At 42.3% G+C, this 112,493-nt stretch overlaps 2 protein-coding genes across 5 annotated transcripts; one reads left to right on the top strand and one right to left on the bottom strand.

Moving 5' to 3' along the window:
* Positions 1-8,913: 8,913 nt before the first annotated feature.
* MLC1 (modulator of VRAC current 1) lies at positions 8,914-44,002 on the bottom strand. Of its 3 annotated transcripts, XM_061640228.1 has the most exons (14): positions 43,458-43,997; positions 42,791-42,917; positions 33,851-33,985; positions 32,778-32,961; positions 30,350-30,439; positions 26,252-26,305; positions 26,045-26,146; positions 24,010-24,111; positions 21,930-22,001; positions 21,726-21,842; positions 20,967-21,023; positions 18,107-18,229; positions 13,305-13,472; positions 8,914-9,561 (listed from the first exon to the last, which is right to left on the bottom strand). In XM_061640228.1, exons 4-14 carry the CDS (start codon positions 32,955-32,957, stop codon positions 9,487-9,489), a joined length of 1,140 nt encoding a protein of 379 aa, XP_061496212.1. In that variant the 5' UTR covers positions 32,958-32,961; positions 33,851-33,985; positions 42,791-42,917; positions 43,458-43,997; the 3' UTR covers positions 8,914-9,486. The 3 variants fall into 3 exon arrangements, with proteins under 3 accessions (XP_061496212.1, XP_061496211.1, XP_061496214.1); XM_061640227.1 differs by lacking the exon at positions 42,791-42,917; XM_061640230.1 differs by lacking the exons at positions 21,930-22,001; positions 42,791-42,917 and having other exon boundaries at positions 43,458-44,002.
* Positions 43,872-109,824, top strand: MOV10L1 (Mov10 like RNA helicase 1). Of its 2 annotated transcripts, XM_061640225.1 has the most exons (27): positions 43,873-44,133; positions 49,426-49,610; positions 54,474-54,630; positions 55,282-55,394; positions 56,474-56,664; positions 57,391-57,531; positions 57,624-57,769; positions 57,893-58,073; positions 59,497-59,691; positions 62,663-62,777; positions 69,193-69,370; positions 69,930-70,000; positions 75,115-75,206; positions 75,925-75,983; positions 85,528-85,637; positions 87,034-87,124; positions 87,348-87,526; positions 88,117-88,263; positions 90,144-90,265; positions 91,469-91,568; positions 93,495-93,659; positions 102,704-102,877; positions 104,668-104,817; positions 106,314-106,421; positions 107,776-107,913; positions 108,800-108,891; positions 109,585-109,824. In XM_061640225.1, the coding sequence occupies exons 1-27, from the start codon at positions 44,046-44,048 to the stop codon at positions 109,592-109,594; spliced, it is 3,498 nt and encodes a 1,165-aa protein (XP_061496209.1). In that variant the 5' UTR covers positions 43,873-44,045; the 3' UTR covers positions 109,595-109,824. The 2 variants fall into 2 exon arrangements, with proteins under 2 accessions (XP_061496210.1, XP_061496209.1); XM_061640226.1 differs by lacking the exon at positions 59,497-59,691 and having other exon boundaries at positions 43,872-44,133.
* Positions 109,825-112,493: the final 2,669 nt, after the last annotated feature.

Genomic DNA, 112,493 nt, shown 5'->3' with positions numbered 1-112,493 from the left:
TTTTCTTACTTAGCAGTCTTGCAAACAAATACCTAACAATCCCAAAACCATCACCATAGTGAGTCTAATGAAAATGAGTAGCACTGATACAAAACACAAGGTTTCCTAGCCTAGACAAACAGCAAAACACACTTGAGCAACCCAATGCAATGCATCTTTACTTTAAATAACTCTTACTGTGTTTTACAGAGCAGCTTGCCAAGTAAAGGGGTATAGGACTGTAAAGGGGCATAGGCATAACTCCTGCTGAAATCAGGGGGATATTTCTGAATAGCCATTGATAGAATGGGACTCCACAAACAACAGTGCCACAACCAGTTTTGCCATGAATTCAAGATCCTGTGGTTTTGACCATGAAATTTCAGTGTGCTTATTGCCGCCACTGGAAATAGCAAATGTGGCAAAGTGCATAGTTTTCTTTTCAGTGAAAACTGCACAATAAAACTGTGTTCCATTCATTACTTAATTCTTGCAAGAAGAGGTATCAGAGCCAGGGTCGTCCTATGACATTTTGTTGCCTGAAGGACAAGATGGTACTTCACCCTCTCCCGCCATTTCACGTTCAGCATTCTATTTCTATGCTGGAGACAGGACAGCATTCTCCATCATACTCGACGGCAGTAGGAACGTTTATAGGGCACAGGCAGGACCATCTAATGCACATGGTTCTGTACTCCAATTTCCTACTACCAATCCCCACCCCCAGCACTTTTCCTAATGGTAGGGATGGCCCTGTCCACTGTTCACAATTGTTCCCTCAACCTGAAAATCCTTCCCTTTAATCACAGATGTGGTTACTTAATGCTGCAGTCCAGAATCCATATAATTAAACAAAACCAATGAAAGCCAAGGATATCCCAACAATGTTTTACTGAGAGACACTACTGTTTCTCAAACTCTTTCAGCTCATCCTTGGTTGTGTTATTCTTCAGAGAAAAACAGGGTTTTTTCTACCTTCTATTTACTCTGTACCACTACCATTCTGTTGTGGTGCAGGATAAGCACTCTACACATGTACAGAAGTATGCTTTAATTTTTTCATATGTGCTACTACAGCTGAGTGTAGGAATGGAAAACAGGTTCCAGGGCTAAGTACAAGAAAGTCACTCTTGTCTTAGCTCAAATTAAGTTCGACTCATGCTTGATTAACTTGTAACATATCAGATTCTTACAATCCACTGAAACTTGGCTGAAGCAGAACGGTAGCAATATCCCTGATAGACAGTCTTCACTAACCAAATGCTAAGCTATTATGTGCCAGTTACAGCTATGTGAGAAACATATGATATAAATCCATCTCTAGTTTTACATGTATCTTTTTTCCTCTTCTCAGACAGACTAGGATAGTCTCTCTAGACTAAGGGACTATCTCAAATAGTAAATACGAGTGTGGCTCATGGCCCTAAATGGGAACCTGTCACCACAATTCTCAACAAATGAAACAGACTTCTTTAAGGAAGGATGGAAACACATGTTGCCCCTATTCAGACACTCCCAATCTAACATTTGCTTGTGGAATCAACTGCCACCAAATGGACAGCCAATAACAACACTTTCTGCTGTAACTTAAGGGGAAAGAACAGCTGTGTTTATGCTCCAACAAACCACTCCAGAGGGTTGACATGAGCAGCCAACTTTGCAATCCATGTTTTTATCAACATCTGACCTCCCAAATAATTTCAGAAAGGATCTTGAAAGATATCATAGGTCTATATAGTCCATCTTTCTCCTTTTGCTTTGATCCTCATTATCAGTGTCAAATATCTGTATTATACTTGGGCGTCTCAAAAATGAATGTATTGACATTAAAAGGCTCACTAGGACAATGATGGCATCTTTGGTTTTTGATTTTTTTACTTCCAAATTATCATCTTACCCTCCAGGGAACAGCAGAGCTCTTGATCTACTTGATGACACTTGAGGCTTCTTCCTTAGTCCCTTTCCCTCACTAATAGTTACCCATCCTCCCTCCTTAACTACCATTGTGACCTTTGTGGGTGGACAACCCTGTGCATTCTGGGTAGGGGAGCTGCAGCTAAAGCAAGCTAATCTATGGCAGGGCCACCATCCAATCAGTTTTAAAACAGAATGACTTTTTTCTTTCACTTGCTAAGATTAGTCTCAATGAAAATCTTTAGTTGCATATTTTGAAAATAATTATTCTTGGCAAATGAGGAATGGGATGATGGCACCAGGGTTCACAGAGGAGCTTACAGCTCCTACTTCAAACACATGTTGCTCCTTTCAAGGCTTAAGCTATCGACTACTCTTGTAAGCATGTCCCACCCTTCGCATATTTCCCAGGTACTTCCTCCCTCTTTGGTTGAGTCCTCGGACTTATGGTAAGGTACTAGAACTGGCTTGGAATTTTGTAGACAGGGGTGTCACTACCGGGGTGCAGAGGGTACAGCCCGCACCCGGGTGTCACCATGAGGGGGGTGACACCCAGGGCCGCCCGGCCCCGTGCTGTTGCCCAGCAAGGCTGCTCCAACTCCTCGGAGGTGGGCGGGCGGGCGAGACCGGGACCAGCGTCGGCAGGGTGAGGGAGGCGCACCGGCGTTCCCAGGCCTTCTCTGGCTGGGTGCCCCTCTGGCGCGTGCCCTCCCAAGGGCATGGATGGGGTGGCTGGCCTTGAGTGTGTGCGTGTGCGCACACGCAAGCCCAGCCACTTCGTCCATGCCCCTGGGAGGGCACGCACCGGAGGTCCGCACCCCCCCGCACTCCCGCTAGTGACGCCGCTGTTTGTAGATGTGGGTAATAAGTCTGACTTCTGCCTTGAACACTGACTACTGTTTTGACCAGTGATCTGTTGAAGCGTTCATATTCTCATTTTGTTGTTATCACTATAATTGGAAATGCATGTTCCTTGTGAGAAGTCTTAATCTTAATCTTTTGAGCCAGGATTTGAATGTGTAAGAAGCCTTCATTTTGCTTTTTGAAAGTGCTAATTCAGCATTCAGAACATGTTCAATAGAACCTGTAGGAACATCACTTTTGGGCTGTTTGACTACAAACTATTTTGGACTATTTAAATACACATTCACTGTTACATTTATGTATTATTTTCTGTAGGGGATTTGTGGTTGCTAATACGTTATGTTAATAGATAAACTCAGGAGAGTGATGAGTATACTCAACAACAGGCAAAAAACCTTGTGGTTTAAGAATGTACCTATAGCCAACAGATATTTCTATCAAACTTTAAAAAGCAGGGAAATTGGGCAGCTATAGTGAATGCACCAGGGGAGCAGGAGACCTGACCTTCTCTCTCAGATATTGGACTGCCCTACACATTTGTCAAAATGCAAACACAATTTGGGCTGGTCTTTCACAGTCCAATCCACTTCCCATGTAGCTTGGAAGAATTTGGTAACATGTGCCTCTGAGCATATGCTGAGTGGTGGCAACACCTGCCATCTCCAAAGATGAATTACATTTTTGTATGTTTGTTGGTGCTCTTCTTACTTTGTTTCTTTTCTGTGTTACTCCTGTTTCTACAGAGAATCTAACCTAGAAAATTATCTTTCTCTCATTATTCATCCTAGAAATCTGTGTCAAATTTATTTTTATTAATTTCAAAGCCTTTTTATTGGTCAATGTCATATGATGGTGAAGACAGCCTTTTGTGTTTCAAATTGGAGGTTATGTTCTATTTCTATTTTGGGTGCATCAACAGTTGAATCTGAAACTGCAGTTTGATGTAAAATCAGCCTGATTACAATATGTTGCTACTTAAGCAATGAATCTAGCTGTTGGGAAAAACAAACTTGGCCTCCCCAAGATGCATGTTTTCAGCCTGCTATGCTTAAACTACTCCACTGAAGGAAAGGTGGGCATGGTCAATTAAAAACATAGAGCACACCTAGAATTTTGCTAGAATATATTTCACCTCCCACTGTTTATTTGGGCAGACTGAGACACTCCTCATGTCCATTGGAAACTATTCTGCAGAACATTCAGTGCCATTATTCCACAATAGTTTTGGGAGCTTTTTTTTCATGTTGCGGAGTGTTGCTGTACTTCACATATTCACAGAAACAGAAGGAAAAGATGTTTTACTATAGGAAACTTCTCTAAAATTGCAAAGTAAATCAAACATATTTAAAGTGACTATCTGAATGATATCAACTGTTTTAATATAGTTGCTTCCTCCCTGCTAAAACAAGATCAGCACAGCACATGTATTGTTTATGTTATTTGGGCAGATTGCAGGTGTTGCCACCACTCACCATATGCTCAGAAGCACATGTTACTAAATTATTTCAAGCTACACTGTGAAAGACCAATCCAAATTATGTTTGCATTTTGACCAATTTGTAGGGCAGCACAATATCTCAGAGAGGAGGCCAGGTGTCCTGCTCCCCTGAGGCCTTCACTATAGCTGCCCAATCTCCCTGCTTTTTAAAGTTTATTAGAAATATCTGTTGGCTATAGGTACATTCTTAAACTTCAAGGTTTTTTTTGCCTATTATTGAATTTCCCTGCTTTTTAATCCTGGAGGCAAGAAATGGAGTCCTGTGCAAGTTTGCTGAGAATGGATTGATCATTTGCATGCTTATTGAGTTCAGTGGGATTTACTCCCCTGCAATCATGCTTAGGATAGGTGAAACTGACCACAAGGGATGGGGAGGGGAGCAGGCGGGATGGGGAGGGGAGCAGGCGGGATGGGGAGGGGAGCAGGCAGGAGGGGGAGGGGGAGGACAAGTTTGATCATTTGCATATTTATTGAGTTCAGTGGGATTTACTCCCGTGCAATCATGTAAAACTGACCATGGGGAGGGAAGCCTGGAGTGGGCAGGGGAGCAGGAAGAATGAAGAGGGGAAGAGAGGAAGGGAGGAGGAAGGAAGAGGAGAGGGGAAGGAGGGGAAAGGCAGGTCTGATCATTTGCATGCTTATTGAGTTCAATGGGATTTACTCCTGTGCAATCTTGGCTCGGATAGGTAAAACTGACCATGGGGGAGAGGGAGGGGGGAAGGAAGGGGGAGGGAAAAGGCAAAAGGGAGGTGGTGGGAGGGAGGAGGAGGAGAGGGCAGGTTTGATCATTTGCATACTTGAGTTCAATGAGATTTACTCCTGTGCAATCATGCTTGAAAATGAAATTGATTGCCTTCAAGTTGATTGACTTATGACGACGCTATGAATAGGGTTTTCATGGTAAGCGGTATTCAGAGGTGGTTTTCCATTGCCTTCCTCTGAGGCTGAGAGGCAGTGACTAGCCCAAGGTCACCCAGTGAGCATCATGGTTGTGTGCGGATTTGAACCCTAGCCTCCCAGATTGTATCCCTAGGATAGGTAAAACTGACCATGGGGAGGGCGAGGGAGAGGGCGAAGGGGAGGAGGACAAGGGGGAAGGAGGGGATTGGAAAGGGATGGGGAGGAGTGAAGTAAGGGAGAGGGAAGGGGCAAGGGATAGGAGGGAGGAGTTACGGCAGGTCAGGTTTGATCATTTGCATGCTTTTTGAGTTCAGTGGGATTTATTCCTGTGCAATCATGCTTAGGATAGGTGAAACTGACCTAGGGGGGGAGGAAGAGGAGGGCAGGAAGGGGAGGGGATTGAGTGGGTGGGCACTGGGCAGAGGGGAAGCCCCTTTCCTTTCCAAAAGGAAAACATTGTGAACAGTATCATTCTTTTTCAGGGTTTCCCCCATCTTTTTATTCTACAGCGGACACATGTAGCCTCCCATCCAAATTTAAACCAAAGTTGTTCCTCGCCACATCCACACCAGATCTTTATTTCACTTTATACAGTCATGGTTTCTCCCAAAGAATCCTGGGAAGTGTAGTTAGTGAAGGGTTCTGAGACTTGCTAGGGGACACCCTGTTCCCCTCACAAAGCTTAAATCGGAGCAGCTGACTGTTAAACCAGTCTGGCCGCTGGAGCTCTGTCAGGGGAATAGGAGTCTCCTCTCAGCACCCTTCACAAACTACACTTCCCAGGATTCTTTGGGGGAAGCCATGACTATCTCAAGTGAAATCAAAGTCTGGTGTGGGTGTGGCCCCAATTAGGTAAGGCAAACAACTGTGAGTCTGACTTTTCAAACACTGACAGTGGGTTCTTACTGAGCACACCTGACATTGTCATTGAGTTCAAGCCAAATTTTCTTAATTAAAACTCAGCCAGGCAGTTTTTTAACCTTTAAACTGCAGAAGATGAAAGGCAGAGTATGGGGCAAGGTCAGTAATAGGATTCCAGGTACTCTGTGAACATGGCTGATTTTTAATTAATTTAACAGATTATGAGAACTCTGACAGAAACAAGTTCAAAAGGGATCTGGTTGGGGTTTTTTACTCTTTTTTTGAACTCTTGATTCTCTCTGACTGTTTTGTGTATCGCCATGAAAATTTAGAGGGTTGTTAAGCAAGTGTTTCTGAGTTCGGGAGTTTTGTAAGTTTTGGTTTGTAAGTAAGGTTGGGAGATATAGACTTGGTACTTAATGGGGTAAGATTACCCCTGAAGGACCAGGTCCGCAACCTAGGGGTCATTCTTGACTCCCAGCTGTCCATGGAGGCTCAGGTTTCGGCAGTGAGCCGGGCAGCTTGGTATCAATTACATCTGATACAGAGGCTGCGACCCTATCTTCCTATGCATCTGCTTCCATGAGTTATACATGCCCTGGTTTCCTCTCGCTTAGACTACTGTAATGCGCTCTAAGCTTGGAAAAGTTACTTTTTTGAACTACAACTCCCATCAGCCCCAGCCAGTGCCGAAAACGGTCCGGAAATGGTACAGAATGCGGCGGCACGCTTGATTAAGCATAGTCGTCGCCGGGATCATATTACCCCAGTATTAGTAGACCTACACTGGCTACCAGTTGCTTACCGGGCCCAACTCAAGGTGTTGGTGTTGACCTTTAAAACCCTATACGGTTTCGGCCCAGTCTATCTGAAGGAATGCCTCCAGCATCACCAATTATCCCGCCTGACAAGATCAGCCACACAGGACCTCCTCTTGGTCCCACCAGCCAAAACAGCTAGGCTGGTGCGGACCAGAGAGAGGGCATTCTCGGTTGCGGCCCCCACCCTCTGGAACTCTCTCCTTTTTGATCTTCGACATGCCTCCTCCCTGATGGATTTTCGCCGAGCCTTAAAGACCTGGCTATTCAGGCAGGCCTACGGGATCCTTGGGATGGAGTAGTTTATGATGTATTAACTGATGTTTTAGATTGATGGTTGTGTTTTGTTTGTAGTGTATTTTAATCTGTTGTTGTAAGTCGCCTAGAGTGTCCGTTAATTCGGACAGATAGGCAACTAACAAATAAAATTTTATTATTATTATTGTAAGGTTTTGTTTTGAAATGAGCTTATGGGAAGCATCAGAATGGAATGGGGTATTTTAAATTTAACATTGCGGAATGCAAAAAAATTATGACTATAGTAATACAGCCACTTTTGTGGCTGTATAATTCTATTCAGGCTCTTCTTAGCACTACTCTTTGATTGCTCACATTAGGAACAGATCTCCTGTAACTCTTTTGCTGTTTCACTACTGTGCATATAGACCATCTCAGTGTTCAATGTTCATGCAAGATTTCTGGGGAGTGTTGCTCCTGATTTTCAATTCATAGAGGCCATAGTAAAGTCTGAGGACACAGCTTATCTTCTTCTTTAAGTGTTGTTTATTACATAATAGCCTTACATTTGCTCTATATAAGCAGTACACTGTTAAAAATTTTCCATTTTGATGTTATATTTTTAAAATAGATAGGCCAGATTTTGCATGATCTGCTACGAATATATTTTTTCCTTAATCAACATGAAGTTGTTTCATTTCTAGGAATCCACTCAAAGTACTGGTTATTACCTGTGAGGACCTAACTAGTGGGACACAGATATTTGAAGGACCACCTCTGCCTCCCCATTGTGCTCATCATTTGAGGCTTTGTTCCACATCCTCCTACCTTTGGAAGTACAGCAGTCTGGAATGCAGGAGTCCAAACACAGCCTTATTGATTATGGCACCCAGGCTGTTGAACATCCTTCCTAGAGAGGTTTGGTTGGACCCCGCTCTTATTATTTTGGCATGGTGTAAACTTTTTTTTTATCCTGCAAGGTGTTTGATCTGTCTTGAATAGTGTTGCTAGGTCCATGGCCTGAGACTGATCCTGTATCTTTAGGAGAAGAGGTCAGCCAAGTGCAGGTGTTCATGCAACTCTGTAATGGGAAAAACCACAAGGTGGAATTCTCCCTCCCCCCCCCACAACTTTTAAAAATACAGAAGACCTCTTGGAGGCCAGGCCTGACAACCAAGAGGTCTTCTGTATCTTTAAAAGTTGTGCAGGGAGAAGGGAGAACTCCACCTTGTGGTTTTTCTCATTACAGGGTTGCCAGAACACCTGCACTTGCATGACTTTCTCTTCTCCTAAAGATACAGGATCAGTCTCAGGCCATGGACCTGGCAACCCTAGTCTTGAACTCCCTTTTACTATTTTACTGCTGTTCAATTATATCTAAATGGCTCTCTTTTAATGACCTCTTTGAATGTATTTTGTGTGTGTGTGTGCGTGCATGCACGTGCTCTCTGTTACTGGGGAGTTCAGAGAACTATTTGCCAGGTCCCAGCATGCTCTTTCTTTTCCATATACTTAGCCCAAATATCCGAATCTGTGTATCATTTCTAAAACTCTGTAATACTCTGGCAACACACCAAGAAATAGTACTCAGTGCAGAAATATGCAGTTAAAGGGAAGGGGCTATGTAAACGCTAGCAGTTCACACAGGCTGCCATTCACTTTTACAGGGGCAATGACAGGGAAGCAAAACTGTCCTTCTCCCAGGTGGCCCAGCTGCCATGGGCTGGATTCCCATTGCTGATAACGTGCCTCTATGTGCAGATGCTTGGCAACCCACCACACCCTTTATAACTGGTATTTTTCCTCATTTTGTGTAAATCAACATCAATCCACACCTAGACCTGTGTTGTGATAAAGGCTTTTATCTTATACAAAAGTAACACGAGATACTTAGCAACTTATTTCACTTCAAGTGAAGTTTACAGACAAAAGCATCAATGATCTGTAGTCATAACTTTACAAATGTGCCTGTTTAGCATCAACTGAATACCATCGTTTATATTAGTCACTTGCAATAAAGACCTACCACATAGGAATTTATATATAACTGTTCAGATGGACTTAATTTATAATTAGCAGTATCTTGTTGGGAAGTCTGTTTGCAAATAAATCATTGCAATTGCAATGTTAGTAAACTAAAATCAAAAGCATGCTCTACTGAAACTAATTATATTACAAACTTGAAGCTATACTAATTTCTAAGTTATTAGAAAGAAAGAGATGTTGTAAAGGAAGATACAATTGTTTGTTGCTAATATTCTGACCAGATACTCCCATTCTGAAGCCACTATGAAGTGGTCAGTGGGGCTGCTATCAAGTAAGTGGTTTTGTGACTGTGACCATAACATTTTCAAATGGAAAGGTTAGCATGCCCTAACTCCAACAATTTTCTTGGTTCAGTTTCCTAAATCCAGATTACTGGGCCATTTGCACGACAACAGCTTTCCAAGCCTTCTCTTTGTCAAAATCCTTCATGCTGTTATTGGAAACCTACAAAGAAAAATTCAAACACTGTTATTGACAAATTAGAATGGAAGAATCCAAACTAAGGATTTGAGGAGCACATTACTAAGAACATAAAAACCAACAACAAAAAATTCTATAAATACATTCAAAGCAGGAGACCATCTAGGGAGGCGATTGGACCCTTGGATGATAAGGGAGTCAAAGGTGTACTAAAGAACGATAAGGAGATTGCAGAGAAGCTAAATGAATTCTTTGCATCTGTCTTCACAGTGGAAGATATAGGGCAGATCCCTGAACCTGAACTAACATTAGCAGGAAGGGATTCTGAGGAACTGAGACAAATAGTGGTAACGAGAGAGGAAGTTCTAGGCTTAATGGACAATATAAAAACTGACAAATCACCAGGCCCGGATGGCATCCACCCGAGAGTTCTCAAAGAACTCAAATGTGAAATTGCTGATCTGCTAACTAAAATATGTAACTTGTCCCTCGGGTCCTCCTCCGTGCTTGAGGACTGGAAAGTGGCAAATGTAACGCCAATCTTCAAAAAGGGATCCAGAGGGGATCCCGGAAATTACAGGCCAGTTAGCTTAACTTCTGTCCCTGGAAAACTGGTAGAAAGTATTATTAAAGCTAGATTAACTAAGCACATAGAAGAACAAGCCTTGCTGAAGCAGAGCCAGCATGGCTTCTGCAAGGGAAAGTCCTGTCTCAGTAACCTATTAGAATTCTTTGAGAGTGTCAACAAGCATATAGATAGAGGTGATCCAGTGGACATAGTGTACTTAGACTTTCAAAAAGCGTTTGACAAGGTACCTCACCAAAGACTTCTGAGGAAGCTTAGCAGTCATGGAATAAGAGGAGAGGTCCTCTTGTGGATAAGGAATTGGTTAAGAAGCAGAAAGCAGAGAGTAGGAATAAACGGACAGTTCTCCCAATGGAGGGCTGTAGAAAGTGGAGTCCCTCAAGGATCGGTATTGGGACCTGTACTTTTCAACTTGTTCATTTGACCTAGAATTAGGAGTGAGGAGTGAAGTGGCCAAGTTTGCTGACGACACTAAATTGTTCAGGGTTGTTAAAACAAAAAGGGATTGTGAAGAGCTCCAAAAAGATCTCTCCAAACTGAGTGAATGGGCGGAAAAATGGCAAATGCAATTCAATATAAACAAGTGTAAAATTATGCATATTGGAGCAAAAAATCTGAATTTCACATATACGCTCATGGGGTCTGAACTGGCGGTGACCGACCAGGAGAGAGACCTCGGAGTTGTAGTGGACAGCACGATGAAAATGTCGACCCAGTGTGCGGCAGCTGTGAAAAAGGCAAATTCCATGCTAGCGATAATTAGGAAAGGTATTGAAAATAAAACAGCCAATATCATAATGCCGTTGTATAAATCTATGGTGCAGCCGCATTTGGAATACTGTGTACAGTTCTGGTCGCCTCATCTCAAAAAGGATATTATAGAGTTGGAAAAGGTTCAGAAGAGGGCAACCAGAATGATCAAGGGGATGGAGCGACTCCCTTATGAGGAAAGGTTGCAGAATTTGGGGCTTTTTAGTTTAGAGAAAAGGCGGGTCAGAGGAGACATGATAGAAGTGAATAAAATTATGCATGGCATTGAGAAAGTGGATAGAGAAAAGTTCTTCTCCCTCTCTCATAATACTAGAACTCGTGGACATTCAAAGAAGCTGAATGTTGGAAGATTCAGGACAGACAAAAGGAAGTACTTCTTTACTCAGCGCATAGTTAAACTATGGAATTTGCTCCCACAAGATGCAGTAATGGCCACCAGCTTGGATGGCTTGAAAAGAAGATTAGACAAATTCATGGAGGACAGGGCTATCAATGGCTACTAGCCGTGATGGCTGTGCTGTGCCACCCTAGTCAGAGGCAGTATGCTTCTGAAAACCAGTTGCCGGAAGCCTCAGGAGGGGAGAGTGTTCTTGCACTCGGGTCCTGCTTGCGGGCTTCCCCCAGGCACCTGGTTGGCCACTGTGAGAACAGGATGCTGGACTAGATGGGCCACTGGCCTGATCCAGCAGGCTCTTCTTATGTTCTTATGTTCTTAAGGGTAAATCACTAGATGACTTATTAGAGATATGGTGATATTTCCACATCTTTCATTTTTATAACAAAATAGCAGCCAGTAGATATGTCTAATCCATATGAAGACTACAATGCAGGATGTGAGGGATCTAATCTCATCCTTCATGCCATTTTCCTGACCAAACATGGCCCAAACTGCTGTTTGCCCAGGACAGAAGCGGCTTTAGGTACACATATCAGCTTCTCCTGTGGGACACATAACAGCTTCAGGAGGGGCAATTTTCATTGATAAAATGGCCTGTGAGGAGAGATTTAAAACAATCCCCCACATACAGCAATCCCAATCTGGATCAGGTCCTCTCCCCCAGACAAACTACAATTAGTAAATCAAGAACAAACCTTATTACAGCTTTTGGTTTGTCTGGTAAAAGACAAATCATGAGCCTGGGTTTAGAAGAAACACTCAAACCATGGCTTAGCCCTAGGTAGGGTGATGGTAGCAGGACCAGGGAAGGAGTGCTGCAGCCACAATATTTTCTCTGGGAATCCACGTTTGTTTGTTCATGCTAAGCCATTGTTTGGCTTAGTTTTATGTACAAACCAGGCAAATATGCCTTTTGCAACTGGCTCTGGCTGGTACCTTGTTACAGTTTGTGGTTTGTCTGGGAAAAGACAATGAGACGGTGTTTGGAAGTAAAGCTAAGCCAAACTTAGCTTTATTAAGGGGAGGGGAGATATGATAGCACTCTTCAAGTACATGAAAGATTGTCACACAGAGGAGGGCTGGGATCTCTTCTCGATTGTCCCAGAGTGCAGGACACAGAATAATGGGCTCAAGTTGCAGGAAGCCAAATTTTGACTGGACATCAGGAAAAACTTCCTAAGTGTTAGAGCCATACGACAATGGAACCAATTACCTAGGGAGGTGGTGGGCTCTCCGACACTGGAGGCATTCAAGAGGCAGCTGGACAGCCATCTGTCAGGAATGCTTTGATTTGGATTCCTGCATGGAGCTGGGGTTTGGACTTGATGGCCTTATAGGACCCTTCCAACTCTACTATTCTATGATTCAAACCATGCTTTAGTTCCAGATAGTGCAGCAGAAGCAGGTCTGAGGGAGGAGCACTGCAGCCATAATCTGCACTCCACAAATCCACATATTTGCTCATTTATGCTAAGCCATGATTTGACTTAGTGTTACATGCTACGAGGATCATAGTTACAATTTAAGAACAGTTTGCCTCTGAGCACATTCTGAGCTTAGGAATTTGTCTGCAGTACCTAATTTAGGTAGAAAAAGTAATCTTGCTGTTGCTGACCTATTGCAAATCACCCAGAGATTTGCCAGTTGATTCTGATCTATTGTCTCCCCACCCCTGTGCTAGGAATAGGCTCACCCATATCAGGAAAGGTATTGGGTATTTTGATGCCTTTCAGCTACATTTTGAAGTATGCAACCTTCACAGAGATTCCAAATTAAAGTTAAAAAAAGGTCTCCCCCCTCCCCCCCAATCAGGCAGGTAGATGTGTGGATCAGTTTGGATTCACCTTATCTCTAAATTTAAGACACAATGATGAATCTCTCAGTATAGCGTTCACTTGTAATACATATAAATATGTCACCCACATTTTAAAGAATAATTGTGATGACAATGTGACCTAAATGATCAGAAACATTTCATAATCAGACCAATTTTAAAGTGAAATTATTACTCACCTCTGTTGTTTTGTACTCTTGTTTGTTTATTTGTGGCACAGCCCATACCGAGTCACGCATTTTCATTTTTGCCTTGAAACTTACACACAATATGACAGTGCCAGTGGTCAGGAAAGCTTGAATTAACAGCATCATCATTAGAAGCAGAAGGAGCACATCATAAGACTGCTAAAAAGATCAACACATACACAGAACAGGTTTTAGGTATGTTAACCGTTATGCACTTTTCTGCTTCATAAGATCAGATTTGCTGAAGGCACTTATAATACTCTGGTTTCCCCATATTTGCAATATCAAATTTCTATATTCTTGAAGGCCATTCTATACTCCAGTTACTGGTTTGGGAGCAAGTGGTATATTTTGCCACCGTTTATTAGCACAAGTTTTCCAATACAAGGTACAAGTTCAGGCATAGTGTTACATACAAATATTACATTTGCTCATTATATACATGTAAAATTAAACAGATTTACAAAGTTTGACCATAGTTTGACTTGTAAAGAAAAGAATGCGACTTTTGCATAACCCTCCTTCCTTCAGCAGCCCCCCCATGCCACTTCCCATGAAGTTCTGGAGTGCCTCCAAGGCAAATTTTTGGGGAGGGGTGCAGGAGACTGCAAGAGGAAGGGAGAGCTCCCCCTCCAATTCCATGATATGGAACTCTGCTCACAGAACCCATCAAGCACTTCGCTGTTACAGTATATTTATTTATTACAGTTTGGCAACTTTTATTTTCCTGAAAAGTCAAGCTGTGGGCAAACTTTATACCCTACCTTGATTAAGATTTGGATCATCAGATAATGAATGCCAGATAAGCATTTATTTGGAGTGGATATGATCTACAGGCCACCAGTGAACCATTTCTATGTCTCGTCAGCAAATCATTATTTTGCTTTGAAAAAGGGAACTTTATGCAAGTGTTCAATGGCACGCTACATTGGGGATTTTACCAGTATTGTCACTCCTTGCCTCCTCATGATGCACATGACGCTCACGCCCTTGTGTTGTTACCATTACATTTGAATTTTTATTCCAGGATTTCTCCGAGTAATTTTAAGCCAAATTTTCTGAGTTGTTGCATTTTGCTACCACTCTTAATCTCATGTGTGTCAGGTGTGCAATATTCCTACTTAGTGGCTTTGTTTCTGCAGAACTTGTTTAGCACCATTTCCCCTGCTTTCCTTCCCACTCTATCTTTGACCTAACAGTGGGCCTGTGGGAAGTTTTACCTTCGACCAGTCACACAATTTTAAAAAATGGGCCCTATTTCTCATTGCACACCCATGTACCTGCACAGCTCCAAATACAGGTTTTCAATAATACTGCTATATGTGCTGCTTCCTTGAATGCATGCAGGGTGCAGGGTACAGGCTGAACTGCGCAACCTGTGGGGCATGGCATGTGAAAGAGGGAACTGGGCATAAATATGCAGAGAGAAAAGCATAGGTGGAAGGTGGAAACTGGCAGGGTAACCCACAGCAGGAGGTGGGCAATCAGTAATGCTAAGTAATCTGCTGAACAGTGCATGAGAAAAAAGCACCAAAAGCCTCTGATAGCTGGCTGCTTCTACCTTTGCCATTGTCTCTCTGTCTCCTGTCTGTCTAACTCTCTCTCTCTCTCTCTGTCTCTCTCTCTCTCACACACACACACCTATCCCTGTAATTCTTTCATGAACATTATAGTTCCTTTATGGAAACTGTGATCTGTAAATAGTTCACATAGTACACATGGGCTGGCGTTGAGGTATCACTGGGGCTGGAGCCAAATGCAGACAGGAGCTGTTCATAGGTTAAGGACAAACACACATAAAGGCAGCCACACTGGCCATTTTTATAGAGCTGACATGCAAGCCCAGATTCAACGAAAGGGACACAAATGGATTTTTGAAACTTGGCAAGTAAGAGAAAAAGATGCGTGTGTGTGTGTGTAGGGGGGGAGACACCTACTGTCTGCACATAGCTGTTTGCACAAGTGCACATATGCACATGCACAGACCTGTGTAAAAAAAAGACTTTTCAAGATGTCACATAGAATCTACCACTTTTTATTGGCTTTCCAGTGGCATGCAGCACAGACGCATGTTATAAACAAGAGACCTAAAGTGTGACATTCCATACAATGTGTCCCATGAGCAGCAATTGCATCTGTGAAAAATTCCAGTACACGGCTGCCTCGCATATGCAAACAGCTGCAGTGTGGATCCAGCATTACTGTAGCTATTGACAATATGAATCAGGTGCTCCTGACAATGTACTCATACAGCGCTGACCTCCCTGCTGTCTTGCCCCTCTCCCTCCCAGCAAATGGCAGATTCCAGTGCCGGGAGGCCAGGTGTACAGTGACACCTCTCCACACTGATCACTCCTGCTCCCACTGCCCCTATTTATTATGATGTTTGCCCTTCCCACAAGTTGTCTCTCCCTCCTGCCTATGCATAAGAAACTGTGGGACTATGGAGCCTGAGCAAGATACCATCATGTGTCCAACTTTTACAGAGGACCAACCTCTATTTGAAGTGCTATCCAGTCCAACTCTTGTTTAAAGATAAAGAACCCATAAAAGAGGAGATCAGAGGACTTGAAGTTGCCCGTCTATGATTAGCACCTGAACAGCAGACTAAGTAGGCACCCAGGTCACTTCATAACAGGCTTCCCACTATGGTGAGATGCACTGTATATCTATTTAAATTATGGGCTTCTCCAGATGATCTATTTATTGAGCATTGTCCTGATTTGCTTGCACAAAGCTTACATAGAGCTTACAATGCCTGCTCTTTATTAAGCATTCATTCTGACCTGTTTGTTGGGAGGTCATATGACAGTGAGGATTCATCATGATTTGTCAGCATGGTGGTTATATGTTTTCCTGTCAATTAATTGTTATTACAATCTTTTTAATGCATTTCCCAGTCACTTTCCTAACCACAAAAAAACTGGTTTTTTGAAATGGATTTGTGCCAGCATTGCCAGAGTACTTTAATCCACTTTAATTATGCAAATCCAAATGTTTGGTATGTGACTGAATCCTTCCTGCAAAATAGTGACAGTCTGGAGGTGATCACAGTAATGATTTCTAAATTCATATCTATACAGGCAAATCTGTATCATCTGTCTCCTTTTTTTTTTGGTGATGCATTTTCTCTTTTTTCATGATGCCAAAGTGTCTGCCATATTTTTAAGAGAGTATGTCACATAAGAAACCACAAACCACTTTGGGTGGTATTCAATGCTAGTCCTACTCAGCACAGACCTCTTTGAGTTAACATACATGTCTAACATTCTAATTAATTTCAGTGGGTCTACTCTGAGTAAGACTCAGTTGAATATAACTTTCTGTCTCTCAAACCACAGGTTCTAATTTAATTGCACAAGCACATCTCTCAGTTCTAGAGAAGAGCTTGGGCCAGTACTTGTTGTTCTGAATGTTGCTTATTCTGCTCTAACATTGTTTCTGATAGCCTCCAACAAATCTCACAAGATCTGGACGATAGGTACACAGACACAGGAAAATAAATTTCAATAAATAACCTGAAGTATGATCAACAATTTAGCCTCATTTTCCCCCTCATAGTAATAGGGCTGTAGTCTGGACTTGGCCCCCCAAGTTGTACCTTCCCCGCCCACCCCCATGCTTCAGTCCTGATTGTGAGCATACTGGAGATCAGCTCTGGACTCTATATTGGTTTCGTGCAGGACTGTGTCATTGTCAAGAACTTCCATGGTTCAGCTCCATGCGGTCAAGATTTGTGATGTGACAGAAAACCAATTTCACTTTTTAAACAAATAGACAAATATATACGATCAACATATATCTATGGGCCACATTTTGTTTAAATCTTATGGTTTCATTAAAACGGTTATGGAAAAACTATAAAAACATCCTTATATACTACATATGCTTACAATAAATAATTGCCAACACTGGATATGAATTGGCACACCATTTCCTAATATGACAATGACTAAAGCTGAAGTTTATATTTCTCCATCTCTTACAATGACCAAAATAATTTATTGCATTACACTTTGTACAAGAGCAAGGACAGTGTACAAATCCAAACAGTAGCAGCAGCATAATATCTTGAAAAAAATGCCAAATACACTGTGCTTCCACATCCCATATTTTACAGTGGCTGAGACATTCATTTTGGACACGAGGGGTGGGAAGTACTAGCACATTCAGTTACCACAACATGTTTAGTAATCATAGCTGGCAAGAAGAAACTTGTCATGCTTTATAGTATGACTGAAATTATTTCCTGAAACTGCCATCTTTGACAGTATGCAAATTTGCAAGCAAATATTTTCACTGTTGGAACGTAGATTTCAATCAACTGATAAACATCTCTAAAACATCTCAAGAATTAGAAATTGCACAAGTAACATCACAGAAAAAATGGTACATACATTCACTAGCCTTTACTTAGTTTGCATCATGTTCTTACAAATTCCATGCTAACCTGCAAATGTGCAGCCAAATACTGTACTGGTGATTTAAATATATAGCATTCAGCCTCCCCGATGCCTCTTGCTGCCCCATTGATCTTGCTGCCCCTTATGGCTCCTGGCTCATAATTTCTCATCCTGAGCCTCCAAAGCTCTTGCCTGTACACAGCACAATGCTCCTAATTCTGTCCCTCAGTACTCCAAAGTCAAATGTTAGAAAAATTGAATCACAGCATTTATAAAAGAGAGGATGACTTAGAATGGAAATCAGTAGCTTGCACTGAACATTGTGTCTCTGTCACAATACACTGACAAAATACATTTATTGTTTGCTCAGTAATTCAAAGCAATACATACTTTAACTGTTGGTGGATAGTTTTTAAAGATGTCAACAATCCGCATGATACTGAAGGACAAGTATCCTGAAGCTGTGAATAACAATGGAGATGTAACACTGCTTATGGCAATCAGGACTTCTACCTAAAATTAAAAATAGCATTAAATGAGATAGATAGATAGATAGATAGATAGATAGATAGATAGATAGATAGATAGATAAGAAGATGATAGATAGATAGATAGATAGATAGATAGATAGATAAGAAGATGATAGATAGATAGATAGATAGATAGATAGATAGATAGATAGATAGATAGATAGATAGATAGATAGATAGATAGATAGATAGATAGATAGATAGATAGATAGATAGATAGATAGATAGATAGATAGATAGATAGATAGATAGATAGATAGATAGATAAGAAGATGATAGATAGATAAGAAGATGATAGATAGATAGATAGATAGATAAGAAGATGATAGATAGATAGATAGATAGATAGATAGATAGATAGATAGATAGATAGATAGATAGATAGATAGATAGATAGATAGATAGATAGATAGATAGATAAGAAGATGATAGATAGATAGATAAGAAGATGATAGATAGATAGATAGATAGATAGATAGATAGATAGATAGATAGATAGATAGATAGATAGATAGATAGATAGATAGATAGATAGATAGATAGATAGATAGATAGATAGATAGATAGATAGATAGATAGATAGATAGATAGATAGATAGATAGATAGATAGATAGATAGATAGATAGATAAGAAGATGATAGATAGATAGATAGATAGATAGATAGATAGATAGATAGATAGATAGATAGATAGATAGATAGATAAGAAGATGATGATAGATAGATAGATAGATAAGAAGATGATGATAGATAGATAGATAGATAAGAAGATGATGATAGATAGATAGATAGATAGATAAGAAGATGATGATAGATAGATAGATAGATAGATAAGATGATAGATAGATAGATAGATAAGATGATAGATAGATAGATAGATAGATAGATAGATAGATAGATAGATAGATAGATAGATAGATAAGATGATAGATAGATAGATAGATAAGATGATAGATAGATAGATAGATAGATAGATAGATAAGATGATAGATAGATAGATAGATAGATAAGATGATAGATAGATAGATAGATAAGATGATAGATAGATAAGATGATAGATAGAGAGATAGATAAGATGATAGATAGAGAGATAGATAAGATGATAGATAGAGAGATAGATAAGATGATAGATAGAGAGATAGATAAGATGATAGATAGAGAGATAGATAGATAGATAGATAGATAAGATGATAGATAGATAGATAGATAAGATGATAGATAGATAGATAGATAAGATGATAGATAGATAGATAGATAGATAGATAGATAGATAGATAAGATGATAGATAGATAGATAGATAGATAAGATGATAGATAGATAGATAGATAGATAGATAAGATGATAGATAGATAGATAGATAGATAAGATGATAGATAGATAGATAGATAGATAAGATGATAGATAGATAGATAGATAGATAAGATGATAGATAGATAGATAGATAGATAAGATGATAGATAGATAGATAGATAGATAAGATGATAGATAGATAGATAGATAGATAAGATGATAGATAGATAGATAGATAGATAGATAGATAGATAGATAGATAGATAGATAGATAGATAGATAGATAGATAGATAGATAGATAGATAGATAGATAGATAGATAGATAGATAGATAGATAGATACTTGCTGTTAAATTTATTAAAAGTCCATGGGTTGTATATATGTTTGTGTATCTGAGTAAGCTTGTGTAGATGAAGTTTGCTATTATTTATTTACAGAAAAGTTTAAAATTCAAGCTTAGTCCATAGGAATGCAAATACTGAATATGAAATATTCACATAGAAGAATTTTCAGAACTGATATTGGTAAGTGTATATTCAGAGCACCCAAGAAATTTTTAACATCCATACAAAAGCCCAGTCCCCAGTCCAAAGAATGTACCATATGCACAGTAGAGTTTTTGATAGTGGCCAGTAAGGAGAAAATACAACGGAGATGAAAAAAGAGAAAGTAAAGCATTACTTACCATGTTATGCCTCCTTCACAAATGTGACTACAGATACATTTAGGCTGCAATCCTAAACACACATACTTAATGGGAAGTACCATTGAACTCAATGTGATTTACTTTTGAGTAGGCGTGCATAGGATTGCACTGTTAAATGCTTTTAGATTTCCCTGCTTTGAAGTGCATCACAGCAGTTCAAGGCAGATACAATAAAAGCAGTTCAAGACATAGCAGGGAGACATAATTAAACAGCCATAAAACAGAGCAGGTGAAAAGTCAGATCGTAAAGTTTGGTACTGTATGCAAATGGAAGGCAATAGAAAATTATCTTTATGCTTTGTTTAGCCAGTGCAGCGGGGCAGTAACACTTCTCATGGAAGGAAGGGGATCAAGTGCAATAAATGAGGACTGGGTTGTTTTTGGAAGTAGAAATACAGATCCTTTTGTGCCACTATTCATCTCTGATCAAACTGATTTTTAAAGAAACATAAACGCCTGCAAAGCCAATTGGGTGAAGATCACTGTGGCATAACTGGGCACACAGAAGGCAGTGATGCTCTATTATACTTCCTTCATAAACTGTGAAAAATATCATCATTCTCTGTCCCAAAGGAAGAAGATTTGAAGTGATAGAAATATTAGAGTTGTCTAGTTGCTGTTCAGTTTTCAGAAAGATCTACTGGACCTATTTCACTATAGCATTTAGGATTACATCAGCCCACTGACGCACTTCCACCAGACTATTTTAATAATACACTTACCAAGCATTTACTTGGATATTCAGCAGCAACATGACTTGCAATGGCACTGGGAAAACACTAAAAAAAATGAGAAGATATTCAGATCCAGAGTCTCCGTGAGGGTATGTTTTGGTAGAGCAGTGGCTATCAGCAAATATGCTGATTACACCAATAGTACTTTCAAGGGTTTTTCCCCCCTTAGAAAGGAAATAATAGAATATACAATATCTACTTAGCTGATTTAAAGTGCAACTCCAACCATAATTATTCAGTAGTAAGTCCCACTATACTGAATGAGGCTTATTCTCAGAAAACTGTGTACTGGATTACAGCCCTATTGGGGAGACACAGTCTCAATCTCTAATTTGCACTAATAAATTTCATGTACGATCTTGATATATATTTAATAAGCCACTTGCTCTTTTATCTGATTCACATTTATTTGTTGCTACTAGATCACACAGCTTTCTGAATCCAGAGTTTTGGAAAATGTACCTGGCTTCAAAGAACCCAGGTCCCTTTCCACAATAGTTCTGGAAAGTGGGATACAGTGTCTCCAGCCTTTCTTATTTGTAGAGAGCGCTGTTATTGGAAGGAATATAAATGCTGTAAATATTAATTTAAAAATAGTATGGCAGTTTTACATAAGTATCTAAAATGTCTGATTCTTATTCCCTAATATATAGGCAAAAGACAGCAATTTTAAGTTTAAAAAAATCCATTACAAATCAAAATGAGCACAGTTTTATAAAATGCTACATTTAATGATGTAATACTTACAGCCACTAAGATCCAAAAGAAAGTTACTGAAAGATATGGGCCTGAGACTAGCACATCCATATTCAAAGCAATTATTCCACCAAACACAGCAGAAATTCCAATAATCACTTCAATTACCTAAAAAACAGGAATGTGATTGGGATTTGGATATAATAAAAGATTCATAGCAGATTCATAGAGATTAAGAATTCAAAGATTTCTTACTGAGTAGGATTTTAGAATCCGTGATGGAAAACTGACATTATTCAGTGTGCTGGCACTATCATGCATTGTTGTCTAAAGGGGGAAAAAAGATGATCAAAGTAAACAAACCATTCTCTCTCTCCCTTCCTCCCTCTCTCTCTCAGTCTCTCTCTACATACGCATATGTATATACAGGTACCTGTATATATACACATCTGCCTATTCTACATCATGATCCACTTTTGCTGAAGCACTGCAGCTGAAATATCATTAATAAAAGCATTGGCTCAGAGAGAGCATTACATAGATAGGGAACTGGATCCAAAGAGCAGTGAAAGAAATTCTGGCAGTGGCATTGTTCTGCAAACTGTTAAGCAAGAGCTAGCAAAAGGCTAGGCACAATATGGGAGTGCAAGCACACATCTTGAGATGTTGTGAAAGATGTCGTGCAAGAGATTGTGCAACACCTTGTGCTAAAAGCAGCATACCACTGCATTTTCGTTTTCTTTTCTCATGCAAGTAACTTGTGCTAAGCCATTCTATTCATGAAAGATCCAATTTAAGGTTAGTTTGGTAGAACAAACTGAGATTTGCAGCTTTTCTGTTCTACAACACTGCAAGCAAGTATTATTTGTTAGTCCTTATGGTGCTATAAGACACTTTGTTGATTTTGTAGATCCCAGTTTCCCTGCAGTTCTTTCAGCACAAAAACAAGATAGAAGTGATACTATTTTATCAGTTTCATATATATATGAGGTTATCATACTTTGGACACATCATGAGAAGACATGATTCACTAGAAAAGACAATAATGCTGAGAAAAACAGAAGGGAGTAAAAAAAGAGGAAGACCAAACAAGAGATGGATTGATTCCATAAAGAAAGCCACAGACCTGAACTTACAAGATCTGAACAGGGTGGTTCATGACAGATGCTCTTGGAGGTCACTGATTCATAGGGTCGCCATAAGTCGTAATCAACTTGAAGGTGCATAACAACAACAACAATGTATCTATGTGGGTAAATATTGTAGCATAGCTACTGGCAATACACCACATGAAGATGCTGGATTGTCTGGGCTATAGTTATAAATGCCCAATGCATTCATAAGAAAATTATGACAGCAAAGACACATTTTCTGTACTTGTAGGTATTAAAATTTGGATATTGATATAGGTTGCAATTGTAATATTGGCCGCTGCCTGGCAGGGATTAAATGGAGCGCGGAGCCACTAATGCATCCACATCCCTACTGCTCATGCCAGCCTGGGCAGAAGAGTGGGGGAAAAGTAGATCACTGTATCAGCCTGGAACTGATGAAGCAATCAGGCCCAATGTTGTCACGTGACACCATTGAAGCAGGCTCAGGATCCAATAGCTCCAAAGACAGCTCATCCCCCTCCTTGCCCCCAGACCATCCCATTTGGTAGGCAGAACAGGGAGCTCAGTACTAGCAGAGTGACTCTGGAATCACTCCATAGGTGAAGGCTGGCAAGGCTAGATGAAGGGATACCGCCACCAAATCCACCATCACCCAGCTTGGTGCATAGGGTATGGCACTGTTAATCTTTGGAAGAAGCATGTGCTATCTGAAAAGGAAGAAGGAAGCTCCGGATCTTACTGCCACACGGATGTCTGTATGGAAACCTGTAATGCCCATACAAAACACAAAATAAAAAGGGAATAGACTGATGTACCTAGAAGTTACTCACCAGCTGAAAAGTACTCCAAAGGAACAAACTAGGACCTGGGATCCCCACTCAGCTGTGAAGCTCACTGGTGACCTTGGGCCAGTCACTGCCTCTCATTCTAACCTATCTCACAGGGTTGGAACGGGGATTAAATGAGGAGGGGGAGAACCATGTATCCCACCTTGAGCTCCTTGGAGAAAAATGTGAGATATAAATGCTATAAATAAATAAATAAATATCCAGTTCTACACTGGCAACTGATACCATAAATGGGGTGCTGTCATTCTGATTACACTATATAGTCAAATTACAGTGTGTATGTTTTGTTTGAGACACCATGCAAACATGAAGGAAAGTAGAGATTGTAGAGAAGAATGAGACTATTTTTAAAATATTAAAGGAAAAGCTTACTTTCTTCCTCTTGCAGCACTCCTCATTAGACCTTGCTGAAATTATTACTGTGGTTGCCATAAAAATTTCCAACAGAATGAGGAGAATCAAGTTGAAATTTATCTGTGCATAAATGTATTTAATAATTTTTAGATTAGCCTACATTTATTTACAGAATAACAGACAGTTTAGTGTCACCCTGTTCTTTAAATCAGGCCCGTTCTAAACATTACATCTGAAGTGGAACCACTGCAATGAACCACATGAACATAATTCCACATGGGAAGCTGGTAATATGAAGTAGCTTCTCAAGCAGTTTGACCAATAATTCCAAAACAACTTTTCAAAATAGGTGGTTTGCATACTTAAAACTGGCTGAACCACATAGGGAGCCATTTCATACAACTTCTCATGTACAACAGAATCAACACTGTTCTGGTTTTTCAATGGCTATCATAATGCAAATATAACTTTTGAATCAGGACTATAATAGCTCAGATTTTTATACCTAGAGTTTTTGGAAGGAAATTCCTGGCAATCTATCTGACCGATCATTTGTAGCTTGGACTCTAAGAACCAAGAATAATATTGCAAGGAAACATGCAAAAATGAAATGCCCAAACACATACCAACCTTGAAAACATTAGAAATATTTTCCTAGAAAGTCTCTTCAAATTCAAAAGAGAGATGGCCAAAAAAAATTTCATTCTACTGTTCTATAGAGTGAAATAATGTTAAAATATTTTTGGGTTCCAAGCAGTATCTCTGAAAAGAATCAAGAAGCTGGTTCATGTACGATGGCTGAAGTATCAAGTAGTGATTTGCATGTGAATGAGCAAAGCGTCACAGGATAACTGTGGGACCTGCAACAAAATGTTGCAGTGTAGAGGGCTCCCTGCTCAGGATTCCAGTCATTCCACTCAGTTTCCCCTCCCACCCAGTATACCTTCCCCCCACCAAAAAAAATCATAAAAATAAAATTATCAGTTTTCCATGACCACTTAGCATGTTTATATCTTATTGGGCTTTTGGGGGGGTGTTTCCTCCCCACTCTCTTTTAGTTGTTTCCTCAAACATTTTCTGTAGTTCTATAAACCTTGTGGTTCCCATATGCCTGCTATTACTGCCCAGTTAGGCATGACTGGTGCCATTTGGTCAACTTGAGCAACACAAATCTCTCCTTCAAGACTGGAAATATATATATTAGGACACAAGCTAACACACCATAAAATATGAATTAGAATACCCAGTATCACATATCCCAAGCACCACAGAACTTTCCCCTTCAAGATGAATCATCACTCCCTGGGGCAAAAGGTGATGTTTCTAATCAAAGGACATCAAAGTGCAATGACCACAGTCCGCAGTTATGAATAAGGGAACTGCAGCTGTGCACCCAAAATTAAGCATTGGGCCACCCCAAATTACACTTCCACACCATCAGGGGAACATCCCCTACAGCATATCATAGAGCTGAGTCCAGCCCACTGCTTTCTTTATGCAAGGCGCTGTCAACTATAGCAGCTTCACAAAAAACTGCAGTTTTACATATCTGAATTACTACAGACAGAACCTTTGTATCAACCAAAGACTCCTGAAACAGTTGGTTCATAACATTAAGCTACAAATGATCAATTACTGAGAAAGTAAGTGATGTATACATGAATTCATGAAGTAGCCCAAAGTACAACAAAACATTCTATTTTGCTACTATACACTGCTAGGCAGAAATTCTGGGTTCAGTACAGAATAAGTTCGTTGCATTCAGGTACCATTTAAATCAGCATGAAACATTAGTTATGACTAATGTAATCCCTGTTGAGTTCAATGAGATCTGTGCAGCTAACTTGCTCTGGACCCAATCAACTGAATATATCCAGAAGACAAGACTATTTATTTATTCATATTAAAACCAAAAAACGTTTATTATGAAACAGTGCTCAAGCATCGTCTAATTAACTTTTTAAAAGGTTCTGTGCACAGTGAACTAAATAAGTGAACTCAATATCAAATAACAAACTAAATATAGAATTTATCTTTGTTATTTACAACTCACATTTACTGCTGTAGGATTCAGGACAAGTTTGCATCCAAACCAAACTAAACATGTCGTTGTAATAGCAAATGTAGAAACAAACAGAATCTGAAAGTTGGGTATCTGTAAAAAAAAAAAAATACACACACACACACTAGGAATATTTTGTTTTTTACTTTAATTAAAGAAATGAAGTGTTAGTAGACATTCCAAGTTTAAAGTGCTTACCACATTAACTTTGTTTCTGGCTATGGCAAAACTAACAGCTGCTGAGGGAATACACTGGGGGAAAATAAATGAAAATTAAGAGTCAATTTACAAACTAAACCAGAATTTCATGAATAATAAACATTCCTCATGGGTGTAGAATATACATGTTTTGTCTATGCGAACATAGTAAGCCACTGCTAAAGTCACATCTCACCCAAAAAGCTGGCTGAGTAGTTTAGGCAAAGTCCTTTATCTTTCAGCCTAAAGTTTAGGCCCTAAACCAGTAGTGAACTATTTTATTTCTGTCTAGTGCCACATTTTGGTGGCAGTAATCTATCAGGGCTGCATACTAGCCGTGGGTAAAGCCAAAACCAATCATGGGTCATTATTCTCTCTCTCTCTCTCCCCTCTCTCTCTGACACCTCCTTTTCTGACTCTTTCTCCTTCTTCCTCTCTGCCCTGTGAGCTGTGGGGTGAGGACAGGTTCCTCTTGCTAGAGGTCTGAACTTACAGACTGCTTTTGAAATTAGGCGGCAGGTTACCTACCTCTGCACTAAACAATTGCATAGGGTTACAGTGACAAAAAATAAGAGTCATGATCCAAATATCTATTTAAGATGTTCTCAAGCACTTTAGCACATTGAAGGGACTTAAAAAAACAGCAGACTCCAAATAACGCAGACACAAACCTCCACCCTCAGTTTCAAAAGTGATTTGCCACAGAGTGGAGGGAGGGTGTAGTGGCACAAAGGATTAGATGCATGGTTCTTTAATCCTGGCTCATCAGAACACATTTTCTCCTGAAAAGTGTTACGGATACCAAAAATAATCATAACGCAAAATAGCAGTGTAAAAAAGAATCCCACAAGAGCCACAGTCCAATACAGGGACACATTTGAAATCCAGTTCACTTAAACAGATGGGCTTCAGAGTGGCTAATTCTATTAAATTGTACAATACGAAAAGGTTTAATGTGGCATGGAGATATATGAGGTGAGGAACAAAGGAAGGAAATCTTCATGATTCTAAGGGGATATGAGGAACGGATGGCTCTGGATGTTGTTGGACTCCAACTCCCATCAGCCCCAACCAACACAGCCAATTGTTTTCTATAAACAGCAGAGAGATAACATGAAGGAATAAAACTTGACAGTTTGAGGTAGCTGGATCATGACCCCTTGGTTGGTATACTGTTGGCACCCTATTTTCCATGAAGCTACAGATATACAGGCAGATAAGTATCAGGTAAATATGGTTTTATTGTTTAGTGATACAGCAGCAGGCTTTTTTCCTCCTCAGAGTTTCCTCTAGACCTGCAGTTACTCCACTGGACTCACTGAAGCAGGATCTCTTGAACAAATGTGACTGGGGAAGGCTTTCCTGCCCTAGGATTGGTTCATACAGTTCAGGATAAGCCAATGTCCTTGCCCTTCCTCAAATGGTGACAGCTATTGTTCCCTGATTCCCTGCCCATACCTGCTAAAACCAGCAGCGAAGGCCCATGGTGCATGACACCTCTCTACTTCCATTTCTAGATCAATTGGATGAGCCCTTTGTAGCCACTTCAGAATCTTTAAATTTGTTCCAATCACTATTGTTGCTTGACCTGGCCAGGAATGGTAGATAGCCATCTTCATTTATGCACAATCACTTCAGTTTAGAGCCCATCCTTGGGGATATGTCTTGGATGGTTCCAGTACTGCAGCTGAGCCCCATCTTCTCATCACTAAAATGGTGCAAAGTAGGCTGAGTCCCATTCACACTGAACTGTCACAGAATTTGACTGCAATCCATGACCAAGGCAACAATCCTATGTATTTATTAGTATGCCATGAGATTTATGTCCAAGAAGAGAGCCAGTGTGGTGTAGTGGTTAAGGTGTTGGACTTCGACCTGGGAGACCAGGGTTCAAATCCCCACATAGCCATGAAGCTCACTGGGTGACCTTGGGCCAGTCACTGCCTCTCAGCCTCATGAAAACCCTATTCAAGGGGTCACCATAAGTCAGAATCGACTTGAAGGCAGTACATTTACATTTAGAAATGCATAGGATTGTGTTGCAAGTTCCATTTTAACTAATAGAATGAGTTGGTGATAACTCACTCAAGTCCCATTATAAGTAATTTTAACTGAAATAGAGCCTTTTTGTGCATGCGCACAAATGTACACAAAAAGAAAAATCAAATGACATCATCCAGAGATACAAGATACTTAATCATCCCCATCTTCACCCTTACAAATGTCTTAGGAGAAAGGAAAGTTTACAGAATTCCCCCTTCCCCCCAAATTTGTTCATGTAGCATTTCATAACATTATTTGAATATAAATAACATACAAAAACTTAATATGTAAACCTTATATCTGCTGTCATAAAGCAGAAGGAAAAAACCCCAAGTGTTCACTTGGCAAAATGCTGCAAATTATTTACAGAAAATAATTTATCTGAAACCAATAATAATAATAATAATAATAATAATAATAATAATAATAATAATAATAATAATAATAATAATAATAATAATAATAAATTTAATTTCTTCGTCACCTATCTGGCCAATGGCCACTCTAAGCGACTTACAAAATTGTTAAAATACAATTGATAAAATACAGTAATACAATATAAAAACAACACATCTGCAGCAACAATATTAAAACTGGGCAGGAGGCATTTCAGTTATAACAATTAACCCTCCCCAGATACCCCGAAGGCCTGCTGAAAGAGCCAGGTCTTTAAGGCTTTCCGAAACACATTTAAAGAAGAGGCGTGCCAGAGATCTTGTGGGAGGGAGTTCCAAAGAGTGGGGGCCGCCACTGAGAATGCCCTCTCTCTTGTACCCGCCAATCTGGCTGTTTTTGTTGGCGGGATTGAGAGAAGGCCCTGTGTGGCTGATCTTGTCGGGCGGCATAATTGGTGGCGTTGAAGGCGCTCCGTGAGATAAACTGGGCCGGAACCGTGTAGGGATTTAAAGGTCAATACCAACACCTTGAATTGGGCTCGGAAAACAACTGGTAGCCAGTGTAGGTCGAACAACACTGGTGTGATGTGATCTCGGCGGCGACTATTCGTAAGTAGTCGAGCCGCCGCATTTTGTATCAGTTGTAATTTCCGGACAGTTTTCAAGGGTATCCCCACGTAGAGCGCATTACAGTAGTCCAAACGAGAGGTGACCAGGGCGTGTACCACTAGTGGGAGCTGGTGAACAGGAAGGTAGGGTTGCAGCCTTCGTATGAGGTGTAGTTGGTACCAGGCTGCCCGGCTCACTGCCGAAATCTGAGCCTCCATGGACAGCCTGGAATCAAGCACAACCCCAAGGCTGCGGACCTGGTCCTTTAGGGGTAGACTCACCCCGTTGAACTTCAGGTCAATGTCGCCCAACCTTCTCTTGTCCCCCACAAGTAGTACCTCGGTCTTATCAGGGTTCAACTTCAGCTTGTTCCTTCCCATCCATCCACTCACGGATTCCAGGCACTTGGACAAGGTCTCCACAGCCAACTCTGGTGAAGATTTAAACGAGAGATAGAGCTGAGTGTCATCCGCATATTGATGACACTGCAGCCCAAATCTCCTGATGATTGCCCCCAGCGGCTTCATATAGATGTTAAATAGCATGGGAGAGAGGATAGAGCCCTGTGGCACACCACAATTGAGAGGCCAAGGGTCTGATACCTCCTCCCCCAACGCTACCTGTTGGTACCTATCGGAGAGAAAGGAATGGAACCACTGTAATACAGTGCCTCCAATTCCCAATCCCTCCAGGCGAAGCAGAAGGATACTGTGGTCGACAGTATCAAAAGCCGCTGAGAGATCGAGGAGGACAAGAAAGGTGGATTCTCCCCTATCTAATGCCCTCCTCAAATCATCTACCAGAGCGACCAAGGCTGTTTCAGTTCCGTGACCAGTCCTGAAACCTGATTGGTATGGATCCAAATAATCCGTTTCATCCAAGTGTGCTGACAACTGGTTGAGGAATCATCTAAACAGAACATTTTCATGTTAGCAGTTCTGGCTACAGTGACGTATCTGAGATAAGACCTTTGAAGCATAATAAAAATAAGATAAATTATGTTTCTAATTTATATTTATAGACAGCCACAGCAATTAAAAAGAATGCTTACTGAACCTGCTGCACAGCGCAAGTAATCCATTTCAGATGGAAAAATATTCCCCAAATAAAGTGAAAATCCAGAGGTAACAAGCATGCACGTCTGAAATGCAGAAATTTGACATAAAACAATGTATTGGTAAAAATTATACAACTAAGCAACTTTGTGAGAATTGGCAGTTCTTTTTAAAAAAGAAAACACTGGAACCATTAATAATGGTGCCTCTGTAGCATCAACACTGAAATCAAACATCAAAAGATTTGCATAGGTCAAAAGAACATGTTCTGTTGCTTCTAAGTCCTAGAACTGTTATGCAATGACTTGGCAACAGTATAAAACAACAAACACTTAAGGAAGTATTCATATTTAACTGAGGAAAAGTAGATATCAATAAATACACTAAATTTGTGGGAAGAGTCACGCAACCACATAAAAATCTCATTGAGAAATGTCATTTTTTTCTTCATCACAACTGTACAGAGAATATACAGAGAATATACAGAGAATATATTTATAAAAGTTTTTTGTAGAACTAACTTCTGCACAGATACATGTAACAAACTGAAGAAAAGCAACTTCGGGAATGGATTTGGAGAGACATGATAGGGAGGGGGTGTTTCAACCTTGTCCAGCCTCCAGTTCTCTCCAAATTTACCAGCTACACCCCCACTGTTTTACATGCCACATCAGGGGATTAAATAGGGTGTCAATACATATGTTCAGACCCTACATGAAGCAGAGGTATGAGACACTTAGTGTAGAGAAACAGAGACCAAAATAAAAGTTAAGACCCCCTCCTTCCTCCGGCTGCTTCTCTGCTCCAAATTCACAACCCAAAGCTACTTTACTCTGCATGTAGCGCTGCTCTATCGCAAAGGAAGGAATCCCTGGATGGAATTGTTCCTGTCACACACAGGGCTGGTGCCAGACATGACTGGGCCCTTGGGCACCAGCCTGCCCCAGCCCATGGCACCGCAGCCCAACCCCCACATCCAGGCAGTGTGGGGCTAATAAGCCCGCCCACGCATCCCATCTACCTTGCCCATCCCTGTGAATGACATGTGTGCTGCACATGCATGCCTGCCATCAACCAAGATGGCAGCAGGGGCATCAGCAGAAGCATGCACGTTATTCACAGGGACTGGAGAGGTAGGTGGGCTGTACATGCAGGCTTACTGAAGCCTGCACTTACTGTTTTGGGGGGTGCCTGGGAGCTCCCCATCCATGATCTGCAGCAGGGTCAGGAGCTGATGCTGCCGCAGATTGTAGAACGGGAGCACTACCCTCCCACCCTACGTAGGGGCCCTCAGCCATGGCCCAACACGGCCACCCTCTAGCACCGGCCCTGGTTACAAGTCACTTTACACAGTAGTTGGAGGGAGTTTCAGAGGAAATATCACTTCTCAATGTGTTCTCTTCCCACTGGCCTCCCTTTTGCTCCTTTGGGCCTCTTTTTACAATACCTTCTTCTCTTTACCTCTATGTATGGTAAATCCCACCTTTTACAAAGCAATTCTATGCACATGTATCTATGATTAAGCCCCACTTGATACAGTAAGACTCAGATCCAGTACCACTCTTCCTCTTCCCCTCTGCCACCCCACCCTTTCTCCTTCTCCTCCTGCCCACCTCATTTACATTTGTTTTCTTTATTTTTCTTTGCTACCACATTAGAGGCAGCCATGCTGGCAATTTCTCTGCCACTCCTTTCACCTTGTCCCTGCCTTACCTCGCTCTGAGAAAGGGTTAAACAAGTCCTTCTTAAGAGTGAGGCCTTATTTATTTTGACAAAATTTCTATACCACTCACTCCTACCAATAACTTGTCCAATAACAAGGCAGAATGAGACTACTAGTAGTGGGGACAGGGGGGCAGCAAATTGGTGCCCCCGAATCCCCCCACTCTCCTCATTTAGCTTTTCAAGTTAAAACATTTCTAAGTCTAAATCAACCTTCTTAGCTACTGTAGTGACTCATGGATTCTCCTGGCCCCCTGGCCAAAAAGGTCTCACTCTGAAGGACCCTTTCGGCCTTTTCTCAGAGTGAGGAAAGGCAAGGCAGGATGGAGAAGGAGGAGAGGGCAGCAAAGAAGCTGCCCTTGCCAGGTGGCTTAATAGGCAGGTGGCTAGTCAAACTAATAATGCGATGAGTGTGTGGCCTAAGACACACCAATTTGCTGTCCCTTCACCCTCTCCCTGAGATCATTGTCTTGTTCCTCCTCTTTGTTGGATCGGCCCTTGTAGGACTTACTTCCAGGTAAACATACATAGCATTGCACTGCTAATACTTCAAACGCTACTTCTAGAAAATCTCAACTTTACAAGAACAAACATGTTTAATGACATTGATAATAATGTAATTAAAGTTTATCTGCGATTATATGTTCAGTACGGCCTTGACTATTCAGTCCTAACTGGGCCAGAAGAACATGTCATACTTACCCCCATCAGCAAAGAATAGATCCATGTTTTATAACTAAAACACGGATGAAACCTCTTTGACAGCTGAAGGTCACTAGATTTAACATCTGGAACATAATTTCCATTCTCTTGTTTTCCACGTTCTAAAGTTGGCATCCTGTCATAACTAAATTCTTCCCTGTAAGATTCCTCCTTGGTCATAATGCTTTAAAGAGAACAAATATTCCTTTTATTTCTGAATTTGGAGTTTCCAGTAAATGTTACATGTTTCTATATTTTCTTAGGTATTTTAAGCTAGGAACTTTCCATTTTTCTACTTCAATTTATACTCTGAGGTATATATTGTCCTACACATTGGTAGAACTTTCATATAATGCGGTTAGGATCAAGCTGTGGTCCTAAAAATATACTTACAAGAAGAAACATTCCGATACAGTCAAGTGGACTAAGGTATGACTTATTTAATAAATAGTGAAGATCATTTTAATTACAACACAATCCTATGCATGTCTATTCACAAGTACCTCCCACTGAGTTTAATAGGATTTACAGTTGCATAGTGCAGAACCATTTTCAATTTCACGTTTGCATTCCAAGCAGAGTTACCAACCCCAATGTGCAACCAAATGAATAATTATATTTAATATTTCATATAGACTGCCATCCATATAGTGAATTAAATCTGAGTATAATTCAATATTTGCAAACCATTTCTTAACAACTTCTACATTTTATCAAGAGCTGAAGAATGTTTTTATATTTTTTTAACTTTCACTTCAGTATAATTATCAGCAGAGTGAGAAAAAGACATAGTTATAGGTGCAATCCTGTACATACTTCCCTGTGAATAAGTCCCATTGAACTCAGTGGGGTTACCTCTGAGTAGGTATGTATAGGATTACACTAACAACACACTGAATCCTAACACTTCCATTGCAGCTTACTTAATTATATGGCAAAATAGTTTGTTGTATAAATGCAACTTATCCATTTTACTTTTCCCACCCTCCCACTGATTTGGGTTATTTACAGAGTAGGCCAATTACTATAACTTAACCACATATTTACCAGTTGTTAAAATCGGTCATACGTACCTTAAACTGAGAAGTAAGTCAGCTTTGAATAGTTTTGTGAGCAGAGTTGTCCGTACACTTTGTTATAGTCTCACTGCTTAGTGATTCACGCTGCCTTTGAAAAGTTTGCTCTTCCACTTTGGCTTTCAACAAGACCTATTCATACATGGAACAAAAGCACAGCAAAAACCACTGTTAAGCCAAAGAACAGGGAAATGCCAACTGAATTTTAATGAAGCGAACATACTAGAAAATTACTGTACCATATTCTCACAAAGCTGATTCCATCACTGCTTTAGGAAGAGCAAAATTTGAAACAAATATTTCAGTATGATAAATGGATATTCCATACTGTCTTTGAAGTTTACAATATTTAATACAAACATACACACACATGCACAGATAGTGATTAAGTTGCAATCCTATACAAGCTTACTTGGGGTTAAGTCTTATTGAACTCAATAGGCTTACTTCTGAGTAGGCATGTATAGAATTGCACTGTGATAATCTTGCTAAATTATACAATTTTTATGCACAAAACCAAGCAGCACTGTAAAATGTTTGATCATAGGAGAAAAAAGAAGCAAGGATTTGAACACAAATGTTGCTACCATGCTACTTAAATCCTAAACATGTTTACTTGGTAAATCTCACCAATTTCAGTAGAACTTCTGAGTAACAGCACAATCTTTCATATGCCTACTCAGAAGCAAATCTCATTGAATTCAGTAGGTTTTACTATTCCCAAGGGGCAGAACAATCCAACTCAGGGGAAACCAGTGTAAGCGGAGCCAGCGCAAGAGGAGGCGGAAAGGTCCACCACATCCAATTGCTGTTCAAGAGTCTTTGGGTTGGCTGAATGCTGACTCAGCCAGTAGTTGTGCACAAGGACCAGACACTAAATGCCTCCTCTCCAAAATACCCCTACCAAGGATTAAGCCCTCTCCATTGAATTCTATTGCAATTATTTTCTTGGACCATCCTTTTTCCCAGTGTAACTTTTGCCTGGATTGGGATCTGCAGGAGTGTTCTGACCATGTGTTGGATGTGGCCTAAGTCCACCCCTTAGCCCCTCCTCTGAAACGTTCCCAGAACACCCCTTTTTCAGGCCTTCTGCTGACTACCCTTCCGCCAGGCTGGGTTTCCCTGGCAGACCTCTGGCTCCACTGCGGCTGAGCCAGGATGGGGGGCTTCTGCAGGCATAGCTTGGCTGAGCCAGGACCCAGCCAGCTCAGCTGGAATCCGCCATATCCAACTCCACTCAGCTCGGCATAAATTGCAAACTGCACCCTAAGTGAGCAATTCTACACTTACCTCTGAGTGAATCCTACTGGACGCAGTGGGGTTAGTCATATATAGGATTGCACCATAAGTGTTAGTAGGAGTACATCAAGAAAAAAATCATTATTTCTATGTAATGAGTTCAAATTGCACTATAATCATACAATATGTTAACAGCAAAGTATGTAAATGCCATCTTGGCCATATACAGTGCCGTGAAAAAGTATTTGCATCGTCTGATTTTCTACATTATGGCTTTTTCTTGGCACTGAATGTTGTCAGATCTTGAACCAAAACCTAGCATTAGAGAAAAGGGAAGCTGAATGAACAAACACAAAATTTTGATATTTATTTCATTTATTATTAAAGAAAGTTAGGCAACACCCAATGCCCCTGTGTGAAAAAGTAATTGCCCCCCTATTAACTCAACCCAATGAAAGGGATTATAAGGGACAGAAGTTTGAATACCTTAGAAAACAATCAGGCCTGCTTTGGGCCAGCCCTGCCCAACATAAATCTGACTAACTGTGGTCTTTGCCATCAGATTGAAGTTGCCAGCACCCAGGTTCCAAAGCCACATTATGCCACGATCAAAAGAAATTCCTGAACACCTCCGGAAAACAATTGTTGATGCATATCAATCTGGAAAGTGTTACAAAGCCATTTCTAAGGCTCTGGGGCACCACCGAACCACAGACAGAGCCATATTGACCAAATGGAGAAGGTTGGGACAATAGTGAATGTTCCCAGGAGTTGCCATCTTGCCAAAATTCCTCCAAGAACAAGGCATAAAATCATCCAGGAAGCCACAAAAGACACCAGAACAACATCCAGGGATCTGCAGGCCTCTCTTGCCTCAGCCAAGATCAGTGTTCTTGACTCTACCATCAGAAAGACACTGTGCAAACATGAAATTCATGGCAGAGCAGCAAGGTGGAAACCACTACTCACTAAGAACATGAATGCTGGTCTAGAGTTTGCCAAAAAGCACCTGGATGATCTTCAAGAGTTCTGGAACAATGTTCTATGGACAGATGAGTCAAAGGTGGAACGTTTTGGCCGACATGGGCTCTGTTATGTCTGGCGAAAACCAAACACTTAATTCCACATGAAGAACCTCATATCAACAGTCAAGCATGGTGACGGCAGAGTCGTGGTTTGGGGATGCTTTGCTGCATCAGGACCTAGACGACTTGCCATAATTGAAGGAAACATGAATTTTGCTTTGTCTGAGAGAATTATACAGGCAAATGTCAGGGCATCTGTCCGTTAGCTGAAGCGCAGCTGGGTCATGTAGCAAAAGAATGATCCTGAAACACACAAGCAAGTCTACATCAGAATGGTTGAGGAACAAGGAATTTAAAGTTTTGGAATGGCCTAGCCAGTGTGGTGTAGTGGTTTAGGTGTTGGACTACAACCTAGGAGACCAGGGTTCGAATCCCCACATAGTCATGAAGCTCACTGGGTGACCTTGGGCCAGTCACTGCCTCTCAGCCTCATGAAAACCCTATTCGTAGGGTTGCCATAGGTCAGAATTGACTTGAAGGCAGTACACAGTCAAAGTCCAGACCTAAATCCCATTGAGATGTTGTGGCAGGACCTGAAAGGAGCAGTTCATGCTTGAAAACCCACAAATGTCATAAGAGCAGTTCTGCATGGAGGAGTGGGCCAGAAGTCCATCACAGCGCTGTGAGAGACTGATCAGGAACTACAGGAAGTGTTCGGTTGCAGTCATTGCTGCTGAAGGTGGCGTAACCAGGTTTTGATTCTAAGGGCACAATTACTTTTTCACATGGGGACATTGAGTGTTGCTTAATTTTCTTTAATAAATACAGTAGGGCCCCATTTATACGGCAGGTTAGGGACCAGACCCCCGCCGAAAAGAGAAAACCGCTGAAAAGCGGAATATCGATCGGCTGTAGCACAGGGAGCTCCAGCTGACAGGGCTTGGCCCCTGAAGCTCCCCGCGCAACAGCTGATCGATGTTCCGCTTTTCCATGCATCGCCCTCTCCCCCCTCGCTCACTCGCCCTCGTTATGGTGGGGGAGTTGTGCTACCCTTCCACAGCAGGCTCCCTGCCATGGATCGCAGGGAGGGAGCTGCCCGCCTGCCCGCACCTGCTTGCTCACCCTCCGCCGCCTCCCTCGCTTGTCTTCCCTTGCCCGCTCGCCCTCCCCCCTGCCTGTTCACTTGCTCACTACTGCTGCCTCCCTCCCTCGTCCTCCCCCTCGCTCGTTTGCCCTCCGCCGCCTCCCTCAATCGTCCCCCCTTGCCCACTCCCCCTCCCCCTCCCCCTCCCTGCTCGCTCACTCGCCCTCTGCCGCCTCCCTCAGGCACTAGAAGGACCGGCACCACTCACCCCCTTTCCTGAGCAGTGGTTGTGCCCGCAGCAGGAAGAGTATTTGCGCAAGGCTGGCAGGGCCATTCAAAAGCTGGCTGTGCAAACTAACCACACACCCCCAGGCAAGAGCCTCGCACATACAGCACTCAAGGAGAGAAAACAAGGTGTGGGCAGGTAAGCAGGGTACCGTAGCAGCTGCTGCTCAAAAGCTGATGGTAATGCAAGGTCTGGCCAAACCAACAGCCCCCCTCCTTGCTGAGGGTGGACTTGGCCATGGCAAAAAAGGATCTCCCACACACCCCACCAGGCGCCTATGCACAACATGCGAAGTCCGGTCAGCAGGAGCCAACATGCGGCAAATGAGGCGGGAAAACCGCTGCAACAAACCACCACCAAACAAAGCTGTTGGAGTAAGCTGTTGTATTCCATGTGCTTGAAGTCATCGTCCCCCCTTGCCCGCTCACCCTCCCCCCTGCCTGCTCGCTCACTACCACCAGCTCTCTGGCTCATCCTCCCCCTCGCCTGCACAAACTCTGAATCAGACTGAATCACTGACAATACAGTAAAATGGCGCCCAACACTCTTCTCAGACTCAGCTGCTGATCACGTTGTCAGAGCTTGGAAATGTTCCTTGTTTCAACTCCCATCCGCCCAACTGTAGTTTTAAAAAGGAACGTTTCCAAGCTCTGACAACGTGCTCAGGGCGTCATCAATTCACGTCATGCCGCAAAATCGCCGCAAAAACGGAACAAGCACCGAACATAAGGAACGTGGATACAATTCAAAACCACCGCATTAGCAAAGTGGCAAGAAGTGAAGAGACAGAAAGCGGGGCCCTACTGTAAATGAAATACATACCAAAATTTTGTGATATTTGTTCACTCAGGTTCCCTTTTCTCTAATATTAGGTTTTGGTTCAAGAACTGACAACACTCAGCACCAAAAATATGCAACAACACAGAAAATCAGACAGGGGGCAAATACTTTTTCACGACACTGTAATTGAATTTGTTTGCTGCTCTTTGTAAGAAAGTTACATAAACTCTGCACACTTGCTTCATATTTTGCATTTTGCCGTATAAAACAGAGTTGGTGTTCTTAAACAAGAAAACTAAAAGCCTGATAAGCAACAACATCAAATGGTCCTGGCTCTATTTATCCCTCCTCTCCTCTCCACCCCTCACCCCCATTTAATAGGAAATCAAAGGAACAAGAATGCCGACTACTCTGAAGACACTGGCACCCTGGCAACTAGAGCAATGCCATGGGCTTTTGTACAGTCTTAAATTCCTTTACCAGTAAGAAACTCTAGCAGCAGCACAACACAGAAAAAAACTAGCTTTTGGTATTTAAAAACTATATGTTTTTATGTTGTGTGTCGCCCAGAGTGGCTGGACAACCAGCCAGATGGGCAACTAATACATTTAATTAATAAATAAGTAAAATAAATATTTAGTAATCTTAAGTGAAACTTATTTTTTCCTTTCTACCAAAATGAGAATATTTAATAATAAGTAAATAAATGACAATTGTTTTGAAGATAAGCACTTCATCATGCATGAAATAGGACTGCTGTTAAACGCAAACGGATTTGTATACTGAAATCCTTATGTTAATTCTTACTCCTAGAAAAAAAAGGAGGAGATCCAAACATTAATCTGTGTTTCTTTGTAAAGTTATGATAAGTTAAACAGTTTCTGAATTTTGAGTAAACTTCTGACAAGCTTAGAAATCAACTTGAGTGCAGGCAAAAATGTGAAATATTTACAACATTATTATACATCTTTTTATTAAAAAGATGGGCTCCTGCTGGGAGGAAGGGCGGGATATAAATCAAATAATAAATAAATAATAAAAAGTTGGTCAACCTTCCTGAATTTATGTAGTTACCACATAGTATCGTGAAACTTGCTACATAAAATTATATACATTACACACAACAATTGCTTCTTGCTGCAGTAACTGGGACAGCTTTTTATGTTTCTCCATTGCGCATGCAGAGCTGCCCAAACATTGTGTTGAATGGGAAAAGTCATGTGTGAGGCGTCCTTCCCTGGCTCTCCCTGTCAGGTTCCTACCTGCTCGTGGTTACTGCCTGTCTCTAGGCACCACCAGGGACTCCACCAGTCCGGACCGCTCTCTCTTATGATTTCTCTCCCCGCTCTAGCACAGATCTCAACAGATCCCCCTGCTAGGCAACCACCAGTAATGTCCCAATACTAGTATTCCCAGAGACTCTGAATACTGGTATTGTTATTCTCTTCACCGCTACCACCATTTGTTACAGTTCCCCTTCAGCCTTGGTCATTACCTTACCCTCCCTTCTGGTCTGTGAAACCCCAGCCAAGGATCAGGCCTTTGGTAAACCAAATTAAGTATTTATTACAGATAACAAAGCTAACAAGATTAACAAGATTTCTTCTTAAGGCACATAAGCATATGGTTTTACTCAATACTAATCTGAACTCCACCCCCCTCCTTCTTCACTCTCTCCTGGCAAACAACTCTCTCAAACCCCACCAAGCAATCCACTCTTTCTCTTCTCCCCCCGAGATTCGACTCTCACTCTTCCTTTTATACATTCAGCCATTTTAAACACTCAGCCAATCATCTCGCATTCTACTGCCCAATCACTCCCCCTCCTCTTTCACTCCACTTACCATGTATCTTCTAAAACAACAACACTTACCATATATACATTAATATAGGAACATCACATCATGATCATGAGCTATTCCAGTTTTGAACAAGAAACACTGAGTAGTATTCAGTGCTAGTCCTACTCAAAGTAGACCCATTAAAATCAATAAGCATGACTAATTAATTTCAATGTGTCTACTTTGAGCAGGACAGGCACTGAATACAACACACTGGGTTGTACCAACCGTATTGCTCAGTTGACAGTAGGGATGGAAAGAGCTGTCAATTTTGGTTCTCTCCGTTTCTAATTTTCCCAATCTTAAATTCAGTTCTCCACATTTCTACAGCAATTTGCAATTTTTAAAAAAAATCTCATGAAAATTCTCCAGCATTTTAGTGTGAATTTCTCCTCATATACACATTTTTGTAGGGAGTTTTGAATAATGTACACTTTTGCAAGACACTTTTCATCATATAATGCATTTTGGTATGTTATTTTTACTCACATATTCATTTTTATGCACACTTTCCCCTTACATCTGCATTTTTTAAAACATTGTTTGGTTAGCGAACTGCATCGCAACATTCAAATGAGTGTGAATTTCGAAGGACGGCTGTTTTGGTTCTCATACTGTTTCAGAAAGTGCGAATTGTATAAATTTGGCTTGAAATGTGAATGGAATCTAAATACTCACGCATCCCTAGTCGACAGTAAGGTTTCCAACACCAGATGGCAGCCTCCCAGATCTCCTTAAATCTGTTCTGGAGGGTCCTCCAACTCTCTGGAGCAGATTTAGGAGTGGGGGCTGAAGGACATCCCTCCTCTTTCCCCTGATAGAAGCCTTACCATCAGCTGAGTGACAACAGATCGTAGACTAAATCTGAATCTAATCCACAGATTACAAACTTGCAATCTAATATATCCAATACTACAAAACATGTAACACTTGGATAGGGAAATTAGGTATTACCCTGGGATTTTTTTGTTGTTGAACGGCAGCACAAGTATATCTAGTAAATCATTAAATATAGGGGTTTTTCCTGCCATTCCAGTAATTAAACCAATTAATTCAAATTTTCTGTTTATTAAACAACATTTATTGGGAACAAGACTAATTTATCTCTATATTTTTTCTTCAGGACACTAATCTGGCTACTGCAGAGTGCAGACTGACTGCAAATTTGGACTAGCTGCAGTTTCCAAACAGCCTCCAAGAGCAGCCCCACACAGAATGTATTAATTAGTTGAGACATGAGTTTGTGCTGCAACGTTGAGAACAACTCTTTTCCAGGAAGAGACATGGGTGGAAAAATCGGTAAAAACTTTATAAACAAACAAACCCCCTTCTCACACATAGAGAACATTTAGGCTGCAATTCTATTTCCATATACCTAGCAGTAAGCCACATTAAAATCAATGGGATTTACCTCTGAGCAGACAATAAGGGATTGCACAATAACTCTCTTCAAGTGTTCCATACAAACATATGAAAGGACTCAGTTTTCAATAGAAGGTGGCCCTTCAGCTACGGAACAGCCTCCCTCGAGGCTTTCCTAGTGCTTTCTTTGTAGACTTTTGAGCACCAAGTGAAGTTTTTTATTTACCCAGGCTTTAAAACTGTGCTTAAAATTATTATTAATTTCATTTATGAATCTCTTCCCATGCGTCCTGAAGCAGTTTAACAAAAGAGCATATATAAAAGTTACACACATACACAAAAACAATATGCATCCTTCTTGAAGTGCAGTATCCAAAACTGGACGCAGTACTCAGGATGAGTGCTAACCAGTGCCAAGTAGAGGGGAACTAGTACTTCACATGATTTGGAAACTATACTTCTGTTAATGCAGCCTAAAGAGCATTTGCTTTTTTTGCAGCCACATTGCAATGTTGACTCATATTCAACTTATGATCAACAACAATTCCAAGATCCTTCTCACATACAGTATTGCTCAGTCAAGTATCCCCCATTTTATAACTGTGCATTTGGATTCTTTTTCCTATGTGTAGAACTTTGCACTTATCCCTGTTATATTTCATTCTCTTGTTTTCAGCCCAGTGCAATTCTACCCCTTCAACTTGTACTTCATATTTGTCAGGAGGGTCATAGACCCTCTTTTGGAAGAAGACTGAGCCAAAGTAGCACTTCTGCCTTTTCTTTGTCGTCTGTTATTTTGCCATCCTCATTGGATAGCTGAACTACCATTTCTTTTCTGTGTCTTTTATTATGCATGTACCTGAAGAAAGCTTTTTTTCCCCTTCTTTTAGCATCCCTTTCTAACTTCAGCTCATTCTTAGCTTTAGCCTTCCTGACGCCATCCTTGCAATTCTGTGCTGTTTGTACTTTCTTTGTGGTCTGGCCTTCCTTCCACTTCCTATATGCGTCCTTTTTTGTTTTGAGGTCATCTCTAAACTTTTTCGTGAAGCCACATTGGCTTCTTCTGCTGTCTTCTACCTTTTTTCCTTGTTGGAATTGTTTACAATTGTACCTTTAAAATTTCTTTCTTTCTTTTTGAAATTCCCACCCACCTTGGACTCCTTTTCTCCTTACGGTCACTTGTCATGGGACCTTACTTATTCTACCTTTCCTGAAGTCCAGGGTACACATATGGCTACTCTTAGTTTTTGCTTCCTTTAAAATCAAGAACTCTAGTAGTATGGAAGTTTGTTTTTCAGATTGGATCTAAAATTGAGATACCTTATGCATCATCAAAGCCAAGCTCAGGAGATCACTGTCTTTACAAAAGTAGTTCAGTTCATGAAGAATCAGAACACAGGTAACTACTGACAAGTCAAGCTTTTGAGTCTGGTATTCCTGTGGAGATCTCAAAAAAAAGGAGTAAGACAATTCAACAGATTAAACTTCATGTAAATTAACATACGCTCTGAATGGAGGAGGACTGCAGGTCACTGTCTTTCCCTTCCCTTGGCCTGGCCCTCACATCCGATCCACCACTGAGGGGTGTGGGATTGGCTGGCGCTACGTGCCTCTCACCCCCAAATGCCCCACCTAGAAATGTGGCAGCCCCATCTAACAAGGAAGGCTAGCTACAGGGCTGCAAGCCATACAGAGTTTTCCTTGCAGGAGTCCATTCACACCTTACATGTGGATGTCAAGGAGGGTGTGGCCAAGAAGCTGCTGATCCTGCCGCTCAATTCCTATTCATGATGTTCCTTCGTGCAATTCACCCATGAAGAGTGCTTGCATTTTGAAGTCTGAGGAGAAACTGGAAACAGACTGACATTGCAATCCTATGCAGGTTTACTCAGAAGTAAATCCCACTGACTTCAATGGACCTTACTCTCTCCAGTGAGTTAGGATAGGGCTGCAGCCTGCATAATCCGATTGTGTGGACAGTACTTACATGAGTGGGATAGCTTCTTTGCTGCAGCAGCGACACTCCGGGCTCCTGAGTGTGTAATCGATTTTGGCAAATCCCCCAAGGGCAGTCCTGTTAGAGAACTATTAGAACGCAATTGTAATGTCTGAACGTGAAGAAATGGCTGCTCGACCGTGTGTGCGCGTGTTTTAAATACAACGCGCAGCTACATCCTGCTAAACTAAGGAAAGGTAAACTGTAATCTCGCGACTGAAAAAAGAGGGGGATGGGAAAACAGTTAATAATTTTTAAAACGCTGGTCTCCACCACCATTTAGCAACCGCCAAGGCGCTAACGGGAAATCTGCCAACTGCGCTTGCGTGGTTTCACGTCAGTTAGCGCCCCTCTGTTAGAATTCCGCGCCGGTCACGGTCAGGGGGTGTGGCGCGGTTGTCGCGCCCTTTATTAAAGCGGGCGAGGCACACACCGTCCTATTCCTGCTGCTGTTCGGGTACCGTTCGCAGGCATCGAGCCTTCGGCCACCCTGCTACGTGTTGAGCTGCGCTGTGTGGCGCGGGAAGCGTAAAAAGGAGGGAAAGCGCCTGCAGAGAGGCTCTCCGGAGGCCTGTGACGATGTTCCAACTCTTGTCCAAAGGCCTCTCTTTTTTCTGGCGAAGGGCTGACTCGGAGATAGTAGGAGATAAGCCTCGGGCAGGAAGAGGTAGAAGAGCTGGCTGGCTGGCTGGCTTCCTACCGAGTCTAGCATGGTTTACTTTCCTTGAGCCGATTATTTGGCCTGGGGCGAGGGGACTGCTTGCACCGTGTTACAGGGGGTGAGGTCATCGAGGATCCTGGACCAGGAGTAATAGCGTGATCCTATACATGTCTGCTCAGAAGTAAGTCCCGTTGAGTTCAGTGGGGCATACTCCTTGGACAGTGAGTATAGGATTAAAGCGTCAGTTTGTGCTTCCTGGCTCAGGCTTTCACTGATGACCTTGAATTAGTGATCAAAGAGACTTTTATGTAAGAACCGTTTGTCTTGAGACCCCAAGAATAGAGACTCATGTATACACAGCTTTCGTTTAAGCATTAAATTTTAAGGCACATTTAATCTATATTTTATTTAACTTTGTTTTATTATGGAAAAGAACTAGTAGCCAACGTGGTCTCCTCCAGTTTAATGGCCTACAATCCCATCAGCCCCAGTCAGTATAGTCAGTGGTGAGGGGAGATGGGAATAGTAGTCCACAACCATTGGAGGGCACCACTTTGGTTACCCCTTGTATGTATTGAATAATTATTTTTCTTATACTTAGCTTGCAATCATTTTAAGTTATCCAACGACCTATTCACTAAAAAAAAGCATCTAACACAATGAGGGTGTATTTCTATTGAGATACTCAGTTTTTTAAAATCCCATTATCATAGTATTTCAATAGATTTGTAAGGTCATTCCTTTCCTCTTTGGTTCCTTAGAATTATACAGCTACGAGAGTGGCTGTATACTATACCCAACATGGATTTTTTGTATTCCTCAATGTTAAATTGGAAATACCCCCATGCCATTCTGCTGTTTCCCATAAACTCATTTCAAAACAAAACCTTACAAAACGTATAGTCCTGAACTCAGAAATGCTTGCTTAACAACCCTCTAAGTTTTCGTGGTGATGCAGAAAACACTCAGAGAGAATCCAGAATGCAAAGTGTAAAACAAGAGAGGAAAAACTCCAGACCCGGTTGGACTTTTTTCTGTCAGTGGTCTCGTAATTTGTTGAAATTAATTAAAAATCAGCTACATTCACAGAGTACCTGTAATCCTATTACTGGCCTTGCCACATATCCTAACTTTCTTCTGCAGTTTAAAAGTTAATGCATGGCTGAGCAGAATAGGGCCTCTCCTAGCAATTCTCAGCGCCCTTCCAAACTATACTGCCCAGGATTCTTTGACTGTCTAAAGTGAAATAAAGGTCTGGCCAGTGACAGCTTTGGTTTAAATTTAGGTCAGAGACTGCATGTGCCTACTGTAGAATAAAAAAAGTGGGGAAATCCTGAAAAACAATGATGCTGTTCACAATGTTTTCCTTTTGGAAAGGAAAGGGGCTTTCTCTCTGCCCAGTGCCTGCCCAGCCAATTTCCTCCCCTCTTACCTCTACCTTTGTCCCCTACCTTCTTCCCCTTGTCTTCCCCTTCCCTGCTCCTCACCCAGGTTAGTATCATATGTCCTAAGCATGATTGTACAGGAGTAAATCCCACTGAACTCAAAAAGCATGCAAATGATCAAACCTACCCTACCCTCCTGTTCTCTCTCTTTTGCCCCTTCCCTCCCATTCTAATCCCCTCCCCTCTCCTGTCCTGCCCCCTCCTCCTCCATGTTTGGTTTTACCTATCCTAAGCATGATTGCACGGGAGTAAATCCCCCTGAACTCAAGCATGCAAATGAAAAGACCTGCCTTTACCCTCGCCCATCTCCATTCTCTTCTCCCCTCCTCCTCCCTTCTTCCTCCTCCCCTGCATACTCCAGCCCTCCCTCCCTCTTGTCCCCCGTGGTCAGTTTCACCTTTCCTAAGATGACTGCACAGGAGTAAATCCCACTGAACTCAGAAAGTATGCAAATGATCAAACCTGCTCTCCTCCCTGTCCTGTCTGCTCCCATCCCCCTCCTCCCCTCTGCCATCTTCCTTCTGCTCCCTTACCCTTCCTCCTCATCCCATCCCCATCCCCCCATGGTCAGTTTCACCTATCCTAACCATGATTGCAGGGGAATAAATTCCATTGCACTCAGTAAGCATGCAAATAATCAATCCATTCGCAGCAGACTTGCACAGGATTCCATTTCTTATGTCCTGGATTAAAAAGCAGAGAAATTAACTAATAGGCAAAAAACCTCTTGGGTTTAAAAAAGTACCTATAGCCAAATGGTAATTCTCATTCTTTGGAAGTGGCAGTGTTGCCACCACTCACCATGTGCTCAGAGGCACATGTTACCAAAATCTTCCAAGCTACACAGGAAGTGGATTGGACTGTGAAAGACCAACCCAAATTGTGTTTGCATTTTTACCAATTTGTAGGCAGTACAATATCTCAGAGAAGAGGTCAGGTTCGCTGCTCCCCTGGTGCATTCACTATAGCTGCCCAATTTTCCTGCTTTTTAAAGTTTGATAGAAATATCTGTTGGCTATAGCTACATTCTTAAACCACAAAGGTTTTTTTGCGGTTTAAGATATAGTGAATATTACTGTAGTGAATATCTATTAGTTTTAGTACATGCAAGACATTTCATGGCTACTCAGTAGGATTTGGCCTGTTACAATTTCCGAATTATTAGCCCTAAAAACATGACAAACAATTAATAAATAATTTACAGTTTCATAGTAGTTTTTTGGAACTGGGTCTTTCATATGTTCTAATAAAAAAAATTGGAACTGATTTTTATATATCCTAATAGCAAAAATCCTGGTGTAGGAGGAGCTGGTGAAATTATTAGTACACTTCTGCCTAATATGTATAACAATCAGCATAAATTTCTGATTTATGTCTCTTTAACGGTTACCAGATAAAATCCTATTTTCATCAAATCTGAAGTGATAAAACACCAGTTATGTAAAAACTTGAAATAATTCTTAAAAGCTATATTGAATCCTGTTTAAACTGTAACTCTGTAAACAGAGTCCTTATACTTGGAGGTTCCCAAGAAGACCAGTTACCTGGTTTTAGTTTGCTGTATAGCAACTAGAGGAACTTCTATTGTGCAATGGGACTTATTTTCTGACAAATGCACAGGATTGCAGCCTAAATTAAATAGGGGGTAGTTGCATATTTAAAACTATTCACTGTTTTTTAATGCGTCGGCGTACAATTTTGTATGTTATTTTTTTCTTGTTGGGCAGATAAATAACACTAGCAAAGCTTGGGTTTCTCATCTCCCTCTTAAAAGAAAATGTGTGGCCCTTTGAGACTAACATCCTGAGTGATGAGCCCCCTAAGTATATTTGCTGGGTGTACATAGTTGTGTGATCTTCACTTAGTATAGCAGCCTACCCAACCTGGGTGCTCTCCAGATGTTTTGGACATGAGCTGATTTATGTTAACTGATAGATAGATAGATTTTTCTCTTGTATTCTTGGAGTCTAAACGTACTTGGTGAAAATAAAAAGGACAACAACAAAACCTCTTCTAGGAAATCTGGAATAGATTACTTTCAGACTTTGCTCCTCCTGGCTACTCAAGAGACTTTCTAAGAACTCTTCTGACATTCTAGGCTTTAGCATTTTCTGGGCATGATTACCAGTTGTTGCCTCATTTGTGTTCTTCTTTTTTTTTTTTGCATGTGTTTTATTATGTGATGTTTACGGTTAGCTCTTAGTAATCATTGAATTTCTCAGAACTATAGTTCTTTGAATATTAGTACATACACACCCAATAGGAATGCTGGCATTTCAAATGAATTCCTAAGCTAGAGGCCATAAAAACATTACGTGTTTCAAAAGTGAGGGGTAGTAGTTCATAAGCCAGCCTTGTAAGCAAGTCCGTAAATGTAACTAGCCTGCAGAATGGCCTGCTGGGAGCTGTTAGAAGAGGGAGGGGTAGCTCTGCATTAACTCTGTGATGGGCATGGAGGAAAGGGCACCCCTCTTCTGGCAGTCCAGTTGGTTTCTGTGCTGAATAAAGATGAGCAATGGAGCACTCCATCCTGTTCTCCACCAGCCCACTCACTCACCCATATAGAAGTCTATGCACTCACCTGCATGTAAATTCCTTTTTGCCTATCACTTTCAGGTGAGTGCTTAAATACAAGTTTGTAGTAAACTGACATAATTTTTGTCACATAAACTGTAATGTGCTTTTGAAATGTGTACCCTGGAGTTTGAAGCTAGCCTTTTAACTTTACAAAAGATTTTAAGAAATAGCTCCAGGCATATTCAGTGGGAATTGGTTTGAGTGTTCATAAGTTTTATTTAGATTCTATTTATTGTGGCACTCTTCTAACCTGTGGGCTAGTTCAGTTTTCCTAGCTGCTACAGTATCTAGTGAGATTGGCAGTGTTATCTCAAGCTTATGCACTTGCACCCTAACCATGTATAGAAATGATAGTCAAAATAAGGAAGTCCCACAGCTCAAGAGGGGGAGTGTTTAGGTGAAGTTGCTCCTCCTCTGTCTTTTTTGTTGCTCTTTCTAATCACTGGGCTGCTAGCAATTTAAATTTGAATGGATAAGTCCCACTGATCATGCTATATTTATGCTCTGATTCCAAACAGATTGTTTGTAAATATGTCCTGCTGGTTGATAGTGTGATTTCAGTTGGGCATGCTTCCAGGTAATCTTGATCACAAATGTCAGTGCACTGTGGGTTGTATCCAGCCAAGGTCTACTGTGGGTAGCATGACAAGTGGGGAGAAATACTGTTGCGTTCGGGCCATATTTACAGGTTTCCCATAGGCATCTAATTGGACATTATGATAACAGGATGCTGGAGTAGATGGACCTATGGCCTGATCCAGCAAGGCTCTTATTACGTTCATCATATCGGGAGAGCTACAGGTTCCCCATCCCTGGTTTATATAAATTGCTCACAGCTCCTAAGGAAAGCCTTAGGAAAGTTGTACATAGGGCTTTGCTTGCCTCTTTCAGTAATTGTGAAGCCTAGTTGTAGATTACTATTACTCTGATGAGCTATTGGATGCTTTCTGGGTGGTGAATTCAGAAGGGTTTTTTTCTGTCTTGTGGTTTTGAGCTTTCCCTGCAGCGTGGTAACATGTCTTAAATTTATCTGACCTGATCCCCATGTGGAGAAGGATAGTAATTACTCTTAAGTGCATGAGGGAAGGAAAGAATGGGCAAGTGTTAATTTCCTCCAATAAATTACAAGAATGGTTCTCTCAGAGATGGTGTTGTGCTCTCCACTCTGTTCTGTAACAAGGTGTAGCCAGAGTTCTTGGGAAGAATAATGGTCTAATGCTCTAGCAAATAGAACAAATTATTTCTGTGTTGACTTAAATATATTTATCTTTTTTAGATGGCAGAGAGATAAAAACTGTACATGGTGTCGTGACAAGATTTTGCCTAGATTATGGGATGATAGATGATTCTATCTGTTTCACCAGTGACACTGTGATGAGCAATGCACCACTACAAGTTGGACAGAAAGTTATAGCTCTTGTTGAAGAAGATGAAACATCTAATGGATTAAAGGCAATCAGGGTGAGATGCAAATAGCTGTAGAAATTGTTTTTATATTATGATGTTACGTCTGCAAAATAAACCTCCATGTTTGCACATAACTGATGTTCAGTTGGTCATTTTGAAAGCACAAGTGTCTCCTACATACAGGGCCTATTCACATGTTAATTTCCAACAAGAAATCTGAATCCCAGTTCAGAATCTTGGGTGTAAATAGGCATTTCCTCTACCAACTTGCTGGAGAAAAAATAACATCTTCAACTTACTATGGAGAAAAAGTAACATCTGGTCTATGCTATACCACATTTATTTATATGTGATATCCCTGATGCTGAGAGAAAGTGCCAATTCTTTCTGGGGTGAATTATGTGGAAGGTAATTAAGAAGATACCATTTTTAAATAATGACAGTATGACCTGGACCCAGTATTATTTTTTTCTTCACAGCAAGAAAGTGGTCAGAGTGGGTGAGAGGGTGCATACATGCACCCAAAGCTCTTTTCCAGGTTATGATTTCTTTCTGGTAAATAATGTCTGAATATTTGTATTTATAAGCATTCTTACAGTGGTTTTGTAGTTACCATGTGGAGACTTCAATATTTCTGTAGAATGCAAAAGAATCTTCATAAATTAGAGTCTGCCACTGAAAACAGAAGTGATGTGCATCATGCTTGTGAGTTCGTAGATTCCCTGCAGTTCCATCTGGGTCTCACAGAAATGAACAATATAGATCGACTACCTATGAGATTATGCTTAGAACGATAGTAACATAAAGGGCATAAGAAGCATCACATGAATATTATCTGTAACTTCACATGAATATTGTCTGTAGGGGGAAAAATAACTTTTATTTAGAAGAATAAATGCATCGCAAACAGAATTTTGCAGTTTGTAAGAATGATCATACTGCTGTCCTCTTCTTTAATCCCCCTTAAAATAGTTCATTAAAATAGTAAAAGTTTTAAACAATGTAAGGCTAGACCATTCTCTTCCCAGTCTCCACTATCTGAAGCTGCCCCCATCCTACTCAGTTCAAGAGAAATAATGGGATTGGATCCAGACTTAGTCATGCTTAGAGTAGACCCATTGAAATCAATGGGATTTAACATGTTCATTAAAATAATTCTCATTAATTTCATTGAGTCTACCCTACTATGCATGACTAAGCTTGGATCAACCCATACGAGTTTTATATCATAAGTGCAGAGGGGTTGAGCTATGCTTCTCGTCAACCCCGTTGGCTGTGAAAACATTGTCTGGTGTACAAGAAGATTGTTAGGCCCAAATTGTTACAGGACTCCTTCCAGATACCTTGGGATTTCTCCAGGCATTCTCATTAAAGCTAATTTTTTTTCTGGGCAGCAAGGTCTAATGCAGGAATGGAGAGCCTCCCTGCCTATGAGACAAATTTGGCACACCAAGCTACTTTCCCCAAACAATCCTCATCTGCCCCACACCAGGCATCATATGTAATTGGAATAATGAAACTGTGTAAATAATAAATCCTTTAAATCAATGTGATTTAGCTATCAGATTGGCATCATTGTTTAAGAAGCATCAATGGAAAACTCTATTTAAGCTGGCCTTTTTTTTCCTCCTGACTTAAATAATTGATTTAAATCATTCCTCTCTGAAATTCAGCATTTCATTAAACTTTTCTATAAGTGGTATTTTCCTCTTCTTTGCCTTAAATCTGAATAGTATTGAGCTGAAGAATGAGAGGCCACCCTGATTTAGTTCACATACATTTACTACTTCATGGTGCATGATTTAGGCCATATATGTTTATTAACCCATGTTGGGTAGTTTCAGTTTATACAGAATGGGTCATAATTTGCAAATGGTCTTCAGCAGTTGATCACGGTTACATTTAGCCAGCTGTGAAAGAGGATGTCAATTCATGTAGCCCAAATGGAGACCCCTGTGCCAGTAGCCTGGCCTACCTAGTCTTGTTATGGTCTTCCATGTTTACCATTGCCAGATGTCTCCTGTATAAGGGCAATATTGGTTTTCTCCTGCTTTATAAATAATAGTATTTGCTTGTGCTTTTGTGATGGAGCTGGGCACCTAACATTCCATTTTCAAGCCATGTATTGTATGTTATAAAGTATATGCCACTGTACATCACTAGTTTCACAGTCGGAAGAATACATTCAGGCCCCAGTAGGTGGCAGACTTGTCCCATTTGTTGAAGTTCAAGTGGTTGGCTATAGCCTCCTCCAGAATCAGCCAGAGTAGAGGATTAAGAGTCCTGAAAAAAATACAGAAACATGAGAGTAGAGAATGTGGAAGGAAAAGCATACAAGTATGGATTGGTAGAAAAAGCACTGAGCATTGGTGCTCATTGGCAAATTCAACCAAGGAGTGACAATACTTCTCCCCACCCACCAAAATAGGAGAGATTCTTTGCCATAATATTTACAAGAAGCAGCCAGGAGTTTACCCCAGTGAGGCTGATAAAGTCAGTAAATAATTGAAAATTGGAGAACCCAAACAAAGCGAGCATACAAATCCAAAGCAAAGAGAAACCTTCTACATAACAAAACTGCAGACCAAGAAAATTGCATACTCCACCATGTCCCTTTAGACAGGGCCAGTTCTAAAGGGCAGCCAGGTGAGGCACTGGTCAGGGGGCCCCTCAGCGGCCCCTCCACTCCCGTGATCTGTGGCACGAGCCGCGGATCGCAGGACAGGAGCTTCCTCCTGCCTGCCATTCCCTCGCCCCACCTACTTGTCTTCTGCCTTTTAGCATTGACCTTAATGAAGATGGTGGCCGCGGTTTTCCTAAAGTACTAAAGCCCCTGCCACCATCTTAGTTGATGGCAGAGATGCACGTACGTAGCACGCATGCGTGCCATCAACAAAGATGGCAGAGGCGTCATCCCCTTAGGGAAACTGTGGCCGCCATCTTTGTTAAGGGCAATGGTAAAAGACAGGAGACAGGTAGGTGGGGGGCCATGCGTGTGTGTGCACACGCTGGGGCCCAGGGCAAGCTGATGCCCAAGGGCCCCAGCATGCCTGGAGCCGGCCCTGCCTTTAGATTCTCTTTACCTCACAAATGTTTTCATTTAATGTTCCAAGCAGAATAGGAGGCATAAGTCCTTCCAGCACAACCCTTTTCTCTGTCTTCCCCTTTTCATTTATTCCCCTCCCCCTTTCCAGAAAAATCGACCATATCACTAGCAAGATCCTAACCAACGCAAACAGAGCCAAAAAAATATTGTACCAAACATAATCCTTTGGTTAGGTGAATTGCCAGTACAATAACACAAGGGAAGAGAGAAAGGTCATCCTTACTGAACTTTCAAATTGACATATTGGTGAAAAAACAACGTGTAAAATAGCACCAGATAAGATGGAAATAGAAAGGCAGAAGAGTAAGCACTGAAGCCTGCTCATGACTGGAAATTTTCCCTTTATGCAGATTATCAGAAGCCCAACATGCACATAAACCAGAGTTCTCAACAATCCCACACTATACTCTGTGTGTCTCTGAACCATGGCAGTTGATGCCATTTCACAGTGGGCCACGCAGGCAACTGGCCAGGAGAGTCCTAAGCCCCAATTGTATGTGCCAAGACAGATTTCTTAGTAGTGAAGGGGAAAAAAGGGCTGCAGTGCAGTGCTCATGGAAGAAGGGTTACAAGAACTGTATTTTGACTGCCACTGCAGGTTTATCACATTAGAAATTAAAGAATACAGCTTTTTCTGAGTATTGTTTTGCTTGTGCAGCATCAGTGTTGTCCATGGAATGGGAGATCGCGGACCACATATCAGAGAGATGGGAGGGGGAATGTCAAGTAGTATCTCCCCCCCCCCCTGAGCTCAGGCAGGCAATGCAACCATCCGGGAAAATTATAGGTACCAGTGGGGAAGTTTCAGCTTCACTTGAATCCCACCCCTCCCAATGGCTTCCCAAGATGCAAGCTAATCTGTTAGTATGAAGCAATTAATCTAACCAGCAGAGTATATACTTAAACATTTCTTAATACAATCTACAGTGGCCTTCACACTACTCATGTAACTGATGCACACTGTGGTTGGGTACGTAAAGAAAGATTCAGGGTGTTGCTTGGCATTCACAAACTCTTTCCAGTGGTCCTTGATGAACTTTGGAAATTCTTGGAAAACGTACATATTGTTCTGGCCTAGACCCCAAAGCACCTTGCCTCTTCTTAATCCTGTTCTCTTACCAAAGCAATTTGGCAAAATCAGCCTGGATGGGACGCCTGCTCTGTGGTTCGGCCAAGGGATCTGTGAGCCCTTTTGATTTGAGTTCATCCTGTACTGATAGGCCCAACAGAACTCAGTAATCTAAATAAATGATACGAAATCATCCCCTTTTTGGGACTGTCCGCTCCTGCGTTCAAAACCCAAGATCCATGAGCCATGATTTCATTTGAGTGTTTGTGCAGAGTAGTCTTGGTTACATGACCCATATTTGCAGTGGCTGAGATGTGCCCTCAGTAGCACCCACCTGCATGTTCATACTCTTGATCGTCTGTTGCAGCTCAGTGAATTTGACCCTCATAGCTCTCTCTACATGCCTTAGTGTCTTTTGACAAATCTCAAGGGCTAGAATACTGGGAAACACTCTAGTGTCAGGCTGATCCTGCTTGCCCACCATTTTGCCCACCTGTAGAGGATCTGGCTTTTGGCCCCTTGTTTCATCTTGAGTGCACATCCAGAGTGAGGTTCAGTCGATAAAGAATAATATTTGAAGAAAGTTGGCAGCCGAGTAATTCTGAAACAGTTGTGCAGTGTTTGCATCCCGTGTGCAAAGGGGAGGCTCAGTGGACGGACCTGAGCCTTATGTCACAAATTGCACTTAAAGGTCCTGCTGGAAGGCCACCTGTAGGAGATTTTGATTTGTTTACTCTCACAGGTGGAAAACTTCTCTGATAAATGGGAAGAAGGCAGCATATGTCCTTATGAAGTGGACTTGGACACTAGGACGCTCATTGGCAGTATTACATCTCTAACTGCAGCTGGTGGTTACATCAATCGGACAACCTCCTTCTCTATGAAAGAGGTTGGTGAAGGTAACTTTTATGTCTTCCTTGATAGCTATAATCACACAGTTGTGACTTTAAATTGCAGAGTGTTGTGGGGTGGTGTTTTTTTAGAAAATTGCTTTAGATGGGTTATAAAGTACATGAACTTGTTTAGAAAAATTGTAATTTTATATGTAAATATGTTAACTCCTTTATCACTTCAGTTACATTCCAGAAGCATGCTTGCTCTTGAAAGGATGCTCTTTATCTCTGAATAAGTCATGTAATCTTAGATCTTATTAAAAACATGGACTCTTGAAGTTTAGAGTATTTTTCCTTTCTCCATTTTGAAACTTTGTTTGGCCTCTAGCATTAAGGAGAATAAAACAATCCAACCAAGAGTCTTGTGGCACCTTAAAAACTAACAAATTTATTGCAGCATAGGCTTTTGTAGACTAGAATCCTCAAAAGCTTATGCCATAACAAATTCATTAGTCTTTAAGATGCTAGTAGATTCCTGGTTTTGCTCCAACAGGCTAATGTGGCTACTCTTCTGGAAGTTGTTAAAGTGAATCCAAATTCTGATTTAGTAGCTAGGTATAGCTTGACTTTTAATGCTCCAGTTCTTTTAACTCTTCTGAATGTATCTCAAGGGGTTATTTAGCCTCTCTCAAAATCTCTTGAAATTTTATTTTCAAGGGTTTGACCCTTATAAAGGAGATTGGGTGCAAGCCGAATATGTTATTAACCCAACAACCTGGACCAGTGAAGCAATTTCTGTAAAGCCCTTGAGGTATAAGAGAATTGACAAGGTATGTCTGTTGTCTGGTTTCATTTTGGGATTTCTTACAAATATTTTATGCGATGCTGTAATGTAAAAGAAGGAAGGATAGGTAATCATAGCAGGAACTACTGTCACAGGAACTGCCCTAGCATATAAAACCACCCGCTTTGAAAGAATGTTCATTCCATTTGAAAAACTATGAAACCAGTAAGTTGTAGTAAAATCCCCGGAAGTGGGCTTCTTCACTCTGAAAGCCACACTTCAAACTCCAAGTAGTTTTACTGTCATGGCTTTCCTCTGTTGTCAGGAACTCTGACCATTTAAGTTCAGTGGAAGCTGTAAAGATATCTCGAAACTCCCATCAACTTTTCAGAAAAGTACAATTGCCAAGTATTCTTCTAGGAAGCCATGACAGTTAAACTGTTATAAAGTCAGTTTCAGGGTGGTAGTACAGCTGTACCTTTTGGCTGAAGCTTGTTGCCCGTAAGAGCACTGAGAGTTGGCTTGTGTCCCATCAGTCAATCAAGATTCTAAAAAGTGTGATGGATTTCTGTCTGAATGTCACTTACACAGTGAAATTAGGAGAGAGTCCGAGCCAAACTCCAGTCTCGCCATGCATGGAGGGGAGGGGAGGTAGTAACACCTGAATGGTTCCATAGTTTGGAAATGTTACTATTGTTCCGTAATGGTCATTGGCTGCAAACAACAACAATAATCAGTCTGTTAATTGACTATTACGCCACAGGAGTTTGAGTGATTACTCATATTAGACATAGTGCCCCAAGAGACAAAGTAAAAGTTAACCAAGCAAATATTTTGGTCGAACAACTGATACAAGAAGACTATTTGTTATGCTGTTTGGCTGTTAAGAATATCAGGTTACAGCACAGCATATAGTTGAGGGTTTACTATGTTAGACTTGCATGGCAGTATTAAAAGAGTAATTGGGCAGGTTTACTATATTAGACTTGCATGACAGTATTTAAAAAGTAATTGGACAGGTTGAAATACAGGCCCCACTCAGTAACATCAAATGGCTTAATGCATACTTAAGTTAAAGGCTTATGTTGATTTTTATTGCATCTAATGATGACTATATTTTTATAGGTTCGTATTTCCAGTGTGTGTGGAAGAATTGGTGTAGTAGATGACAGTATATTTTTTACTCTGGATTGCCTGAGACTTCCTGATGGTTATTTGCCCCATAGACATGACCTGGTCAATGTGGTGATTGTGGAGAGCAGCCAGTCATGTTATATCTGGAGAGCACTTTGTATGGCTCCAGCTGAAAATAATTGGTAATAAAAAACTACATTTCATGTAGAATTGCACAATTCTTGAAAAGATGCTTATGCTTGTGTTGAATAGCAGCTAGAAGTCCAATGTGTTTTGTGCAGACTATATTTCCCTGTTGATCTTCCTGAACTGCGTAGCTTTTTAGTCTGCAAAGCTACATTCAATATGGTTGTCTCTTAGGAAGCCTTTTATGATCCTTGTACCTTATGCCTGTACTATGCAAATATGCCCTTGTTAGTTTTTTGACATATAGTAAATCCAACTTGTATTATTAAAAAATAGGTACGTTCCTGGCTGCCTCTGCAGATGTCCCCTTTCCAACTTGAACAGTCCTTAGTGTGTGAAGAGGAAAGTCTCACACCCTCTATCCTATTTTATGTGAGAATTATAATATTTTCAGGCTACAACTTCACATTTCCTCCCTTGGTCCATTGATTGCTTGGAGTAGACATTTTTATAGCTACTTTGAAGTGAAGCCAGGAGTATTACAATAGCAGTCATCATTCTTCGTACAGGACTTGGGTGTGTTGGGGAGAAGTCTATTTAAAAACAAAATCAGTCTGATCTTATCACCTTCTGAAGGCTTTGTCAATCTTAACTTTCGAACTTGAGAAAATAAAATGCTGCAGATGAGAACACGTGGTAGAAACTAATTGGATGAGTTTTATTACATAATTGTATATGGATAGTTCTGATGCAGCACAGTTTCTAATTTTGAACTCTTAAAGGCCATCTTTAACCAATGGAATCAACTCGGATGAGTCATGTGAAAATTTAATGAAAGACAAAGGAGGGCTTGAAGTGTCTAAAACAACGAACTTTGGAAAACTCAAATTGGGGATGAGTAAAAGCAAGGAAATCTGGATAGAGTAAGTTGCAACTTTTACCTGGAAGTTCCATGAATATCTATGAAAATTAAGGTTTGATTGTGTTGATAATGTCCCCCCCTTTTTTTTTAAAGGAATAAAGGAAAAGCAGCACATTATTTAATTAGCTGCAAATTAGGTGGCTGGGATAAAGAGAAGCAATTTTGTCTTCAGGTGCCAAGTCAGAAGAGTTCTTCAGCATCCTTAGCATCAACTGCTGTCCCTAAAGGAGCTACTTCAGGTAAATATCAGAGCATATTCACACATCATGTATGGCTCATTCTTCTTTTTGTCTTTGATTGAACCTCTAACATGTTATGCTTTGTGTAATTAAAATAGTTTAATGTGGTGTTTCCTTCTGTAGAAGTTCATCCTGTGGATCTAAACAATCCTGGAGACCGTGACAGCTCTGTTACCCTTGGACAACCTGAAAAACCAGAAGAAGAGCAAAAAGAAACTGGAGAAGAGAAAACAGCAGAACCCAACAGGGATATCTCTCTGCCTCCTGGGAGAAAGATTTCTATAGTAATTGTATGCACTGCAAAGTAAGTATGTGTTCTTTATCCTGCTGTTTTAAATTTTCACAAAACAGCAGTTTATGGTCTTCTGTATTGATGGCCAGAAAACTAATGGATAGCCAAAAGGAACTGCAGTAGAATGTGCGATCTAGTAACAATAATGCTTAATCCCCAGCTATGACACAGCTTTCGTGAGTTTTTGACTTGAAGAAGATCTGGCTGTCTAAGAACAGATACATCTATGCAATATTTATGCTTTCACATCCCTCCCCCTCGCCCAGACATTTGGCAAAGGGAAGTGAGGGTTATCTGCAGTGTGGAATGGAACCACCTAATTAGCAGTTGATCTCATCAGGGAAGTAGCTGTCACCCAAGATGGAATTCTAGCTCTCTGGGGTATTCACCAATTACTCAGAACAGCAGCTGAATTAATCCTAGTTTATAAGCAGGGAATTTTGTCTTTGCAGCAAATGTCTTACTGTTCAGGTGGTTGCACCAACAAGGCAATGGTTGAAAGAATTTGTAATTAAATGTTTCCATACTGATTAAAGCAGCCTGATATATGGCCAGCCTGATACTGACCATGGCTCCCTGACATTAGAGGCTATGACACCAGAACACCTGAGTCAGTGGCAGGCAAAGAGGATGGGTGTAGAAACTTGCTTGATAAGAATAAGAGCAAAATAGGCAGAATAAATGGGCACAGCAGTGGCAAAGAAAGGGGAAGCAGATGATAGAACAGATTCAATGACACTTGTGGCTTACAATAGGGCGGTGATTCTCAAACGGTGCGCCCAGGCACACTGGTGCACCCTATGAGGTGGCTAGGTGTGCCTCAAGTATTATGAAAGTATATTTTAAAAATGAGAAGAACCCCATTTGTATAGGGTAAGCAATAGTTTTCTATAGTTTAAGTTATTTTTATTAAATATATTAATATATTTTTAATTTTGTACACAAAGTGCGCCAGAAATTTTTTATGTTTTACAGTGCGCCGTGAACCAAAAAGGTCTGAGAACCACTGCAATAGGGACAGGCTTCTAGAACAGCAGTTATTGGTGTACACTCATTAGTAGAGAGACAATCCCTTCTCTTTCAGTCACCTGAACCATTTTTCACTGTCATGACTGATGATGACCAGCCCTAGTTTTGCACTTTCTGGATCCCAACAATTTACAATCAGAGTGATAAGTTGCCAGTCTTATTTTCCCTTCATTCACAAGCATTGTCCCATGCATATGTACACACCGTTTCCCTCTGTCGATCACTCCCATGTTCATCTTCCAACCTCCAAGTCTGCTGTGTACCAAAAAAGCAGAAGACTGCTCAGATATTTTGCTTGGCTGTCTTGTTCACTGGCATGGCATGGACTAAAAAAAGGTCTTTCTGTAATGCTTTGTCTTGTTTATGGCTTTAATTAAATTCTTACCTTAGTTTTATTCCTATAAAGGAACCCTGGCCACTGCAAAGAACTCTTGTTGCTCTGCTTTTCTGACTGCGTTATTGGTCGCTACATTGAAGCAACTATAGAAACAGAAGAGGAGTTACTAATAGCAGCCACCAAGCCTTTTTCCCCAAGAAAACATCAAATCACTTCTGACTTCCATAACAACAGGGTAACGGTGGTTTTACCAGAATTGAAAAGGTACTGCCAAGTAAGGATGGAGGAAAAATTTGATTTAGTTCACATCCAAAGCTAATTCTATCTATGGGCCAGATCTTTTTCAGGATCTGCTTCACAGGCCGAATTTGACAGGTGGGTGGAAATGACCGCCTGTCAAAATCCCTTGTGCTTTTCTTTTAAAATCTCAGAGATTGGAGACTTAAAGGGAAAGGTGGAGACTCACAAAAGCCTTTTCCAAATCTTCCCGCACTTTTCTTTTGGAGAGGCTTGCAACAGCCTCTTTCAAGTCGGAAACTTAAAAGGAAAGAATTTGAAGAGTTTTTTTGCAGGTCTCTCCCCAACATCCCCTTTAAATCGGAATCTCAGGACTTAAAAAGAAAGTGTGAGGAGATTATAAAAGGCTTTGATAGTCCCCCCCCCCACACTCCTTTTTGCGCAAGCAGGAGTGCAGGAGCCATCTTAAAGACTTTGCAGACGCCCTTTTGAAGTGGCTTGCGCCACTACTTCAAAGGGCTTTTTTGCACAGGGATTTTAATCTCCACTCATCTGATTAAACCTGGCTCCCTTGGCTGCATAATTTTGTTCCTGGTGGGAACACAGTTGCAGAGCCAGTGCAGTATTAAGCCATGACTTCCTGCTCATCAGCTGATGGTTCTAACGACACCAGCTAATGGGTGGGTAAGTGTGGTTTGAGAAAAATGGCCTTTGGGAGAGGGGCCAAATGTGACTTCCTGAAGGGCCCTGATTTGCCCACAGGCCAGAGGTTCCCCAACCCACCCTATTGTATCCCATGGGAGAAAAGGGGTACAATCTCCAGCAGCTCTTACTGTTCCCCTAGTCAATAGCTGGGCTGCTTTTGCCCTCTTTTCGGTTGCAGGACAACTGACAGTTGCAATAGAGTTCTTTCTGGAAGGGTGAAGCAGCTGTTGGCCCAGCAGGTTTCACAGACAGCCACTAACCTGAGCAGTGCAGCGAGGGAGATTTCACTGCACGCTTCCCCTTGCTTGAGTGTGAGACTTCTTCCTCTCATTCCCCCTTTTTGTTGAATGGGAGAGGAATCCCTTAACATCCTTTTTTACCCCCGCACCAATGGGGCTTTTAATGCAATATTTCTACAGGAGGGTTTTGTTGGAAAGGGGTTGGGTTTTTTTTAACTGCTTCTTTACTGCATACCTGGAGAGTCTTGAAGTATGGCGCAATTCTTGTTTTGTCAATAGGAGGCCTGCTGCCCTGCTGTTTGGTATGGAGGCACCACATTTTTCTATTGAGAGATGATTTTAATCTAAATCTGAATGAATTATTTCTGAATAGTTATTGGCTTAGGTAAAATAGAAATAAAATGAATGGACAAAAGCATGGACATGCCTTGCATCCAGGGCTCCACAAGTTGTCTCCAAACTGCAGAGTGTGCAGAAGAGAAAGGTCTCTCCTTTATGCTGGCTTTGGGGGAAACGAGCAGTGTAAAAATTTTGTGCTCCTTCTGCCTTCTCCCAAATCCTTGCTGGAAATGAAACAAGGACTAGCCTCTTTTCCTTGCTCCCACCCTGAGTCCCGTAACAGGATTGGGGGGGGTGGGGAGGACTAATGGCAACCATGTGACCTTCAATGTGGCTAATGGTATAAAACACATACATGCATGCGGACATACATACACAACAGTAAAATCATTTTAAATTGAATATCATAAAGCAGTAAAACTATAAACTGCAGTAGAACAGGACAGTAGGACAACAGCCCACAGCCGTGGATTCAGATTAAAAGGTTCTCTGAAATCGCCTACAACTCAACTGTGAGTGGACCTGACAGGCTTCCCGAGGGAGGGAGGGAGGGATTTGGTGTCACAACTGAGAGGTCCCTGGCACTTATGGCCATTAGCTTAGTTTTGCAAGCTGAGAAAATGGGGGCTGGGGCTCGTCTCAGAGAAGACGTACCCTCTGCTGTTGTGGAGCCCTTCGTTTAGAGTTTTAAAGATTAAAAGCGGCAGTTGAATTGTGGCTGGGACTGGGTAACAGCTCTTCCTTGGTTACAAATGTTCATGACTAAGAATTTATTTCATAAATACAATAGGATTTTTAATCTTCCCGTGACCTAACCTTCATTCTAAATCGCAATCAAAGGATGCTACTTCGGGTGGATTGGGAGGCAGTCTGTTCAAACTGCGCATTTCTTCATGAAATCAGTGTTAATAATTCTTGCAATCTTGAATACTTTGTTTCTCTTTCTTTGGAGAAGAAATGGAAGATTAGTGTCCCAAAATATTGTCTGGACTACCTGTGCCCATTCAACTTGAATCTTAGAACAGAACTACTAGGCATGCTACAAATTTATGTTAGCAGCTCCAGACATGATACAAATCTGTATTAGCAGCAGATTTCCAATATTTCAAGGTGGCATGTTCTGGCATGTTCAGTTCAATCTTTGCAGAGGCATGTGCCCTCTTGTATAGCACTTTACTGAGGATTTAATCCAATGAAGTTGTCCCATTAGTGCAAGGACTTCTGCTAGCAAACAGGGCTTCCCCTCCATCTTCCCATGGTCTCTCCCAAATCTGTTCTGGGGTTTTTCCCCAACCCTCCCCACTTCACAGGTAGAAGTCCTTGCACTAATGGGATGACTTCATTGGATACAGGTATTGGTCTTTCTCCAAGTAGCTTTTTAAATAAGGTGTTACATAGTCTTTGCAGACCATTTCCGTATACAACTAGGTTACCACATTTTGGACCAACTGCAGCAGCCAGGAGGCCTTCTAGGACATTTTGTCTTTGTCTGAAATGGTCAGTTGCATTAACAAAGAATCTAACATCTAGCTCACAGTAATTATATATGCCTAGCATGCTGTCAGGTCAGTGTCTAGTCCCTAGCAAATTGTGGTTGATAATTTTCTCCTAATTCTGTCAAATGAAGGCCCATTCTAACTGGTTGACTTCTAATATGCAAGAATTACTTTTGTATCCTGAAAATTAACTGCCACTATGATTTTCTAATACCTTAGAAACTCAAGGAGACAACTACCAAGCTTCATTCCCCAATACCCTATTCCAGATAGATTAAGGAAATGTGTGGAAAAGAAAATGGATGTACTGATTTTTCAACCACGTCTTGGAGAGGTAGGATGATGATAATATAGCAAAGATAACACATACATAATTCAGGCAGCTACAGTTATCTCTATATAATACCCTTATCAGCAATAATGATTAGATCTGGAATGTACTTGTCTTCACTACCAACAGAATTCTATAAGGTTTGGATCAGATAAGAAATCTAGGAGTATAACGGGTGGGGGATCTGTGACTCCCAGATGTTGTGGGACTTCGTTGCCCCTGATAATTGGTCATGCTGGCAGGGGCACATAACTGTTGGGGAATCTAGCAACAGCTTGGAGGTCCACGGGTTCCCCACCCCCGGAGTACAGCAATACTTGAAAAACTTGAAATATGATTGCAGAAGCATGTTACACTGGGACTGTGTAATATACCTCTTCTACTAATTGTGGAGAGTGATGGCAGGAAGAGAGTAGTAGTGCCCTCATGCTCTGCTTGTGGGCTTTCCAGAGGCACCGGGTTGATATATCTCTGGTCTGATTCAACAGGACTTTTCTGTTCCTAGGCAAAGGATGGACACATGGAAAAGGTGGCAGCAGAGGTGTATTACTTCAGAGCTTTCTTGAAGCTTTGCTTCCAAGAATGCTCTGCTAAAGTGCTGGCATAAACGGAGTAAGACTTCAGAAGGGTCTCATGAAGGGGGAGAAAAACCTATGCTCTAGAGTTTTAGAACTTGGTTTAAAGGAGCAGTCTTCAACTAAAAAGCAGAGCCTCTTGGTATAAAAGCCCAGAAACACAAGTATAGGCTTTCTCTGTCCCTCAAAAGTACTTGTCTGAACAGGTCCAAGTCAGATCAAGTCCTCCTCCCCACCTCCCAACACCACAGTGCCCTACCTGGTTCAGGCAATAGACCTTACGCACAGTGAAGGGATGCAGAAGCCCATGGCACATTCGGCGCTTTCCAAGCTTAGAAGTTGGGTGGGGAGAAAGAGTTGTGTGAACACACTTTGCTCTCCTGTTAGAAAAACCTTGCACTGCATAGACATCAGTCACTGAGTTGGAATGCTGTTCTTCAACTATATAAAAGGCTCTCTTACCTGTATTTCTCTGAACCACTATTTTTATTTATGCATTATAGATAAATTTTATTATTATTTAATTTATATCCCACCTTTCCTCCCAGCAGGAGCCCAGGGCGGCAAACAAGAGCAGTAAAAACACTTTAAAACATCATAAAAACAGACCTTAAAATACATTGAAACAAAACAACTTTAAAAACATTCTTTAAAAAGCTTTAAAATCATCTTAAATACAAAGGGTTAAAAAACATGTTTAGGGGAAAGAAGGTTTTTTAAAAAAACATATTAAAAGCAATTCCACCACAGAGGCAGACTGGGACAGGTCTTAACTTAAAAGGCTTGTTGAAAAAGGAAACTCTTCAATAGGCACCAAAAAATAACAGAGATGGTGCCTGTCTGGGAGGGAATTCCACAGGGCAGGTGCCACCACACTAAAGGTCTGTTTCCTATGTTGTGCTTAACGGACCTCCTGATAAGATGGTATCTGCAGGAGGCCCTCATCTGCAGAGCTCAGTGATCGACTGAATATATAAAAGGTAAGATGGTCAAGAAGGTGGACAACAGTGGTTAGGCTATCCCGGTCCAGAAACGGCCGCAGCTGTCTTACCAGCCAAAGCTGGTAAAAGGCACTCCTAGCCACGGAGGTCACCTGGGCTTCTAGCGACAAAGATGGATGCAGAAGCACCCCCAGACTACAAACCTGCTCTTTCAGAGAGAGTACAACCCCATCCAAAGAAGGCAACTGAACAATCATCCGAACTCAGGAACCACCAACCCACAGCGCCTCCATCTTGCTAGGATTCAGACTCAGTTTATTGGCCCTCATCCAGTCCACCACCAAGTCCAGGCAGCGGTCCAGGGCTTGCACGGCCTCTCTAATTCAGATGTTACGGAGAAATAGAGCTGGGTGTCATCATACTGCTGACACCTTGACCCAAAGCTGATGACCACTCCCATGGGCTTCATATAGATGTTAAACAGCATGGGGGACAAGATGGTACCCTGCGGCACCCCACAGCACAACTGGCAGGGGGCCAAAAGACAATCACCCAATGCTATTATCTGAGAACGACCGTGGAGATAGGAACCACTGTAAAATAGTGCCTCTAATACCCATCTCACCAAGTTGGTCCAGAAGGATACCATGGTGAATGGTATCAAAAGCCACTGAGAGATCAAGTCAGAGTAACAGGGTTGCACTCCCCCTGCCCTTCTCCCGATAAAGGTCATCCATCAAGGCAACCAAGGCAGATTCAGTCCCATAACCAGGCCTGAACCCAGACTGGGATGGGTCGAGATAATCTATTTCATCCGAAAGTGCTTGCAATTGCTGTGCCACAACCCTCTCAATCACCTTCCCTAAAAAGGGGGTATTTGCAACCGGTTGGTAGTTGTCACAAACCAATGGGTCCAGGGTGGGCTTTTTCAGGAGTGGTCAGATCATCACCTCTTTCAAGGCGGCTGGAACCACTCCCTCCCACAGTATTGCATTGACCACACTCTGGATCCACTCGATCAAACCTCTTTGGCAAGCTTTAATAAGCCAAGAAGGGCAAGGGTCGAGAGGACACGTTGCTGGCTGCATCATCGCAAGCACCTTGTCATCGGGCTGCATCAGCTGAAACCTTTCCCAAGAAGTTGCAGCAGACGTTGCACTGGACACCTCATTGGGGACTACAGTAGATGTGGATGGGGCATCAAGATTGCTATAGAAGTGAGCAACTTTACCCTCAAAGTGCCTTGCAAACAATTCACAGTGGGCCTCCGAAGGTTCTAAAACATTTTCTGGAGTTGATGTCAACAGACTCCTGACAATACGGAACAGCTCCACTGGACGCCTACTTGAGGGTCCAATGGAGGCAGAGAAGTGGACCTTCTTTGCCACCCTCACTGCCACACAGTATGCATGGTTATGTTTTACTCACGCTCGATCAGCCTCGGAGCATTTATTTCGCCACTTGTGCTCTAGCCATTGTCCAGCCTGTTTCATTGCCCTTAGCTCACTGGTATACCAAGGTGCAAACTGGGCTCCACAATCCGGAGAGGGCGCTCAGGAGCAACCGTGTCAAGAGCCCGACGCACCTCTCTGTTCCACAGTGTGACAAGGGCTTCAACAGGGTCACCTGCTCTATCTACTGGGAACTCCTCCAGGGCATTCAGGAATCCTGTGGATTCCATTAAATCTCCGGGGGTGGACCATCTTAATCTGTCCATCCCCCCTGCAGGGAAGGATCGGAGCCATAAGTCTAAACTTCACCAAGAAGTGGTCTGACCATGACAATGGGGGGGCATCCACCCTCCCTATCTCTAGACCACCCCTTCCTCCATCTGGAGCAAAAACCAAGTCGAGGGTGTGCCCTGCCCTATGCATCAGGCCAGTGACAACTTGAGACAACCCCATGGTTGTCATGGAGATCATAAAGTCCTGAGCCGAAACACTAGAGGCAGCCTCAGCATGGACATTGAAATCACCCAGCACTATCGTTCTGGGCTTCTCCAACACCATAGCCGAGATGGTCTCTGCCAGCTCAGTCAGAGAAGCTGCCAGGCAGCAGAGTGGACGGTACACCAGCAGCAACTCTCATTTACTGTTTCATTGGCTGGACACCAGGTGCAGGCACTCACAGCCAGCTCCAAGACAGCGTGGTTTCCTGGTGACAGAGATGGAAGTTCTGTAGACCACAGCAACTCCTCCCCCCGTCCCTGCAGCCTGTGCTGGTGTTGCACTGAGTATCCAGGTGGGCAAAGCTGGGTCAGATCAACTTCTCCCAGATCACCCACCCAGGTCTCAGTAATGCACACCAAATCAGCACCATCCACGATCAAATAATGGATGAGAGTGGTCTTATTGTGTACCAATCTGGTGTTAAACAACACACACAGGCCAGTGGACGCAGCAGATAAGCAACGAGGAACCCATCCATGAGAGGAGTGGCAGCAAGGAACAAGGCGCAGATAGCCTTGCCCTCATCTTCTGTGGTCATTCACCACAACCCCGTGGCTATATTCTACTTGTGATCACTGAAATTGGGGTGGCATCACCCATGTTTCTCCGTACTAAGACTCCTCCTAAACACCTGATATGGACCCAACACGAGCCCACCAACAAAGCCTGCCGGAGCCAATTATCCCAAAAAGCCTTTGCGAGAATTGGGAATATTCATACCCATTCAAACTTTTTCATATAGGGCCCATCTACTCCCCCTCCTGTCTCACACCCGGGGAGGGCCAGCCTTCTTCCAGTTACAGACTCTCAGTCTGAAGGCATCTGGTGACTTTCTTCTACCATTCAGTTCACTGCACAGGTCACCCTGTGCAGAAACTACACATGCACCACATGACCTCCCTACCGCCAATCTCCTCTAGATTGGTTTAACAGAAAATTATAAAACAAACAACCAAACAAAAAGGTAATAGAAGGAGGATAGCGCCCTCACTCTCGGGACTCCCCAAGGGGTAACACCCTTTGGTGTCGCCCCTTCAGTGGCAACCCCGCTGACAGCATTCCCGCCGCCCAAGGGCAGCTGAGCTTTTATACCTCCTGACCCAGCCAGCAGCTGATGCAAGAGGCTGCAAGATTAACTGCAGCCTTTCTCTGGAGCCAGGATCAGGCAGGGGGTCCCAGTCCTTGCAGCACTTACCAGGGACTTCAGATGTCTTTAGAGACAGCACCCCAAATGAGCAAACAGCAAGCACCCAGATGCTCAGATACTCACTTCCAGGGCAGGTCTTCTTCAGTCCCCTGACTTGTTTATATCAATATACATAATACTAATTCTCACGTTAACGGCTCAGACTGATTTGCTAAGTAACAGATTCTAGTTTCTCAAAATAACTTGTCAAAATAACTTAAATTGTCTAATTTTCTCTCCCTTTTTGAAATCTTAGATGCACAAGTTCAGTTATATAAAGTGAATTCCAGACTCTTATTAAATGAGTGTTTGGATGATATCCAAACTTAGTCATATTCTGGGCATTTATGGCTCACTTCTGTCCTTACCATAATAATTGAAGACCAGTTCTTCTTGTTGATTTTGTTTAACTTGTGGTCTAGTAATATATTGCATGGTTTACTTGTTGTATAGAGTTGTCTGTAACCTGCCCTGGGACCACATTGTGGGGTGGGGTCTATAAATGCATATAAACAAATATGTCTTTTATATGTTTGTTTGTTTATTACATTTATGCACCACCTTTCTTTTCATCATAGAAACCCAAGGTAGTTTACATATGATTCCCAGGCAATCTCCCATCCAGGCACTGACCGGACCTGGCCGTGCTTAGCTTCAGCTTTTTGTTGTGTTCTCAAGGAAGCATCTGCATTGTCATTCCAAAATTCTCACTAGACTAATGTATGGCAATCAACTCAATCCATTCTGTGAGATTCAGGGTTCTATCTCCAAATGATTGGATGAGTGATATATATATAACCATCATCTCTTGTAGCAGTCAATAGAACAAATTTACTTGCTATATCTTTCCTTCCATAGTAAATGCTTTTCATATGGACTTTAAAGATTAAAAAAAACACTTTGGACCATGTATTCAATTTCCCTCTAAATCAGGAGTGGGCAGGCTTCAGATTTGAACGATCTACTTTCATTTTTACTAACCCAGAGATCCACCAACCAGAGCCTGGTACAAAAGACTTACGATTAAATAATTCTGAGCCCAAGAATTTGTTACGTACCAGAACTGAATGGAGCTTGTAGTCCTTCTACATGCACAAAAATCCACTTGTAGTTACCCTAAACTTTATTTTAACAGTATAATGGGGGTGTATGTATTGTTGCTATTGATTAACAGTTGAGAGTTGGAAATCCTTGCTGACCTACTCAAACCACCCAGAGATCTAACAGTAGAGTAGATCCAGATCTACCTTCTGACCATCCCAGCTCTAAATGAGCTGCTTGCCCCCATTTATTACATGGTGATTATCTTAAACTTATCCCAGGACATGGTCTGAGGTCACCAGCTTGCTAAATCTAAGCAGGTCTGAGTCTGGTCAATACCTGGATGGCTGACTGCCTGGGAACCCCTATGTACTAGGATCGGTTATATCAGAGGTGGGGAACCTTTGGCCCTCCAGATGTTGTTGAACTACAACTCCTACCATCCTTGATCATTGGTCATGCTCGCTGGGAATGATGGAAATTGTAGTTCAGCAACACCTGGAGGGCTAAAGGTCCCCACACCTGAGTTATATGATGGAAGGTGGGATATAAATGTGTTAAATAATTACTTTGAGAGATGCTCACAGATAAATTGATGTATGTTGTGGCTTTCCTGAAAGCAATATCTTATTACTGTGAGTTCAGAGCTCGATGCCCTTCATGAGTTCTTGAGAGCTCTAATGGTTCTATAATATAAATGATGTCATAAAGCTTCTTTCATTTCAGGGCTTGACTCTAGCTAATTATAAAGCAAAATTTTCTACTCTACTGTGGCTTGAGGAAATCCATGAAGAGATGGAAATGAAGGATTTCTCTATGTGTGGAGTCACCTTGGAAAAGAATGGAAATTTCTTAGTACTTGAAGTGCCAGGAATTATAGAGGGTCGTCCTTCTTTATGTCCAGGTGCAGGGTTTTCTGTTTTCTTAAACACAATGTTGCGTGGCCAGCAGATTGGTGTTTTTTTCCTTTGAACAGCTTTAAGTGATCCTGATTTTGGCAATGGTCACACCAGGTAAAAAACTTTAGTTTCTTCTATCTTCCAATCTAAAACGTATACTATGTTCATATAAACCTAAAGCCTTTTCTTTTCATTTTAAACAGAACAACTTTGATCAAAGATCCCAGATACTCAGCACTTAACATGCAGTACCTATCTGTTTTCATTTTATTTCCCATGATTTATTTTCCAAGAAAAATTCAGAGATAGGCAGAATAAGTAGGATATGTAAAGCTCAATATCACTGTCATTAAAATTCTGCAGATGGGAAAGTTTTTGAACCACAAATCATCATAATTCCTGGAGTCTTTCCTAAGGAGGATATTTCATAACAGTACTGTGCTGGTCATGTTGTCTATGATATAGTAAAAGATCTTTTCATTCAATTCCCTAGTTACAAGATGGTCACCTAATGGCTGTAATTTGTACAGGACAAAAAAACCTAATAAATGTCTTCTAAATCAGGTGACAGAGTGATATTAAAAACCCAAGACTACTTGCAACAGATGATCCAGTACAGTGCGCATATCTCTGAGGTAAGCTTCCTAGTTGTTTTGCTTTAATTGACTTTGTGTGTTTTCATTTAACAGTGGAATCCTATTCATACTTACTCAGAAGTCAGTCCTGTTGTGTTTAGTGAGGCTTACTTCTAGATAAGTATTCATCAGATTTCAGCCAAAGATTTCTAAAGAAAACTGGGTGTAAGAAATATTCCACTGCTGGTAATTTTTGAATGGTTTTATATCAAAACCCTTTAGATATGTTAAGTGCTCATGATCTCTGTAAACTTTAACAATTAAATGCAATTTCTGTTAAAACACTTCTCAGAAACATAAAAATTGCTGTTGTCATATAGTCACTGGATCGTCACGTAGTGGTGAGTGGATTTGTGTGTTCCAGTGAACCCTATGAGCGATGCCGTCGGGAGTCATGTACTCTCAGCAGGGTCACCCATGGCGGTAAGGTCAAGGGAGAGGAACCAGACAAAGAATGTCCTCAACGGCAGAACAGGCGGAGGATAACAATGCTTATGTTACAACGGCTGTGAAGGCGGATGAAGGCTGCAACAGATAAAAGACTTCCAATCATCGTGGTATCCATGCCATTGGATCAAAGCCTTTTTCTGTCAAGATTGTGTGTTGATCGTTGTGCGCCGATCTCCCCACATAAAACAAATTCATGCACAGGAGTCTTCCAACCAAACCAAAAGTCCCATGGCGAATGGTGATGGGGGCAGGACTGTGAAATCCGGAAGCCCCTAGTCGTGGACCGGCACATGGACGGTGAATACAGACTCGGTCATCCTGGCTCAAGGACCGAGGCAGTTGAGTCATTCAGCAGCTATATCCATGACTGAGCAGTCCTATTCAGGATCCACTCTGCTCACCCCATATGGGGAGGGGGCTAGAAAAGTTGTCCTAAACATAGTCTGCCTCATCTCTCTCCCTGACTGGATTACTGTGTCCAGTGGGGTCACTACTTAGAGGTTGCAAAAGACAGTTGAACTTTGGAACATGAAATATACAGGTATTGCTGGACAATACAGATAGTGAACGTCCTGAATGCAGGACTACCATCATTGCGAGGAAGTTGAGACATTTTAATATTGACATAGTAGCACTCCAAGAAACTCAAAGAGCAGGAGGACAACTGAAGGAAGAAAAAGGAGGTTATACCTTCTTTTGGAAAGGACTGCCTGAACAAGAACGACAAATACATGGAGCAGGCTTTGCTGTTAAAAATAATCTTGTGAAGCTCTTGTCAGAAGTTCCTATTGGTGTTAATGAACGACTCTCAACTCTCCGGTTAAAGCTTGCCAAAAACCAGCAGGCAACTATTTTACGTGCTTATGCACCAACATTAGATGCTGATGAAGACATCAAGGAAACTTTTTATAACCAGCTGGACACCATCTTATCAGAGATACCTAAGGAGAATAAAATTATCCTCTTGGGCGATTTCATGGCAAGAGTTGGGTGTGATTTCGATTTATGGCCAGAAACCATTGGGAAAGAAGGAGTTGGCAATAGCAACCTGAATGGAATTCTACTTCTGACTAAATGTGCAGAGCACAATCTTGTTATACACACACTTTTTGCCAGAAAAATAAATTTAAAACATCATGGAAGCACCCTTGGTCAAAACACGGACATCTCCTAGATTACATAATTGTCCATGCCAGAGATTGTCATGATGTACTCCTCACTAGGGCCATGACGAGTACTGATGACTGCTGAAGAAATCACCAATTAATTCGATCCACTTTAGCCATTAATACAGGCATACCCCGCTTTAGCATACGCAATGGGACTGGAGCGTGTACTTTAAGTGAAAATGTACTTAAAGTGAATCACTACTTTTTTTTCACTTATCGATGCATGTACTGCACTGCAATCGTCATATATGGGCATAACTGATGTAAATAACACATTTATAACTAAAATAAACATAAAATAAAATAAAGTAAGTACTGAAGGCAAGGGAAAACAATACTGTACCAATACACACACACACGCTATTGGGAGTCACAAGCCAGCAGTGGCAAAAGCCAGAATTAATGATGGGCAGAGACAGAGAGGAAAAGCAGGAAAGGAAGATGGGACAATGGAGAGGTATAAAATGGGACAATGGAGAGGTATAAAATGAAATCAGGGTGATTAAAGAATTTTTATTATTTTTTTATAACAAACAATTACAGCAAAGCAGATGGGACAATGGAGAGGGAGAGGTATAAAATGGGACAGTAAAATGAAATTGGGGATCTAAAGAGCATGAGGTGCCACACACACACACACTGCCGGGGCAGGCAGAGCTCCAATCGCTCTTTACAGTAAAGTGCTTACATGTAAATGTTCTGTCTCCAAGGCAGCAGCCGTTCAGATCGCTAGATCGCTCCGCTCAGATCGCTCCAACAACGCTTCGCAACGCATGTGGAACGCAAGTTCCCTCAGTGTCCGTTATTGCGAAGCGCGTAGGTTAAAGTGGGGTACGGTGGAATATGGAGCATGCACGTTATAGTGAGGTGACGTTAAGTGAAGCGACATTAAGCGGGGTATGCCTGTATTGTTCCTCAACGTAGGCTCCAAGGAAGAAATACATGGCATAAAATGAACATCCATGCCCTTCAAGATCCTATCAAGCGAGCCTGCTTTCAAACAACCCTCAAGAAACATCTACCGACGGAACTCCCTGAAAATGTCGAGGAACACTAGATTAAACTGAAGACATCCATTATTGCAGCATGTGAACAAACTGTTGGATACCAAACTAAGAAACATCAGGATTGGTTTGATGAGAATGATAGTGAGATTGAATATGTCATCAACAAGAAAAGGAAAGCCTTGCAGATATGGCAGAAAGACATTAACTGTGCTGCTAAGAAAAACATCTATGCCAATGCAAAGGCTGAGGTCCAAAGAAGAACGAGAGAACTTAAGAACACCTGGTGGATAAAGAAAGCTCAAGAAATCCAGCACTCTGCAGATGCTCACAATGCATGGCGCTTTTTTAATGCCACAAAGGTCTTCTATGGTCCAACAAATTGCAGTACAAATCCCTTACGTTCAATGGATGGTACCAAACTTCTTAAGGATAAAGAGTCTATTGCACTGCGCTGGAAAGAGAATTACCACAACCTCCTTAATTGTAACTCTATTGTGGCTGGTGAGGTCTTCTCGCATATTCCACAACAACAAACTTGACGAACTTGCAGTATCCCCTAATCTGGATGAAGTCAGTAAAGCCATCAATCAAATGAAGAACAGCAGGAATCCCATCAGGTCCACTAGCTTTGTTGAAGTCTTTAAAGAAGGTGGGCCTGAATTTACACAAGAACTTCATAATCTCATCGAAAAAATCTGGATGGAGGAGATCCCGGAAGACTTTAATTATCACCCTTTTCAAGAAGGGTGATAGAACAGATTGTGGGAACTATCGAGGTATCTCTCTTCTTGCTACCGCAGGTAAAATCATTGCAAGGATCCACTCTCTGGAGCATCTTTCTGAAAACTGGATGCCCTGATAAATTTGTATTTTGCGACTCCTTCATGACAACAACAATTTTGGATAGCCATGGCTTTCAGAAAATCCATTCAGAGTTGGATCAGGCGTAAAACAGGGATGTGTCATTGCTCCTACCTTATTTGCTATCTTCATTGCTATGATTCTACACCTTATTGAGGGGAAACGTCCTAGTGGTGTAGAAATCATATATCGAACAGATAGAAAGCTTTTTAATCCCATCAGTCAAAACAGCCAGACTGGTGAGGACTAGAGAAAGGGCTTTTTCAATTGTGGCCCCCACCCTGTGGAACTCCCTCCCAAATGATCTCCACCATGTCCCCTCTATAATGAGTTTCTGCCAGGCTGTGAAGACCTGGCTCTTCAGGCAGGCTTTTGGGGTGGGCTAGATTTTAGTTTTCAGATTTTTAATGTCTATTATATTTGTATGCCAATTTTGTACGTCGCCCAGAGTGGCTGGATAGCCAGCCAGATGGGCGACTAAGAAATTCAGTAAATAAATAAATAATCTCAGTAGGCTGAAAGCAAAAAGTAAGGTAATGTCAACCTCTGTCGTAAAAGTGCAATATGCCGATGATAATGTAGTCCCCGCACATTCAGAGAAAGATCTTCAAACTATCCTAAATGTCTTTGCAGAAGCATATGGAAAGCTTGGGCTCTCACTTAATATTAAAAAACCAAAGTGCTTAATCAGCAGGTGCAAACTAGTCCCTCTGTAGCACCATCAATCCAGCTTAATGGTGTGATGCTGGAGAACGTTGATCATTTCCCCTATCTTGGCAGCCATCTCTGTAAAAGCTGACATCGATGCTGAAATTCAACATCGTCTGAGCTCTGTGAGTGCCGCATTCTCCTGAATGAAGCGTAGAGTGTTCGAGGATTGGGATATTCGGAGGGAGACCAAAATGCTTATTTACAAAGAAATTGTTCTACTGACGTCGCTGTATGCCTGTGAAACATGGATCATTTATAAACACCACTCCCAACTTCTTGAAAGATTGCGCCAACGCTGCCTCTGGAAAATTCTGTAAATTACTTGGGAAGACAGATGGACTAATGTTAGCTGTTTGGAAGAAGCAAAGACTACCAGTGTTGAAACAATGATCTTTCAACATCGACTTCGCTGGACCAGCCATGTTGTTCAAATGCCTGATCACCATCTTCCAAAGCAGCTACTTTACTCCCAACAAGGATGGAAAACGGAATATTGGTGGACAGCAAAAGAGGTTTAAAGATATTCTTAAAGCAAATCTAAAAAAATGTAACATGAGCATCGACAACTGGAAAGTCTTGGCCCATGAACGTCCCAAATGGAGGTCAGCTATTATCAAAGGTACTATGGACTTTGAAGAAGCACGAGTACAGAGCCAACAAGACAAACGAGCTAAGCGGAAGGCACGTCAAACACATCCTCATCGCGACCATCTTCCATCTGGAAACCTATGTCCTCTTTGTGGGAGGCTGTGTGGATCCAGAATTGGCCTCCACAGTCACTTACGGACCCATTACTAAAGACCTTATCTTGGAAGACAATCTTACTCGGCCACGAGTGAATGAATGAAAGTTGAACTTGGAATTCAGCACTGTAACATAGTAAATGCTTATTTATTGTCTTCCTTTTTATATATAGATTCACAATGAAGAAATTACCCTGAAGCTTAACCCAGAGTTTGAACAGTCTTATAATTCTGAACCCATGGATGTAGAATTTACTTTCAGCAGGTATTCTTTTTCTTAAAATTGTATCTAAGGCAACATGGGAATGTTGACTTGCCATTTGGAAAAGTTCATTGTAGAGCAGGGATAGTCAATGTCATGTTTCTCCAGGTGTTCCCACTGTCCGTGACCATTGGCTCAGGCTGATGACAGTTGGAGGGCACCACATTGACTACCCTTATTCTAGAGCCTGTTCTCTTTTGCCTTGTGTGTTGCTTAATTCCACAACTGAGGAAACAGTTGATCATCTGCTAGAGTAGCTTGTTCATGGCCATCATTTATAGCTCCATATGTACAAAATGAAAATAACAGTGACTCATCCTTTTAGGATTGCTGTGCCAACGGTAACAAAACTTTTACCTCTCCTACATGCAGAAATAAGTAGTATGGACTGCCTCTTGTTTTTATTTGTATACAAGCAACATTGGAGATGACAAAGGCAAATAACTCTTTACTTTTTAAAAAAAAAAAAACTTACCTAAACTAGTTTCCTGTATATAACTTTTAAAGAACACATGTTCATGTAACTGAAGGAATGCTGAATACATTTTAGTGTACCTATTTTTCTTGGATGCTCATGTGCAATGACTTAGCAGAACTAGCTGGCTAATGCAATTATTTTCTGTATATGAATATAGCAGCAGGTCTGAGAGAGAGGTATTGTCAAATATATTGATCAGGGATACTGTTGTGGTCCCTTACTATTAATCTGATCTATTGACAGGACCACCAGCCGGAGATGCCAGTTTGCAGTGGAACAAGCCATACATTTAGGAGAAAAAGGTAAGATATTTCATTCCCTCTAATGAGTGTTGTGACAAAACAATAATACCTCAGTTTAACAAGGTACATGCATTCTTGGACATTACTTCTTTAACAGAAACTTTGGTAGCAGAAGTAGGAATAACATAGAAAAAATAGGAATAGGTTTCTATACCACAAAAAAGAAGAGCAGTTCAACATATTTCAGCAAACTTTTTATTCAAAACTAACAGTATGTATGTCTGAAATGGAACAACCAGCTCAGGTAAGCCTCACATACACACCACTTGAAGGTTTCTTCCAAAATGCATCCAGGGATGGCTGCCTTGCCTTTTTTCTTATATCATGAAGCATCTTACTATAGCTATCTAAAGCTTTGAGCACAGTTCTCCTCTCTGTACACTCGAGCAGGCAGGCAAGGGGTAGCCGCCACCACCCTGTGCTTGGTCTCTCTCTCTCTCAGCCACCCCCACTCCAGCAGATATGTCTGCAGTAAACAGTGCTTCCAGGGCACCTAAAACACTATTTAATACAGAGGCACCTGTGCCACCTGGCAAGGAGTGCCATTCCAGCCATGCGTAAGAGAGCTTCCTGCAGCAGCTGTAATCCAGTAGGCGAGGAGCCACATTCTGACTATGTCAGAGCGTGCATGCCCCACACCCAAAAAAGTCTTTGTTTAAAAGGAGCTTCTTTCCTGGATGATTTGTTAACTGAGGTATTACTGTACTGAGGAAGTCAAGTGTACAGACTGCCACTAAGAGGAGGCTGCTTAAAACTGCATGCATCTTAGGGCTGATCTATGCACCATGCAATACCACATGACTTTTTTCAAGTTTACCACACTGCTTTTTCTATACCTCTGAAAGATATCACTATTGGCAGATTACTGTGAGGGCTAGCGCACTTGTAAGCAGCTGTGTGTGAACAATTTACCACATGGAACAACACCCATATGGATACATTTTCAAGCAACTTTTACACAGAAAGTGAGCCTTGGTGCAATGTGCTGTTAATAAGAAATACTTTGTGTAATTTTTTGAGGGCTAGGCAGGACGTCTCCGTAAAAATTCTCTTCTAATGGCTGCTCAGGAGGATATGTAAATGTTCCAGCCTAGTTCTGAAGTGACATAACGCCTGAATTTTAAACTAGTTAGTGTCAAAACAGAAGTCTTTTAATGGTACCATACGTCACCTCTGCAGAAGTAAGTAACTCAAGTGGGAGAAGGAAAGCTGTTCTGAGCACATGTGGAATTACTGTTATGTCTTCTGATATGTCTGATTGGAGTAAACAAAATAGTTTGTCAGGTGTAGTGAGCGGGTGCATATGATACATTGAATTATACAACTTGGGGAAAATAGAATTAATTCTTTTTCCCACCTGCTGCTCCTGCAACTCACACATTAATTCTTTGTTTGTGTCCTTTTCTCATGTATCAAAAGCAAAAACAGTTTTCCTGTATTGCCATACTCCACTACTGATGAGCCTTAAGGCATTTTTTGGTCTAAAATTGGGGTCAGGGCTTGAGGTTGCAAATCTTCATGTCTACAGAAGAACTTTGGACTAATCCTCCTTAGAGAAAGTGCTAGTATTTGAATATTTCTTGGTACTGTAACCTGGTATTTTTTTCACATGGGCTACTTTAACCCAAAAAGGCATAAGCTGTGGGAAGGTGCTGTTGTAACTCAGATCTTTAAAAGACAGCAGGAATAAATATTTTTCGCATCTTCAGGCTCATTCACACTGGAGTTGAACTCCCTTTTAAAGACAAAGCTTTTTCCATCACGATGAGAGTTTAAAGATCACACTTCCTACCTTCTAATCACTGTTTTCTATTCATGCTGAAGGGAAACAGTCAATCACGCAGCTTCCTAATGACCACACCCTCTTAAAGTCAAACTATCACTTCCTCTGGTTACCTTGGCAACCGAGCATGCTGAGTTTGTTTGTTCAAGAGTAAGTTGCATTAAAAAAAGAAAAAATCCTCAATTTTAATTATGTGTATTTTCAGAATCCAGCAGAAATACAAATATTTGTTTGAACAGTGTTATGCTTTTTTTGTACAAGTTAGGGGGAAAGGGGAAAAAAGCTTTGTTTGCAGCAGGCTTGCAGAACAGGAGCCAGCAGGAAATGACATAACAAAGGGAAGAGGGGGGAGTGGGCATGGACTCACAAAAGCATCAGAGCTAAGCGTCTACATGCCCCTAGAGCAGCCTTTCCCAACCAATGTGCCTCCAGATGTTGTTGGACCACAACTCTCATCAGCCTCAGCCAGCATTGCCAATGGCTGAGGCTGATGGGAGTTGTGGTCCAACAACATCTGGAGGCACACCAGTTGGGAAAGGCTGCCCTAGAGATACAAAGCACAGATGGGTTTTCCTTCCCTTTTTGGATTAAATTTGTTGCGGATTAAAAGGTGAAAGCACCGAGACACCTTCCCTTTCCCTCCTACGTCATGTGATTGCTGTGAATTAAACAGGCATGCAAGTAGGACCCATCTCACATTAAATCACTATATGAATCGGGCCTTCTGTAGCATCAGCTTTCCCCCAGGTATCATACTATCAGGCGGGTAGTAGCGCCTCCTAGTGTCCAAAGGTAGGAATGCAGGAGTCAAGACTTCGGCTGCTCCATCCAGTTTGACCCCATTCCATTTCTGCCTTTGTCCTAGGTTGGATCCTTTAGCCTTAGCTCTCTGTGAGTTTGTTTTTTGTCATTCTTGTTAGCTCCTCTTTAGTATTTGTTGTTTCTTTTGTGCTTGTGCTTTCAATTTTTTTTTTAAGTTACTGTATTTTCGGGGGTGGTTCTCCGGGTTTGGCCTCTGGTAGGGCCGGTGGGTACCTCCATCCCGGCCTTTCCTGCCCATTCCCACCCATTTCTCAGACCTGATCCCCCCTGCCATCTCTCAGAACTCGCACCTGCGGCTCCATTTGTTACTGGCCCTGGCCCCATCCTTCTCTTCGGAGCTCGCAGCAGTAGCTCCAATCTAGCTGCAGTCGCCTGGCCTCCCCTCCAGAACCCGCAACTGCAGCTCCGATTACTCCAGGCCTTGCGCCCTTCCCCTTCCTCAGAGCTTGTGGTGGTTTATGGCAGCTCTCCAGGCCTCCCCTCCGGAACCTACAACTGTGGCTCTGCTCACTCCTGCCCTTGAGCTCTTCCTCCCCGGAGCCTGCAACTGTGGCCCTCTCCTAGCCTCTCCTCCGGAGCCCGCTACTGCAGCTCCAATCACTCCTGCCTGTGGCGGCTTGCAGCAGCTTGCCTGGTCAACAACTGCAGCTCCATGTCTTCCTTGGAGCTTGCAGCTCAGGCAGCAGTCCCTCTCTTCTGTCACCCACCTCAGATCTCGTGGCGGCGATTCAATCAGCGCTTCCCCGTCTGGCTCAGAGCGTGTCGCAGCTTGCTCCACTCAGCAGCACTTGGGTCAGCGATAGTTCTGCTTCGCTGATAAGGTTCTCGTCTTGTTGCCACCATTTTTCCATCTCTTTAGCATAGGCTGTTTCAGACTGTTTTCCCACTTTTTCCTTCTCCATCTGCCATTTTGGCTGTCTTTTTTCTTTTTCTTCTCCTGTGTCACCAGTGCCTGTGTTGCTACTCTCTTCCCAATTCTTCTCCCCCACCTCCCCTCTGCTTAGTAAATAAGCAGGAGACAGTGAAGGAGGAAGAAATTTGAGGATTTTCCCATGTATAATACATATAATATACATATATATATATATGTATACTTAATAAAAATAAATATATAAATAAATGGAAGAATATAAAAATAAAGGAAGGAAGAAAGAGGGAAAAAGAAGAAAATACAAGAAGTGGCTGCTTGTGGAAGCAATAAATAAGTATTGGCTGCTTGAGGTCACACTGATCCCTCTACCGTGGGCATGTTCCATTGGCCTCCATCAATCCACTGCACCCCCCTACCTGTGTGTGTGTTGATTCTCTTCCACCGCACCCTGCAGTCTGTGCATGTGTGACATGATTGATCACCTTCATTGGACAACCTTACCTGGTACTGCTCCCCTCTACCGTGTGCAGGCGTACCATGGCTGAACTACCTTCCGCTGCACCTAGAGAATTAATTACAGAACCATAGCCACAGCCATTACTTCCTTCGCAGCCACCAACAACTCAGGCCATGCCTAAGAAGTAATCTAAGAACAGACGGTTCCTTATTTCTAAGAGGCCTGATTTCCTTGTCCCTAGGTCTGAACATTTCCAGGGGCAACAGTGTATAATGTGGTGGCTCCTTAGGGGGCCTCAGTGTAGTGAAGGCATAAGGATTGCCTCATCAGCTTAACTCAGAGCTCCAGTTCCTCCAAGACCTGAACAGCAGCAAGCTGTTCTAGAGGTAACAGCAGAATAACCTGATGGTTCTTCCAGATGACCTCAGTGTAGTGAGGGCATGCCTCTTGAGCCTCAGCTCAAAGCTCCGGTTCTCCCAAGGCCTGAACAGCAAAAGGCCATGTGCAGAGGCAACAGTGGAATAACATGGGGCAACAGCAGAATAACCAGATGGCTCTTCCAGGGGATCTCAGTGTAGTGAGGGCATAGGAAGGGCCTCTTGACCCTCAACTCAAAGCTCCAGTTTCCCCAAGGCCTGAACAGCAGCAGGCCATTTACAAAGGCAATAGTACAGTAACGTGGTAGCTCCTCTATGGGGCTTCACTGTGATGAAGGCATGTGAAATACCTCATGAGCTTCAACTCAAAGCTCCAGTCTGTTCCTCTGAACAGTGGCAGCCCTTCATAATTGTCTGTATTTTCTGCAGCCCTTCATAGCTGTCTGCAAATTTTTGCAGCCCTTCATGACTTAGTGACCCGTCTAAGGGACCCAACTGTAGTGAAGGTATATGAATTACCTCAGGAGCTTCATCTCAAGGCTTCGGTCTGTTCCTCTGAACAGGCACGTGACTGTCTGTGTAAATTTTGAGATTTATCCAGGGACTTCCTTACGAAGGAGTATTTTATTGTCATCCCAGTGGGAAAACGTAAATAAGCAACATAAGTAAATTATTAACCTGAATACAGCTTGTCAGTTACACAACATCTTGGCCCTATTGGCTCTGCTGCAAAGCTCCAGTTTGCTTCTCTAAACAGTCTGAGTAAATCTTTGGTGTTATCCGGGAACCCTTGGAAGTTCTAAGGGTCAGCTGGGTATCCTACTGTGTAGGCGTAACTTAGCAGGGTATCGTAATCAAGCTGGTTGCTCTGTTAAGTCTTGTCCGTTACCAACAGGTTCCTGGATGACTTAAAACAGTTTAAAATTCCATATTAAATTTTTTCAAACAATTTAGCCTTTGGTAAGGCTTACTTCACTATCAAATTTCTGTAACTTGGCTCAAGGGTACTCTTCCCTACCTGCTATTAAGCATTACAGTGGGTTTATAAATAAATAAATAAAATTGGATTTTACTCCTTTTGTTTTGATAGGTGGTCCTTGTGACGGTCCTTCCCCGGCTCTCCCTGTTAGGTTACTACCTGCTCATGGCTACTGCCTGTCACTAGGCACCACCAGGGACTCCACCAGTCCGGACCGTCCTTTTTTATGGTTTCTCTCCCCACTCTAGCACAGATCTCAACAGATCCCCCTGCTAGGCAGCACCACCAGTCACGTCCTATAACCAGTAGTCCCAGAGACTCTGCCTGAGTCTCTCTATCAGGTTACCTCTGTGACTGAGTGCTTAAGCTGTCCCCAATCCCTTTGATCTTTATATATAATTCTGGTTTGCTCTGAATACTTGTGGTGTTATATTATCCCCTTCACCGCTGCCACCATTTGTTACAGTTTCCCTTCAGCCTTGGTATTTACCTTACCCTCCCTTCTGGTCTGTGAAACCCCAGCCAAGGATCAGGCCTTTGGTAAACCAAAAGTATTTATTAAATAACAAAGATAACAAAGATTACTTTATAAAGGCACTTAAGCATATGGTTACATCTATTCCTGAGGTACTGGTCTTAGTATTAATCCGAACTCCACACTCTCCTCTCATAAACCCACCAAACAACCCTCTAACGTCCACACCACCTCACATCCACCTTCCACCTCATATCCTTCCATTTATACTGTCAGCCATTTTAAACATTCAGCCAATCATCCAGCATTCTACTGCCCATTCACTCCCCCCTCCTCTTTCATTCCACTTACCATGTATCTCCTATACAAACAACACTTACCATATATACACTAATAGAGGAACATCACAGTCCTTTGCACTGGTTTACCGCACAGGTACTTAGTCAGAATATATTCCTGGGTATTTACTTCCTGTGCCTAATTCTCCAGCATTTATTTCCTGTGGCTGACCCCCCCAGCAGCCCCCATATGTCCAGAGGAGACTTGGAAGTAGAGCATGAGTGCAGCAGCATGCTCCCATGGTTTCGGATGAATAGGGTTTCAAAGCATTTTGTCCCCGTATATGCAGTCAGCAGGTTCATCATGTCTGGTGACCACTGTTGGCCTTGTCTTCCATGTATTTGCCTTATCTTCTTGGGCTCAGTCAAGCTGCTAGCTCCCTTCCTGCATAACTGCATGGTAGCCATAAGACAATAGTAAGGATACCCACGTTGTTGCCTATCTCTCTCTGTGATAACAGGGTAAACTTAAAACAATGGTATACATTATGGAGCAACTCCCTGGACCTGTGGTTTCCATGGAGAGCAATAGTCTCTAACATGTTCTTTCATTTTGGATTTCAAGTTTAATCTCGCATCCAGTTTCCTCTTCAGAGAGGAACTTGAATTTTACCAGGTGTCCCTACGATGTGGTGGTAATCAGATGTCTTGGCCAGTATGCCATGCGTCTAGCCAGGCTGCTTTCAAGGTCATCCTTGCATTCTAGTCAGGCTTGCTTGGATGTTCCAGCAGCCAATGAACCTCCTAGACCCGGTCAGTCAATTCTTTGGTTCTCTGGTCTGTTAATTCACTGGTGCTTCTGAGAACGCTGTTTGTTTAGGGAACATGATTACCACAGTCTGGGTGTGTGTGGTTCTGCCTTAACATGCCTGCCATGCCTCAGCAAACCTGCTTAACGCAATCTGGGCGCATGCAGTCTTCTCCAAAAAGTTGCACTGCTCAGAGGAATCATTTGCTGAGCTTCAAGCTGAACATATAGCACAGGCATTGGTCTGATCTGTTCTTGGCTCATCCCCCTTGGGGAGTACTCTGTTGACAAGTCTGTAAGAGGAACTGCTTTAGTCCCCTTCAGGGCGGGGCATCCCACCAATGACATGGGATTGGAGGTAGTCTAGGTTAGCAGGTAACAAGTGGGGCCACAGGAGTGCTAACTCCATTACGAGGTTGTAGGTTCAGCCTTCCCTGCTGTTCACTGGTTGTCCCAAGATGGAAGCAGATGCAGTCAACACCGTTCTGGCGGTCTACTCTGCACCTGGCCTCCTTTACTCCTGACTGAATTCCCATCTTGTACTGACCTCACTGGCCATGGTTTTCAGTTCTCCTGAGCCTGTCCATCGTGGATACAGGGGGGTTGCCAACAAGGCCAGTTCTTCTGTCCCAGGCAACCTTCCGCAGTTGGGCAGTGAAGTCTTTGGGGGTTTCTTTCCAGAAAATCATCACTATGATCCTGTCCTCCAGGATCCAGATCTACCAGAGTTCATGGGTCATGCCTCCCAAGTGGTGTCCTTCTCAGGGGGTATGTCCTTCCTGGTTTGAATATGGAACTGAAGCATAACACTCTGTGTTGGGAGGTTTCGGCCATCTCTTATACTTGTCTCCAAGACAACCTTCACTAATAAGGCATCCTTGGTCCCAATTCAGTTCATTCCAATCTGGCTCCTCCTGTGGAGGAGGCTGGGCATTCATTAGTTGTTCAAGGGGATCTCTAGGTTTAGTACACAGGTCATTCGCTGGCCTGAATCTCCATCCATCTCTCTGGTACAAGAGTTACCTGGGCCTCATTTCATCATGTTTCTTCCCACATGGTTAGTTTGGTCATGGATAACTGCCTAAACTGCGGTTTGTTCTGTTACACTTGCTCTCCTTCAAGGTGCTCTTCCTGGTAGCAATCTCCTCTGTCCTTAAACCTTTTGATCTGGAAGCCTGATCCTCACCTATCAGGACTCTGTTATACTAGGCACAGATCAGACTTCTCATCCTAAGGTGTCCTTCACCTTCCATTGCAGCCAGGACATGGTCCTACCTTTCTTCTGTCCTTATTCAAGCCAACCATCAGGAAGCCTGGAATTCTTGGGATGTTCATCGAGCCCTAAACATTGGGCCCATCAGCCTGGTCCACGAGTTCCTTAATGTTCCCGTGTGCTAAAGCATCACAACTTATTCAGCTAGGTCCATAGCCTCTATGGCTGCCTTTGCAATCAATACGTCAATGATAGATTTCTGCAGAGCTGCGTCTTGGTCTACTCCAAGTTCTTCCATTAGGCACTACAAGTTATGCCTCAGATTGCAGCAGGTACTGTCCTCCTCTTAGAAGGGTATGGGATCTAGCAACTTTGTCCAATTGCCCGTCATCTCTGCATCTTCTAAAAGGCCTTGGTGATGTGGTGTTCAGATCCTACCTTTTGACCTGAGGCTTCTTCCGTCTTCGTTGTAGTCAGGATATGGTCTTGTCTTCCTTCTGCCCTCAACTGACCCATCCCCTTGAGACGGCCTGGCATTCTCTGGATGTATGTCACGCCCTGACCAGGACTTGGGAAATTCGTCTGAGACTCTTGTTGTCTTGTTGCATCCGAGCACATTGGGAAGAAGGTCACCAGTACAACTCTATCTTGTCGACTGCGGGCTTGCATTAACATGGCCTATGAGTCTCAGAACATCACAGCCATTCTACTGGGTTGGCGGCCACTATGGTTGCCTTCGCAATCAATGCACCCATTGCAGACGTTTGTAAGGCAGCTGTATAGTCCTCTCCTAATATTTTTATTCGACATTATAAAATACATTGTTTGGCCTCAACAGACGCCTCGTTCTGTAGCAGGTACTATCATCTTATGGAGCCTGGACCCACCCTACTGGGACTGCTTTGATACATTCCACCTGATGGTATGCTACCTGGGGGAAGTGGACCATTGGTCTCACCTGAAGGGTGATTTCCTCAGGTATCATACCTTGAGGGCCCTCCCTGGTGAGGGCGGCTGCCTAGCTTGTCTGCAGATAATTGTTTACTGTTCTGTAATTTCTCTTGAACTTATTTTTAGGTTCATCACCTGTGTTACTTACCGCATAAGTGACATTACTGCTAAGGCTGTTCTTGATGTTCTTATTGTATATGAATATTTTCTGTTTGGAGTCAAGATGTGCATTACTATGTTTGCTGCTCCGTGCATTTTTCTCTGAGCATGTTCTATCTGAAGAGAGATGTCTGGATCCAGTGTACAGTTCATATGGAATGGAATGGGATCAAACCGGATGGAACAGTCCAAGTCTTGACTCCTGAATTCCTGCCTTTGGACACTAGGAGGCGGTACTACCCACCTGATGGTATGATACCTGGGGAAACCACCCTTCAGGTGAGACCAACGGTCTGTTTACAACTCAGTTTATAAATTTTTTATTCAGATACACCATTGCTGTTTTTCTTTACTTCCTATTCTTCGCAAAGTTCTATTTCCAGATAGTCTCACTGTGCAGTCTCCACAAGTTATCAAGCAGTGGCATGATTCAGAATGTTCTTACAATGCACAAAAGCAAAACATCATGCAAGAAGTTACGGTAAGCCTCTGCCATCAATCCTTCTGTTATCAGCTTTATTAGTACTAAGTGCTGTGGCATTCTGTAAAGATAAACTAGTTCATGTGTAAGGAAGATTAATAATTTGTGTACATTTTGTACTTGGATATTGATGTCAATTGGGAAAGTAAAAGTCTGCACAACAGTTCGTTTTCCATCTTGAAAACTTATATAACAAGAACTATGAAGTTAACAACTCCTACATGTTTTTCTTTGTAGCAGTTTCACAACTGTACCATCCGTACCGTTTTCATGACTGTTTTCCCTATAGAAATTGTACTGAATGGAAGTTGGTGCAGATTCTTCTTATGCTAGAGCAGATATGGGGAACCTCCAATCCATGGACCAAATTAGGCCTGCCAAGAGTCTTAATTTTGCCAGGAGGATGTTTTCCCTTAGCTATGTCCACCTGCTCCACATCTGATATCAGGTGTGGGGCAGGTAAAGCCACAGCTGCAAAGAAATAATTGAGAGTGTTAGAGTGCACTCCCAATTTGTAAGCACAGTTTGCATTCAGCACCTTTTAAATTTGGTGCCAAATGCAAGCCCCAATTGGATCAGCTCTGCTCAGGTGCTTCCAAGCAGAGCTCTTGAGTAGAGCCAGTCCCTGCCACAAACGGGGCTTGAATTCAGCACTAAATTTAAATTCAGCTCTACCTACCTGTCAAAAAGGGGGGGGGGCTCAAGATCCAGATGGATCCTGTTCCTCACCCCTGTGCTAGAGGGTATAGCCTAAGGCTTTCACTCCGGCAGGCTGTTTGCATTGTGCATCCAAGAACACCAAAGTTTTCCAATGTAAACACTGCATAGTTGGTGGGGTTTGCACAGTTTGTATGCTATACTCCTACTTCCCTGGTAGGAAAATATTCTAAGTAGAGGCAAACCTGGAGCTTGTCTGCACACTTGCACAGCATAGCTTTTTTGACTCACTGTATGAACAACCTGGGTAGCTGCAAGCATGGTCTGGTCCTTGCAGCTCACTGATCTCTGTTGTGAAGCTTATATGAAATCCTTGCTGCCTTTTCTAGGTGCCTTCTTTCTGTCCTCCCATCACACACTTGCAACTTTATTTACCTGAATGGGAGAGGCCTGGGTTGGTTGCAACTGAAGGTTGAGCTTGAAGATTTTCCCCCTAATTAAGAATTAAATTCTCTCCTTCTCCCTTCTTCATATTTAAGAACACCAACTTTTTTCCCAAACTTTTTTCAAGCAATGTTGCATAGGACAACCTATTTGCCTGCTCATTAGCACGTGCACATGAATAACTTTGCATGTAGTTAAGTCATAATTCACATAGCAATTACCAAATCTAAATTTTTAACAAAAGTTACTATTTTTAAATACTTTATATGTTAGTCTTCTCTTTTGCTACTTTCAGGATGAGAGGGTAGAATACGGTAATGAAGAAAGGATGCCAAAAGATAAGGCAGTTGTCATTTCTGACATGGTGACCGTTTCCACACAAACAAGTTGGTATAAGCTTAATGCTTGCTTTATTTTTGCTTACAGTATAAACTGGTTTGGTAGAGGCTTCCTAGCTTTTGGTGTTATATAGGGCAAATTTTCTGTAGTTGGCTGATATTTTTAAATATATTTATGTCTTTAAGCATATTGTAAATAACAGACAAAAATTAAATACTGTTTTAAATTGTGTGCAAACAAAAATAATAATATACACAATGTTCAATGTAGTAAATGGAACCTCGGCATCTAATAGAAGAGACTGTGATTTCTTCAATCCTCTGCTGAATGAGCATCAGAAACTAGCCGTGAAAAGGATTCTTAGTGGTGAATGTCGTCCAACTCCTTATATTCTCTTTGGACCACCAGGAACTGGCAAAACTGTCACAGTCATTGAAGCAATTTTGCAGGTAACAGTAAACAATATATTTGGGTCTTCCCACTGCCACTTCTAATAATTTAACTTTTCATTCACTCTTTGTGCAATCATCCATGTAGTTACAAATGAATTTCCTTTGCTTGGGAAGGTTTCTTCTTTGTAAAGAGGAAGCCAAGGCCTTGTGAGCAATAGGGTTCCAACCTAGGTCAGTCCTGATTTGAGGATAGCATGACTTGCCACGTCTGTACTGAATTCATCTGGGAGTAAGACTAATCACAGCATTGTAGATTAGCTATGGTTTACCATGCTGTGTGAACACAGCTATAGTTGATAGACAACTGCGATATTTTGAAGGCAGTACTACGTCTGTCTGGATCTCTGATAATTCCAATCTCTCTTTATGAAGATTTCTTAATGGCAAATGGATTTTGGAACTTAAATGAATAAGGGGAAATCACTATTATAAATGTTGTTCTTTGTTTTTTAAAGGAGGGATAAGATGCTTGGTTTATGAAGAAGTAAAAAGAACAAAGTAATCTTCAGCATTTTCTAACAAATAATTGTTTCACTCAATATGCACAATATCAATCCAAGACACGTTGTGTTTTTTAAAAACTTTAGATACATTATACTTTATCAGACAGTCGAATACTGGTCTGTGCGCCATCAAACAGTGCATCAGATCTAGTTTGTTCACGGCTTCATGACAGCAACCTTTTGAATCCAGGAGTTATGGTCAGAGTTAACGCTTCCAGAAGAAATGAAGAGGTAAACTTTATTTAAAAGCTTTACTTGCTGCATGTGACTTCAATTGTATCTTAATTGCAATATTTATTTTATTTATTACAATTATATCCCACCTTTCCTCCAAGGAGTATAAGGTGGTGGACAAACATGATTCATTTCCCTCACAACTTTATCCTCACAACAACCCTGTGAGGTAGGTTAAGCGGAGAGACAGTGACTGGCCCAAGGTCACCCAGTGAGCTTCATGTCGAAGCAGGGATTTGAACCCTGGTCTCCCAGGTCCGAGTCCAACCCTCTTATTATGCCACAATATGAGGTAAATCATGTATTTGAAGCTTAAAGTTGACTATATTCACTAGGTTTGTTTAATATGCCTTTCAATGCTGTTTCTCTCTCTTTATTTGTACTGAGCAGTGCTTAGGAACATAGGAAACTGCCTTATACCAACTCAGACCATTGGTCCATCCGGCTTAATAATGCTGACACTGACTAGCAGTGGTGCTGCAGGGTTTCAGGCAAGAAGGTTTCCTAGCCCTACCTAGAGATGCCGGAGATTGAATTTGAGACCTTTTTTGCATGCAAAAAATGTGCTGTACCACTGAACTGCAGTCCTTCCAAATTTCTTGGTTTTCCAAATTATGACTTCTAAACAATACTTACTGATGTACCCCCTCCAGATCTTTTGAATGCTCAGACCTTTAGATAAAACACCTCAGGATCAAAAAGGCAATTTCTGCAAAGGGAGAATCAGAGTCAAACGGTGAATGAAAAGGTGGGAAATGTAGTTCTACAGGGAGACATTAGCCCTTTCAGGTGTTCTAAAACGTAGGTCAGTATATGAGAGGGGGAAGTGGGAGTGAGCACACTAGCTCAATTCCCATCCCCTCATTACCGTTCTCCTTGAAATTGGGGTTCTGCCTGTATTTGGAGGTGCACTGCACAATTTAGAACCCTAGAATGCATGAAGAGGGCTATTTGTGTCCCCATGTTCCAGTGGCTGTATATAAGAAATAGGTATGTTCTTTGGGTATTCCAGAAAGGTAGACCATCCAAATGGGTAGAATTCTCTAACTGAGACCAGTATATTGCTTAGGTTACCCCCCAGGCAGTACTGGCTCTGAAAATAGTGGGCAATTTAAATGGGCGCTCCTTATGAATAACAGTATTGTGCTGCAAGAGCAAAATGGGAGAACACAGTCCATTTCGAAGAGAAACATTAAAAAGCAACAAGAGAAGCGCAGAGCTGTGTGAATGCATCATGCAACTTGAACGAACTACAGACTTAACTTCACACAGTGGGCCCCCCATATCATCATCTGACACTCAGAAATATAGGTAGGAATAGCGTTGTTCTGCTGCTTCAGTGTTTCAAAAGCGCATTCCTCCTTGTTTTGCCCTTGGGACAGTGGAAAGATCTGTAGTCCCAAACCAACTGCCATGACTCAGCAGCTCACCTGAGGCACAGCAGCTGCCCTTGGCTCTTCCCACTCTGAAATGAAAAGACCTGAGTGGAGGGGAGTTGAACACATACAGCTGAGTGATTCAGTTGCCTGAACAGCCACAATAACCAAATGAGAACCAGTTTTGTGGGGGAAGGATACTCTACCCCAGAGCAGTCCCATGTGTCCAGAGAGGGTAGAAGCAGCTGCAAAGCTTTGTTTGTTTTTATTGTAACCTGCCTTGGGAATCCTTCTGAATCAAAAGACAGGATAGAAGTAAATATCTTAATCCAAATTAATTTAGTAATGCTTCACAGACAAAAATGCTATCTGCATCTCCTCCCTTCATTAAAATTTTGCTTTGATATTGGAGTTCTGTTTTCAGTGTACATAATCTATACATTGTACATTTATCCTGTGATAAAAATACTTACAGCGCAATTGCTTGTGTTATGCTCCCAGAGTCTTAGTGATGTGATAAAGCTTTACAGCAAAGATGGAGAAGATATTTGGCAAGCATCTCGGTTCAGGATAATTATTGTGACCTGTAGCAGTGCGGGAATGTTCTACCAAATAGGAATAAGGTATTGTTGCACGCCTCCCCAGTCTCCAAGCAGTGAGATTTCAGGGGTCCCTGCGCTCATCCAGGGTTTGGTTTCCTTTGGGAAGAAGGTCAGCGGAGACTGCGGTGTCTTTATGAAATATGGTTTATTTATTTACACACATTCCAACCTGAGTTTAGGATGGAGGGGTTCAAGGCATCAGCAGTCCAATATCCAGCTTTCCCATCAGTGTTACAGGAGGCACCCCAAATGCCATGGTGCAGAGAGCCAGTCTCTCTGCCTGCCTCCAGTTCCCAGCAATTTTTGCTCAGGACTGAAAACACAAGCCTCTCCTAGCAGCCGGGGGGGGGGAAGGCTCTCCTGAAGAGTTTCAATGACAAAAGGGTCTTCCTGGCCCATTCACCAGTTGCTGGGCAACTGATAGACCCATTATCCTACCTGGCCACTCTATTAGCTTAACAAAAGAGACTCATCTGACCAGCAGAGCGAGTTCCTCATTCCAAGGCATGGGATTCCAAATCAGAGGCTGGAAAGGGGACCCACAGGAATCTTCCATCCCCCAAATTCACAACAGCATTGTGAATGCATGTTCTGGTGAAACATTAAGGATGATACAGGGATATAAAAATGTTCCAAGTTAGCCATCTCAGCAAAGAAAAAATGAGAGAGGCCAAATCCACTCCGTGGAGAATGCAGTGGTCTTTATTTATAATGTATAAATATATGTATCATGACATGGAGCATTTTAACATGTCATCTTACTATTATTACTATTGTCACCCCCTCTTCTCCTGGCAACAGTTTTCTAATCTCCTCTTTGTGGTTATGAAAGAAGGATGAGAACAGAGCACACAAGCTCCAAGGATTGTAAAAGAAGGAGGGTGAAGTGTGCCTGAGGCCCGCCACAGCTTGTTCACATAGCAGAAAGCTATGGTCTGAACCAGGCCTCTCTGTGTTAGGTAATTATGCACTCTGCAGTTGTGTAGGGGAAGTGTTTCCTATATTGTCACATCTATGAAGCAACCCAAAGGTAGCCTGTTTTAACCTTTACAGACCTGTTAATATATGCAAAGTTTTTAACAAGATTGAAATACTTCTCATTCACAAATATTACTTCGGTATATTTCTGTGTGTTCTTTCAGAAACTGTTTGTTTTGCCACTACCACAGGATGGCAGAATCATGCGGCAAACAGGCAGTTTCAGCTTTTGTTCTCTGCCTCTAGGCTTGGACACTTTACTCATGTGTTTGTGGATGAAGCAGGCCAGGCCAGTGAACCAGAATGCCTAATCCCATTGGGACTGATTTCAGAAATGAATGGGCAGGTCTGTAAGTTCCTACTGCCTTAATTTGATTGTGCCTTTTTTCTTTGCTATGAGATAACTTAAGGAATTGTGAGATAAAAGTTTCTGGAAAGGAGAAAAACTTCAGTTCTTGTAAGAGCTTGTCATATGCTGCGAATTCTTTAAAACTAGCACACATGAGATTAAGGATGTGCTCCTACAAAAGCACTCACTGCAAACAGCTGTTTTGCTCCTTCCTTTGCCCAAGCTGCAAAACAAGCCAGGAAGTCACAGTTAACCATAAGTTCTCATACAGTTGAAATTATGATTAATGGTTTCCAAACAAGCCAGAATAAACCATGATTTAAAGTTGTCTTCCAGGGAATTATTGGGAATGATGGTTCCCAATATGGCATAACAGGAAACTATGGTTTATTGTGGCTTCCAGGCTTGCTTGCTGGCACACAACAGAGAAGCAAAACAGGACCAGAAGGGCTGCATGAATCTCACACACATCTCAGCTTATTAGGATGAGAACTGATAGTGTGAATATGGTCTGCGTGCAAATGTATTTAATTTAACCGTAGAAAACATGGTCATACTTTCACATTCATGTTTAGCTGCAGCATCTCCAGTTACAAAAATAAAAGGGAAGGGAGGAATTCTTGAAAAGAAAGGGCTGGCAAATATCTTGGCCTGTGACCTTGAAGAGTCATTGTCAGCAAGCAGAGCTGAACTAGTAGAATGAACAATTTGACTCTGAATTAAGCAGTTTGATCCCACTCTGTGCTCTCCATACCGCAAATTATTGTTCTCGATATATCTTCTCATAGCATATTTAGACAAGGTTTTCCTAACTAACAATTGTAGGCTGCAGAATCATGCACTCAGTAAATGCTTTATATTCTGCACTTTTACAAACGTTTCCAAGATGGCCATCAAAACAGTAAAACAGCAGCAATAGGCAGTACAATAAAAGCAATAAAATTTACAAACCAGTAGCCATTCAGATTATAGGGAGGAACAAATTACCGTAAAACAAAGTAATTCCATTAAAAACTTGAGTGTCTTCCTGGTGCTTCCCATACACACATACATAGGGATGGTATTCCATAATTTGGAAGCCACTACTGAAAAGAGCCCCTCTCCAGTAGTCACTCACCTAACCTCCAAAGACAGCAGTACCCAGAGGCAAGCCTCTGAAAAAGGATTCCTGAGCAGGTTCATGTGGGAGAAAAGTGGTCCTTAAGATACTTGGGGTCTCTGCCATTTAGATCTTCAAAGATCAAAACCAGCACCTTGAATTGAGCTTGGGAACAAAGTGGAAGCCACTAGTCAGGGAAGCTCTTTCAATACTGGTGTGATGTGCTTGTGGAGCTCAGTTCCACTAGCAGTCTGGCTGCCATGTACCAATTGTAGTTTCTAAATGTGACACATCTAGTGCATTACAGTAATCCAGCCTAGATATGACTATAGAATGGATGACTGGCCAGTTCCTCTGTCTTCAAGAAGAGGTGCAGCTGGTGCACCTGCCGAAGCTACAAGGTTCTGCTGCCCAACCTGAGCATCTAGCAACAGTAGTGGATCAAGCAGTACCCTCCCCCCCTGCTATGATGCCGGTCCTTAGAAGCAGTGTACAACACTTACCCAGAAGAAGCTGAATACCACTTCCATGGATTCATAGACCATTCATCAACAGCATCTCTTTTTTTAAAATCTGGGTTTAGCTTTAGTTTGTTAGCCCTCATCCAGGCATCTGTTTGGGGCATCCACAGCTGCTCCTTGGTCAGATGTAAAAGCGGAGAGCTGGGAGTCATCTGCATATTGATGGCACCCAGCTCCCAAATCCGTTGATAATAATAAAGCAAACTCTACGGCATGTTTTGTAAATAATGTTAAATATCTTGCATGAAAAATGTACATGAAAACTTGATTTCAGGGTTTGTTTTTTTTTAAATCTACTTATAGATAGTACTTTCAGGCGATCCAATGCAACTAGGTCCCGTCATAAAATCCAGGCTTGCTTCAGTTTATGGATTAAACATTTCCCTTTTGGAGAGACTGATGTGTCGATCTCTATATCAGAGAGATGAAGGTGCTTTTGGTGTTATTGAATCATACAATCCTTTGTTGGTAAGTTAACTGGAGAACGTTAATTGTAAAGTCATCAGAATTATTTAATATAACAGTTAACCTGTGGTTTTGCTTTTTCTAATGTATGAAGGAGTCTGAATCAAAAGCATTCATCCATTCTTAGCTTGCCAAAATGCAGGAAATCTTTGCCAATAGTATAATGCAGGTTGAAGAACCTGAGGGCTGAATGTGGCCCTCCAGGCCTCTCTGTCTAACCCTCAGTACTGTCTCTCCAGGCCAAACTCCTCACTGGATCTGTTTCATATTTTCCTTGGCTGTTTTTGCCTGGCTGGAATCTGTCTTTGAACTCTGATAATGCCACTTGCTTGCCTTGATAGGGATGGGGGTGTGAGTATGTCGAAAGTAGCCTACTGTACAAAGGTAAAATTTGCATTTTCTTGTTCCATCCACTTTTGCCTCTGGCCCCACCCACCATTGGCATGTGGCCCCTGGAAGTTTGCCCAAAAATGAGTGTGACCCTCAGGCAGAAAAAGGTTGTTCATTCTTGCTAAAAAGTACATAATTGTGTGTTTCTTGATGTAGTGCAAGCAACAACTATCTGCCAAGCAATTTCTTCACTTTTTAACAAATCTTATACAACAAATTTAAAATTCATTACATTGAATTCAGTAGGCCTATGAAACAGGTGCAATCACCAGTTAGCCTCACAACCTTAAGGCTACAAACATTTGGCTACCCACCCTAGTGAATCAGTGCCATAGTGTACAGTTGGGGGCACTGAAGGCATCTGCCCTGGGGAACACAAGTTTTTCCACAGGTAGCCTTCCATCACATGGGTAATACTGCCATCTAGCATCCGAAGGCAAGAATGCACTGAAGTCAAGACCTGAGAGAACCAGGCCCCTCCCACTCCAGTAGATTCTTGCCTTCGTCCGAGGCTTGTCGTATCTCCATTGCGTGAGAATTAGTTTAAAAATTGTTGTTGGTGTGTCTGTTTGTGTGAATGTGTGCGTGTGTGAGGGAGAGTGGGGGAATTGGGGGCCTCTATGGGTTCCCCTCTCTTATTTTTCCTTGGCTTGCTACACCTTTTCCCAGCCTTTTCCTCCCTCTCCTCCTCCTTTACTCCTCTCGAGGTGGTGGTGTAACTTTTGTTTCTCCCCCTCTCTGCCTTGTCCTTATTTCTTCCCATTTGCAGCGGCCGCTTTACACGGTACCTCTGATCGTTCCCCTCTCCAAGAGCCTGGCTGTGGTTTTCCTCCCCCCCCAGCTGCGTAAAGAATCCCTTCCAGCAGTCCACTCTGGCGGCGCTGACTGCGGTTTTCTCCCCGCTCCCGTTCCTTTTGGGGGGAGCTCGCCGCGCTGCCTTCTGGCTCTGCGTCGAGCTCCGTTGCAGAGGTCTGCCCTAAGCGGCTCTGTGAGGCTGTCACTTCTTCCTGCGGGGCTCGGAGCGGCTGGCATTTTCATAGCCAGCTTGGCTGTGGTGAGCTCTGTTGGAGCCGTCTGCCCTAAGTGGCCCCAGCTTTGCCTTCCTCCAGCAGGGCTCAGAGCGACTGGCTCCTTCATGGCTGGCTAGGCTGTGGCTCGCGCTGCTGGAGACGTGTTCCCCGGGCAGTCTCGGAGGGCGCTCCGAACGTCTCTGAGCGACAGCATTTTTTCTGGCTGCCATTATTCCCTGGCTTCTCATTTTCTCCTTCCTGCCCTTTTTTGTTCTCTCCCCCCCCCCCCACTGTGGCCTTCCCTCCTCTATTCCTTGTGTCTGCCCTCTCCCTTGGCTGTTTGAGGGCTAGTTAATTTATTCCTATATATTATATATAATATACCAAATTATATATATATGTTACTAATGGTTATTCATGGTTTTAGCAACTAATGGGGCTCTAGCAGGAGCCTGGTTTGAAGGCATATGGGACTGCCACTTTGCTGACGCTAAGCAGGTCTGGGTCTGGTCACATGCCTGCATGGGAGACCACCAAAGACACTGGATATCCGGGATGTTTTGTCTGCCTATACAGTGCATTGTAGCGATACTGCACCTTCCCCATTGTGTGCGTGTATCTAGCTGTTCTGGTGCCATACTGAATCAAGACTATTTCTCTTGGCACCCTAGCCTGGATCGTGTACCCGGCTCCCTCATTGACATCTGGCAGCCATTACTTGTATAGTGCACAGGAGTGATACCGTACCTTCCCCATTGTGTGCGTGTATCCAGCTCTGGACATGGCAGACCAGTGACCAGAGGCAGTACAAGCTTCAGGGGCAAACCAACAGTGCAACGCCCTGGCATAACACAAAGCCACAAAGCACAAGCATTCCAGGCTTCCCTCCAACAGTGTCGCCCAAACCAGTCATTTAAACACAGGAGCAGTACTGCATCTTTCCCATTGTGTGCGTGCGCTGGCCTCCCTCCACACCGCATCTCCTACCTTTGTGCGTTTGTTGGTGACATATACTGCAACCCTACCTTGTGCATGTATATAATGGTGGATCAGCGGTCAGGCGTGGTTGACAACAAATATCACATTCCCCTTTCCTGTGTGGGTATATTATGGTGGATCAATGTCCACTTGAGGTACCACCCGGCTGAAGTACACTTGGGGCCATACCACCTCTCTCGTCCATGGGCGTGTACCAATTACCTATTAACTCCACACCCCCTTTTCTAGGCATATTTTCCACTAAGGCCAGGCACCAGGTGAGTACAGACCAGGCCAGGCGACAGGTGAGTCTATATCATTTCTATCACCTCTTGCCCTTTTTGGCTCGTGGCCAGCCAGTCTTGGCAGGGGTCTCCTCCACTATTTCTGTGGGGCAGATTGACTATTATTTGCCTACAGCTCCAGTGAGTCCCTGTCAGGTTTCGATTCAGGCATGGAAGGCATATCCATACTGCTGCAGAGTCTTGAGGTGCTACCCGTTGTTCTTATCAGACCTCATGCTAGACTAGTGCAGAAGGTCACACTCTCTGCTCCTCCCCACTATGTCCCAGATACTAGACCAGTGTGGAAGGACACTCTACCTGCCCCTCCCCACTGTGTGCGATTTATTTTTGTTCTTACAGGCGCTCCTTGGCAACACGTATCTGCCTGGGACCGTAGTTAATGGTGTTTGCACATTCTCGCCTTGGGATACTTCTCTGGGCTATATTCAGAGGCTACCTATCCCATCTACTTTGTGCACTGGTTGTCTAAATGGGGTACCCAGGCGAAGTTTGCAATCTGCAGACATATCCAGACAAGCGGGCTGCTGCTGCTGCAAACCCAGGATCTGCTATCTTCAGTTCTTGTCTGGCTGGATTCTAGACCAGTGCAGAAGGACACTCTCGCTGCCCCTCTCCTCTGTGTACTTATTTTGGCCTTTAGTAGTGGTTCCTCGTTTTTCTTGAACCGTGATAAGTATCCACAGTTCCTGCCAGGCCACAGACCTGACCAGTGCGGAAGGACTCTCTCTATGCTCCTTCCCACTGCGTCCGATTCCTTTAGTTCTCAGGAGTCGCCCCTCTCCCCTCTCTAACCATGTTAGGTTTCCACAGTTCCTGTCAGGCCAGAAACTAGACCAGTGTGGAGAGACTCTCACTATGCCCCTCCCCATTGAGTGCAATTAGTTTGGTTCTCAGAGGTTGCCCCACCCCCTACGGAGGTATGTGGTTAGGCTGGCTTTGTGAGGCAATGCTCCATCTACCAAGGTGTTTGTGGGTTTGCCTCCTTGGTATTTTGATCTGATTGGTGGCAGATCGCTTCTCCTGCCTCTGTTGGGCAGGGGTTTTTTTGAGCTCGCTATTACCGCCCCCTTCTACCTTGGGCACCCCCCTTTGGCGGGGCTGCATTTAGAGTTCCTTTGGACTCCGACCTCTCCTGGGTTGGGCCCTTTTTGGCCTTACCAATCCAGTTTTTGCCTGCATTTTTAGCTCATGAAAGACCAGTCCTCCACACCCTTGCGGTGGGGTCACTTGGGCCTCTCCATTCCGCCTCCTTTCCCCTATGGCGGTTGCTATTTGGTCTGGGCCACCTTCCTTCTATTGTGTGGGCATATTTGTGACCGGATAACCCTGTTGGTTTTCTAAATGTCGTTATTTTGCCACATCACAGCTATAACCACTTTCTCCAGCTGGCAGGGCTAGGCAGCAGCACCCTCTTCAGCAGCAGCCTGTGATATTCAGCAGTAGCCTCCTCAGCAGCCGTTAGTTCCATTTTTCTGCCTGCGTCAGAAGGAATTTTGCGGGGGTGACTGTTGCATGTAGTCTGGCCCGCACAAGGTGTACATTGACCCTAAGGTAGGTGAGGGAGTCCCATGGTGAGTATAGTAGCCAAACTTGGAACTTCTAAGTATTCCTCCTCAGCAATTGCATCTGGGCAGCGTGGTTGATGTTGAGGCTGCTTGTGGAATGTGATGGGCGCTTCTTACTCTATCCAGTGACTGTGGAAAGCCTTAGCCTTTCACTCAGATCCCCGGGTAAGGGCTTACCTTGCTACCCAGTCTCCTGGGGCACACTACGGTGTAGCACTCTCCTAACGAATTCCTGCTATTCTGTCTACTAACTGGAAAAGGGGTCCAGCTATTTCTTCAGCTTTGGCCAGTGAAGTTGGCATACCCCTCGGCTGGAATTATGTCCGATTTTTTGCATTAACAGCAATATCGGTTTTTCCCACTTTTGCCCTGGGCCTGAACTAATAGCAGGCCTCTTCCAGGGGCAACAGTGGTTCATTGTGGTGCCTCCCCTACAGGCCTAACTTATTCGACGTGCATCAGCCTTAGTTCTACATTTAGCCTTCCTTATCTCTGTGTACCTTGGAAGCCCCTCAGACTGACCGTGTTGCATTTATCTTTGGCAAATGATGTTTAGCAGAATAACACTATGAACTGGGTGCCTAGGGACCTTGTCTCCTGCAAGTCCGTAGGTGATATCAGCCCTCAACTTCCATGTAGCTTTATTAGGCTCATTTCGATGTTTAGCACCTGGACCCTGTCTTTTAACCATTTGTGTAATGTCCCCCTAGATTGATCACATAGTTTAAGCTTCAGCTACTTTCACAGTCATGTCTGGCCTGACGTGCCATTCTCCTGGTAAGTACGGATTGTCCACTTGAGTCCTGGCCGTCATCAGTACCTTTGTCAGTACTTCCCTGACTGAATATAACACTTAACATTTTTTATTACAGTTGTCAGTATTGTAGTTCAAGTAACGCTCCTTCAGTGTTTATCTTGTGTCTTTGGAGCTAAGAGCAATTTTCAGTCATGACAACTCCGGCATGAAACTACATAAAAGCTTGAAAAGGGGCTTTGGAGCTCCTTTTCCCTTAGGTGGAGACCTTGCTATCATGCAATCATTATATTGGACCAAGAGGCACCTGCTCCCCTTGAAAAGAGATTACTTCAGTTTGGCTCAGAAGGTCACTGCATATTGGCTGAGCGGGCTACAAGTGATCCCAGGGGGCTGGAAACTACATCCGGAAATGTCTTATCTCCTTCTGTTGGTTTCAACAGTTTGACAGCGGACCTGCTGGTTTCCCTGGTACTTTTACTGGTACCTAGACACAAGGGCGGAGTCCAGAGAGGTCCTTGGGTCTCCCTGACTGGACGGGCTCCTATTTGGTTCCCTCCTGGACAAAGCACTGTGGAGTTTCGTCACTGTAGAACGTTATGCTCTGGCCACGTCGACTGTGATTCTCCAATCGGCTTGTCCTATTAATAACAAATCCTGGCACTAGAGCCAACACATATGCACAGGTCTATCACAGAAGTGTGCTGATACCATGCCAGTGCTTAGAAGACCGTCAACAAATTACATCTACCAAACTCCATGGTCCTCCTTCTTTGACCATATGCTTCCACAGCTCTTCCAACTTCACGAGCCACGTTGCAACTAGCCTGACAGGGTCATAGATCTGTGGAGATAGGACTGTCAGCTAACATCTTGCTTCACCAGACTTGCTTTGGTTACCCTTCGAAGTGCTTCAATCGGCTCGCATCTGAAGATCGTAAGGTCGGTATAGGCAGCTGCCCTCCTTTCCTCGACAATGTATCACCATTTCCTTTCTGGAGCCTGCCTAGGGGCCTGCTAAGCCTGCACCGACCTCCTTGAGCCTCTTAGGTCACTGCCTCTCCGCCAGATCCATCTTTCTGCCCCAAGGGCAGCTCAGGGTTCCACTGTAACCAGGACATTGTTCTTCCATTGTTCTGTCTGAAGCCCATCCATCCACTTGAGAGGGCCTGGCACTCGCTTGATGTTCAGAGAACTCTCAAGATCTACCTGTCTCAAACCCAGGATATAAGACTGAGTCATTATTTGTATCCTTTCACCCTAGGACCTTGGGGAATATGGTTTTAAATCCGCTTTGTCTTGTTGGTTGCGCGCTTGTATTACTTAATGTATGAGTCTCCTTCCCTTCCACTGCCTGCTATTATAATGGTGCATTCCACCGGGTCAGCCGCTACTACGGCTGCCTTCGCAACCAACGCACCGCTTCCAGATATTTGTATAGCGGCTGTATGGTCTATTCCGGACTCCTTTATTAAGCGTTATAAGATAGACTGCTATGCCTCCGCTGATGCGTCCTTTGGGAGGCGTGTTCTGCAACAGGTTTCTTCTCATGACTACTTAGTGGGCAGTCCCTCCCTATTGGGGCTACTTTGGTACATCCCACGTGATGGAAGGCTACCTGGCGAAAACAGGCCCTTTGCCTCACCTGAAGGGTGGTTTTCACAGGAAGCCTTCCATCATGGCCCTCCCTCTTGAAGGATGCTGGGATGTCGTCTACCACCTTAATGGATGCTGATTCCCCTTTAACCAAGGTTTTTTCTTTCTGAATCAAGTCAAGACCCTTTACCATGTTAAGTTTATGCGTTTTGTTTCCTGCGTGATTAGTTCTTGTATTTTCCTTGCTGGGAGGCCAGTTGGCCGTTATGTTTTCTTGGATATCTCACTTTATTTATTTATTTATTTATTTTGTTTCATTTCTAGACCGCCCATAGCTAGTAGCTCTCTGGGCGGTGTACAAAACTGGATTAAAATACAATAATATAATAAAATCAATAACACATAGCAGGAAGTTAACTAACAAAATTAAACGTAAAAACATTAAAATGCCTGGGAGTATAGCCAGGTCTTAACCTGGCGCCTAAAAGAAAGTACCGTAGGTGCCAGGCGTATCTCCTCAGGTAAGCTGTTCCAGAGTTCGGGGGCCACCACAGAAAAGGCCCTAGATCTAACAACAGTCCTCCGGGCTTCCTGATGAGTTGGTACCCGGAGGAGGGCCTTAGATACTGAACGAAGTGAACGGGTAGGTTCATAGCGGGAGAGGCGTTCCACAAGGTATTGCAGTCCCACACCGTATAAGGCTTTATAGGTCAAAACCAGCACCTTGAATCTAGCTCAGAAACAGATGGGTAGCCAGTGCAAGCGGGCCAGGACAGGTGTTATATGCGCAGACCAATAGGTCCTCGTCAACAACCTGGCTGCCGCATTTTGCACTAGCTGGAGTTTCCGAACAGTCTTCAAGGGCAGCCCTACGTAGAGCGCATTACAGTAGTCCAATCTAGAAGTTACCAGAGCGTGAACAACTGAGGCGAGATCGTCACTGTCCAGTTAGGGGCGTAGTTGGGCTACTAGGCGAAGATGGTAAAACGCATTCCGTGCCACCGAGGCCACTTGAGCCTCAAGCGACAAGGAAGGGTCAAAAAGGACCCCCAAACTACGAACCTGTTCCTTCAAGGGGAGTGTAACCCCATCTAGAACAGGATGAACATCCACCATCTGGGCAGGTAAAGGGCTCACCAACAGTGTCTCGGTCTTGTCTGGATTGAGTTTCAGTTTATTAGCTCTCATCCAGTCCATTATCGCGGTCAAGCAACGGTTCAGCACATCAACAGCCTCACCTGAAGAAGGTGAAAAGGAGAAGTAGAGCTGCGTATCATCAGCGTACTGATGACAACGCACTCCAAAACTCCTGATGACCGCACCCAGAGGCTGCATGTAGATGTTGAAAAGCATGGGGGACAGAACCGACCCCTGAGGGACTCCACAATGGAGAGTCCAGGGTGTCGAGCAATGTTCCCCAAGCACTACCTTCTGGCGACGATCCGCCAAGTAGGAGCAGAGCCACTGCCAAGCAGTGCCCCCAACTCCGCGAGCCTCCCAGAAGGATACCATCGTCGATGGTATCAAACGCCGCTGAGAGATCAAGGAGAATCAACAGAGTCACACTCCCCCTGTCCCTCTCCCAACAAAGGTCATCATACAGGACGACCAAGGCTGTTTCAGTGCCAAAACCAGACCTAAAACCGGATTGAAATGGATCCAGATAATCGGTTTCATCCAAAAGCGCCTGGAGCTGGCCGGCGACCACCCGCTCCAAGACCTTGCCCTCAAATGAACTGGAGTGGGAGGGGCCTGGTTCCCTCGGGTCTTGACTTCAGTGCATTCTTGCCTTTGGACGCTAGATGGCAGTATTACCCACGTGATGGAAGGCTTCCTGTGAAAACCACCCTTCAGGTGAGGCCAGTGGCCCGTTCTTTTCCATGGAGACAATGTGGCCTGCATAACTCCTGCTCCAGTCTTACCAGCACACAGGTTGGCAAGCATTAAACAAATTAAACCTGTTGAAAGTTAGAGCACTAACACTTCTGACAAGTAACCTGAACCAGTGGGGAGTGATAGAAAGGCAACCTATTCTTCCCTTGCTGATTTCTTCTTTAGTAACTACTGGTTGATATGTAAATTATTTTTCTCAGGCTTTCCTTCCTTACTTGGAGTTAGTGTTAGTATTAACCTCATGACTCCATAACAGCCACTTGTATGTCTGTACTCAGAATGGCTTAATTTCCCAGGAGTAATAAACCTTAAGATTCTTTATTTCAATCTCCAATCTTACCGTACTTTTCATGTCTGCACTCTGCAGCTATATATATGCAAAACTCCAATAGAATGAATCTGTACCTCTAAACTACAGATATTCCTCCAAATGAAGCCCATCACGAAGCCATTCAGAGTTCAGCAGCAATGCAAAATTGGCCCCACATACCAGTTTGCTTCAGAAAATAATAAAGTACAATTCCATGTTAAGGATTTTAGTGTTTTTTGCTTGCAGATTACAAAGCTTGTGAAGAATTACAGGTCGCATGCTACACTGCTCACGTTGCCATCTAGACTCTTTTACCATAAGGAGCTAGAAGTATGCGCTGATTCTTCAGTGGTGAACTGTTTGTTGGGATGGGAGATGTTGCCAAGGAAAGGTTTTCCACTCATTTTTCATGGAATGAGAGTATGTAAAACACATTTGCATCCAAATAACTCTGGATAAAGTCTACTTGTTTGCATATCTCAACTGCATAAGAATGTACAAATGGATATTTGTCATGTAGACAAACTTTTGATGTAAATTGAATGAGGCAGGAAATGTGTATTGGGGTGTTCAGCGTTGTAAGAAAGGGTGGTAGGGCACTGCCTTGCAGGCAAAAGGTCCCAGGTTCAGTCTATCAAGTAGGGCCGGGAGAAGCCTCGGCCTGAAATCCTAGAGAGTCACTGTCAGTCAGTCAGCGATATTAAGGTTAGATGGACCAGTGATATAAGGCAGCTTCTTATGTGTTTGGAATTTGCTCGTCCAGCTTTAGAAAACCTCAGTGAGCATTTGACCATTTCAGAACACTAGCTTAAATTAGCAACAGTAGGGAAATAAAGTGCCATTCACCTCTTGGTTCTAGATGCCTTACAAACATTATAAAAGCCAGATATGGAAGTGTAGCCTTCCACCTTTTCTGAAGAAGTTGCCGCATGGACAGTGGTAGTGGTAGCCTGCTGGACAATATTCATTTACCAGCGTGAAACTGGTGACTCAGCTGATTAGTGTTGGAGATGAGTACTGATATGCCAAGCCCTCCCTTTTTTCCCCTAGATAAGGGGAAGTTGTTTAAATTATAACCTGTTGTTTCAAGAGCACTCCTTTGACATTGCAGGGGGGAAGATAGAAAATGCTGATGCATCGCAGCTATGTCATTAAATTTATTAAGCTGCCCCTAAAATGGTTTGGAAACTGCAGTTGGTCTGAATATCAATGGAGGATGGTTGCAGAGAACATCTGTTCTCAAAGAGCTTCACTTATTACCATTTCGTTTCTGAACACAATTCAGAGTGCTAGCCTTAGCCCACATAGCTTGAGGCCAAAGTATTTTAAGGGCTGTCTCCTGTATGTGACCCCACATCCATTAAGATCATCCAAGGAGACCTTAGCTACAGTGGTAAAGTTTAAGGCCTTCTTGGTGGTAATTGTCTCTGTTATAGAACAGGCATTTTAGAGAGGCCTGGCAATCACTATTGAATTTCTGCAGGATGGCAAAGACAGGGCCAGCGCAAGAGATTGCACCACCTGAGCCTCCTCTTCATGGTGGCAGAACCCTCCTGCCCCTCCCCTGGCTACTTCTTTTCCCTTTTGCTGTTACTTTAGCACTAGCAAGGCCTTCCATCACTTCCCTCCTGGCCTCACTCTATGAAGGGCCAAGGTCCTTCCACATAGCAAAGGATTCTAGGTAAAGCCATAAGACTACCTGCCGATTTAGGGAGGAAAAGGTTTAAAGTTACAGCAATTTCCCATAGTTTTTCCTAATGAACTTCCCATAAATGTCTCTTCCCCACCACCACCACCATTTTTAAGCTTCATATTTAGCCACTGCAGCAAACCATGGTAGCAGTGTGGGCAGTTTTCTAGCTACCGTACCCAGAGGGCTTTGCTCTAAGGAAAAGCCTTGGCCCTTCATAGATCAAGGAAGGAAAGGAGGAGGTGGAGGGCCCGGCAGAGCTGCAAGTATATCATCCCAAGTAATTGCTACCTGGGGCAGTTACCTCAGATTGCCTAATGGTAGGGCCAGCCCTGCAAAGGCATGCCTTCTGGAGCATGCTTTTTCTTGTAAATATATTGTTTGGCAATAACTATTTTGATATTATTAGTGACTTTAATACTACTATTATGAGGATAAGGCAGGCTATACATTTTTAAATAAAATAAAAAATGAAATGTATTGCTGTTCATGGTTTTTTTCTCCTACCTTACCTGTGCAGGGGACTGAAACACGCGAAGGATACAATCCTTCTTGGTTCAATCCTACAGAAGCAGTCCAGGTCATGCGTTATTGTTGCCTTCTTGCTAAAAGCATCAACCATACAGTGTCACAGATGGATATTGGAGTGATTACACCTTACCAAAAGCAGGTATGGCCTCAAGCTATGGAGTTCTGTTGTGCTGATGCTGTTCTTTCATTTTGGTATGTTGAATGTTTTCAGGATGTGGGTTTGATGTTACAGTTTTTTGTAAGCTATCCCAAAGAGTTTTAAAAGCTGTATTGGTGGGATGGCTTTCAGAACTTTAAAAAAAAAGTTAGAAGGTTCCATTTTTTATAATGCTGTTAACTAATTAGCTGAAGTTGTTATGACATTTCCCCAGTTCACTATGTGAACCACGTGATAAACACCACTTCTCAAGGGAAAAAACTCAATTAGTTGCTCTAATGTTTTCAAAACACTGAGAGTACACTAGGGATGGACACATTTTGATTTCTTTGTTTATCATTTTTCCACATCAGATTGCAATTCCCTCCCCCCCAAAAAAACCCACCAAGTCGTTAAGAAAATTCATTAGACTTCTAGTGCACATTTATCCTAATATACCCATTTTTGTATGGAATTTTGCCTAATATGCACATTTCTGTAAGCAGTTTCCCCTGATAAGCATCTGTTTAGTTTTCTCTATGCATTTTTATGCACACTTTCTCCCAAGATACAAAGTTTTGCTCACATTATGCAGTTGGAGGACTGCATTGCAAAATTCAAGGAAGTGTGAATTTCAAAGGCTAGCAGTGTTTCAGTTCACATATTTGAGAAAGTGCAAATTTCGTAGATTCACATTAAAATGAGGGGGAATTTTGTGTATATATTAAGGGAGATGTAAGCTGAGTGGTTAATATGTTTGCCCTCATGCACATTGACCAGGCACCATGGAGGATGTGCATCTAATCCTTCCATAAAGAGAGAACTCTGCATATTTCTTGGTCAGTATATACATAATCTCCAGTAGGTCTTGGGGAATGTGCATGTCTTAACTGCATTCTCTGGGCAATATACACATTATCCAGCCAGTATGCATGATCTCCATAGACATTCCTGCCTTTCTGTCTCTTGTTTAGAAGTGTGCAATATGTGCCCCCCAGGCTGCTTTTCACCCACTGCCTAATCTTACATGACCCACAATATACCCCCATCCACTGATCAGCAGAGCAGCAGAAAAGAGAGGGAGGGGTCCAGATAAAGATTTAACTTCTTTTCTGCAGTCCAGACCCCTTTGCACCATTTCTACCCGTGCTGCTCAGCTGACTGGGGAGCAAGGGAGACAAACGTTTTTAAAACCTTCCCTCCCATGATTCTGGTTGGAATACCCCCCTCCCCATGTGCTGCTATTACACTAAGGAAAAGGCTTTATAGCAGCATTGGGTCAATCTTTGTGGGAATTGCAGGGGAGGGAAGATTTAACCAGCTGAGGAAGGGAAAAGAGGGCTGGGAGAGAGAGAATGAAGTACCTTTGATCCTACCCACTGAAATATTTTCAGTTTCAACAATTGAATCTTTTTATCAAATCTTCTTATGCTTAATGCCAGTTGTGTAAAATAGAATACTGTAACTAAAAAGTAATTGCCCTACTGTCCCTATTTTAGGTTGAAAAAATCAGAATTCTCTTACGCAATGTGGATCTAATGGATATCAAAGTTGGCTCTGTAGAGGAGTTCCAAGGACAAGAATTCCTAGTGATCATCATATCAACAGTAGGTTGTGAGGCTCCATTTGTGTGTGTGTTTTAGCAGCAAAGTGCTGGTTACATACTTAAGAGCTGCAAATGGAAACAGAAAGATGCCAAAATAGGTGGCATAACTCTTAATGACTAGTAAAGAGGTTATATAGGCATCTTGACAGACAATGCAATCCTCTGCAGGTTTACTAAGAAATGTCCCACTGTGTTCAGTGAAGCTTACTCCCAAGAAAGTGTGCATAGGATTGCAACTGGTCAGAGCAATCCAAACCCCAGCTGGAGAGTGGTGAATCCACAATTGCGTCTGAAGCCCTGACAGCTCACACAGGCCAGGGTAGAAGGTGGGGGAGTGGGTTTTTTATTTTTCTACACCAGCTCCAGTTTGAGGGCTTTCTGCTGGTAGGGGATGGCATCTTCCCACCTATGGGCTAAGAGCAGAGGAGACTGCACCATCAACTTGGAGAGTGGATAGGATTGCACTCTGTCTTATTAAAAACTGGCAGCCATGTTATATTTCCTATACTCTGCTCATTTGTGCAGTGGCTCAACTTTGAGATTTGTTTTACTGTATAATTTCTGGTTTTTGGATTTTTTCTTTTTAAGATATACCTCCTGACTAGGTATCAAATTTCTTTTGAGCCATCCCTTTTTTAAAATTGCTTATACTAGGATTTGGGAAACACTGTTCTGCGTTTGACACTTTAGGGTGCAGATCCACAAAAACTGTTGCTGTAGCTCCCCTTACCCACTTTGCTAGCGCTGAACCTTGGATTCCTGTTTTTATTATGGGCCCTTGCATCCCAGATCCTCTGCAGTAGTATATGGAATGAGGCACTGTAGACATTTGAACTTCTTCTTGGGAGTTCTTGCAATTACACTTTCGAACTTCTTGCCTATTGACATCATGCATGTGCCTTCACTGTATTCTTTTTGGCACTTGCTTAAAACATTTCTGTATAGGCAAGTCTATCCAGACACACAGATGTTAATGTGTTTCAATCTCTTTATTTTAAAATATTTTTAATTCCTTGTTTTCAATTTTGTTAATAATTGTTTTGTTTCTTGTAAACCGCTTATAGTTTTTTTACAATCAAGCAGTATTTAAATTTTGTGGAATAAAACTGCTCCAACCAATCACAGCAGTCTTTGATGGTGCACAGACACAGAACCGTGGTGGTGCAACATCATCTGAGGGCCAACAGGCTTGGAACACAAGACGTTGCAGTAAAGCTACTATATACTCTGTGTGTGTGTGTATCTGTGTGTGTTACTGAGAAAATATTATGTGTTATATATACACTCACATTTCCATAGAATTAACTCCAGTAGTCTTACCCTTTGTGGGATTTAACGTTGCTTCTTCTTTCCAGGTTCGATCAAATGAAACTTCATTTGGTGATGAAAAACACTCTTTAGGTTTCCTTACCAATTCAAAGCGCTTCAATGTGGCAATTACCAGACCCAAGGCATTGCACATTATAGTGGGAAATCCTCATGTGCTTGCCAAAGTAAGGTTTACTTGTTCACTATGTGTGATGCAAAATGTTAAATTCATGTTTGCTTCTATTAAAAATGTTAATTTCACAGAGGGATAGCAAGTTGCCTGTGTCCATCTGTAGTATAAATGTCACTGTAAATGTTATATGCAATTGCTTTTCATTTGGACCATATTCACATCTGTTTATCTATCCCAGCTTTTCTACTTAAGGAAACATTAACCAATAAGGGACTGAGAAGGGTAGTGACATTTAATATGCGGATAGCTTAGTCATGGCCGTGTTGAATGACAAATAGCATGAAATGCCACAGGAAGTTTTTGACTGGAGCCAAAAAAAACCCCCAAATTTGTGAACAGACATGCAACAGGATAATGATGGTTTTTAATCTTGGGAGTGTTTCACATTCTTTTAATAACTAGTAGCTAGCTTAAAGATGCATTAATAGAAATCTTAATTAAAATATAAATCTGACTAAAAGTATTGTATGTTACATCAGCCCAAAAAGGAACCATCATGGACTCTTCAAACATCTCACTTTAGTGGCAATTGTGTAAAATAACACAAACTGATTAAAAATAACTATCCAGAAAAAGAGATCCATTGTTACTCGACCAGCCTTCTTACTCCTCTGCATGGGATTCCTGGTTGTCTATGGCTACCAGGCAAGTAGTTAAATGCAAGACTGAGGTAGAATATGCTTGGTGCTGTCCAGCTAATAAATGCCATCCTGTGTTTCATGTGAAAGTCAGCTGCTAAGAATGTTCTAAAACACATTCCTCTTTAGGCATGCTGGTTTCAAACACCGTAAGATTTTAAGTTGATGCACCATCCGTTACATTTGTTAAAATTGATATTAATAAATTGTAAAGTTGTTACAATTTTTTCATTTTGTCAGGATACCTGCTTTAGCGCTCTCTTGGAATACAGTTTAACAAATGGAGTTTACATTGGCTGTGACTTACCACAAGAACTAGAAAATCTAAAATGGTGAGTGTCTTTTCAGCATTGTTGTGAAGGGGGAAAAGGAGGAATGGATAAATGTGTAGTGGCCCTTTATCTAACAATCCCTTGTTAAGGATGTCATGAGAACTCTACCACTGATATTATCATATCTGAAAATAAAGCATGTGACAAAATGTGTGTGTATTGAATAAAATTAAAACATTCAGCTCACAGTCTGAAACTGTAGACCTGTAGCATCATAACAGAATACCAAGAATAGATGCGTTTAGAGCCATGCTGACGTATGTAAGTGTGCTGACTTTAAAGTGTGAGATACAACATCTTTAGACTTTGGTTGGGATTAAGATATTGGGGGAGAGGAGGTCAAAGATAGTATATAATGAACAGTTAAATTGTCTGTGGACATATGTACAATGCGTATTTAACATTTTATGCCAGTTTAACTTACCTGATTTCCCCAGAGCATCCTGGGAGGTTTAATAAGAGTGCTGGAAATTCTGTTAGAAGATTAGGCCCCTCACAGAACTACAATTCCCAGGTTTCTGAGGGAATAGGAAATGACTACTAAACTAAGTATATGAGATATCCTATGTTGTCTTTGGTTGTTGAAACTATACCCAGCACTCTCGCTTCGGTTGTTCATCTAAAATAGCACTATCCATAACAGAGTGGCGATTACTGCTATTTCACCTCCTATCTTACTTGGTTAATCCACAGGTCTGACTAATCAAAAAGAATTGCTGTGCTACTTGGTAAATCTTCCCAACCACATTTTGGTCTGCCAAAGGTTTGGTTACATTCAAACCCAGTACTTCACTGGCAAGTTAAGAACATTTTTTCCCCAAAAGTTGCTTAAAGAGATGCATCTTAAAACAGGATACTTGTTAAATTTATAATTATTTCAAAGTTGTATTTTTATGCTGTAAAAATCACTAACGATTAAAGTTTTCTGCATGACGTTGTCTGTCTTCTGGGACTTGTAGACATGGTAATAAGAATGACAGTAATGCATGTGATTCATCATTTAAAAGTGTAACATCAGTCTTCCGATGTAGTGTAAGCTGCACCTCATCCTCCTCAAATATTGGTAGCAGATGTCTCTCACACACCTCTAAAGGCACAAGCTTCTCCCTAACGTCTACCCCTCCTTGCTTTCGATTTCTCGCTTTAGCTAGGAAATAGAATTGCAAGCAACTCCAACAAACTCCCCATAGGTGATTAATAGGCTTCCCTCTCAGTATGGTTCTTCTTATCCTGAGACTTAATGTAGCCCCACCACTTTTTTTTAAGTGGTATTTGATTTCACCATAAAAGCCCATCAGTGAAGCCGCCTGCCTCCTTTTCCCCCTGGGATTGATTGCCTTGTTCTTGGTAGCATTTGTGAAATGCTTGAATCTTTGTGCTTTCCCTTTTAAATAGAGCTGCTTAAATGTTTCAGAATTCCAAGAATACTGATAAAGATGTCCTCACCAGAAATAATTGGGGGGATTTATTTTCACTCATTGTCATTCTGACATTTCTACCCCAACTTTCTATATAAAATATAATCAAGGCAGCTTACAAACAATAAAACAATCAACAATGAGAAAATAAGGGAAATGATCCTAAAACAGTTTGCAACTAGATTAAAAATATTCAAAAGCTCATTAAAATGAAACTACTGCTGCCTGTCTGAAAGGCAGAAGCAATGGGCCAGGCATACCCTTCGTTTCAGATTTTGGTTGTCATAGCCAAAAAGACTTTCTCTACATTAGGTTTTTAGGGGAGGCTAAAACTGTTTTTAGGTTGCGTTTTAACTGCTTTTATTAATGTATTTTAACATGGTTGTAACTTGACCTGAGGGCCAAGGGCGAGTAATAAATGTAAACAATAATAATAGTGCCCACTTGCCATTCCTCCAGTGGCTGTGAGATGCAAAGAAGGGTCTCTGAGGTACAGCAAAGTTGTCAGGCAGGGTCTCATAGGGAACTTCAATAGTTGAAACGCTCTAGTCCCAGGCTGGGCTTTACTTTAAAGGTTTTAAAAAACAAAAAAAAACCTTGAATTGAGCTTTTGAAACAAGTTAGTAGCCACTTAAGCTGTTATATAAGCCAATCATTTGGCTCCAGCCAACTGCCTGGCAGTCGCATTCCAAATATTTGAAGCTTTCAGGCTGTTTTCAAGGGCAGCCCCACATAGACGTTTTTACAGTAATCAGATTTGGAACATGAATTACTGAGGTAGGTCTGGTTTCCTCTGAAAAGGTTAAAATGAAGCTGATGGTAGGCACCCTGATCATTGCTCCCATTTGTGCTGCTTCAAGGGAGTGCAACTCCATCCAGAATAGGCCCACTTACCCGCACCAACTGTACCTCTATCTTTTCTAGGTTTCATGCTTCAGGATGTTCACCTTCTCCCCTTCTAGAACTCCAATGCAATATCTCCAGAATCAGACAGTGGATGTAAGAGCTAGGTGCTGTCTGTATACCAACATAGTCCTAGCCCAAATCTCTGGAAGACTTTACGCTCAGTCTCATGTTGACACTGAAAAGCATTGGCGCCAAAGGCCATTGTAGCAGTCTCTCAGTACCACCGTCTGGAACCTGTTATTCTGAAAGGAATTGAGCCACTACAAAATGGTGGCTTCCAAAACCCATCTCATCCCAGCTAGGCAGCCTGCAAGGTTATCATGTTGCTTGAACAGCTTCGAGATATAGAAAAAAATTAACATCCCCGCTACTATGTAGCAAGAGAGATGGTTTTTAGCTTGGAAATTGTGAAGAAGTACTGGTGGGGTTCAGGAAGACCTCTTAAATAATGTTATATACATTCCACCTTCTTTAGTGGCACAAGGATTCAGGCATCCCAGCATGTACTTTGAGTCTACTCCTTCAAATGAAGGTTGCTGGAGATGGATACCAATTCTGATACAAGGTTTCATAAATGCAGGCTGAACATAAGATGGAGGTTCATAGGAGTAATAGATCCGTACCCCATCAGATCTATAGAGGACTACCAAAGCCAATCTTGCTTTCTTGCAGAAAGCAAGTCAGATAAACCCCTCTCTCATGTGAGCATTTTCAAATCCATGCTGTGTATGCATTACTGTATACTTTGGCTTTTTGTATCTGTGTGCACACTAATTTATCCAAGCCCACAGTATTTTTGTAGTTTCTTCCAATATACTGTGTTTTGATGTTGTTTTTCCCAAACCAGCTTCACTCCAATGTGAGAACTGTGGCCTTACTCAATGTGCAGTGAATCCCAGATGTGTACAATTGAAACATTTGCCTGTCCTACTGAGGTAGTCCTACATGTCTGATGTCAGCAGGGGTGTGTCCTGCAAAGGAGTATCCTACCTTCTGCCCATCCACTATAGCTGCCTTTGCCTTCCTATTGATTTCCGAACTAAAGCTGCAATCCTAATTTCTCAGAAGTAAGTCCAATAAAATTCAGTGTGGCGTACTCTGGTAAGTGGGTTAGGATTGCAATCTAAGTCTCTTTCATTTCAATTGGACTAAGGGCTCATTCACATGGGAGCTGAACTTTGTGTTAAAGACGAAGCGTTAGCCATCACGATAGTTTTGCAAGGTTTACACTTCCTACTTTCCAATCAACTGTTTTCCATTCACACTGAAGGTAAAGGA

This window comes from Rhineura floridana, chromosome 8 (assembly GCF_030035675.1).
Source record: "Rhineura floridana isolate rRhiFlo1 chromosome 8, rRhiFlo1.hap2, whole genome shotgun sequence".
NCBI lineage: Eukaryota > Metazoa > Chordata > Lepidosauria > Squamata > Rhineuridae > Rhineura > Rhineura floridana.
This window is presented reverse-complemented; position numbering and strand designations above follow the sequence as displayed.

Coding starts and splice junctions, on each gene's coding strand:
- MLC1 (XM_061640228.1), bottom strand. CDS start 32,957: ATGACCAAGGAGGAATCTTACAGGGAAGAATTTAGTTATGACAGGATG. Junction 18,230..20,966: donor AATATCCAAGTAAATGCTTG/GTAAGTGTATTA, acceptor TTTTAATTTTAG/GTAGAAGTCCTGATTGCCAT. Junction 9,562..13,304: donor AAGAGTACAAAACAACAGAG/GTGAGTAATAAT, acceptor TTTTCTTTGTAG/GTTTCCAATAACAGCATGAA.
- MOV10L1 (XM_061640225.1), top strand. CDS start 44,046: ATGTTCCAACTCTTGTCCAAAGGCCTCTCTTTTTTCTGGCGAAGGGCT. Junction 75,207..75,924: donor GTAGAATTTACTTTCAGCAG/GTATTCTTTTTC, acceptor ATCTATTGACAG/GACCACCAGCCGGAGATGCC. Junction 85,638..87,033: donor ACATCATGCAAGAAGTTACG/GTAAGCCTCTGC, acceptor TGCTACTTTCAG/GATGAGAGGGTAGAATACGG.